The sequence below is a fragment of the Mustela putorius genome, unplaced genomic scaffold (genome assembly GCF_011764305.1).
Source record: "Mustela putorius furo isolate JIRA1106 unplaced genomic scaffold, ASM1176430v1.1 tig00003853_pilon_pilon_pilon, whole genome shotgun sequence".
Taxonomy (NCBI): Eukaryota; Metazoa; Chordata; class Mammalia; order Carnivora; family Mustelidae; genus Mustela; species Mustela putorius.
The window spans coordinates 19,649,256-19,787,820 of record NW_025422005.1 but is presented as its reverse complement, the minus strand read 5'-3'; the positions used below and the strand labels follow the sequence as shown (position 1 = coordinate 19,787,820).

At 50.3% G+C, this 138,565-nt stretch overlaps 4 protein-coding genes and 1 long non-coding RNA gene across 10 annotated transcripts; 3 read left to right on the top strand and 2 right to left on the bottom strand.

Annotated features, from left to right (window-relative positions):
- Positions 1-54,743: 54,743 nt before the first annotated feature.
- Positions 54,744-62,255, top strand: TENT5B (terminal nucleotidyltransferase 5B). Its single transcript, XM_004741079.3, has 2 exons — positions 54,744-55,225; positions 60,321-62,255. The coding sequence occupies exons 1-2, from the start codon at positions 54,962-54,964 to the stop codon at positions 61,338-61,340; spliced, it is 1,284 nt and encodes a 427-aa protein (XP_004741136.1). The 5' UTR covers positions 54,744-54,961; the 3' UTR covers positions 61,341-62,255.
- Positions 62,256-65,180: 2,925 nt separating this feature from the next.
- Positions 65,181-71,444, bottom strand: TRNP1. The gene is made up of 2 exons (XR_001176777.2): positions 70,474-71,444; positions 65,181-65,977 (listed from the first exon to the last, which is right to left on the bottom strand). It is a non-coding gene; the product is annotated as a TMF1 regulated nuclear protein 1 (long non-coding RNA).
- A 24,669-nt stretch (positions 71,445-96,113) lies between these two features.
- Positions 96,114-104,536, top strand: KDF1 (keratinocyte differentiation factor 1). Of its 6 annotated transcripts, none has more exons than XM_004741083.3 (5): positions 96,114-96,410; positions 97,549-97,704; positions 101,816-102,883; positions 103,324-103,398; positions 103,950-104,536. In XM_004741083.3, exons 3-5 carry the CDS (start codon positions 101,848-101,850, stop codon positions 104,030-104,032), a joined length of 1,194 nt encoding a protein of 397 aa, XP_004741140.1. In that variant the 5' UTR covers positions 96,114-96,410; positions 97,549-97,704; positions 101,816-101,847; the 3' UTR covers positions 104,033-104,536. The 6 variants fall into 6 exon arrangements, with proteins under 6 accessions (XP_004741140.1, XP_044919960.1, XP_004741142.1 ...); XM_045064025.1 differs by having other exon boundaries at positions 97,549-97,717; XM_004741080.2 differs by having other exon boundaries at positions 96,395-96,471.
- Positions 104,537-105,803: 1,267 nt separating this feature from the next.
- NUDC (nuclear distribution C, dynein complex regulator) lies at positions 105,804-120,088 on the bottom strand. Its single transcript, XM_004741086.3, has 9 exons — positions 119,871-120,088; positions 117,713-117,790; positions 108,966-109,169; positions 108,811-108,876; positions 107,883-108,002; positions 107,612-107,806; positions 106,669-106,752; positions 106,468-106,586; positions 105,804-106,078 (listed from the first exon to the last, which is right to left on the bottom strand). The coding sequence occupies exons 1-9, from the start codon at positions 119,949-119,951 to the stop codon at positions 106,027-106,029; spliced, it is 999 nt and encodes a 332-aa protein (XP_004741143.1). The 5' UTR covers positions 119,952-120,088; the 3' UTR covers positions 105,804-106,026.
- A 10,436-nt stretch (positions 120,089-130,524) lies between these two features.
- Positions 130,525-132,543, top strand: NR0B2 (nuclear receptor subfamily 0 group B member 2). The gene is made up of 2 exons (XM_004741087.3): positions 130,525-131,119; positions 131,901-132,543. The coding sequence occupies exons 1-2, from the start codon at positions 130,579-130,581 to the stop codon at positions 132,197-132,199; spliced, it is 840 nt and encodes a 279-aa protein (XP_004741144.2). The 5' UTR covers positions 130,525-130,578; the 3' UTR covers positions 132,200-132,543.
- Positions 132,544-138,565: the final 6,022 nt, after the last annotated feature.

The following is a 138,565-nucleotide window of genomic DNA, read 5'->3' as shown; positions in this document are numbered from 1 at the left end:
GGAGCAAGGGGAGAGTGGGTTTGGGGGACAGGATATCCGAGCAGAGCCGTTCCCTTTGCCCCTCCACCACTCACCCACCCTTCAGATGAAAAACTCATGTCCCTATTACTTAGTGATTACTCTGTTTGGGAAGTAGCTTGTGGTGATGGCTGCACAGCATTGTGAAGATATGAAATGCTCAGGATCGTTCACTTTAAAATGGCTCTTTTTTTTTTTAATTTTTATTTATTTATTTATTTGACAGAGGGAGATCACAAGCAGGCAGAGAGGCAGGCAGAGAGAGAGGAGGAAGCAGGCTCCCCGCTGAGCAGAGAGCCCCATGTGGGGCTTGATCCCAGGACCCTGAGATCATGACCTGAGCCGAAGGCAGCGGCTCAACCCACTGAGCCACCCAGGCGCCCCTAAAATGGCTCTTTTTAAGTTATGTGCATTTCAGTTCCATTTTTGTAAAACTGGAAGGAAAGCTCATCATCCCCCAACAGGAGAACCAGTCTCGTCAGCCCCTTCCTCCCTGTCAAACACCATATTCTTGTCCTCCTTCAGTCATACCCTTTTTTTTTTTTTTAAGATTATTTATTTATTTATTTATTTGACAGACAGAGACCACAAGTAGGCAGAGGCAGGCAGAGAGAGAGGGGGAAGCAGGCACCCTGCTGAGCAGAGAGCCCGATGCGGGACTCGATCCCAGGACCCTGAGATCATGACCTGAGCCGAAGGCAGCGGCCTAACCCACTGAGCCACCCAGGCGCCCCTCAGTCATACCCTTTAACTTAAAATGTTAGTCATCACTGGGCTCTTTCAGTAAGGTGGGGGGTGGTTTTGCAGAAAACAACAGAAACCCACCATGGCACCCCATTCTGCAGCTGCTCCCAAGGCTTAGTTTAGCTCTTGAGGGCATCCGCCTACTCCCTTCTATGCCCCTTTTACCAGCTGCCAGCTCTCGGGCCGCTTGGGCTCTTTACCTGGTGGGGTGGCCTAAATAAGCCTTTATTCCTATGCAGCTCAGGTTCTTCTTGGTCTTAGGTTCGTTGGGTTGCCCAGTTTCCCATTGACGGCTGTTATGGGACATGGGAGATCTAAGAGGGACCCAGCAGATCCTCTGGATTCCAGATGTAGCTTTTCCTTCCGGTAATCTAGATTAATCACACTATCTGGTACAGTTGCCCCCCATGCCTTTAGGTTAAGTAACATACAGAGCTCAAAATGACCCAAGGGAAGACTACTTCCAGTTTAAAGGAAGGACATATGTGTTCCCTGGAGGAAGCATTCCTCCTTTGGGCACTAAGGTCTCCAGGCCCACTGAGCACAAAGTTGAGGGGATGGAAAGCAAAAACTCCCCAGGAGTTTATCTGGAATAATATTGAGAGGAGCCACTCCTATTCCCTACCCCCTCGGTCCCTGGGCATCTGTGTTCTGGCTACGAGCACTGCGGCCAGATATTGGGCACCGATTGAAAGCATGGATGTCCTACTGCCCGCCCATCTGACCTTGCACAGTGGTATCTCCCAGCTGGGGCTGTAACGCTGTTCTATCCACTCGCCGGCTTCTGAGTGTCAGGCCACATTGTAAGTCTGATGCATTAAGGCCATTGCTGTATGCCCCTCACCACAGAACGAAGCTGGGCAATGTGTGGGATAACGTAGCGATGAATAAGGTGTTCTGGAAAGTCCAGAGACGACCGTGCTAGCTGAAGTCTTGCAGGCAGGCAAGGGAAGTTCATATCAGAAATACATATTTACTGCCATGAGCTGATAAGCAACTGTTCCCTCTGTAAAAGTAGGGGTTAGTGCCAATAGGTAGCTGGATGGTCCCCCTAGAACAGTGGTTCTTAAATGTTTTGGTGTCAGAAATACTTTATATTCTTAAAAATTATTGAAATCGCATACTCTTAAAAATTATAAAGCACTTTTGTAGGGGCTGTATTTATTTTACTGAATGTAAAATAAATGATTTACTGAATGTAAATAAAGATTTACTGAAATCTTTAAAGTTAAGCTTTAAAGATTTTATTTATTTGTCAGAGAGAGAGTGCAAGCTGAGGGAGAAGCAGGCTCCCCGCTGAGCAAGGAGCCTGATGCAGGAGTTGGTCCCAGGACCCTGGCATCATGACCTGAGCTGAAGGCAGATGTTTAACTGACTGAGCCACCCAGGTGTCCTCAGGAAATTAAGCTTGAAAATAGTTATTTATTTATTTATTTTAAAGATTTTATTTATTTATTTGACAGAGACAGCGGGAGAGGGAACACAAGCAGGGGGACAGGGAGAGGGAGAAGCAGGCTTTCTGCTGAGCAGGGAGCCCAGCGTGAGGCACAAACCCAGGACCCTGGGATCATGACCTGAGCTGAAGGCAGATGCTTAACGACTGAGCCACCCAGGTGCCCCTAAAATAGTTATTTAAAATGAATAAATCTATTATTTATTAATATAAATACAAAGTTTTGAATGAAAAACAAGTTTCAAAACAAAAAACAAGGAGAGCGGCATTACTCAACATTTTCGCAAATCTCTAAAGAGATTTGGCTTAATGCAAGAAAGCTAGATTCTCAGATCTGCTTCAGCATTTAGGTTGTTGTACATATGTCAGCTCTCTGAAAAATTCCACTATACACTCATGAAAGAATGACAATGGAATAGGCAAAGAATGCCTTAGTATGAATACGAAAGTAAATGTGACCTCATAGAACTGAAAGAATCTTGGGGAGTCCCCAGGGGTTCCTCATTCACACTTTGAGAACCATTGCACCAGGGACTGGGGCCACGTAGGAAGTTCAGCTTGGTCTTTGCTGCTGGCAATCGTCGGGTCACTCAGCAGGGCCGGTTGCCCGTCAGAATCAGTGAGGGAAATACGTGGAGCCTCTGTGTATTAGTTTCCTATGGCTGCTGTAATAAATTCCCACACATTTAGTAGCTTCAAACAATACAAATTTATTACCTTGCAGTTCTGGAGGTCAGAAGCTTGACATAAGCCTTACTGGGCTGAAACTAAGGTGTCAGCAAGGCTACACCCCTTCCTAAGTCTCAAGAGAATCTTTTTCTTGCTTCTAAAGGCTATCTGCATTCCTCCCACATCACACCGCTCTGACACCGACTACCTCCTGCTTCCACCCTTGTGATCACATTGGGCCCATCCAGATAATGCAGGAGACTCTGCCAAGTTTCACAGTCTGCTGTTTAGAACCTTATTTCTATCTGCTACTTTAATTCACATTTGCCATATAAAATGTATTCACAGATCCATAGAATTGGAACATCTCTGGGACGTCATTATTCTGCTTCCCTTAACTATGAACAGCCACCATGGCTGCTTTGTATGTGGGCCCGTTGATCAAGAACCAAGGTAGCCAGGGAGATAGCTGGGAAAAGAAGCTCACATCCACAGAATGGGCCTCATCCACCTGCTTACTGACAGCCTTCTTCATAACAGGTGCTCTCTCGAGGCATTTGTGTAGGTCAAAAATAGCTTCACCACCCGTGCCCATTTCGAGAAGTTCTTCCATATATTTTCGCCCTAGACCTCACCACCAATCTCCCGATCTTGTCATTTTCGGGTTTCTGACCAACCAGCGAACTTGTTCGCCACTGCTCGTGTATCAGTGTCGATCTGTACCTCTCCTTCCATGCAGAATGGACAGCCAACATAACCGGAAGATCTACCCTGATGCTCTGAGAGGTTACACCTTCATTGCTTTTAGAGACACCCCGAGTGTGGCTTTAATGCAGTGCTTGTCCATTTGTGGCTGGTGCTTCCCTACCGTGCAGACTCACTTGGAAGTCATGTCTGTGTTTTCTCCCCCATGCTAACTGCTCATAGCAGCTTCCCCAACTTGAGGGAGAAGCAGTGAAGCAGTAAGAGAGAAGGTACCATGGGAGTTTGAACCACCTGCTCGTGCAATTTCCTGTGCCTTCTGGGCTTGCTCAGACCCAATCTCATATATACCATTTAATAATAGAATGCTACCATGCACGTCCAATTTCATGATTAGTGGGATCAGATAATATCCAGTTCTGGAGGCATGGGTCATTCAGTGTCCACGGTCCAGTCGTAAGCCAGGAGCTGTTTTCAAATGGAGAATAGTTACTGGCAGAAGAGAGCGTGAATTAACCTAAAACCCTAAGGGTCTGTAACTGTCCTGTGCCTTTTCTGTTGGAGCTTGTCTGCACAGCAGCTTTTTCGCCGTCGTCACTTGCAAATCATAAGCTCACAGGACAGGGAAGCTTGCTCTGCAGTCTGGACCGGCCACAGTCTTCTGTTGCTATAGGCCTCCCTTGAAATGTGCAGTTCTCCAGGTGTCTCGATAAACACATAGAACAGCACAGCCCAGTGGAATATATGTTGCTCTGAAAATCCATAACCCCATCAAACACTTTGCCTCTTTCTTTGCAGGGGGCTTTAAAGTGTTCAGCAACTTGTCTTTCGTTTTACAGGAGATTATCTTGACATGCCCCAGACCACCAGATACCCTAGAAAATTCACAGACATGACGTGCCTCTGAAATTTTTGTGCAGTTTATCACCCTTTGGCGTACACATGTTCTACCAAGAATCTCAGGTGCTCCCGATTTCCTGCTCAGTAGGCGCAGATACCACAATCTCATCAATATGATGAACCAGCATAGTGTTCTGAACTATATCAAGGTGATGATTGCCACTTTGGACTGTATTATGACAGAAATCCGCAGAACAGACAAAACCCTGAGGAAGTAGAGGGAAGGTGTTTGCTGTCTTTACTAGACAAAGGCAGGTGATTTCGGATTATCTTTAGTGAGTAGAATAGAAAAGAAAGCATCAGGGTGCCTGGGTGGCTCAGTCAGTTAAGTGTCTCAGGTCCTGATCCCGGGGTTCTGGGATCAAGCCCCACATCAGGCTCCCTGCTTAGAGGGACCCCTCTTTTCCTCTCCCACTCCCTCTGCTTATATTCCTGTTCTCACTGTCTCTCTCTGTCAAATAAATTTTTTTAAATCTCTAAAAAAAGGGAAAAGAAAAAACATCTTGGGTCAAAGATGTACATCTTTGCATTGATTTGTTCCGGTAAAATTTTCATGTGTAGAACCACAGCGATAATTGGTATGATAGCTTATCTAGAGTCTTTCCCCGAGACCCAGTGGGTTTTGGCACCAGCTGAACAAGTGCCATAAACTGAGTCTTGAGAGGAATGACAATCTGAGTACTTCAGATCTTTGATGGTGGCACTAATTTCTGAAATTCCCTGAGGGTCCTTTGATGGTGGTGACATTGCCGAGGGCTTCCATTTGGCCCTTCTATCCCTGAGAGCCTCCTTGAGTCAGGAAGTTGGGCGGGGGGGGGGGGGGGATTCTTTCAGTCAATTTACAAACACAGGATCTGCAGTCCCTTGGATCCACCAGGGCTAAGAACAGATTGAAAGCCTTGAACTCATGTCTCCATGCAAGAGAGGAAATTCAGAAAGGCCACAGAGTGACTCTGAAGGAATCTTCACTCTCCGGTGGTGGCAGCACAGATATGGCAGAGAACCAAGCCCAAGCCCTCTCTGTCAAAATCCCAGGGTTGCAGAGTCAATGAAATGTGCCACCCCCAGGTACCTTATGCTAAGGGAAGAGTACTGGTTCAGAAGGCCTGGGACCCTTGGGCGTGGGATGGGGATATCTGGGTAGAACTTTGAGCCCTCAACACACCCTCAATCTTCCCTGTTGGTGAGGGCAGAAGGCCCCACCCTCAGTCTGAGGAAACCAGCCTTTCCTTAGCATAAAAGCCATTCAGTGACTTCATGAGGGGAAGTTGTTGCCTCACAAGCAATGCTGATTTTCCTCAGAAGGCACCTATCACCTCTCATCGGCCTCAAGGCAAATACTGTGAACTTTCCCCCAATGTAGCCCAGTTTAAGGCTTTCAGTCTGTTTTTTTTTTTCCTTTGTGGACGTCTCCTAGGGCAATCAGATGGAAAGTCAGAAGGCCACTCCAGTCTGTAAGCACGACTGTCACCATGGTGACTAAGTGCCAGAGATACTTGATCTCTCAAAGTCTTCCCTGTCCACCTCTTGCCACCACCGGCCCTGACGTCAGTGGCTGTGATGCTGCCGAGTGCCGCAGATGGCTGACGTCCGTCACCCCCTGTGGAGGAGGCTGCTCAAGGCTAATCAAGATGTGTGAGCAGCCCAATTGCGGATGTCAGCTTCACATCCAAGGATCTGTTTCCCGGGGCTATTCTGGTGTCAGTTCTTAGAGCCATCGGGCCCCCGGATGGAAACAGATGGCACATTTAAAGAGGGTCATGGAAAAGGGTTTGAGGAAGGGACTTTTACAAAGCGATGGGCAGAGTTGAAGAAGCCAGGAAAGGCTGGTTCACTGAGGGCTAGCAGCAGCAAGAAGCCTTTACCACCTGGGGAACAAGGGAAGGTTCCAGAACCTGATGAGAGCTGTGTCCTTGGGAAAGATCGGCCTCCACTGACCAGTGCAGAATGGAGAAAGATGAAGAGTAAGCCTGTAGAGTAAGCAGCTGACACGATGCCCCGTTTTACAAACAAAGATACCAAGACTTAGCTGTCCCCATGCAATTCAGCAGGTAGGCCCGAAATGTGCAGGCATGTGTGTGTGTGCATATGCGCGTGTATGTAAAGGGAGGGAAGCACCCCTGCCCTGGGGCAGACACCCACACTCAGCTTCATTTCCTCGTCTGTGACAGTCTTCTTAATTTCTACCCACATCGTAAGCTCAATAAAAGGATCAGGTGAGAACCAGGAAAGTAATTTTCCATTAAGGAATATTTTTTGAGGACCCACTACAGTCTGTACTATGTGCTCAGGGGAAGGATGGAGGGTAGAGGGGACACTTGTGGAGAGTTGAGATACCCCCTGTTCTTAGTTCCCAGGATGTCCCAGAGGGGGGACTTCAAGAAGGGAAACCACAAGCATTGGATACCTGGAAGGTGGAAAGTCTGGGGGCCATAGAGAGAGAGAAACGGGCAGCCTTGGTCATGCATCAGTGGGGCTGTTTCTCCTTCCATGTCCCAGAGAAGCCCCTGCTTTGACCCTGCATCAGGAAACAGGAAAGGTCAGGTCAGAGGTGGCTCTAAAGTGAGGTAGATGGCAGGTGGTCAGAGAAGATTTTGCTCGAATGTGGTCTATGTCTGCTGGCCTGGCCGTGTGGCCCACAGGACGGCAGCCAGACTCTCTGCTTCTGCAGACCACTTGTCCGGGGGCCCACTGGCTGGCCTTCCAGGCCCACAAGCCACTGCGCCAAGATCCCCCCCTGGTGCCTCACCTGTTCCACTGGTCCTACTCTGCCGGAGCGTCTGAATTTGAGCACAAACCATATGATGTTAGATGTGTGTTAGTTTAAGCTCAACTGCAGGAGAGACAGTTGCTCTGATGGAATCCACATGGAGGGGTGAGGGTGGAGGTTTTTGGCCCCATTGCTCAGCAGGGCAGTTCTCTCACCCCGGCCACAAGAACCGAGCTTCTTTCATTTCCCATCAACCCCAGCGGCTGTGCCAGTTAGCACACTGGTGTTAGAAATGGGCCTCACTGCTGAAAATAATGGTGTCAAGACATGGGGACTGGCTGGGATGTTATAAAAACACTCCACCTACTTTGCCTGGACAGCATATGAAAAATACAGCCACCAGGGGGCGCCTGGCTGGCTCAGTGGCTGGAGTGTGAGACGCTCTATCTCAAGGTTGTGAGTTCAAGTCCCACAAAAGATGTAGAGATTACTAAAAAACACATATTTTTTTAATTAAAAAAAAATCCATCTACCAACAGTAGTTTATGTGAGTTCAGGGATTGACTGAAAGGGGACCAGAGGAAATTTCTGGGGTGAGGGAAAAATTCTCTATCTTCACCAGAGTGTTGTCACTTAGGATTTGTGTGTATTACTACATATACATACTATGTCCATGTTTTAAAAGTAATACCAGGGGTGCCTGGGTGGCTCAGTGGGTTGAGCCTCTGCCTACGGCTCAGGTCATGATCTCAGGGTACTGGGATCTAGCCCCACATTGGGCTCTCTGCTCAGCAGGGAGCCTGCTTCCTCCTCTCTCTCTCTACCTGCCTCTCTGCCTACTTGTGATGTCTGTCTGTCAAACAAATAAATAAAATCTTTTTAAAAAGATTAAAAAATAAAAGTGATATCTAGCCACCGGCCCTGGAGTTGACATTCCGCACAATCTCCGCAGCACCCAGCATTCTGCTGCTGCTGGGGAATGTTCTAGGAGCCTGGCTGGGTAGCTGTCAGCCTAGTCATAAATGTACAGCTGGAGCGGGGATCCATTCTCTACAGGCTCACCACTCTTGCAGAGGTGAGACAGACCGTGGTCTGGTAGAGCAGATGGACACTGGACACGGGCACACATCAGTGTCTGTGTGCTCAGTGTGCTGAAGGAGACAGAGAATAATAGGAGGGAGCCTTTCGGATCCAGGGGGACCTGCGTAAGCTGCAGCTAAAGGTAAAGAAGGCACCAGCTATGCTGAGTCGTACAGAGAATGTTCGTCTGGAGAGATGGGCTGGACTCTGACATTTCTCAGGACCCAAGAGAAGGCCTTTTGCAGCAGGAGAGCAGGGGGGAAAGCACAGAAGCATAGGAGAGTGGGGAGTGATTCTATTTCAGTCCCATGATTTAGGCAGGGCAGTTACATTATCTGGTGTGTGCTTTGAAAGGATGACTTTGAGTCATGTGGGAAATTGATTGAAGCCGATCTGGAATGGAAGCAGAAAGTAAGGAGACTGGGCCAGTGTCCCAGGTCAAGGTGACAGTAGCCAGGACTAAGGTGCAGACAGTGTTGATGTGAATGTGTATCATTTAGAGACTAATGACAGACCCTGATGGGCTGCAGAGAAGACGTGAGAGAAAGGCAGGAATCAAGGAAAACTCTAGCATCCAGGCTCCAGTGGCTGGGTGGGGGCTGCTGCTGTTCACTCAGAGGGAGAGCCAGTCTGGAAAGCCAGAAATTCAGAGTTGCCTTTAGCACAGTTTGAGTCTGAGACGCTGGTGGGAGAGCTGAGCAGACCAATCAAGTAAGTCTTCATAGAAATGGTCTGGAACGCAGAAGAGGGCTGGGTGTGAGTCTTACTGTATGTACATGGCGTTAAAAGCCGCAGAAGCAGATGAACTGACCCAGGGACAGCGGGTGGGTAGAGAGGGATGGAGGGCCCAGCCAGGGCCCCAAGGAACCACTAGTGTTTCCAGTTTGGGTGGAAGAGGAGCAAACTGCAAGACAGAAGAGGACTGGCCAGAGACCCGGAAGGAAGGTCAAGAGCATGTGGTATTCTCAAAAGGAGACTATCTCAAGGAGGTGAAAATGGGCAGCAGCACTGAAGGTGGCTGGGACGGGGAGTCTGATGATAACAGAAAAGGGCCCGTTGGGCAGAGGAACCCGTGATAACAACATAGGGGTTCAAGCAGCCAAAGCCAGAAGGTGGGGAATTCTGAAACAATGACCACATGTCTTCAAAAAATAAGTGGCAAGACCAAAAACTCAAAAGTAAAAAAGAGGATTATTGTAGATTAAATGAACTATAAGGACTCTATCAAGCAAATACAATGAATGGCTCTTGTTTTGATCTTGATTCAAACCACCATGCTGCAAAAAACATTTATGGAGCAGTCAGGGAAATGTGATGATGTATTAGTTAACACTGAGAAACTACTGTTATTTTCGTATTGACAATGCTACTGTGCTCATATTTTAAATCTTTTTTTTTTTTAAAGATTTTATTTATTCACTTGACAGACAGAGATCACAAGTAGGCAGAGAGGCAGGCAGAGAGAGAGAGGAGGAAGCAGGCTCTCTGCAGAGCAGAGAGCCTGATGCAGGGCTCGATCCCAGGACCCTGAGACCATGACCTGAGCCGAAGGCAGAGGCTTAACCCACTGAGCCACCCAGGCACACCAATGTGCTCATATTTTAAAAGTCATTGTTAGGCCACCTGGGTGGCTCAGTGGGTTAAGCCTCTGACTCTTGATTTTGGCTCAAGTCATGATCTCAGGGTCATGCGATTGAGCCCTGCATTGGGCTCTGTGCTGGGCTTGGAGCCTGTTTGGAATTCTCTCTCTCCCTCTGCCCCTCCACTGGGTCTCTCTCTCTTTTTCTAAATAAATAAATAAATAAATAAAATAAAAGTCATTCTCTTAGGAGCGCTTGGCTGGCTCAGTCGGTGGAGCATGCAAGCCTTGATCTCAGAATTGTGAGTTCAAGCCCCACGCTGGGTTTAGAAATTACTTAAAAATCAAATCTTAAAAAAAAAAAAGTCATTGTCTTAGAAATCCATACTGAAGTCCTGATTTATTTACTAATAGTATAAATAACTTGGATTTGCCTTAAAATGGCTAGAAGACTAGAGGAGAGAGAAGTGCTTGGGCAGAGATAGGATATTAACCACACATTGATGTTGGAGCCAAGTGTTTGAGTTCATGGACATTCATTGTATTATTCTATTTTACTTACGTTTGAAATTTTCCATAATAAAAAAAGTAAAAGAAGAAATTCAAAAAGTAAAATGCCTGTTGGATTTGGCAAGATGGATACCAGGAACTTGATGAGGGAAATCTCAACAAATGGAAACCAGATTGGTGAGGGTTGAGGAGTGGATGGGACTCGTTGAGTCTAGACTGCACTTATAAGTTTGCTGTGTTAGGGAGAGGGGATCGAGGCAGTAACTGCAGGAGGTAAGAGCCAAGGGCTGCTGTGATAGGTAGAATTCTAAGATGGCCCCTGAGATTCCTGCTTCCTGGTGTTCATGCCTTGTATAATACCCCCCCACGAGTGTGGGCAGAAATTATCATGGGACATCACACCTGTAATTAGGTTACATTATATGGCAAAGGTGAAGGATCTTCTAAATATAATTAAAGTGCCTAATTGGTTGACTTGAAGTTAATCGTAAGGTAGAGTATCCTGGTGGGCCTGACCTAATCAGGTGAGTCAGTAAAAGAAAGAGATTCTACTCCTGGCCTTGAAAAAGCAAACTACCATGCTGTGAAGAGGGCCACATGGCCACATGGCAGAGAACAACTGGTGGCCTCCAGGAGCTAAGAATGGCTCCCAGGTGACAGAAGAAAGTGGGCACCCCACAACTGCAAGGAGCTAAATTCTGCCACCAGCTAGTGAGCCTGGGAGAGGAGCCTGACCGTCAGAAGAGACCCACAGCCTTGCCCAATAGCTTGTTTTCAGCCTGGTGAGACCCTGGGCAGAGAGCCCAGCGAAACTGTGCTGGACTTATGACCCAAAGAACCTGTGGTGAGATCTGGGTTGTTCTAAGCCACTGAGTCTGGGGATGTGGTTGAGATAGAACAGGAAACCAGTACAGACGTTTGTTTTGTTTTATTGGGGAAGATGGGAGATGTTAGAGGTGGTCATACACTGTTGGGAAATGACCCAGTAGGGAAGGAAACACTTTGAGAAAGTCAAAGGGGTAAAGATTCAGAGTCACATGCCCTGGGAAAAAGCAGGGACAGCTTGTCCAGAGCGGGTGCAAGCAGATGGGTTTGCAGACTTGGTTGGCAGAAGCTGAAACTGTGTCGGTGTGAGAGGGCTAAAGTTGTCTGAGTAAAGAGAGAGGCAAAGTCACCCAATGAGAATCTATCTAGGAAAGGAGGTAGAGAATCTGAGGAACAAGGAAAAGGAATACAAGAATCGTCTCAAGAGAGTGGAGAAGAAGGAATTCGTTCTTATTAAAAAGAAAAGGCTTCCTGGGTGGCTCAGTGGGTTAAGCCTTTGCCTACGGCTCAGGTCATGATCTCAGGGTCCTGGGATGGAGCCCCACATCTGGCTTTCTGCTCCGCGGGGAGCCTGCTTCCTCCTCTCTGCCTGCCTCTCTGCCTACTTGTGATCTCTCTCTCTCTCTGTCAAATAAATAAATAAATTCTTAAAAAAAAAAAAAGACAGTAAAATTTCCCATTTTGGGTCCATTGGATATTTGAGAATAAGAAACGGGTCAGCTTCAGTGCACCTGCGTGGCTCAGTGGGTTAAAGCCTCTGCCTTCGGCTCGGGTCATGGTCCCAGGGTCCTGGGATTGAGCCCCACATCGGGCTCTCTGCTCTATGGGTAGCCTGTTTCCTCCTCTCTCTCTGCCGGCTTCTCTGCCTACTTATGATCTCTGTCTGACAAATAAATAAATGAAATCTTAAAAAAAAAAAAAAAGAAAGAAAGAAAGAAAAAAAGGAAACTGGTCAGCCTCATTGTATGATGTTCTCAGTGATCTTCAGAGACTTGAGCACAGGTACCAAAATGGCTTTTACCAAGTAAGCAAGACGAAACGAAGGCAAGGCTAAGGAGTTCATATTTACAGGGACACAATTATAATAATAAACCATAGAATCTAGAAGAGATCCAAAGAGAACCAAATTTTGAAGGAAGCGGATGGGAACTAGGGTGCAGGGCCTGGACATCTCCGTGTGATGCAAACATTATTAAGTGGGCGTGTATGGTTAGGGAAAAGGCTAACCTGCTGTAACAAAGATTCCCCCAGGTACATGGACTTAATGGAGTTTTTTTTTTTTTTTTTCCACGTAACAGTCCTGAGATAAGTGATCCAGATTGTGGGGTCACTGTTCTCCCTGCAGACATTCAGCGACCAGGTCCCTTCTATCTTTTTTTTTTTTTAAGATTTTTTTTTTTTTTTTAATTTGACAGACGGAGATCTCAAGTAGGCAGAGAGGCAGGCAGAGAGAGAGGAAGGGAAGCACACTCTCCGCTGAGCAGAGAGCCCTATGCAGGGCTCTATCCCAGGACACTGGGATCATGACCTGAACCAAAGGCAGAGGCTCAACCCACTGAGCCACCCAGGCACCCCTGGTCCCTTCCGTCTTATTGCTCTGACATCCCCCAAGGTGTTGTCTTCATGTTCATTGTCAAAACAGGGTCCATGCTCAGCCTCCCGGAAGAGAAATGGACATGAAAGAGAATGTGGATGAAATTTCAAGGTGTGTGTTAGGAGGTGCCCACATCACTTCTGTTCACATATATTGACAGTAGCCCATGATAAATCCTTACCCAGCCACAAGGGAGTCTGGGAAATACAGCTGCTACCTGGGCAGCTACATAGCTGTTCTCTATGCCAAAAAAGAGAAGAGGTTTTGGTAGCCATCCAGCAGTCCTTGCCAGATATTATGACAAGCGGGTATTTGAGAAAACAAGCATGGTAATTGCCATAAGGGAGATCATAATTTAATAATTCCCCTCACTTGAACATAACCTGTTCTACCCAATTTTTACGTACTATAATTAGTTTACCAATTTAACATCTCAGTACGAAAGTCTTTGGGAGTGAAGTTTCCGGTAAGCACCTTCTTCAAAACACCTTCCTGAGAAGAGCTGACAAGCTGATCATGAATAACCAGGAAAAATTCAAGTGGAGTAAGAGATGGAAGCCAAGCTTTGGAGGTCACGTGCCCACTAGATACACAGGGACTTTGGATTTGTTTGGTCTCACAAAAACCTGGACCTAACCAAGAACGAGAATCTTATAAGAGACCCCAAAGGACTGTGCTCTCAGTGCAAGGGTGAACGAGAAGAAAGCGCTTCTGTACCCCCAGGGGGCAGCAGGGGAACCGCCACAGTGTCACAAAGAGCAGGAGAGGAAAATACTATCCCGGAAGAGCTGCATCCTAGAGCTGCCTTATGCAGAACTGCGAGCCGAATTCACATCTACCGCGGTCCGCAAATTTTTAGACTGTAAATTTACTTTAAAATGATCCTGGGCTTCTAAAGCCCCTAGCACCTGCTAGAAGCAAATGCAAATGCCACCTGAAGGAATGTGCCATCACCTTAAGCCTCAAGAATTTCAACAAATTATGTTTTAAAAACATGAACTGTTGGGGTGCTTGGATGGCTTAGTTAAGCGTCTGACTTCTGCTCATTCAGTGATGATCTCAGGGTCCTGGGATTGAGCCCTGCGTGTTGCTCAGAGTCATGGTCAGGTTCTGTATTCAGTGAGGAGTCTGCTGTCCCTCTCTCTCTGCCCCCCCCACTCATTCTCTACCCCCATAAATAAATAAATAAATAAACAAATAAATAAATAAGCTTTTAAAAAATTGTACACTGTTAACCATGAAAGCCAGGGAACAAGCTACTGTGAGTGACCGTAAAGAGAAAGATAGATACATTTGATTATGTAAAAATTCAGAAATTCCATAAAGAGAATAAAAAAGACAAGCCATGCAATGGAGTAATACTGGAAACTATAAAACAGCTAATGGAGTCCTATCTGGAATATGTAAAGAACTCCAGAAATCAACAAGAAGACGAACCCACCCTATAGAAACACGGGCAGAGAAATTTGATACACACTTCATCAAAAAAAGGAAATCCACACGTCCAATAAACATACAGAAAAGTCCTTAACTGTACAAAAAAACCAGGAAAGTGCAAAAACTGTAATGAGATGTCATTCCATGCAAGTCTGTGGGGTAAAATTCAAAAATCTGACAAGACCGAGAGTGACGAGGATATGGCGCAACAGGACCTCTCACAGACAACTCAGTGAATATCAGCCTCACGGTTTTGGGGAAAGTGTGGCATTTTCCAGTGAGAGTGGTATAAACATACCCTGTGACTTCCCAAAAAATGCCCTAAAGAGTGCACGCGCTATACTCCAGGACACGTGCACAAAAATGTTCGGGGAAGAATGATGTATATAGCCCCAACTGAAAACAATCAAAACACCTGTCACTAGTAAAGTGGATAAACAAATGTTGTTACAATCCCAGTATGGAATACTAAACAACAATGAAAATAAACCAGAATCTCACAACAGCACACACTAATGTTATCAACTAATGCTGAGCAAGGGAACAAAACAGAAAAGATACATGGGGAATTATGCCATCTTTTGATCTTTTGGAAAATCAAAAAAAGAAAAAAGTCCAGGGGCATCTGGGTGGCTCAGTGGGTTAAGCCTCTGCCTTTGGCCCGGGTCATGATCTCAGGGTCCTGGGATCAAGCCCCGCATCAGGCTTGCTGCTCAGCGGGGAGCCTGCTTCCCCCTCTCTCTCTGCCTGCCTCTCTGCCTGCTTGTGATCTCTCTCTATCTCTGTCAAATAAATAAATAAAATATTTTTTTAAAAAAAGAAAGAAAAGGTCCAAACTGTATCCCATATGGATGGACAAAATAAAGAACGGTAAAACTATAACACTGGCCAGGGATTACCATAAAGATGCAAAAACAATTACCCCGAAGAGGAAGGGAGAGGATGTGCTTGAAAATGGGTACAAGTGGATTCTAGTGGGGCTGGCAATACTTGATTTCTTGGCTTTGGTGGTGATTACATGGGTGTTTGCTTTATAGCTATATGTTATATCATGCATTTATATTTTATGCACCTTTCTGTATGTGAGTTATATTTCACAATCAAGTTTTTTTAAACAGAAAGCAGATATTATGACAAACTTTAAGACAACTTATTTGAAAATTTAGTCAATATGGACAAATTTCTAGAAATTTCTAGAAAACGTTCCAAAACTGAATTCCCCCCAAAAAGATATCTGAATAGTTCCATAACTAGTACTCTATTGCTATGTGACAATTATGATCAACTTAGCAACTTAAGTTTACACAAGTCATGCCAGACCCAAACTCCGACATACTGCTATGGACTCTACGGATCACTTCTGAAAGGTGTTGTAGGGGAGGGAGAAACCCAGACCAAACTGTTCTCAAGGGCCAGTGTCCTCTGTCCTTCCCCACAGAAGAGAGCTGGCACCAGGGGCTGAGGAGAGGCTGGCAGGACTCGGGGTCAGGGATTGCTCTAACTGTCCCAGTCTAGCCGCCACCACCCTCCAGAGGACCCACCAGCAGGCTTCTGATCCTATTGGTCCTCTAAGGGCCGTGTTTCTCTCTGGCTCTACCTCCTTCACGTTCCTTTCACCCACAGCCTGTAACACAGCGGGGGAGGATCCATTCATAACTCACTCTAGTAGGGTGAGAATCCTCCACTCACTTGACCACCAGGTCTGGAGGAAGGCGGTGCCCCAGATGGCTCCACCCCACCTCCCCGCTCTCTCCAGATTCTTCCCTGTTTAATAGCCACCTCTGTCTCTTTTTCATAGCCAAGGTCAACCCCCTAGCCAACACCAAAACCCACTTTATGATCTTTTTCTCAGAGCCCGGTGACAGTCTCAGCTTCCACTTCAAAGGAATCAGTTTTGCATCTCTTTCTCTCTCTTTTTAAAAAATATTTTATTTATTTATATGACAGAAATTACAAGTTGGCAGAGAGGCAGGCAGAGAGAGCAGGGGAAGCAGGCTCCCTGCTGAGCAGAGAGCCTGATGCGGGGCTCAGTCCCAGGACCCTGAGATCATGACCTGAGTCAAAGGCAGAGGCTTAACCCACTGAGCCACCCAGGCACCTGTTTTTGTTTGTTTGTTTGTTTTTAAGATTTATTTATTTAGGAACACCTGGATAGCTCAGTCGGTTAAGCACCTGCCTTCAGTTCAGGTCATGATCCCAGAGTCTTGGGATTGAGCTCTGTATGGGGCTCCCTGCTCAGTGGGGAGCCTCTTCTCCCTCTCCCTCTGCCTCGTCCCCCGGCTTATGCTCTCTCTCTCAAATAAATAAATAAATAAAACCTTAAGATTTTATCTTTATAAGATTCATTTATTTATTTGAGAGAGCGTGCACGTGTACGATCCCGAGCAGAGGGAGGGGCAGAGGGAGAAAGAGAGAGAGAAATCCCCAAGCAGATTTGCCGCTGAGCACAGAGTCCCAGTCCCTACAGAGGGCTGATCCCAGGACCCTGAGATCATGACCCAAGCCAAAACCAAGAGCCTGCCACTTAAAAGACTGAGCCCCAAGGAGTCCCCACTTGAGCATCTCTTGATAGACCAGGTTCAACCCCTGGGTGCTAGGTACGGAGCACTCCCACAGGAGAGCCAGCATCACCCCGAGTTGTTACCAGCTCAGCACACAGTCCACAACCTGCAGACCAGCGGGCCCCAGGAGGTGCTGGCTCTCAGCACACGCCACAGCTGAGCCCACGGTAGGCCCTTCCGCCATGCTTTAAGTCCATCTCATCCCGGGTGAGGGGCACAAGGACAGACCCCACGGCCTCCCCTGAGCACTGGCCTTCTGGTGCACGTCTTTGGTCTTCACGGAAACGTGAACTTCTTGGTGAGACAAAAGTTGTGTTAGTGCCACGAACTGCCACGAACTGGGAAACTGCGGGGCCTCCATCTACTAGTGTCTTGACCAGCTGTGGCTTATGGCAGACACGGAACTCACACCATCGCCATGGAACAGTTTGTCCTCCTCTTGGGAAGCAGATGGAATTAACAAACTGTGACTTTAAGCAAGTTATAGCAGAAGATAAATTATACATATTGCATCAAGGGGAAAGAGAACATGTGATGTTTGCAAAATTCTTACGGGAATTTGTCCTTGTCCTGGGGGGGGGGGGGAAATGCTGGCTTGCTGTTTAACATTTCTATTAGAAAGCTGAAGCTCTTTGTGCCTCAAATAAGGCAAGAAAGTCATGCTGGGATGTCACCTCTGAAGCTGCCTCAAGTGAAGAGTCACGATCCAGCTCTGCCCAGCTCTGTCCCCAGGGGTAATGGGCAAACGTGGCTCAGTGTTATCTTAGATCAGAGTAATGGGACAGGAAAAAGCCCATGAATGGTCTGTATCTCTTGTCGTAAAATGTAAGTCTCATCGCAATTAGCGGTATCAGAGGGAAGGCCTAGCTGAGGTTGAAAGATCTTGAATTTCGTCCAAGTCCCAAAAACAGAGAAGAGACGGTAGGATTAAGAACTTCCTTTCAAGGGGGGTTCTTCGGAGGACAGTCACTCGGGACAAGCGCTCTCTTGCCATCTGGGCCCGATCCGACCTAATCCCAGGGGACCTCCTCATCACCCATCCTCCGATGTCTCTCCTTCCAAGGCCCTGTCCTCTGGGCACGACCACAGGCCACTACCCAGAGCTGATATAGAGCCTGACCTCAGGCCACTTCTCCATCCATGCCAAATGGACAATAAACTAGTACTGGGAGTTCTGGAAGGGCTTCCTGTCACTGGCGCTGCCGGAAATGGGCCACAGCAATTGATTTCTGGCTGGGGCTGGTTGCTTGCGGAACCATCTGTTAACAGGCTGTGGAGAGAGCTCAGAATTGTCTGAGAAATGACCTCGAAGGCTCATCCTGGGTTGCCTGGCAACTAGCAAGCCAGGACCGCTGGCTCCCTGTCCCTGAAGGAGGGGCTGGGCCCGAGCTCATTCTCATGGGGGATGAGGGTGAGGTAGGGCCCAGGGACCCCCCTGAGCCCCCCCAACCCCATTCCCTGGCTTTCAGGCCATCGTTTTCCCAAATAGCTGACCCTTAAGTACCCACTGCTTAGCGTTTATTCCCCTCACTCCAACGCCCCCAAGGTCATTCTCACACTTGCCTTTGGAAATGGAGAACATGGCAGGGGAGAAGGGTCCCTCTGTCCCACGGTGCCTTCAGCCTCAGACAGGGACCCGCGCCTGCTGGCACTCTGCCTGTGAGCCCGGCCTTCACTGACTATTGCTGCCCGTGTCCCCCGAGCTCTCTGCTTGGCCAGGGCTCGAGCGAGCCTTCAGTCTTTGGGCAACTGGTCATGGGACCTGCAGCTGAGGTGTGAGGGAAGGGAGGGGTGGCTGGGAGCCCGGGAAGGGACTCCGGGGAGTGAGATGGCTGCTCGGCGGCTTGCCCAGACTTTAGGACGTGCCTGGGCCCAGCCCTTCTCCCATGTGTGCCTTCTCCCCTTGACGACAGATGCCACTGGGCACAACTGACTTTGTGGCAAGGTCAGACAGCATTCAGCTGTCATCACCTGGTCCCCAGGTGCCTCGTGTCAGGCTTTCAGTCTCCCCGGGGCCCAACAGCTTATGAAAGGCCTGAGCTGTGTCTCAAAAGGAGAACAGCGGCTTGCAGAAGAGGGCACGGCTTTGCACTAAAATCCTGGCTCCTGAGCTGAGATTGGGCTCCTGGGGCTGGTCCTGGACTCCATGAGAGCATCTCGAGATGCCATATATGTTCGGGCTTCAGAGCACTCGGGCTTGGGAGCAACTGCCACGTGAAAACACAGGGCTGAGGAAGCAGCTGGTCCCTCTACCATCCAAGACCCTAGGGGACACAGCTGCCTCCAGAGAGATGCCTGCCCAGCATCTGCCACGGGGAGGGGGTGGGTTCGGATTCCTTGAAGGCTGGACTCTTGACCCCTCCCCTTAGACTCCCTCCTCCCCAGAAGCCCCTTGTGTCAGGCCCCTGAGTTCTACCTGCCTTTACTTCCACCCAAAGGATCTGAATGGTCTCCTGCTTTTTCTTAAGACTTGCACGAAGAAGGAGAATGACAGGCTGTGTTCCCACTTGAGTGTACATCAGAACCCTCTGGGGGAGCAGTTTGCTTAAAATAGAATTTGCCCAAGCTTCAACTGTTGAGAGTCTAAATCAGCAGAGCGGAAGTGGGACACGGAACCATGCATTTGACCCAAGCTCCCCACCCTGTGATTCTGGTTCACGTAGTCTGCCACGTCTGTACTGGTGGAGTGCCTCAGGGCCAGGCAAGCCTGGATCCAAACCCCAGTTCTGGTCCTGTATGAGTCTGGAATCATTTCACCTAGGAGTGATGGATATCCAAATAACAGGGGTCTTGAGGAACTTGGCTGGCGTGACCCTTGATTTCGGGGTCATAAGTTCAAGCCCTACAATAGGTATAGACTTTACTTAAAAAAAAAAAATTAAATCTTTAAAAAAAAAAATGTTAAAAGCACGTCCAAACAAGACAGAAGTTTACTTCTGTCATGTAATGTCTGGAAATATAAGTCCGGGCTGGGATGGTAGTACCACATCATTAAGGACCTAGATTTTTTCTCCCAAATCCTCCACATGTGGCTTTTGCCTGATGGTCCAAAATGGCTGCTCCAGCTCCGGCTATCATGGCTATTTTCATCTAGCAGAAAAGAAGAAAAAGGAGGAGAAAGGTACAATCCTTCCACCCGAGGGCGGTTCCTGAAAGTTGTGCGTACCACTTCTACTTATATTCCATTGGTCGCAGAGCTAGATGTGTTAGAAGGGAGGGCAGAAAATGTAGATATTTATTTGGTATATGGTAAATGGTGATTTAAGACACAGACTGTCCAAAGGAGCTGAAACAGAGGGAGAGGGTGGTGGAAAGGAAAAATAAAATTAGCTAACATTAATTGTATACTTACTGAATGCCTGTCAGTGTTCTAAGCACTTTACATGTAACCTTGAATTGAATTCTTCCAACAATCCTGTGAGGTAGGTTCTACTATTATTCCTTGTTTGTCACACATGCACCCCCAAACCACATGGATTGAGAGATTAGCCTTGCCTGCTTAGTCCTTGAGTGACTCTGAGCAAGTTCAAGGTTGGCCAAAGGGAACAGAACCATACGTACTTAGCTGAGACCAGACACAATTTACACACCCTCCTCGCTCCCCAGACTGGGGTACATTGCCCCCAAAACCTTGAAAAGTCAGACCTCTGCCAGCCAGGAAGAAATTTTACGTGCCATTCTGACGTCTCTAAACCCCATGTTGGCCGGGGTGCCATAAAAAACTAAGGTTTTACTCAAGCCCCACCTTATACTCTGTGGACATGCTAGGGGGTTTCTAGCTCTGGCTTCTTCTTTCTGCTGAAGTGTTTTGTCTATGGGTATTTGGAACCTGGAGTATTTGCTGGGCTCCAGCACCTCTAGGGAAAATTGTTGTGGACACAATCCCAGGCACAAAGTAGATGCTCATTAAATTCTTGTTGAAAAATAATAACCATCATTTGAGTAAGCGTTCACCATGTGCCAGGTGCTGGGCTAAGAACTTAACTAACATCAGGCCTTTTGTGGCAAACAACGGCCAGGGTGTTCCTTTTACCAAAGAAAGAACTGAGCTTCACAAAGGTAAGGTACTGGCCAACAGTCTCATACCTGGTGTGGATGTGGCAGAGCTAGGATATGAAGTCACAAATTTTTCATGATAATGCTCACATGTCAACAACCTCAAAGAGCCACCCCTGCACTAACCACACTTATCGTGGATGTCCCAGGAGCCTGGGGTCAAGGCTGTTGGTTCCTTGAACAGACTTTTGCAAGAAGAATGAGTTCTGTGTGTGTTTCTGAGGATTCGAACCACTGCCAGAGACTCCTGACCATCTTTTCTATCTCCTCCCCCAGCTCCCCTGGCCTCCCACCCGAGGGAACTTGCACAGCACAGAATGGAAGGCATTTGCACTGTGGAGTGAGGGAGGGAGGCCTTTCATCCACTGGGCGCTTGGCAACAATTTCTAGAAAAGCAACATAGTACAGAGTTGAGAGGCTGGACTCCAGCCTGACACTCCTCTGCTTTGTGACCTTGGCCAGGCTAGTGAGGATTAAATGACTTGATACATGTCACATAAAGCTCCGAGAAAGGTTGCCAGCACACAACCAACAGTGTCCCAGTGTCCAGCCATTGCTATGACTATTTCGGCTAATATCGGTACCGGCCGAGGTCAGACAGCCAGAGAGGACTGAGTTCTGGCCCCTCTTCCTTCTTTTTATACATAATAAAATTGTCTTTTATTATTTTTTTTAATTTATTTATTTGACAGAGAGAGATCACAAGTAGGCAGAGAGGCAGGCAGAGAGAGAGAGAGAGAGGAGGAAGCAGGCCCCCTGCTGAGCAGAGAGCCCGATGCGGGACTCGATCCCAGGACCCTGAGATCATGACCTGAGCCGAAGGCAGTGGCTTAACCCACTGAGCCACCCAGGCGCCCCTAAAATTGTCTTTTAAATAAGAAGTGATATATTATCAACTGGTAGAAAGTGTAAAACTTCAGATTAAAAAAAAAAAAATCCCCCACAATCCCACTCTCCAAAGATCATCTTTCCATTCTTCTATTTAACGAGTATCACGGTGCTGACCTGGTTCTGTTTGTTTCCTTTCCCAGAGGGTGACCAGGATCTGTGGTCCTCCCGGCCCCATCAGCCTCCCAGTCACCCTGGTCCCAAACAATCACTCCAGCCTCTGGCTTTCCTCATGGCAGGGGGCGATGTCTCAGAGACAAGAGAAAGAGGCCGAGGGGACAGGCAGACAAGGGCCTCCAGCTCGTTCCTCAGCCACCTGGAACATTTTATGAACAAAGTGTTTCTGTGTTTTCTTTTTTTTTCTTTCTATGATTTTTAAATGGCCCGTCAGAGCTACCACTCCTGCTTACAATCTTTCAAAACTTTCTGTTGCACTTACCCAAAGGCCAAGATCTCCAGTGCCAGGACCCAATGGCCTGAGTCTGAATCCTGAATCCAAGTTACTTAAACCTCTCTGTGCCTCTGTTTCCTCATCTATAAAATGGGCACCAGGGAACCTATGCCCTAGAACTGTTACGAGGTGAAACATGCTTCGTGCTTAGGGCAGCACCTGGCCTGTGGAAAGCTCTTGGTAACTGGCGGCAACTATTATTCGTATAATTCCCTCCTTTCTTCCCTTTGCCATCTACCCAAGGACACACAGCCTGACTGCACAGCCCCCACTTTTAAGCCCTCTGCTGCATGGCCTCGGGCAGCATCCAAAAGCAAAAGGACAGGGATGCCTGGGTGGCTCAGTCAGTTAAGCGTCGTCGGCCTTCAGCTCAGGTCTTGATTCCAGCATCCCAGGATGGAGCCCTGCGGTCTGTGGGGAGCCTGCTTCTCCCTCTACTTGAAGATTCCCCCTGCTTGTACTCTTTCTCTCACTCTGTGAGAAGTAAGTAAAATATTAAAAAAAAAAAAAAGTCCTGAGCAAGCTTTCTCCTCGGGTGTCTTTCTTGTTTTATAAATGATGGGGATTTTTCCGGAACCCTCTTCTGTCTCTTTGAGCAAAACAGGGTCCTACACCTGTCCCTCAAAGACTAACAACGTCCTAGTTACAGAACACCTGTGTGAAATCGGGCTGCCATTAGCTTTGACCGTGCTTCTCAAACTCCAGGTGCATCAGAATCCTCCAGAGGGTTAGGAAAAACTCAGATTTCTAGGCCCCGCCCCCCTGGGTTAGATGAAGTGGGCTTGAGGTGGGGTCAGGAATTTGCACCTTCAGGAATTTCCAGATGCTGCTGGTCCTGGGACCACATTTTGAGAATCTTGACATAGAGAAGGATCAGGGTCTGCCCCCAGGATGTAACCCAGGGTCCAGCTGTGGTCTTGGCCCCTGGAGACTGAGACAGGTGTGTGCAAACTCTGTGACCATGGCTGTGGCCATGGCTGTAGCCATGCAAAGACCTCCCGGAGATTTCTGCCGGTCATCAGGGCTGATGGTCTCATGGCCACTGTCCTGCTTCTGCTGATTTCTTGTAGCCGTTGCTTTTATTTGTACCCTGGAATTGACCCAAATGAGGGACAAGGGATGAGAATACTTTCCCTGGCTCCAGGAGCAGTCCTGGGGACAGGCTGTTGTGTGACTTACTGAAGACAAGCACACCATACAAAGAGGCTCAAGAGACATTGTGTTTCTAAAAGCCCTGCAGCCACCTGACCCTGGGGTTCCTACATTCTCACAGGTCCTTCACTCCAGGCGGGGCCAGCCAGCTCTGGTCCCTTGCTCCTCTCAAACTCTCCTCTCCCTCCTAGTTGCCCTTGGGGAAATCAGGACCGGGCTGCTCCCTCCAACCCCCTTCTGCTCAGTCAGGCCTGTGGCCAGCCCCCAACCCCCACCCCTGCACCGAGGGCCCAGGGCAGAAAAGAGGAGTAAACGCCTGTGGGATACTGTGAGTTGTGAGTGACGACAATGAGGCTGAGCCCCACCCCCTGGGAAGGGGGTGTTTCTTACCTGAGGGTGGACAGCGGATAGACAAGGCTTGAGTCTGGGTCCATCCCTGGGAGTTCGAGTGAGGGTGCCTGGGGACGAGTGTGGGACTCTGCCCACCTCCTCGTGAGCTGGAGTGGGGACTGGGCTTCCCTTCTGACCTACCCTGGTCCCGAGATAATTTTAGGAACCTTGGTTCCTAAATGCTGGGACTTCAAAAGTGTGGCAGGGGATCTCCCGCCTTCTCCCTCAGCAATCAAAACCACTCATGACAGGCTCCCAAAAGGCATCTCTGAAAAGCTTCAGAGGCAGAAAACTTGCGAGCCAGGCAGAGGAACCCCATGGAAGCATCCAGAAGCATCAGTTTGAAGGACAGTTTGAGAAAACTCAAGAAGGACAGTGTCTTTCTAATGCAGCTTGATTTTACCTCCCCAGGTACTGGGAAAGTGGCTGTGTCCTTCACAGTGAACTTTGAGGGTGTTTAGGCAGGTCCTGACACTGGGAGGACTCTCTCCACGGTCAGCTTATTCTGAAATTTGAATTTCCGATGCACCTGGAGGAGTCCAGAAGGGGGCCATTGTTATTTATAACCACAGCTTCCTTCTCAAGAGAGTAACTCCTGCTTTATTAAATAAAAGGCCCCTTTGTTCTGAGGCCTCTTATTGGGTCTGGTCCAGCAGAGTGGGGAGGAGAAGGCGGGTCTGGGAGGCCCAACCACCCCACCGCTTGGTGTCACGTGTCATGGGAGGATTGGGAGCCCCTGGGGCCTTGCGTTGGTGGGAGCCGAGCAGGAGGCCAGGTGGAAGATGAGGGGCTGGCAGCACGGAGGGGCGGAGATTGTGGGGAGGAAAGGAGGGTGCGGGGCCTGGCGGCCACAGCTTTTTAAGAACAGGAATGTCGGGGCACCTGGATGGCTCAGTTGTTAAGCGTCTGCCTTTGGCTCAGGTCATGATCCCAGAGTCCTGGGATCGAGCCCCATGTTGGGTTCCTGCTCCGTGGAGAACTGGCTTCTCTTCTCCGTCTCCCTGCCGCTCTGCTGCTTGTGCTCTCTCTCTCACTGTCTGTCAAATAAATAAATAAAATCTTGGGGGAAAAAAAAAAAAAAAGAACAGGAATGTCCTAGTGCCACTTTCAGTCGTGTGCTGAGCAGCGCTAAACTTCCTCAAAGTGACACATCCTCCGTGAAATTCAGCTCACAGAGCAGCCTGGTATTCACGGCTTCTTGGGAGAAGAAATGGGCTGCATCCTGTGTTTGAGTCAATTCCAGGGCAGAAATAAAGGGAACAGCTGCTAGAATTCAGCAGAAGCCGGAAGCCAGAGCCACACAATTGAAGCCTGAGACTTCCCAGAAGTCCTGGGGAGGGTGAGGGATGGAGGGCGAGGGAGGGGTCCGAGCCAGCTTCACTTCAAGCAGGGAGCCTCCAGTTAAGTCTGGCTTCTGCCCTGGGGCAGACGTTTATTCCCTGCTTCCTCCCTAAAAGAAACCCCTTTTGTTCAGGTGTGAGGGCAGTGTGCCCACCTCCAGGGGAGGAGGACTGGTCCCTCTGTGTCCCCACTCCCCTCTGAGGTGACTGGGTCCATCCGTGACCCTGTTCTGGTCAATGAGACAGAGGGGATGTGGGTTGGCGGCTTCTGGGAAGTATTTCCCTCTCTAATAAAAGCAGAGCTCATCCTTTGAAGGCAAGCCATGCCCCAGCTTTCCTTTCCTGGGCCGCTGTCTGCGACAGAGTGGCCCCGGCGATCAAAGAGGGGGGCTCCAAGGTCAGGGTAGAAGCATGACTCTGCCTCTAATGAGCCGTGCGGTCCTGAACAAGTTCCTCCATCTTCTGCCTCGTGTTCCTCATCTGCAGAGTGACAGTCATAATGGCACTTCCTCATAGGATGGTCTTGAAGATCCAGTGAGCGCGCACACCTCAAATGTCTGCAGAGTTCAGACACGTGATGAGCACTTCACACATGAGGGCCACGATTACTATTTTTGTCATCTGTGGATATGATGCTTAGAGCTGCGGTACCGTCTTTCGGCCATGAAGGAGGGAGCCTGACGTGGAAGACGGGGAGGGCAGAAAGAAGGAAGGGCATTCATTCAAAACAGCTTACCTCAAGACCTCTTAAGATAACAAAATCCCCAGCTCTTCAGGCAACTTTTAGTTGAATGTTATTACTTGCAGCCTAAAGCATCCTAGCCAAGTCATATGTAAAAGTTGAATGCCCATTATTGATTTAGAATGAGAAATAAGAGCCCTTGATCTGAGAGACACTCACATTTTTGATGAGAATATTCACCTTGGAGGCAGACCATGGCATTGACTGCCAGTTATTCTCAAATATTTTGTTTCTCCTTCTTTCTTCAGTAAGAACTGCCATGTTTTAACTGGGTACATGCTACTTGGCTAGAAACTACATTTCCCAGGCTCCTTTGCAACTAAGGAGGCCATACACCCAAGTTTTAGCCAAAGGAAAATGAATAGAAGTGATGAGCACGGCTTCTAGGTTTTGCCTTTAAAAGGACTGGGCATGCGTGCCCTCATTCTTATCTCTTCTTGCTGGTGGGAAGATAACAAGAGCTGGAGCAATCACCTTGGGCCTAGAAATGGAAAAATCATTCTGAAGGTGGACAGAGTTGCCCCACCAGCCTGAAACCACCTACCTCTGACCTCTTATATGCAAGAAAAATAAACAATCTGTTTAAGCCACTGTATTTTTGGATTGCTTCCCTATAGTAGATCTGCATGGGGTTCCAGAATACCAAGGGGAAACAGTAGCACAGAAACATTGTTCTGTGACTCTATGACTCTAGGTGTCAGTTTGCTGTTGCTGCGTAACAAACCACCCAATATTTAAGACTTAAAACGATTTATTTCTTATGATTAAGATTATGAATATTCTTATATGGTTATGATTAAGATTATTCTTATGTGATTATGATTATTCTTATGATTAAGATTTCTTTTTTTTAAAGATTTTATTTATTTGTTTGACAGATAGAGTTCACAAGTAGGCAGAGAGGCAGGCAGAGAGAAGAGAGAGAGGAGGAGGAAGCAGGCTCCCTGCTGAGCAGAGAGCCTGATGTGGGGCTCGATCCCAGGACCCTGGGATCATGACCTGAGCTGAAGGCAGAGGCTTTAACCCACTGAGCCACCCAGGCGCCCTTTATGATTAAGATTTTTTATGATTATTTCTTATGATTCTGTAGGCTGGCTGCGTTCTTCTGCTGATCTTCCCAGGGCTGCCTTGTGCAGCTGCATTCAGCTGGAGAAATGGACCGGGCTGGATTCAGCTGGGACATTGGGGATGGTTAGACTCTCTCTCCATGTGGTCTTTTGTCCCCGAGGAAGATAGTCCAGGCTAGGTTTCCTCGCATGGTGTTTCCATGAGCATTTGTGAGAGGAAGCCGCAAAGCACAAACACTCATCTGGCCCCTGTTTGTGTCTTGGTTCCTGATACTTCACTGGCTAAAGCAAGTCACATGGCCAAGCTCCTCCCTGTGGGAGGGGCCTACACAAGGGTGCAGCTACTAGGAGGCTTGATTCATTGGGCCATTTGGGTAACAATCAACCTCACCCTATTGTGCCCCATGAATTTTGGAAGCTCATTATGGGTAATTAGAAATCCTAGTACAGTGCTCATTAGGCCCATCTGCACAGGGACTAATAACCCCCTAGGAACTGGGACAATTAAAATTCATTCCTTTATTTGGTTATTCATCACCAACCTCCAAAAAGGGGCTTCAGGTTGTTTATGTAAACACAAAAGATTTTTAAATGACAAAATAAAATTTAAAAAGAGTATTGGAAAGAATCCGAAGAGAAAGAAAATGAGGGTAGGAAAAAAAAAATGCAAAAGATGGTGTCAGGAGTGTGTGTGTGTGTGTGTGTCCGGCGGGCCGTGCTGCTGCGAGGGACAGAAGGGTCACTGGTGAGGGCCTGACAAGATCAAGGAGATGGTCAGGGAATGGGGCTTGGGGGGGCTGGGATGAGGTTGACTGCCAAGCACTCAAATGCATCACTTCTCACCCTTTGCTGTGTGTTGGGCTCATCTGCAGAGTGGGTTTAAATACAGATTCTGAGGCCCAATCCCTAGAACCTGGTTTTGTTTTGTTTTAAGATTTTATTTATTTGACCGAGAGAAACAGCGAGAGAGGGAACACAAGCAGGGGGAGGGGGAGAGGGAGAAGCAGGCTCTGCAGTGAGCAGGGAGCCCCATGCGGAATGAATCGTTCCCTGGACCCTGGGATCATGACCTGAGCCGGAGGCAGATGCCCAATGTCTGAGTCATGCAGGGGCCCCTAGAATCTGGATTTTTAACAAGCTTCCCAGGTGATTCTGAAGTAGGTGGTCTTTGAACCACATTTTGAAGTGACTTTAAAGCCCATAAGCTGGTGCCAGCTTGTAGGCAGGATACTGAGAGGGGAAGAACAAGCAAGAGGAAAGCTTGAATAAGTGAATGGCTGTCAGAGTCCCAGGAAGGGGAAAGGGATACTATGTGATTTTTGAGCTTTCTAATATTTCAGATACTTTATTTCTTCATAGAACAAACCTGAATGGGTATCTCCTAGTGGGTCTCAGCCCTCAGCAGTATTACCCCCCCAGGACCTGTCCTCATCAAAACCCGTCATGGCAGGGAGTCCACCCATTCCCCGGCCACTGCTGATTGGACTGGAGTGGGCACCTGACTCAAGCTGGATTAATCAATTTTCTCTGCCAGGAAATTGGAGAGAGTTGAGGGTCTTTGATATTGTGTCCGTTGATGGCTGTGTTCCGCAGCGACAGCCCACAAAACTCTGTTGTTAAGAGACGGAATTGCCGGGTCCCTGCCTTTCCTGGATCCTGGCTCTGCAGCTTCCCTCCATCTTGTGACACACTCTGACATCCTTCTACGAAATTCTACTTTTGCCTGAGTCAGCTTCTATTCCTGGCCTCCGAAAGCACCTTAACTACTAGAGGCTGGCAGAGTTCAGGGCTACTGTGTCTGATGTGGTCCCCATGATTCCAAACTGGGCTGTCCCTCAGCAACGGGCCCGTCTGGTCAATTCCCTGGAGAAACCAGAAAATGCCAAAGACATGGTGTTGAAAGAGCTGTGGAAGCCTGGGAAAGATGCTTGGTGCTGCAGTGAGAGATCACTGCTGAGATGCAGACAGAAGATCAGTGAGGGGAACAGGAAGAAACCAATGGGAGGTTGGCGGGCCCGCTCTGGGTATCACCCTCCTCCCTCTTCGGACAGAGCCCACCCGGGGACAAAAGAGACGCTTAAGATCACTTAACTAGTTGTGGGAGACAGGGAAACTTCAGTGAATATGGTTTCTATTTCTGAAAATGTATCTGAAATCTGGAGTGGTACCCAGGATAGCGCCCAGTGCTCCCGGCCCTGGCGGTCAGATCCTTGGGTAATCTCCTCTCACGTTACATAGGCCTGACCTGGGAGACCAGTAGGCTACGGCAGAGGAGACACCATGTGATTCTTGCGGCCTGTCATAAATGACCTCACAGCTCCAGCCTTCTCTCCTCTGGGGAGGCCAGCCACCATGCTGTGAGGACATATAAGCAGCCCTACAGAGATGCCCGTGAAGTGAGAAACTGAGGTCACCTGCCAACCATCAGCATGAGAGAGCCACCTCCTAGCCAGTCCGTCAGGTGACTGCAATCCCCACGGACTTCTCGACCACAGCCTCATGGGAGAGCCTGAGGCAGAAGCCCAGCGCAGCTGCTCTGGGATTTCTGACCTACAAGTGCTGTGGGAGAAGAAATGTCTATTGTTTTCAGCTGCTAAGTTTGGGGTCCTCTGTGAATCTAGCAATGGATACCTAAAAACTGAGGAGGAGAATGTTCTGGCACGGGACTTCTCCAGAAAGCAGTCACAGAGGGGACTACAGGGTAAGACTGTGTGGTCCAAACTTGCTTCAGTGGGACCTCAGGTACCAGAGGTAGCCATGTGCATTCCCCTAACCTCCATATTGGGGAGAAGAAGGAGGGACACTCTTTCAGCAATTGAGGCCAAACCACTGGAAACAGATGCTAATGCCCATGTCCTTTTTGGGTATGTCCTGCTTCGTCATCACGATAGACACATTAAGTTTACAATTCCTCTAACATAGAAAATACCAGGACTGCTGAGTGTCCCTCCTAAGGCTAGTGAGAGGTCCACTATGTCTTCTCCAGAGGTGAGTCCAAGCATCCCAGAATGTCTACCAGCCCAAGGAAGGCCATCCTGGTTAGTTTTTCTTGGTATCAGAAGAAACCAGAAAATCAGGTACTAGACCACTGAGGGGGCCCATTTTCACCCGCACAGCTTTCCCCAAACCAGAAGTCCGGATAGTTTTGCCTTCACAAAACACCCAGGGATCTATCTAAAGGAACAACTCAGGGATGTCCTGATTCATCAGAGCAAAGAAGCCCAGACCATTGACCCAAGCTGCCCTCCTGGAATGCTGAGTCAGGCTGCATGCTTCTCCAGAAAGAAGGGGAGACTCAAGGTTGGGTTCATGAGCCTTCCTCCCTTTCCTGCCTTCTCATTCTCCTCCTGCCCCCCACCCCGCCCTCATCTCTACTTCACACCCGCCACATCTCACTGCCTGCAGGCCCAGGGTGCTCACATACCAGGGCCTCCCCCCACCCCACACCCGGAGGATCCACTTCCAAATAGTCCCACTCTTTTGTCTCAAAGATTTTCTGTCAGGAAATTCCTGAGGGTCCTGACAATGGCATTTGGTGACTTCAGTCCTGCTGGTGTCAAGGTCATGGTGTGTGGGGGGCCCTACCTAACTCACTCCCCACGCATGGTGGGAGGAAGGTTTTCTTCCACAGTCCAGGACCCAGCATACACGGAAGGGCCAAGGAGCTAGAGCAGAACCCTCCTGGGAACTGCTGCCGAGTCCCCGGGGGACAGGTGCGCCCTCTGGTGGCCGCACGCGGCACCCCCACCCCCCACCTCCGACCCGAACCCCACCCTGCTCTTGTGCCCCAGCGCAGACCTCATTCACCACCCACCGCCTTCAGGACCCTGCCTGCCTATCTCCAGCCTGATAGAGAGCTGGCAGCCTTTCTAGCAAAGCAGGGGCCTCAGCTGAGAAGGGAAGTGGCGTCACTCCAGAGTTCCTTGTCTGTGGAGCTGGGTGACACTGAGTTGACAGTTATTCACACTATATTCTGCAGAAATTTTGAGACCCAGGGGAAGGGCAGGGAGGTGCCTTTTATGCTGCAGGCATCTGTGAGGGTCAGCATAGGAAGGTCAGGGAAGTGAGGTCTGGGGCGGCATCTCAGCCGTCCTCAGGCCTTGAGGGATGGAGGTACGGCCTTCCCACACAGCCAGAACAGTGCCGGGTGAGGAGGAGTCTGCTCTCTCATTGGAAAATGGGAATAATAAGATCTTAAAAGGAGATTATAGAAGTAAAGTCTTTTATTCAACCTCCGATGAGGTGACTTTCCCGGAGTGGGGGTTGGGGACAAGCGCACTGGTAGGCAGGGCAGGAGCGGGGTGGAGCGAGATTTCAGAATTTCAGGCGGCTCCAAATCCCGGCGGCAAAGTGAGGCAAGCAAAGACAAGGACTGATCCTTTGATACATGTGAGTTTCTGTCTGGAGAACCTCAAGAACATGACTTGTGTGCCCAGGCACAAGGGTTGAATGAAAAAAATTACTGAATCAGTGAATGACTAAACCAACACCTCTAGGTGGAAACGGCCCTCCGACATTCTGCAATCGTGAAATCTGACTGCTGGAGACCAGCAAGGGTCAAAAATTGGGAGCTGCCACTGAGTTCCCAGCCCCACAGCTCCCTACGGAGCAGCTGAGAATGTGGCTCAGCACCACCTGCTGTCTGTCCCCTCGGTGCCAGGCATAGCGGAAGGCTGAGACCAAGTCTCTCTCCAGGTGACGCGCTCCCTAGGAACGGCTGCTCCCTAATTTATCCTGATCTTCCCAAGGGTCTGTCAAGAAAGCATATCAAAGCTTGGAAAAGGCATGAGGGAGTCATGGTGTCCTTTCAGAGGAAGTCTGGGCGTCCGCTGCAAGTCCTCGGATGATCCTGATTGCCTAGAGTTGTATGCTAATGACTATTTAACTCTGTAGGATGGAGGTAAGTTGTAAAAAACAGATAATCATGGAAATGATTCCTGCCCTTCACAAGCAAACGAGTCCTGTTCATAACCCAAACAAGATTTGCTCTCAGTGGAGTCTTCCTTTGAGGTTGTGTTAACATTTTGCAAGTTCCCTGTCAGAGAATGAGCTAGAGAAAATCTCTGACATGGGTGCCCTTATTTTGACTGCAGGAGGGTCGTGATTTTACCTTTTAGAAATGATATTTGCACAGGCTCAGTGGGTTAAAGCCTCTGCTTTCAGCTCAGGTCATGATCCCAGGATTCTGGGATCGAGCCCCACATGAGGCGCTCTGCTCTGTGGGGAGCCTGCTTCCTCCTCTCTCTGCCAGTCTCTCTGCCTACTTGTGATCTCTGTCTATCAAATAAATAAATTAAAATCTTTTTTAAAAAAGAAAGAAATGATATTTACACAGCTCATTGATCCTTAAGAAGTCTACAACGTATCTCCCACCTTCCATCCCCCTTGTCCCCCAGCCTGTTCAGGTGGCACCAGCAACCGCAGCCTCTGGGTCGCCACTCTGCCCAGCATGGACCTCGAGGGCAAGCTGTCCTTGTATGCTTCTGTGCCAGCGTCTCCCTCCAGACTGCCAGCTCCCAAGGGCCGGGGCCAGGTCTGATTCTTGCTGGATCTGCAGAGCTCAGTCAATGTTGTTGAGTGAATTTACAAATACACTCAGTTTGGACCACACCTCGCTGCTGGTGAAGGAGGCTGGTGCATGGGAAAGGGCAATGCATTCATGTGGCCTAGCACTGCTGAGCCTCAGTTCCTGCGTGTGTGAAATGAGGCTATTTCCTACGTGCTGATGGGAAGGAACTGCTGCATGTTTTCCATTTCCCTCTTTTGCTTTCTCCTGCCACCTCCCCTGCCCTTCCAGGATATTATGAACAGAAACAGGGTCATTTCTTCTGGCTCTCTACCCAGCAAGGCCCCCAAGAAGTGTTCAATTAAGCACCTCTGCCTAGTTCATGAATGAGAAGGGGAAGGGGTTGATGACTGGAGGGGCCAAGGTGTTCGTATGGGGCAGACAAGGAGCAGGACCTACCCGGCGGAAGCCCTGGACTTCAGTGCTGGGGGTTGAGGGGAAAGGGAGGGCTGGATCTCTGAACACGGACAGGAACCCCAGGAGGAAAACTGAAGGAAGAGAATGACTGGAACAGGCTGGACTTCAAGTAGCCGAAAGTCCCAGCTCTGGCCCTGGCCCCAGCCCCAGCGGATCTCACACCACAGAACTCACTTGCTTCTCCTGCCCCTGCTTCCCTAAGGGGCTTCATCTGCTGAGAAAGCAGACTCCGGAATAACTGGGGTTCTGGCGCCATCTCGTGGCCATTCCTGGAACTGTCCATCCAAGCTAAGCAGAGCCCAGAGGAGCAGCAGGGAAGGGAGCAGGGCCAACAACCCCCCCCAACCCCCCCCCCCCGACTTTCCCGGCCTCCATCCTCTTCGTCCTCATCTTCTCCCGGATAATACTCCTGGCTTAGTGTTCAGTCCCTTTCAGGCCGGTAGTACATTTAATTCTTAGAACAATCTTAAAAGGCAGGTAATACTTAGCACCGTTTTACAAATGAAGAAACCGAGGCACAGAGAATTTTCTGTGTTTTCCCAAGGCCGTAGCTAAGAAGGTGGAGAGAAGAGCTCCTCTCTACACAGGAGAGGGGCTGTGAGGCGCTCGATCCTGCTGCTGAACAGACAGTTGGCTTTGGGGCCATTTAATTCTAATTCAAATATGTTTTTGGTGCCGACTCTGCCACTCCCTACACGGACGGGGCGCTGGGACCTCCAGTCTTCCTCTCAGCCCCGTTAGTCCCCTCCATGGCACTCATCACCGTTTGTTTGTCCGGCCCGAGTTCCTCCTTTTTTTTTTTTTTTTTTTAAGATTTTTAATTTATTTGCTTGACAGACAGATCACAAGTAGGCAGAGAGGCAGGCAGAGAGAAAGGAGGAAGCAGGCCCCCTGCTGAGCAGAGAGCCCGATGTGGGGCTCGATCCCAGGACACTGGAATCATGACCTGAGCCGAAGGCAGAGGCTTTAACCCACTGAGCCACCCAGGCGCCCCCCGAGTTCCTCCTTCAAGGTCGGTCTCCCACCAAGACTGTTGGCTTCCTGAGAGCAGGCAACTGTATAGACTGTTTTCTTAGCTGCTGTGACTCTTGAGCTCAGAATTGATCTCAGAACACAGGATAGGTGCTCCATAAATGCTTGTGAATGAATATAGGATTTCTTAAAAAACAAAAACAAAAACAAAAACACCTAAAAAAAAAAAACAAAAAACTAAAGCAAAATAAAACCCACAAACTAGTCCCTATCCTCAAGGCACTGACAGTCTAGTAAGGAAGGTTGATTGGTAAAGGGCAGATGTGTTCCTAACCCTCTCCCCCCGCGCACCTCCCTCCGCCCCCCCCACCCCATGTTCCCTCAGGGCTTTCTCTGAAGGAAGCACAGAACGACCAGAGCCCAGAGGAGGCTCCTAACTTCCCCCTGCCCTGAGGCCCCAAGGCCTATGCAGCAGAGCTGAGGCCTATAGAGGAAGGAAGGGGAAAGGCATAGCAAGTGGAGGCCACCGCCTGAGGGCCTGGACTGGAGAACCTGCTTGGTGACAGGAGGTGAGACCAAGAGCTCTCAGCCTCAAGGAAGAACGTGGAGGAAGGAGGGGAGATCTGCAGGGAAGTCATCCAGAAGCAAACTAGAAGCCACTAGAAGCCACTAGAAGCAAATCCCTCCTTTGACTCTGCCTCAAGAGTCCTCCACAAAATGGGAATGAGATGAGGATAAAATGAGACACAGGGCCTGGCACACTGAAGGGAAGCTCAGGTCTCCCTAGCTGGTTGCGCCACCACTCCAGATGCCCTCAGGGGCCAGTAGCTGGCAGTCTTCCCTGCCTCACCCTCCCGCCCCCCACCAGCTCCACCCTAGGCCACCAGGAAACAGCCTGAGACTCGAACTGGAGGGGGGACCACAGCGCCATCTGGTTTAAATCAGCGCTCAGAAATGGTACACCAGGAGATCCCTGAGTCCAAGTACCCAACACCACAAGACAGCAGATCCTCTCTGTAATGAAGGCAAAGGCATGGGGTTGGGGGAACTGGGGTGAGCCTCGCAGGAAGGGTACTGGAGAGAGACCACCCAATAATTCATTCTTATGTCTTAAGTACCTTCTGTGTTCCCCCAGGTAGAAGCCCTGGTGAAGCAGCAGACAGTAAGCCAGTGTAGTGTGTATAGCGTGGAAAATGTCTTTTAGGGAGAAAAACAAAAATAGGAAGGGGACTAGGGACTGTTGGTTTGGAATTTTAGTTAAGATGGTACAGGGGAGTCTCTGGAGAAGAGACCTTCAAACAGAGACCAGAAGGTGTGGTGTAGGAGAAAGCAGGGAGGATCTCTGAGGGAGGAGGGTCCCTGGCAGAGAAGAAAGGAGGTGCAAATGCCCTGGGGCAGGCATTGTGCCTGCTGCCATCAAGGAGCAGTAAAGAAGCCAGAGGGGTGGCTGAGTGGGGAGCGGTGGTGGCCAAATGGATTAGGGCCTTGTAAGCTGCTGGGAAGCCCAAATGAGGGAATAACGTGCAGCAACAGAGGTACAGGGTGGGAGAGAAGCCCAGAGCCTCTCATTAGGCAACTCTAAACTTGTGTCTCATTCCCCAGCCACACCTCCCGCAGTGCACTATGAATTAATATTTTCTATAAATCCTGTAATTATCTTGTGAATAGCACAATTATATTGTATTTGGTGTGTTAAAAGCATTCATTTGTTAAATGTAAACATTTAAAGTATACCATGTATTATGTGGCTCTTTTTACTTTTTTATTTAATCAACTGGAAGCCTTCAGTTGGAAGCGGGGGGTGGGGGGGCTTCTCTTACCCTCCAAGAGTCCCCTGGAGGCAAGTCTAGTGTCACACTCACCCACACCCTCACCTACACACAATACTCACTCACCCGCTGTGCCCAGCCAGAACGCAAGGCTAGAAGACAGACACCTGCTCATCTGCCTGCTTGGGGGGTCACGGACAGATGGATAGGTCCCTGCCGCGTCTTCCACTACCTCTGCCCCAACTCGCCCGGCCCTTGACATTTGACAGAAAGCATCCCCATTCTCACAGACCTTCACTACAAAATGGGCAGGGATTATTGTGTCCATTTTACAGGAGGATAAACAGAGGCTCTGAGAGGTGCCTGCTCAAAGTGGCTGAGGACAGAGCAGAGTCTGGAGGAAGCAAGATGGGGATGGGGAAGGCTTCAAAGTTTAAAGGTGGGGAGAGGAGCAGGAGGGCGCCATGGCTAACCCTGGACAGACCTGGGTTTGAATCCCAGCCCCACCATTTATTTACCGTGGGTAAATTCCTAAAACTCCCTGAGCCTCAGTTTTCAAATCTTTGCAATGGAACTAATGATAGTATCCACCTCGTGGTTTTGTTGTGTGGATTCAGTGAGAGAGCATGGCTGTTATTATTGTTATTTCCAGTCCCACCAAGTGCTGGGGTTTAGAGGCGGGGTGGGGGGGAGGGAGGCCGCGCTGGTGACTCCCCACCCGGCCACAGCCTCGCGCTCGTATCCTCCTCCTGAATTGCTTCCTCTGCCCATGGAGATGGCAGTTACTGTCACTGTGGACTGTCACAGCCCAACCTTTCCCACCACCCCTGCTCTGTAGTTTTTAAAGCGCTTTTGTCCATTCATTCAGCATTTCCCGAGTGCCTCCTGTATAGACTGGCCCAGGGCTGGGTCCTGCATATCTCCTGGTGAGTGAGGCAGGCACCGTCCGGGCACCCAGGGAGCTGACATCAGTACCTCATCCCACAAATGAACGGATGGGTAGAAACTGGGTTAAGAGCTGGGGGAGAACCGTACACAGTCAGGAGAGAGAATCTCAGACGGCCTGATTCAATCTTGACCAAACCGCACAGCAGTGGATGAGGATAACTTACTCCTGTTGCCTCGGTGGAGACCCCGAATCTCAGACCAGGGCAGGGACTCGCCCACGGACACCAACCAGGGAGGTGGGGGAAGGGGCCAACACACCCAGCTGACTCCTTCTCTTTGGAGCGAGGCATGGAGGGGCTGCCGGGAAAGTAAGCGAGCCTTTGTGGACGCTTGCATTTTCTTCACCTCTGCTTTGCCTCCCCTGAGGGGTGGGGAACCAGCTCAGGCCCCCAGAGATGGGCAGAGGACACTGGTCCCTCCCATGGACATCAGCCTGGATACCTGTGCCCACCCTTTGGGCAGAGCTGTCCTGAGCATAGGCTCGGGGGTTGGGGGCTCTGAGGAGGGGCAGGACTGCTCCCCAGGAGACGCTGTGCCAGGCCAGCTCAGCAGCACATCTGCCTGTGGATAGAACAGGCTGGAGGTTGTGCTGGGCTCTGAATTGAGTCTGTTGAGCTACTGTTTGGTAATGACCCCAGACCCCCTAGCTTGTGGGCTATTTTGCCTCCCAAAAAGCCCTGGCACAACTCTTATCTCTTTGGTCCTCACCAAAAACCTGGTGGGAGAGAAAAGGCACTGGATCTGGAGCCGAAAGACCGGGGTTCAAGTCCTAGCAAACACTGGATGTCTGTCATTCAGTCATTCAACAAACATTCACAAAGCATCTACCGGTGTACTGGGTTCTAGGCTGAGGGCAGTGAGCAAAACAGACAGACAAGGTCCCTGTTCTCCTGGACAAAAAAGACAGAAAGTAATCAAATAGTCACATCAGGGCATCTGTCAGCTCTCTACCTTCTCCAGACCCTGTGCACCCTCTTCTCGCCCAGCCCACAGCAGCACCGTCTCTCCTCAGGATGGCGGCCCTCTCCTGAGAACAAGGCTGCCCACTTCCCCACTGCTCCGTTCTCCACTCACCAGACGGCGCTGAGAGCCTCCTAAACACTTTCTCTCTGCCTCCCATCAGCTTCCCACTTGGGACAAAATCCAAACTCTTTCCTGTGCCTTCCAAGGCCCTGAGTGCCCGGTGTCCTTTTACCTCTGCCGGTTCATTTCCTGTCGCTCTGGCCCCCGTTCTTCCCCTTCCGGACATACTGGCCTCCCTGTTTCTCACATTCATGGTCCTGGGGCCCCTGACCCTTGCTGTTCCCTCTGCCTGGAATGTTCCAACCCAGACTCTTCTGTGGTTTCCTCTCATGTCAGCCAGCTCTCAGAACAGAGAGCGTGTCCTCTCCTTCTATGCTTTGTCCTATCCGTTCTTCCACAGCACGGATCACCACTTCACAGGGTGTGTGTTCTATCGCCGGTGTCCTCTTCTAGAGCAGACCCGGGACGTAGGAGGTACTGAACCAAAGAGGAAGACAATTATGGAGTGGAGTAAGGGCTTCCAATGAAAAGCGCAGGAGGCCTAACAGATGAGGGAACAGGAGGCCTCCCCTGATCCGTGGCAGGGTGTCAGAAATGGTTCCCCGGGGAGCTGGGACAGGCCTTCAAACTGAGGCAAGGGGGCCAAGCCTTTGAGCCTCCCTGTTGACCAGTCACGGGCCACCCCTAGAGAAGGGGGCCTTGTCCTGAGAAAGGGACATCTGAGTGGAAATCCGAAGTGTGGGCAGACGGAAGAGTCCGTGTGAAAGCTGGAAGACCGCAGCGGCCCAGCCATGGGGGCAGCTGACAGGAGAGTGAGGGGAGCCCGTGGGAGGGGAGTGGGGCTGCTGGTGTCAGGAGCTCCCTTGTCCTAGAAATGAAGATGGGCAGCCTGGGGGAGCTAGACATCAGAGGGGCAGGGTTAGCTTTGAAGCTCCTTGAGACCCTCAGGCTGCCCTGCAGAGGAAAAGCTGGAGAGGAGGGGAAACCAACCTGGAATCTTCGGTGATTCCCACATGGGATGACTCTAGGCCTCAGGTGGTGGCTCTGGAGATGGAAAGAGAAGGCAGGGAGTCCGAGCTGTGGGGAATCTTGGGTGGGTGCCACGCGGAGCCTCACCCACGGCTGGATGGCTGTCAGGCACCGTTGAATCTGGCCTCAGGTTCCTTGAGGCAGACACGGAGGTGAGATTTTTGTGCAGGAGGCTAACTGGGGGCTGCTTGCAGGCACGAAAGTAGCAGCCACAACAGAGGCCCCGGCCTATCCCCCGAGGAGCTGACCCAAACTGAGGCAAAGAAGCCAGACCTTGAGCGTCCCCAGGGACCCGTCACTGAACGCAGGCTGCCCCCAGGGAAGGGACATAATCTTGTCCCAGATAGCTTCTGGGGAATGAGTGTCCCAGTCCTGAAGGGGGTCTGGGTGGTGCCCCCAGCATCCATAAGCAGTTCCTTCCTATGACCCCCCAGAGGGGCTCTTCTGACCCCAGCTTAACTGTGGAAAATTGAAACCTTTCACAAAGCTCTTCCCCGTTCCCCACATTTGTGGGAACTTGGTGGTTAATAAGTCCAGGAACCCAGCCGTGGGTACTACTCAGCCTTGCTCAGCCCCAGCCGTGGGTACTACTCAGCCTCGTATGCAGTAAGCACTCACTAAGTGCGGCACGACCAGACCAGAATGTGGAGGGAGGAGAAAAGGACAAGTCGAGGGGGCCTCCCAGCTTTCTTCCCAGTTTGGGCCCCTTGCTCAGATGGAGGCTACACTGGGGAGAGGGGTTGTGGTGGGGGGTTGGGACATGCCAAGTTCACGGTGTGACTGAGACACCTGAGGCCCGAGTCCGATGCCAGCTCCCGAGGAGCCTTACCAGATGGGGTGAGAGGGAGAAGAGGCAAGGAGATGGCAGCAGGGAGGGGAACCAGGACAGAACCAGGAGGCTCAGCGTCCAGGGATTGGGTGATGCTCTCAACACTAAGAGGGCGGAGAAGGGGGGGCCCCCTCGGGAACACAGCAGGCCTGAGGGAGGAGGGTGGAAGCTTGGGAGGGGGGCTTGGTGAGGGGCTTGGGGCTCAGTGAAGGCATGAGAGATCCCTGGTGCAGTCTTAGAGGAAGAGGCAGGGAAGACACCCTCTGGAGAGCAGCTAACAAGGAGGCCTGCCCCAGAGCTCTGTCCTTTCTCAGGAACCCAGAAGCCCCCAATTCCACTCCCTCAGAGCGCAGAGTCAATACCCCTCCCTCCTCTACCATCTCTCCTGAGGTCCCCCTGGCAAGTCTCCCAGCTAAGGAGGTTCCTCCCTGAGAACTGTTGCCTCAACCCAAATTCAGGCCAGACAACAGGAAGGACTTCCTGGTGGGGAGGGATGGGGGGTCCTGCATAAGGTGAATGGGGGCATTTCTATCCCAAGACAAGGCACCAGATGCAGTGACTTCTGGAGGCCCCCTTTCTAATCAGTGGGCAGAAAGAGCAGAGTATTCCCCAACCTGGACCGGAGAGGGGAGGAAATGGAACTTCTGAGAATGGGGGAAGCACTTGCTGATGAAAAGCATCAGCGTCCAGAGCTCAGACTTGAGCAGGACTCCCTGGGTCAAAATCCCAGCTCTGTCACTAACCGGCTGTGTAACCTTGGATAAGCTTCTTAACCTCTCTGTGCCTTGGTTTCATCTGTGAAATGAGAGCAAAAGTAGTACCTATATCTTAGGCCTCTTAGGAAGTTTGAATTAATAAGCTGAAGGGGCACGTGGCTGGCTCAGTCAGTAGATCATGTGACTCTTGACCTCAGAGTTGTGAGTTCAAGCCCCACGTTGAGCATGAAGCCTACTTTCATATAAATAAATAAAACAAATAAATAAATAAACGGAAACTTGTAGGATGCTCAGAACAGTGCCTGGCACAAAGTGAACACTATATAAATATTTGAAAAATGAAAGATACTGGCAACTTCCATCTGGGAGGCTCCTGGGCTCTGGGCACTGGACCGGGTTCTTTATATCATCTCTATTCTCCACGTTACCCTATAAGATAGGTCTCATTATTTCCATTTCACAGACGAAGAAACTGAGCCTTTAAAAAATGAAATCACTGCCTAGGTTGGCCTAGGCTGACTCTATCAGCATTCTTCTTCTTCTTTTTTTTTTTTAGATTTTTTTTAGTAACCTCTACACCCAACATGGGGTTCAAACCCCTAACCCCAAGATCAAGAGCCACATGCTCCATCAACTGAGCCAGCGGGACCCCCTCGATCAGCACCCTTAATGACAACTATAACCCTCTGTCGATTTTCTCCATCACAAAGGCCGGGGACGCCCCAGCCACACCCACAGCAGCAGACCCCTCCAGTCTATGAACTCACTTCAGCCTCGTCAGAGCCCAGGAAGATTTCCTAGTAACTAATGACTCCGAGCTGCAACCATCTCATTAGGCAATTACCTCCGTGAGCGCCAAGGCCAGGAAGTGACCTCACTGGCCACTCAACACCGCCCTGCCGCTGGGGACAGAGGTAATGAGGGTAATCATGGCGGTGGTGACAGTGACATGGTGACGTTGTCAAGTGACGGAGAACCGGATGGCTCTGTCAGATCTTGGCTCGGTGGAGGGGGCGACGGTGCTGGTAATTAACTTGATGGTGGTTAAGGGGGTGGCTAGTGGGGGTGGCAGAGCCTAGCGTTGATGGAGAGGTGACGGTGGCCGTGACGATCTGTCAGGTGAACCTGGTGGCGGGGGTTCTCCCAGCCTCCATTCCACCCTCCAGACGGCGAGCCTGGAAAGCAAACGACTATGTTTTCCTCCCATGCCGCGTTTCCATGTGGACCGAGCTCCAGCCGTTTGATTCCATGGAGCTGGATCTGGAACACTGAGGAGAGGCACGATCCTGTGTTTTCTCATTTACAAAAGAGGAACAATTAAAGAACAGTGCCTGGCATGTGACAAGCACTCAGGGTGTACGTGTTAGCTGTTCATGCTGTTGTTCAGGGCGGGGGGATGTTTGTATGTGGTTTTTGATTTCTTGCCACCTCTGGGCTGCTCCTGCCGGACAGCAACGTCACGGTAACACGAGGTTTTTCTGCAGCAGCATTCTGGGGCTGGGTCTCCAGCATTCCAGAAAGGACACAAAGCCTGAGGTCCAGGTCAGATGAAGGGCAGGGAGCAAGGAAGTGACAGCATTGAACAGACCAGGCCCCACTGCAAGATACCTGGATAGGACTGTCACCATCAGACACTACACTGACCACTGCCACCACGTTCTGAGCAAATTCTAAGCCCTCCTGTCCTTGGATGATTCACTTGAGATTTACAGTCCTGGGCTACACCATCCACTTGGCTGGGCCCAGGTTTGGGGCCCCTGTCTGACCTGGAAGGGCCCCGGGAGGGGTCTGCGGTCCCCTTCAGCTTCAGTAGTGGGTGATGGGGCCTCCCATGGTGGGGCCTTCTTCCTAATGGAAAGGGGATTTGGAGGAAGGGCAGCCAAAAAATGATGGATGTCCACATGGTATGGAAGCCTGGTGGTTATGATGGAATAAAGAAGCTGCTGCCTTCTTTATTAAAACCAAACCAAAGAGGAAGGTGACTGGACTTTTCAACCCTGACCAGACCCAAAGCCCCTTGAGATCAGACCCGCCAGCTTTAACTGCCACCACCTCAGGGGCCCCTGTGGGACACTGGTCCATCTTTTACACTTTGGTCAAGTGCACATGGGACAATTTGCCCCTTCCCTTTACAGCCTAGAAACCAGGTGTAGACATTCAAAACCAGATGTCATCACTGGCCCAGGGAGAACAAAAAAGAAAGAAACATGGACATCTAGGGGCCCCTGGGTGGCTCAGTCAGTTAAGCGTTCTGTCTTCAGCTCAGGTCATGATCCCAGGGTCCTGGGATGGAGCCCTGCTTTGGGCTCCCAAGTGGGAGCGTGCTTCTCTCTCTCCCTCTGCTGCTCCCCTGCTTGTACTCTCTCGCTCTCTGTCAAATAAATAAATAAAATCTTTGTAAAATAAAATTTAAGAAAGAAAGAAACACCGAGGGCGCCTGGGTGGCTCAGTGGATTAAGCCACTGCCTTTGGCTCAGGTCATGATCTCAGGGTCCTGGGATCGAGTCCCACATCGGGCTCTCTGCTCGGCGGGGAGCCTGCTTCCCTTCCTCTCTCTCTCTGTCTGCCTCTCTGCCTGCTTGTGATCTCTCTCTGTCAAATAAATAAATAAAAATCTTAAAAAAAAAAAAAAGAAGAAAGAAAGAAAGAAACACCGACATCTATTGACTGATTCCACACCCACTTATTTGGCACCAGCTGGGTACCAATATTGCAGAGCATGCGGTCCCTACCCCATGGGGCTCACTGTCTCGTGAGAAGACAGTCAAACCGGTGACCGGTGACACATAAGTAGATGAGGCCACTGTGGGGCCTGAAGCACAAGCAGGACGGAACTGAGGGGAAGCGGGGAGCCCTTCAGAGGGAGAGGCCAGGGGAGGCCTCTTGCTGCTGCGGCTGGGAGGACGGGCAGCCAAATGTGCAGAGACCGGCGTCAGTCCTGGGCTCCAAGTTCCTGAGGCAGGACCAAGCTTCCAGAACAGAATCCGGGCCAGTGTAGCTGGAGTATATAAGAAGTCCAGTGGGAGGAAGCGTGGAGGTAAAAACCAGCTGGATTAAGAATGGGCATCTTATTCTGGGCAATGGGATGCCACCACCAAAGGCTGGTTTTTTTGTTGTTGTTGTTTTGCTTTGTTTTTTCAAGATGTATTTATTTATTTGAGAGAGAGACTGTGGGGGGCGGGCGGAGGGAAAGGATCTCAAACGGACGCCCCACAGAGTGCGGAGCTGGATGCGGAGGAGCTCAATGTCAAGACTAAAGAGATACGACCTGAGCTGGAACCAAGAGTCAGACACTTAACTGACTGAGCCACCCAGGAGCTCCCAGGGCTATATTCTCTCTCTCTCTCTCTCTCTTTTTTTTTTTTAAATAAGAGGAGGGACTTGTCCTTAAGCAGAAATCGGGAAGAAAGGGGAGATGTACACATTCCAAGGAGGGGCACGGGTCCAGCAGTGGTAAGGTGAGGGCTTCCCCCACGCTCAGCTCCCATTTCCCCAGTGACATGAGGCTAGGTCATCACTGGGCAGGGGGAGGGGCTAGGAGCAGGACACGTGTCCATTAGACCCCTTCAGGTTTCCAGTGTCCCCATGGAGTCATGATCCAGTCCCAAAGTGGCCGCGGGCCTAATTTGCCCTGCCCTTGAGCTCCTAGGCACCTCCTAGCGGCTTCTCAGGGCGATGGAGGAATGTCCTTGACCCGCCCCTCCCCTGTCACTGAAAAGAGCCCAACGAAAGCCTCAGTCATCAAAAGCACAATGTCAGCAACAGCCACCATCATACTCGACATCAGCTTCACGAAGACAGGCTGTCCTGTCCCTGACCTGTGAGTTAACACGGCCCTGTAAGCTAGCATGCTGGGCCCTGAGGAAAGCGCAGTCCTGGAACAGAGTGGGCCGTGCCCCGGAGTTGGAGCCCTTCTGGCTTGTGAGTGCCGGTACTGGAAATGTCTTCCCAGCTCTGATTCATCACCCAGGTAGCCTGAGATCAAGCAGAGGGGAGGACTTTTAGAAACGCATTCGCCACTGTACCTCTGGACGGAGCCCTGAGGTTAGTGTGAGACACCAAGCCCGACACTGGCCCATGTAATCTCCAGAGCCTGGAGCAGGATCTGTGGGAGGAGGCAGCCAACCCCATCCATAGGGCCTGGAGGGGTGTGGATGGAGATAGGAGGTCACCTGCCCCCAGTACATACCTGAGAGGGGACCAGAGACCCTGGACATTAGCTCTGGGACCTCACCTTTACCAGAGCCTCTGCCCCAGCCCAGGACCCTAAAGGCCTGTGGGCTCCCAGCCAGGCTGCCTGACTCACCGTCCCAGAGTCAGAATCGTGGGCTGGCTCCGTCCTTGAAGGGCTGCTTCTCCCTGTTCCCTGATCTCAGGATGAGCCCTGACCCTGGTCAAAACTGGTCCTGAGCCTGGTGACAAAGATCTCCACCCAGGCCCAGACAGAGCCCCACCCTGGTTCTGGGTTGGGCTCGATCGCGTGCAGAAAACACTCTCTCCTCCATCTGCACTCGGGCTCTGGCTCAGCCCTGGAACTGGGGCCCCTGAGCCTAAAGGGGAGCAGGCCTGGAGAGGGGTTGGCTCAGCACCGGTCACCTCCGCTGTCCTCCTTCTTGGGGAAGCAAACTGTGAAAAAACAAAGCAAAATTAAAACTCACCACTAGCTCCTCCTGGCTTTGGTGACACATCTTTGTCTTAGGAAATAAAGCCTGAAGGCAAAGCACATTTTCTAAGGCCTAACCCCTTCCCACCCTTGCCAGGCTCCCTCTTTGATTTGGAGGATTCTTGCCATAACCATCCCTCCCCACTGTCCAGGGAACACAGGGCTCCCTGTTGCCAGGAGGAGAGGGAGCTGTGAGAGACCCAGGAACTTCATCTGAGAGCCTCAGGGGTGGAGGCCAGGATCCGATCTGGCTTAAAGACTTGGGCAAGATTCTTCCCCTCTCCAGATCTCAGTTTTTCCATCTGCACCGTGAGAGATTTAGCCCGCTGGCCCTGATATCCAAAGTTAGGGAAGCTGACAAAAATTTAGGGCCCCATGTTCAAACATTGGAAGGGTCGTATTTTTTGGATAATTCAGACCCAGGGGATCCATGAGACCGAGGAAACTTTTCCTAAAACATGTACAGGATACCAGGTCCAAGTCTAGGCATACCCTTTTGGCTCAAGTACCTTGGGCTAGTGACTTGACGTCTCTGGGCCTCAGTTTTCTCATCTGTCAAATGGCAATAATACCAAGTTTGTGAGGGTTAAATGAGATGGTAACCAGAAAAGTGCTTTGTAAGCTGTACGGTGCAGTCCTCCTGGGAGAGAGGGGCACTTATTATTGTCGTTTTGGGTTAATGCTCCAGCAGAGCCCAGAAAGTGGATTAGTCTGCCTAAGCTCTCAAGTGGGAGACCTCCTCGAAGTCTCCCCAGGATCCACTACCTCAGCCCTGCCCAGAACCAGCTTGAGCCCAGCATAAGCCTTCTACCCGGATTCCCCACCTCAGAATTAGATAAATCTTCCTCACTGGCCCCTGTGGATCACAGACTTTGGAGCTGGCCCAGCCCTGGGGATCCTCAGATCCCATCACTTTTGTTATTTATTTTTAAGATTGTATTTATTTATTCGTCAGAGAGAGGGGGGGGGGGAGAGCACAAACAGGGGAGCAGCAGGCAGAGAGAGAAGCAGGCTCCCCGCTCAGCGGGGAGCCCCATGTGGGAATCAATCTCAGGACCCTGGGGTCATGACCTGAGCTGAAGGCAGATGGTTAACCTACTGAGCCACCCAGGTGCCCCCCATTGCTTTATAGTAGCCCAGATAGGAAAGGGGCTTCCCAGGAGGCCCATAGCATGTTTATGGCAAAGTGAGGCTAAAAGCCAGGCCTTTCCGTCCTACAATACTCTATCATCTAATCTTGGCCCCCAAAACAATGTCCCCAAGTCAGCAGGCCCTGGCCAGGCTGGGGTCTCTGGGAGAGACGGGCTGTCCGGGACACCCCTCCACAGCCTTCATGCTCTGCTGGGCTCCTGCCTCCTCCAGAAAGCCTCCCCTGATTGGCATCCACAAAGCTGAAAGTGAGTTTCCTCCCACCTTCCTCCTTTGACAGAAAACCGGCTTAAAGATGAACGGTGTCTGCCTGCCTGTCTGCTAACCCGTACACGGAGTTTCTCAGGGTAGACAAGAGCTGGATTCATCTGGGCTCCCCACCACAGGAGCCTACCCCAAAAGGAGGGCAAAGGGAACAAGAGAAGAGGAGACAGCAAATGCTCAGCGCCCTGGGATTGAGGGATCCCAGCGGCGGGCGGAAGGGAAGAGGATGCGACTGGCGAGGCGGGGGAACATGGAGGCCCCGCCCCCTTGGACGTCAATTCCCGGGGACTCCCTCCCTCCCCCGCGGCCCATTCCCCTGGGCGGGCTCCTCCCGTGGGAACTGCTGTCTCTGCAGCCGCAGCGGGCTCCCGGCCACCTGGCTGCCAGGAATGAGGCTGGGCAGCGGGAGGGGCGGGCCTGGACGGGGCTGCCCCTTGCTCGAGCTGGAGAGGGGGCGGCTCTGGGCGGAGGCCTGCAGGGAGGGCGGCTGCGTGGGCCCAGGGAGCTGGCAGCATCTTTCTCCTGCCAAGAAGCAGCAGCCGGACAGCACCTGGGAGCTGGTTAGAGATGCAGACTCTCAGGTCCTTCTCCGGACCTGCTGATTCAGAATCTGCATTTTAACAAGATCCCTAGTTGATTCCTATGCACATTCCAATTTGAGAAGTCCTGTTCTAACAAGAGTCTGCCTGTATACTTACAGGTTAAAGAAAAGACACCTACACACTTCCGGTTATAAAATAAATAAGTCACATAAGAGATGTAATGTATGGCATAGTGAGTAGAATTAAGACTACTGTACTATAATTTAAGAATTGCTAAGAGTAGATCTTGAAAGTTCTCACCAAAAGAGAAAAAAATTGTAACGGGTGATAGATGTTAACTAAACTTGTTGTGGCGATCGTTTTGCAGTATACACAAATATCACGTTGTACCTGAAACTTATATAATGTTATATGTCAATTATATCTCAAAATTTTAAAAAGGTTTTATTTGTCAGAGAGAGGGAGAGCGCACAAGACCGAATGAGCCACCCAGTCGTCCCTATATCTCCATTTTAAAAATTAAACCATGAGGGGTGCCTGGGTGGCTCAGTCAGTTAAGCATCTGCCTTTGGCTCCGGTCTTAGGGTCCTAGGATGGAGCCCTAAGCCCTACACTGGGCTAGGGCTCCCTGCTCAGCAGGGAGCCTGTTTCTCCCTCTGCTCCTACACCCTCCCCCCACCCGCCTCACCACGCATGTGCTCTCTCTCTCAAATAAATTAAATCTTTAAAAAAATTAAATCATGAGAAAAAAGACATATATCACCTTCCTTTTATTTTTCCTTTATGTTTCAGATAGGGCATTTTTTTCCCAAGTTAGGAATATATAGATGGAATACATTACCTACGAATTGTATTCCATTACAGGAAAGAAATACTCTAGAATATTTGTTATAAAATGGAATGTGGAGTCGGTGGGGCTGGAAACCCACTGATGAGAACCCACTCCTATTTTCAGACAGCAACCTCAGCTCTGAGGAGACAGAAATGGGGGCGAGCAGCCCTTGAACTTGGGGAGCTTCTACTCTAGCGTGAGAGAAGAGACAGACTCATATCACTACCTTCCTGAGCCTCAGTTTCCTCACCCATGAAATGGGCATAATTAATCCTCAGTCATTGCTGCTTCTGACAGATTCTAACCAGCTTGGGGACAGGGAGGGGCCTTGTGGGCAGCCTTGAACCTGAGGGAAGTGAGGTCCCAGAGTGCCCTGCTCGCAGCTCTGCCTGCTGGGGCCTCTTCCTGTCCTTCAGGATCCAGCCCCCAGCCCTCCTGGTCCTCCCCACTAGAACCTCATCTTCATCTATGGTCTTACCCTTCTTCCTTCCTCTTTGACATCCCCCAAATCACCTGTCTGAACCTTGCTCCCATTTGGCAAATTAGCACTGTTTCCAGGAGGAGCAGCACTCACACACTGGGTCTTTTATGCCCAAGTTACAACTCAAGCTTTTGGCTCCCACTACAGCAGGCTTCCCCAGCTGGAAAACAGGAACCAACTTTCAGTGAACCTGGGGAACACTCAGATTCAAGACCTGCCTCAGCAATCCGGCTGTGGCCACATAGTACCACTCCCTGCAAGACCTGCTTCTAGAAGGTGCTTCTTCCTCCTTTCCTCAAGCACCCCTTCCCTTAGTCCATGACTATTTATTGAATGCCGAAAAGCCAGCAACGACAGTTCTGGGAACTGGGGTACACAGAAAACAAAAACAGGCAAATCTTCTGCCCTCCTGGGGCTTCTGTTCTGACAGGGAAAAGGGCAGTAAGTCAACACAGTCTGATGTGTGGATGGCATTGGGGGCTGTGGAAACAACAAAGCAGAGGAGAGGACAGCTGGGGGGGGGGGTGGGGTCGCCATGCTCATTGCTTAGTGCGCGAGGCCTCAGTGAGAAAAAGAAGCTGGAGGAACGGAGGAGAAGCCGGGTGGCTCTCAGGAGTGAGTCCGGCAGATGACAGAGTGATCACAACGGCCCTGAGGTGAGATGGGAGCATCCGGGAGGCCAGTGCACCTGCAACAGAGGAGTGAGGGGAGAGGAGACAAGGCTGGGGGTATCCTGCAGAACCTTGTGATTGGAAGGACTTTGGCTTGCTTCCAAGTGAGATGGAGGCATTAAAATGGCATGATCTGGGGGGCTCAGTTGGCTAAGTGTCCTACTCTTGGTTTCGGCTCAGGGTTGTGGGGTTGGGCCCCACGTTGGACTCCCTTCTGGAGTCTACTTGTCCCTCTCCCTCTGCTCCTTCCTTCCCCTTCTCTAAAATAAACAAATGTTGTATAAAGTCTTGGAGGAAAAAATTTAAAGAAAAGTTATAGGATCACTCAGGCTGCTGGGTTGAAAGCAGACTGCAGGAGACAAGCCCAATCGGGCAGAAGGGCGAAAGCCGTGAGGTGGCAGTGGGTTGCGGCCCCGGGGTGAGATGTGGGCAGATTCTGACTGTGTTCTGCAGGTACAGCCAACAAGGCTTGCCGACAAATTTGACATGGGATTTGAGACAAAAAGAAGTAAAAAAGGGGCACCTGGGTGGCTCAGTGGGTTAAAGCATCTGCCTTTGGTTCAGGTCATGATCTCAGGGTCCTGGGATTGAGCCCGCATCGGGCTCTCTGCTCAGCAGGGAGCCTGCTTCCTCCTCTCTCTCTGCTTGCCTCTCTGCCTACTTGTGATCTCTGTCTGTCAAATAAATATGTCAAATCTTTAAAAAAATAAAAATAAAATAAAATGGTTTTTTCAGGACGGAACCTCATTGTAAGTCGAGGAAGAGCCGTGGAGATGTTGAGTACAATTAATAATTGAGCCTAGAATTGGAGAGAGAGCTCTGGGCTGGAACAGGCAAAGCTGGGATTTGCCCACACACACATGGCATTTACAGCTTGAAACTGAATGAAATCACCAAAGGAATGAGTGCAGGCAGAAAAGACAAGAGGACCAGGGAGTGAGTTCTGGGCGTTTCACTGTCTAGTGGGTGAGGGAATGAGGAGACACCAAAACAGCAAAATCAGGGCAAGAGACTGCCTTACTTGTCAAGTGCTAAAAACTATTTCAAGGAAGAAGGAGTGATCAGCTGTGCCACAGGCAATCTATAGGTTTAGTGAAATACGTGGATTAAGAATTGACCATTAGAATGGAAGGAATTTTGCAAATCATATATCCAATAAAGAAAGACTTTATATCTAGAATATATAAAGAACTCTTGAAACTCAACCGTAACGTTAAAATAATGTAATTACAAAATGAGCAAAGAATTTAACAGACATTACTCCAAAGACAGAGATGACCAATAAACACATGAAAAGACATTTTTTTTTTTACTGGAGAGAGAGAGAGCATGCACACAGAAGGAGAGGGAAAAGCAGACTCTGCTGAGCAGGGAGCCCAACACCAGGCTCAATCCCAGGACCCCAGGATCACGACCTGAGCCGAAGGCAGACACTTAATGACTGAGCCACGCAGGCACCCCAGAAGTAATAAAAAATATTCTAAAATTGATTATGGTACTGGCTGACCAACTCTGTGAGTGTGCAAAAAAACACACTGAATTGTATGCGTTATATGGGTAAGTGTACCCTTTGCGAATTATATCTCAATAAAGCTATTACTAAAAGGTTGATGATTGGATTTAGCAATATGAAGGTAACCAAAGGCAGAGGCAGTTTTGGTGCAGTGGTGGGGACAAAGCCTAACTGAACTGTGTTCAAGAAAGAGCAAAATAACCGAAGACCGCAAGCACAGACATTGAAGATTTGCTATATAGAGAAATGGGAAGAACACCTTTGTTTTGTTGGGCTTTGTTGTTGTTGTTGTTTTAAGATGCAAGAAATACTGTTTTCACGTTAACTGGAATGTTTAGAGAAGGAAAAATCACCAGGGTGAAGGTGGTCTCACCTGCTCAAGGACTTCACCCTGGCGACTTACCTGGCACCCAGGTAAGTGCCTGGGAAGCCGTGGGGAGGAAGAAGCGGGTTCAGTCAAGGCACCAGGAGGGAAGCTACAAATGAGGCACAGACCCAGGGATTGGGTAGGCATTGAGAGTCTATGGAAATTTTCCTTTGTGGGACGCCTGGGTGGCTCAGTGGCTTAAAGCCTCTGCCTTCAGATCAGGTCATGATCCCAGGGTCCTGGGATTGAGCCCCACATCAGGCTCTCTGCTAAGAGGGGAGCCTGCTTCCCCCTCTCTCTCTCTGCCTGCCTCTCTGCCTGCGTGTGATCTCTGTCAAATAAATAAATATAATCTAAAAAAAAAAAAAAAAAGAAATTCTCCTTTGAGTTCTTCTATTTCCTCAATGTAGGAACCAAGGTCCTCCACTGAGAGGGGACAGGGGAGGAGCTGTCCAGGGTTGAGGTTTTGGGGGGATAGGAATTGTCTCGGGACCTCAGGGGAGTGAAAGCAGCTGGTCCCATGGTAGGCTTGCCAGAGGGTGCTACGGGCCCCTGGAGAGGATAAAGACCCAGATTCGATGTTCAGGTGAGACCTGTCAGCAGGGCTGTCTTTGTCCAGCTTCAGTCAACTGTGGGATACAAACCCAGCTGGATTAACCAGGGTGTGGTTTTGCCAGGTGAGAGCAGCAAGGGGGTGAGGGTGTGTGCAAGGCAGTAATTATAATGATGGTCCATGGAAGCAAAGCTGGTTAAGGAGGCCAGAAACAGTGGGGAAAGGTGGGAGGATCCATGGATTGAAGAGCCTAGGGAATCAGGAGCCATTGCAGTCGAGGTTCTAGAAGCAGTGAGCACGAAAGACAGGAGGTGGTGTTAGGAGGATGGGATACCTGCTATTGAAATTGCACAGGATACTGACAAGGTCCAGGAAAGTGCCTTGGCCATGAGGGGCTGAGGCAGGGTGGAGGACTAGAACCATAGAGGGACCATCTCTGAACAAACCAAGTCATGCTCAGAGACATGACCCTGGCTAGGGCATGAGCCTGGGGTTCAGCTGGACCTGGGTGTGAAGCCTGTCCTTCCAACTGTGGGGCCCTGCGCAAATTAATTTGTTTCTCAGAGCCTTAGTTTCCTCTCATGCAAAGTGAGAGATCACTCCTTTGTCAAAAGATTGTGTTCTGCAGGCACCTGGGTGGCTCAGCTGGTTAAGCGTCTGTCTCTTGATTTCAGCCCAAATCATGATCTCAGAGTCATGAGACAGAGCCCATATTGGCTCTGTACTCTGCATGGAGTTTGCTTGAGATTCTCTTGCTCCCTCTCCCTCTGAACCTCCCCCTGTCATGCTATAAATAAATAAATACATCCATACATAAAATCTTTAAAAAAAAGAAAAGATTGTGTTCCAAAAATTAGGTAAGAAACTGTATGGAAACGGCCTTCATGTGGTTCCAAACAGGGTGCTCAGTAATGTGGGCTGATTCCAGAATGCTCTTGGCTGGAGTCCAGAGCAGAGGCAGGGCCCGATGTAGAGGCCAACACTCTCTTCAGGACCCCTTCTCCTTCCCATCACTTCGAATCACAGGTGAATGGAAAAACCTGACTCCTATTTCACCGCCATTTTACAGACTAGGAAACTGAGGCCCAGAAAGGGAGAGTGACTTAGCTATGTCACTACAACTCAGTTATCATAGAGAGTAACTAAATCAGAGTAACGAAAATCGGAGTCAGGATTAAGAAGGGAAATATGTATGGGAGGGAAAAGGCTCGCATATAATGTTTGAAAGCCAGATGGACTCTTCAGAAGCTACCCCAGCCTTCATTTCCACCATTCACTGGGACAATTAGAAGTTGCTCTTGGTGCAGGTAAAAACCCTCCTGAGTATACCCCCTGCCGTCTCGCCTTCCTTCTTTCCTTCCTACATTCCCTTAGTTAACTCCCATAGTTAAGTAAACAAAGAAATAAGACATTTCAGATAATGCAAAGAAAATAAAACGGAATGGGAAAGAGAGCAAACATGATATACGTGGAGTGAGAGAGGGAGAGTTTTAAGTAAAATAAGTTTACTTAACTACATTCTTTTTATACTAGAATGTCAGCTCTAGGGTAGGGACCTTACCCATCATATCTTGGGTCTAACCCAGCACCTGGTACACAGTGCTTAGTATATATATGTTGATTGATGAATGCATGAACGAATGAATGAATGAATGGATACATCTTGAGGGTGGTACAGGGCTGTGCCAAGCAGGGTACTGTGATCTGTGCCAACTCTTCCACGAGTAGCAGTTGGAAAATAGGGCTCTGGAGTCAGGAGACCTGGATTCAAGTCCCACCCTGACAATTAGTGGTTGTATGACCATGTCACTTGACTTCTCTAAGCCCCGGTTTCTTCATCGGCAAATTGAGGATAATGATCCCACATCTTGAGCTGTATTTTAGAAATTAGAGGTCATGTATGTAAAGTGACCTGGTACATAGTAGGTCTTCAGTATATGTTAGTTTCCTTTCTCTTCCTTCCTCTGCTGGGGCCATGAAAGTCAAGGGTTTGGGGACTCTGGGTTCAGCAAAGGACGTTTCTCATATATTTCTTCTCTTTCAAAAGAAGGTAAAACAAAACAGTAAGCAACTTCACTGAGGACATTGCAATGACTTGCCCATAGTCACACAATCAAGCAGTAGAGCGAGCAACAGGTCCCCTACCAGGGGGCTGGAGGAAGCCCCTGATCCCAGACAAAAGGGAGGGAGGGGACAAAGGCAGGATCTTGCTTGTGCTGGCCTTCAGAAAGAGGAAGTGATTGCTCTAGTCTGAGAGTCAGGCTCCTGAGTTCTAGGTCCAGGTCTGTCGGAGACAAACTGGTGACCCTGGAATGTAGTTTCTCATCCATAGGTCTTGATTTCCTCTTCTGTAACATTGGGAATATTACTCCCTGCTGAGCCTGCCTTGTAGGACCGGGCAGTATTAGAAGAATGACATTTAATCTAAGAAAAAATATTTTAGTGTTAAATCAAGCAGATTCAATTTGCGAAATCCCACCTCAGGTACGTAGATTTAAAATCAGAAGAAAAAGTGAATTCAAAAGTAACAATAAACCTCATCCCTCTAGGCTCTGTAAAGTGGGAAAGAAAAACATGTAAACATATTATTTCAAGAGAATATATGAAAATGGGGGCGCCTGGGTGGCTCAGTCGTTGAGCGTCTGCCTCCGGCTCAGGTCATGATTCCAGGGTCCTGGAAAGGAGCCCCGCATTGGCTCCCTGCTCAGCGGGGAGCTTGCTTCTCCCTCTCCCATGCCCCCTGCTTGCGTTCCCTCTCTCGCTGTTACTGTCTCTGTCAAATGAATAAATAAAATATTTAGGGGGAAAAAATAATACATGAAAATGTGGGGTTTTTTTTTTTAAGATTTTATTTACCTATTTGACAGAGAGAGAGATCACAAGTAGGCAGAGAGGAAAGCGAGAGGGGGGAAGCAGGCTCCCCGCTAAGCAGAGAGCCCCATGCGGGGCTCGATCCCAGGACCCCGGGATCATGACCTGAGCCAAAGGCAGAAGCTTCAACCCACCGAGCCAACCAGGCACCCTGAAAATGTTTTCGCAAAAAAAAAGAAAACGTTTTTGTCAACTATAAGTAATCAAATCAAAATTTTAAAAAAATGTTTATTGAACATCTTCTCTGGGACAGAAAAGGAAACTGGCTCAGGAGGGGTTAGTGACTTGCCTGAGGGCACACAGGACCTGATGAGGCTGAGAAGCTGGAAGAAAAGACTTCCACCAGCTGCTCAGGAAGCCCCTACCAGAACCGGCTACAGAGATGGAGCTTCTTAGTGGTCCAACTCTGTTACAGACTCCACGGGTCATTTCCCTCCCGCCCGCCGCTGGAGGGCGCAGTCCCTTTAAGTCTCGGCCTGCCTCCTCGCGGGCCAATCATTGCGAACAGAAGTTCTTTAAGGCCCAAAGGAGGGAATTCTGCCTGGGCCGGAGGGCGGGGCAGGGGCATGCCAGCCAGCCAATCGGAATCTCTCTGGCTACAAGTGACTCACGTGCCAAATTCTGCTGACCAATGGCAGGGGAGTCGAGAGGCGAGGCGCACCCACTGTGTGACAGCTGTCTGGACCAATGGGCATGTCGCCCGCGGCCTATAAGAGTCAGCTGGGCCCTGGGTTACAGGCTCTAGGGTCGGTTGGTCGTCGCCGTCGGAGGTGTGCCCTGAGTTTGCCTCGCCGTCGCTGCTATCCAGTCCCGGCAGCCGCGCCCCTCGCCTTGGCCCCGGCCCAGCTGCTCTCCCTGCCCTTCTCCCCTTAGTCCACCCCCGCCGGTTTCTGCCGTCGGGGCCCCAGGGCCGGGCTAATGATGCCGTCGGAGAGTGGAGCTGAGAGTCTGGACCAGGCAGCTGCGCAGGTGGGGACGGCTGCGGCCTCGGCGGTGGCCACGGCCGCCCCGGCAGGCGGCGGCCCCGACCCGGAGGCCTCATCGGCCTCCCTAGGACGGCACCTGAGTGGGCTAGGCTGGCCACAGGTGAAGCGACTGGACGCGCTCCTGAAAGAACCGATTCCCATTCACGGGCGCGGCAACTTCCCCACTCTGAGCGTGCAGCCCCGGCAGATTGTGCAGGTGAGCGGGCCCTGGGAAGGGGGTGGGGAGTTATGGGGTCTCCAGCCTGACAGATTCTTGTGCTAGGAGGCACCCAGAGTTTGTTCGATTCTCTGCACTGCTAGGGAAAATGAGACTTAGAGATGGACAGGGACTGTAACAAAATCCAACACAGAGCATGAGTAGTAGTAGACCATGCTCCCTCCATTTGGCTTTCCCTTCCTCTGCCTCAGGAGAGCCTCGATTCCTCCCGCACCATTCACCCTGGCCCTGGTGAGGTACTGGGAGGAGAATGGGGCGGGACTTGGCTGCGGTGGTGCTTGGGGTGGGGTGGGGGGCAGCAGGAGAGCGGCCCTGTCTGCTGAGACTAAGGATACCAGGAAGCCCTGGATGGGTAGGTGTGCGTGCTTGGGTTCAAAATGGGTTTTTTTCATCCCCAAATCTTCATCGTTGGGCTTCACCACCCCCCAAGACACACACACACACTCCTTCCTTCTCTGGAGGTTCTTGCGGCAGACTTTGTCCTGTGCTTCCTCAGCCCTGGCTCAAGAACTTTGTGGCTAAGTGGAAAATCCCAGAAATCTCAAAAAGGACTCTGTCCCTCTCAGCTGGGGTTGTGGCAGGAGATTAACTAAGCACCAAACCAGACCTGATGCCTGCGTGGTGGAGGCGACATTGGGTGTCCAGTGTCCTTCCCCAGAACTGGAAGTGAAGGTTGGCCGTGGTGTCTACTGAGGAGCAGAAAAAGAGAATTCTGGTAGCCTTCTCTCCTTCCTTAGATTCCCTCTTCCTTTTACCTAACTTTTGACACCCCTCAAATTGCTCTTTCTTTTTTCTTTTTTCTATTTATTTGACACAGAGAGAGAGAGAGAGATCACAGGCAGAGAGGCAGGCAGAGAGAGAGGGGGAAGCAGGCTTCCTGGCAAGCAGAGAGCCCGATGCGGGGCTTGATCCCAGGACCTTGAGATCAGGACCTGCGCCAAAGGCAGAGGCCTAACCCACTGAGCCATCCCGGTGCCCTTCAAATTGCTCTTTTATCTGTATAACCTAGGTGCTGGTATACTCTGAAATGCCAGAATGGCAATCACTACACCCATTTTGTGGCTGGGGAAGCTGAGGCTCCAAGGGGGGGCTGTCTAAGCTGTCTAAGAGTACCTAAAGAGGTAAAAATCAAACCTGGAGGATCATGGGTCTTCCTGGGAGATACCTGCTCAGGTTCAAGTCTTCCTACCTCTTCCCCACCTCCCAAGACTCAACTTCTAAGTATTAGGGAAGTCTTCTTATAGAAACCAGAAAATCCAGCCACAATTCTTGTATATTTCTGCCAGTAGACGGACTTTCTTTCTGGGGAGCTATCCACAGAAGCTAGTGAAGCCAGCCACTCCCCTGTCTCCTATGGTCTCAGCCTCCACTGAGGAGGAGGGGTGTCTGCTAAGGGATTACCTCGCCCTCCCTCCCAGGGAATGGGAGGGGGTGGGGGCAGATTCCCCAGAACTGACTCACCCACAGCCCCAGTGGTGCTCACTGAGGCATTCCTCCGCTGCCCGCTGTCATGGGGTAATTAGGAAACCAGTTGAGGCTTTTCTTCCCAGGACACTCAGGTCAACCTTGGGGCTCCAACTACTGTCTTTCCAGGACTGTTTCAGACATGAGGGAAGGAGGAGCCCCGTGTGGAAACTCCCCTCTGCAGGGACGAAGGGTGCCCTGGAGGGGAAGTCCCTGCCCAGTGCCTTTACTAGTGTCTGCTCTGTGCCAATCCCTAGTCGGGACACCAGGGCTCTAGATATGCCTGGGACCCAGCCTCTCGCCCTTCAGGTGCTCCCTGCCAGGTGGTGAGGACTGTAGGCCAATAGGAAGTGACTTCCTGAGCCCCTAATAGGAGAGTGTTCTAGACTAAGGGCAAAGATATCACAGAGCAGGGAGCTGCTGACTGTGGTGGAGAGAGGCAGCCGATATTTCAGAGCTGGCCTGGGAGGCTGGACATCTGGCCAGCTCTGGACCTAGAGTACTGTCCGTTCCCTTTGCTGGGCCCAGTGTCCCTATCTGTTCAATGCTGAAGAGTTGGACTACTCTACCACACCCTTTCAGGTTCCAGAATCCAAAGGGAACAGTGCCTTCCCCTGGCCTGTACAGTTGCATCCCCAGGGAAGAAGGTCCATCTCCTGGCAGGAATCTGCAGCTGGTAGTTTCACAAACTGGTGGGGGTGCTGGGTGTATATGGGGCGTGGAGAGAGGTGCTTGGTGTGCATGGGGATGAGGGCCATCCGGGCTGCCTATATGAGGAGGTGGGGGGTTGCTGGGGTGGGGTGGAGGGAAGGATGCTAGGTGTGTGTCATGCGGGATGCTGGTTGTCCATGATTTAAGAATTAGAACCTTTCTCCCTCTGTTTTCCCATAAGACTTTGTCTACAGCAGCAATATGAGCAGCTAGAGATGCTCATCTTGCTTGGACCTGAGCTAGAGGGACCCATTCCCCTGTAGGAGTCTCCCCTGCCCATAACTCTGGGAGGCCCTGTTCTAATTAAACTCAGCCACTTAACTAGCTGTGTGACCTTGGATAAGTCCTTTGCTCTCTCTGGGCCCAGGGAACTGAATGAGACAATCTGATCTCTCTAGTTGCAGCAAGAGGGCCTGCATTAGTCAGCTCCAGATTGGAGTTTTGTGACCTGCTCGCTGACAGCACCCATAGTCCCCCCACCCCCACCCCCCCACCACCCGCTGTAGGTCTTGGCAGTGGCCCAGGAACAGAGCGATTCTGGGGAGGCCCTTGGCACAGGAGAAAGGAGGGTGCAGCCACTGCCCCCTTCATGGCTGGAAAGTCTGATTCAGGAGACTCTAAGCTGCCCTGCAGTCTTTGGGTGTGGCGGTATCTGGGGTCCGCCTGCCCGGCTGGCTATAGTCACACCTGGGAGAGGGACAGCAGCTGCCGGCTGGCTGACACAGCCAGCCCCACGGCCTGACGCAGGCGGTTTAACAAGGGTACTGCTACCTACTCACCAGGCCAGATGCCATGCCCTGGGGTGAGCAGCAGCCTGGGAGCTGGTGCTGGCACTGAGTAAGGCTCCGTCAGCTCTACTGGGATCTGGGGAGGGGGCTGGTCGACTTTGTAAGTCTGGCAGGGTCCTGGGGACAAGGTCTTGTCTGTTTCTCTCCTTGGCCTACATGGGCATAGCTGCCAGCTTCCAGGGTGTGGGTGAGAAGTCCCACAGGCCGGGCTGTAGCAACTGGCCCCTTACCTCCAGCCTTCCCAGTCTATCTGGCCAAGGCATCTCCCAACCCCACCCTCCCATTCCTAACTACCTTGACTCAGCTTTAGTGACTGGAGGGTCGCCCTCACTTTGAAGTTTTGAAAGAGAGGGAGTGTTAGAACCCTAGGGTCTAGTCTCTGCTCCTTCCAAACCCTGGGGGCAATATGAGGGGAGGAGAGTCAGCCACACCTGGATTTGAAGGCGCCTGTACGTGATCTCGGGCAGATGATGACACTTCTGTGAGCCTTGGTTTCCCCGGCTATAACTTGGAGATCATAGAGAATCATCACCCATCTGGGGATCTGGCTGGTTCAGTCAATGAAGCATGTAGCTCTTGATCCCGGGTTGTGAGTTGGAGCCCTATGAGGGGTATAGAAATTACTTAAAAATAAAATCTTTAAAAAGAAAAAGAGAGAGAGAGAACATCGATTCCTCCATAGATTCTGGTGAGAAGGTCCAGGTATTCAATAGGTGCCTAATGGGTGTTCCTCCCTGCCCTCCCTGCCCCCAGCTCCTCCCACAGCATGTTCCTGATGGCCAGTTGCTTACCCTTGTAGCCATTACAATACCTTCCCCTAGTCTGGGGTCCTCCTCCCGGAAGCCTTCCTGGAGGGAGCCGCCCGCCTCAGATTGCCCCACTGTGGCTTGCCTCCTCAGCACTTAAGTGCATTCTTTGCAGTAATTCCCTGAGAAGAGAGGAGGGCAGCCCAGCCCAGTGCTGGGTGCTGACTTGGCAGCAAGGCGGGGTTGCAGAATCACTCAAGGCAGGAATGCTGCCTGGTCACTTTCAGGACGGTGCCTGGAGTACACTGGGTTGCTGAGAAAACTGAACGTCTGGGCCCAGCTCGGTTCTTCTCCCCCACATGGTCCTAGCCCCAGAAAGATGCCTCTGGCCAAAGGAACAGATTCAAAATTGAAGATGATTGGTTTGCCGGGGTCTGCGGCATCTCTTCCCACTTGGGCTGGGCGCTGAGCGCTTTCTGAGATGATCACCCTCTCCTGTCCCAAGAGCAGAAAGGGTCTGGGTTTTCAGTGCCAGCCCTGCCACTTCTTAATGCCTCCCCACCTCGAATCTCAGGGGTTGCACCACTGCAAACCAGTTTCCTCCGCTCTAAAACAAGGGCAACATTTGTCTCACAGGGTCCTTGTGCATTAAGATGCATTAAGGTGAATATGTGCTAGTCAAAAGAACTTAAATGGACTGGAGAATCCAGTTGGCCTGGGTTCCAGTCTCCGCCTGGCTACTCTCTGACCTTGGACATGTTACTTAACCTCTCTGTGCCTGTGGTCCCCCATCTATAAACTGGGCAATAATGCCTAAATGCAGGATTATTGTGAGGGTTAATGTAGTAATGCACATGAATTGCAATTACATGCCTAACACATCTGAACAGTTAGTATCATGGCTGGCGCAAAGCGAAGTGTTTTACTTGAAGTTTTAGAGAGGTAGAATACCGCAGTGAATAAGACCTGAACTCCCCAAGTTTAATTCCCTGGCTGTATGACCTTGGATGAGTTACTTTCCTCCTCTGTGCTTCTGTTTTCCCCTCTGTAAAATGGGAATAATAGTACCTACCTTATAGCATAGGTAACTGTGAGAATTATACGAGTTTATATCTGAATGTATAAAGTGCTTGGATCAGGACCTGGCATTTAGTAAATTCTGTGTATGTGTTTGCTGTCATTAGCGCTGTTCTTCTGGAGTCTTTGCTCCCAGGAGCCATTCTCCAGATTAGGAAATCAAAGCTTTAGAGGGTTAAAAGACTTTCCAAAGGCATGGTAGCTGGCGTGATTATTACATGGACGCATGGAGGGGAACCCAGGGGCCCAGGCTCCTGACCCCTCTCCGCCCTGCCATCTCTTCTGCAGGTGGTCCGCAGCCGCCTGGAGGAGCGGGGACTACACGTTCACGGGGTGCGGTTACACGGCTCGGCCGCCAGCCACGTGCTGCACCCTGAGAGTGGCCTGGGCTACAAAGACCTGGACCTGGTGTTCCGCGTGGACCTGCGCAGCGAGGCATCCTTCCAGCTGACCAAGGAGGTGGTGCTGGCCTGCCTGCTGGACTTCCTGCCGGCCGGTGTGAACCGGGCCAAGATCACCCCGCTGACGCTCAAGGAGGCATACGTGCAGAAGCTGGTGAAGGTGTGCACAGACACGGACCGCTGGAGCCTCATCTCGTTGTCCAACAAGAGTGGCAAGAACATGGAGCTCAAGTTTGTGGACTCGGTCCGACGCCAGTTTGAATTCAGCGTGGACTCCTTCCAGATCATCCTGGACTCTCTGCTGCTCTTTGGCCAGTGCTCATCCACGCCCATGTCTGAGGCCTTCCACCCGACCGTGACTGGTGAGAGCCTGTATGGGGACTTTGCCGAGGCCCTGGACCACCTGCGGCGCCGCATCATTGCCACACGCAGCCCCGAAGAGATCCGTGGCGGTGGCCTCCTCAAGTACTGTCACCTGCTGGTGCGGGGCTTCCGGCCTCAGCCGGGCACCGATGCGCGCGCCCTGCAACGGTACATGTGCTCCCGCTTTTTCATCGATTTCCCAGACCTGGTGGAGCAGCAGCGCACACTGGAGCGCTACCTGGAGGCCCATTTCAGCGGAGCCGACTCGGCCCGCCGCTACGCCTGCCTGGTGACACTGCACCGGGTGGTCAATGAGAGCACTGTGTGCCTCATGAGCCACGAGCGTCGCCAGACACTGGACCTCATCGCCATGCTGGCACTCCAGGCGCTGGCCGAGCAGGGCCCGGCTGCAGCTGCTGCCCTGGCCTGGCGCCCCCTGGGCCCCGACGGGGTCATGCCTGCCACCGTCAGTTACTACGTGACTCCTGTGCAACCTCTGCTGGCTCGGGCCCACTCGTATCCCACCTGGCTGCCTTGTAACTGACTCAGACCCTGGCCAGAAGGTGCTTGGCCTTTCCTCAGGATGTGGGGCCTCCAGGAGTGTGTAGGAGATGTGACCAGAGACCAGCAGCCTGTGCCAAGTGGCCCAGCACTGCTGTAGGGTTGGGCCTTTGACTGAACAGACCAGACACGGCTCATCCCCGAATGAGGCCCCTGGTGGGGGTTCAGGCCAGGCCGGGGTTCTTGATAGACCTGTGGGTTATTGTACCCCACTTTTGGACCAGCATGATGGTGGGGTGCAGGGGCTGTTTGTCTTGGAGGTCCATTCCCTTCAGGAGACAAAGCATGTTTGGGCTGGCAGCCTCAATGCTCATCACCTTAGGTTGATTTCTGTGGCCTAGAAGGTCTCAGGTTGATTTCTGTGGCCCAGAAAGGGTCTTTTTGGGGCAAGCCAGCCCACAGTGATCCCAGCAGCCTCAGAAGGCCTGCAACCCACACAATGGCTAAAATATGGTATGTTATAGGAACTACTCACTCTGGGTACTCTGGCTTGGGCTAAACACCTGCTGGGACAATCCAACCGGACTAGGCACTGGGAAGAGGGAAGCTGAGGCAGGACGCAGCTACCTGGGTTTGCAGAGGGATAGGGTTAGCCCACCCTTACTCAAAGCTATCCAGGTGCATAAGCGAGCAGGAGCTGAGCTGCCAGCGTACGACACGGCCCATGCCCCTTCTAGAGTATTGCTCCCTTCCCCTATGGTGTGGGGATCCCTCCGCCTAGGATTTCGTTCTTTGAAGGGTACTGGGCCCAAAGTGACCAGTCAAGTGCTCCCACCCCAGTGGCCTGGTTACTTCACTCGGAGGAAGGGAACCATGCCCCCACCTCCTTTCCCATCCCTCTGGATTTGTCACCATTTTGCACTCTTAACACCTGCCAATAAAGATCGTCTACACTAAACCTAGCACCATGATTTCTCCTGGGAGAAGGAACTTCCATGGCTGTGGGGTCTCTGGCTGCCTCTCCCAGCCCTCCTCTGGCTTGTATTTGGGGGTTAGGGACATTTGGGGTGGCTTGGAGTCTGAGTCCTGGGCTGTAGCTGGGGAGTTTCTCCTCCTTCCCTCAACACCAGCCCCAGCTGGAGAACTGTGCTAGGAGCTCATGTCTACACATGTGACTTGTACCTGCAAATTGCCTCGGCAAGTCTCTTGTTAAAGAGTAAATATTTCAGCATTTTCCCACCTGGAGTCCTGATGACCCTGGGCTTGGCCTCACACCCAGTGCTCAGGGCTTCTTGACCCTTGGCCCACCCAACCCCAGTCCTTCTCAGGAAGCCGGTGGAGGACAAGCTGAGTGAATATGGATTGGAGAGCCCTTCAGTGGTGGGCGCCGAGACTTGGGGACTCCTAGCGTCCTCCAGAGCGAGAGCCCAGGTTTGGCCTCCCGACCTAGGAGGAAGGTTCCATCCATCCTCTATTATTCCCAGGTGCGATGGGCACACTCTGGCCTGTTCTAAACGGGTCCCCTAGAAGGGCAGGGTCTCCTTTCCAAACCCAGCTGGGGGCCATGCCAGGCTCCCCGGGAGCGCTTCCCTCGGGCCATCAGCCAGTCACTGGCCTGGACGCTGCCCACTGTTTACCCAGCCCCTTTGATCCAGGGATGGCAAAGCCCTTAACATATTCAGCCTCATTAGTGGTTTCTGAAGTGGTGGCTTTGATGGTTCCATCCAGGCTGAAAAAAACAAGGCCTCCGAGGAGGCCCCAGGTGACCTGGGTGAGTCCAGTCACCTCATCTGCTCAGTGAGTCCCCTCAGGGCTCAAAAGGGCTAGAAGGGTGAGTAGTTAAGACTTTCTTGGCTTGGTGATGAAAACAGCCCCTCCAACCCCAACCCTGGTTGCACCCACCCAGCTCGGGGCTTGGGAGAGATTGTTTCTCCCAGATCCTGGTGTAGGCATGAAGGGACCTCCACCGTGTATAAAGCAAGCAGTAGGAGCTGGAATCAATCCGCAAACAAAAGACCAAGATTCCCGACTCTCCTGAAGATTGCACTCCAATACGGTAGACAGAAAATAAACTAAATAATACAGTCTTAGAAGGTCAATGATGCTTAAAAGTACGTGGCAGGGTAAAGGATTGGAAGTGCCAGGGTACGTGACTTTAAAAGGGGCGGACCTCATCAAGAGGGTGACATTTGATCAAAGACACAAAGGCTAGTGGCTGGCAAGCCCTGCGATGTCTGGGGAGAGAGCTTCCGGGCAGAGGGAATCTGTTCATGGGCACATGCAACCAGCAGGCGTGTCTGGGGGAGGGTGCATGTGCCTGAGGGTGTCTGGCTGGCCTTGCACAGGCATGCACGCTCTCGCCGCTGCGACACACATGGGTGTGAGGTGTGGGAGAGCATGAGCCTGGAGCTCCCAGGAGCAGCTGCCCTTTCTGGAGTCTTCTCTCAGGGCCAAGCACTAAGCTGAAGTCTTCACGGTCACTACCTTCCACTTCATCCTTGAGAGAAGAGCAATTATTTCCACTTTTACAGACAAGGAAGCTGGTGCCAGAGAGGTCAGGGAAGTGTGGGCATGTTCCTGTCAACCCCTGCGCCCTCCGGCCCCTCCGCTCCAATTCCATGTGGCTGAGTGGGACCCTCTGCCCCCGCCCATGTACATGATGAGGCGTGCTTTGCAGGTGACGGTTTGTACTTCTGTGCATTGACCATTTTGGGGAGGGCAGCAGAGCAGTGTGGGGAGAGGTACATTTTCTTGATGTACATGACACCAGCCGTGGCTTGGGGTGATGATGCCAAAGGCCCATGGTGGCAGCAGGTGCGCCTGTAGGTGTGTTTGGGGCTGGTGCAGTGTTTCTGGGTGTGAGGAAAACAATGACTCAGTGGCTGGCATTGTTCTCTCATGGACAGTTCCCGCAGCCACCTCAGACGCCAGGACAGGCGGAAATCCAGAACTAGGAAGCAGAGCCAGAGAGGGGAAAGCTGGGGGAGGAAAGCCCACCCCCATCACCCCACAGGGCTCCCCAGCCACAGTTCACCTGCCCCTATGGGCCACGGAGGGTGGGGGCGCTCCAAAGGGAGAAGAGGCACCACTGTGAACTTTGGGGAGCAGAAGACATGCCCTCAGGCAGCGATATGATGAGTTGGCCCCTCCAGCCCCAAGCTCTCCACCCTTCACCAAGCTCGGAGCCCAGGAGGCTGACCTCTGTGGACTGTGCGTCAATGACTCCCTTGTTCTCAGCCTTCCTGTTGCCTTCGGCCAGTGAGAGGCCCCGGCAGGAGACTGAAAGGAGAATGGGGTGTTTATTCCGCCTGTTTCCTCCCCACCAGGCTGCCATGCTTGGCTGCATCTCTCAACCAAAGGCCATTGCTCCCCATCAGGGGCGCTCCCCACACAGCTACACGCTCAGTCCCGTGCCCTCCCTCCTCACCGTAAAGGCTCCCCACTGTTGCCAGCCCTGGAGAGCTGCACCATCATCCCTTGCGCCTTTCTTAAGACCACATTTTTGGAAATAATCCCTTTTGAAATCTCTTCCCAGTTTGAGGGTGCCCTGCCTCCTGCTGGGGCCCTGACAGGACAAATAGGCCCTTGTGGTCACCAGCACAGTCACACACAATCTTTCACGGACCACACTGCCCTGTCATCACAGATGGGTGCCACCTTCCTGCGTGGGTCCCAGTCCCCTCCCCCAGCTTCCTCATCCCACCCTTCACTGGGGGAGACTTCCTGGAGAGGGTCAGCCCAGAGCCTGATCCAGGGGGAAAGCAGTCTGCAGTCAGTCAACAGGGCCAGATTGCCTCAAGGAACCGCTAACCTAAAGAGTCATGAGAGACACATAGAAAGGAAAGGCAGTAGGGACACTTGCAAAGCAAACCTCAAAATCACATGCCTTTGTCTCACATTATTGAAATTTATTCTTCCTGAATGTATAAATCAGGAGACTGATTCAAGAGACATTCATTTCGCGAATAATACAAGTTATGGGTTGTGTGTGAGTAAATGTGCCCCCCCTTCCCTTTTTTATCAGGATATTTGAATAAATATGCTCCCTTTTTTCATTTTAAACGTTACTTCCAATTTTTACGCTGCCGTTGCCGCTGTGTCTATCTGAGGAAGAGGTGCCCCTCCCCCTGAGCCAGCAGCAGGCCATTTTTCTGAGAGTCCACAGCCACTCCCTAGTCAGAGAGGACAAGGACAGTGGGGGAAGGAAGCAGGGATTTCTCAGACCAACGTTTCCTCTCAAATAGGCCTCCCGGCATTGTTAGAGTGAGAAGCCATGACATTGACCAAAATGCAGACCCCAGCTGCACTGTGACTGAAGAACAACGACTATATTTAAAAAAGAAATCCTTTTCATGTTCACATTAGAAATGTTTGCTGCTTTCTTAAATAATCTGATTGCATCTCAGAGGACCTGTCGTGACATTTCCAAGCATATAGTGTCAGCCAAAATCAAATGTGGCTTATTAAGGAAACTCAGAGTACAGGAACCTTCCCCAGAACCCAGCACCTTGCCACTGTTAAGTGCAAGGCATCTGTGAAGGGAGGACAGTGCCAAGATTGTATGGGATCAATTCCGTTGGGTAGGGTTGTGGAACGTCTTCCTGAAGGAGATGCCCATGGCAGGAGCTCAATCCAGGAGTCCAGATCCGTAGAGTGGTGGTTCTGAGGAACTGGGAGGAGCTGGAAAGAATAATTTCAAGAGCTTTAATTACCTCCTTCCCACAGTGACCAGCCCCACCCAAACCCTTCAACATCTGCATCAAGAGGGCCCACTGTGGAGACAAGGTACAGGATAATATTATGGAGCAGGGCTCCATGGCTCCCGTCCTGGAAGAGGTGGGGGCTCCTGGGGTTAGAAGAGGTTCCCTTGGGCCTTTTTCCTTGGCTGAGATCCCCACGGGTCTGAGCAGCTGGAATGGAATGTTCCTGGGAAGAAAAGCCTGCCCCTCCTCCTTATGGAGTTCCCTAAGGCCCACGGGGGGGGGGGGGGATCATTCCAGGGATTCCTGATATGGCGATGCTCGGGAAAGCAAAGCCCCAAAGCGACGCCTGGGGTCTCTGCCCTAGCAGCCTCTCCTGGGCTAGGCAGATTGCCTCTATCAAACATTTATGAATCTCCACTATGTGCTTAGTGTGACCTCTCATTCAGCAGTCAGGAGTTATCCTCTCTCCAGCTCCCCAATAAAGCACACATACACACACAACTGGCCCAGAGAAGGGAAGTCATTTGTCCAACTTCTTCCAGCTGAGAAGTTATAGGCAAACACTGAATCCCAGATCTATCTTATTCCAAGCTCGGGGTGCTTTCTGCCTCACCATGGAGCCTGTCACCCTTCTCCCCTGCCATCCCAGGCTCTCTACTCTCCTTGGCATCAAACCTTCCAGCCAGGTGTGGAGGGAGAGGAGGTAGCCCTCCAGGCAAGCCCAGGCCCTGAGCATCATTGGCCTGCCCTTGCCTGAAGCTAGGTGTGCTGACTCAACCTGACTCACCCCCCAGAGCCCAGACAACCAGGGACAGGAGCCAGCTTCTGGGTATGTGCCCAGACCTTGGCGTTGGTGATTGGGAAGGGGGATACACCTTCTGCCACCCTTCCAGCATTTCATGACATCCCTCCCAGATCTGAGGACCAGGGGCCATGGTATTTAGACATAAAGGGTAAGAGCCCAGAAAGCCCCGCAAATGGAGCCCTTACTATCCTGGTAAATGAAAAGCCACATAATGTTTAAAGGACCCTTCATTTACAGGTTCTAGGTCCTTAGGCAAGTCATCTGCCCTACCTGATCCTCAGTTTCCTCATCCATGGAAATGGGGATAGTAACCCCTACTTTTCAGAGTAGCTAGGAGGAATAAAACAGGAATAAAACAGATAAAGTGCTCAGCACAGTGCCTAGCGTGGAGATGGGTAATATATTCCAGAACCAAGGAATCTGGCCAGGCTTCAGTCAAGCGCTAATGCAGGAAGAAATAGGATGGAGATTTCCGACTTTCCCCTTTCCCCTGGCTGTAAAGCAAGAGCCTCTCTTTTATCTCTGAGAAGGCTGGGCTATTGGGTTTTCTCTAGGGACCTGGCGAGGGCGGCTGGGGGTGGGGGGTGCAGAGGCGGAAGCCTCCGTGAGACTGCCCGCTACAGGTTTGGAGCACCACAGTTGTGACCTGTTTAAGCCTGATCTCTAGGAAGTCACCGTGGTCCCCAGATAGCTGCAGAATGCATTCTGATCAATTATTAGTGTAACAAATCAAACGGAGACCACCAACAGGGGCAACCTTTTTTCCAGGAAAGTCTTTCTTGATGAACCTTCCTCCTGAAGTCCGGGGCGGGTCCCAACCACAGGCCCAACATTACGTCTCTTCTCCGAACGACTGCCACGCCCCGCTCATTCTGCCAGACCCTTAACTCCAGGCCTAGGAAGGCTAGGCAGGACCGGAGAGGGCCGGTTGGGGGTGGGGACCCCGGGGACCAAGCCTGATCCAGGCCACACCCCCAAGCCCCCAAGCCCCGGGAAACAGCCCCACACTGCCCTCTGGTGGCACCGCCCAGAGACGCCTTCACTGGGCTAAGGCCCTCCAAAAAAGGGAAGGGCTCATCCAGGGGAGGGGCCAAGTTCTAGAACACTGAACACTCTCTCAGCCCCAAAAGCTGGCCTGAAGAAGGGCTCCCGTTCTCATTTCCCCTTGCTGAAACCCCAGATTCCCTGCTGATCATGGAAATTCTTAAGACCCCCAACGCTGGGGCCATCAAGAAAGTATTCCGGAGGTGGGGTGGGCAAGAGGGGTGTCAGTCTCCAGACCCAGGGGCTATAGTTATTTGTGAAGGCCTAAAAATAGCCCTCTAACAACACAAATTGCCCAGCCCCAGAGGGTCCCCTGGGATAGTGATTCCCAGGGAAGGCTGCCTAGATGAAGGCTGGAACCCTTAAAAAAGCAAAGACCCTCTGAAATCGGTGCCCCTTCCTGAGCCCCTGGACTGAGTAGATACCAGTGCTTGTTGACTGAGGAGAAAACGGAGCCTCCTAGAGGGGGTTGGGAGGCTCAGACAGGGGTGGGAAAATGACTTTTGTTAGTTGGCTGAGGAGTAGTGGGCAGAGCACTGAACCATGAGCTGAGGTTCAAGTCACTGAGCACTGTATTCCCCAGGTCAAGGCCCTTGGTGAAAGGCAGTGGAACATCTAGAAGGGGGGAGGGGGACAGGGCTGCCTGTGACACTAGGATGAATCTCCATCTCCCACACACATGCATCACTTTCTCCATCAAGAGCTGTCTCTAATCCCTCATTCCCCACCCCCTCTCCAAATCAGGACAAAGCTGATGATGCTAAATCCCAGAGAAAGGCAACACTGATGGTACAGAGCACTTTACACCACTAGCTAAAAGCTTCTCTGGACTAAGCGTCCCTCTCCCGTACAACACAGAAAACCACCAGTCCTGGCTGCAGCCCAGCACTGCAGCTGGAGCTCCTCGCTGTCACCTCCAAGAAGTCCTTGTTCTCTCTGGGCCCTTAGACCCTGAATGAACTGAGTAGTTTCAGAAGGTTCTCCCTCTTCACGGAGGCCAGAGGATGCCAGGGCCCCTCATTGCTCTCCTGGTCCCCATGCTCTCTCAGACTCCTTGAGACCTCCTCCTGGACTTCCCTACTCCAGCTAAGAATGAGGTTTGGAAAGGCCTGGATGTTAGAAACCAGCCCCAAAGTTTGTACCCAAAGAGAGGAAAAGGAAGGGCTAAAGAGAGTCAGGTGAGGGCCCCCCGGGGTCTGCCTTTCATAGCAGTGCACTGACCCTCAAGACTCTAAGATTAAACCAGATTCCTAGGACTCTGACATTCTCATCCTACCCCCTCTCCCCTATTCCCAAGCCCTGACATGAGGAAGGACAGCTATGTCCAGAGAGGGACTGAGGAATCTGACCCAGAGAGGAGGCAGAGTTGTTCTAGGTCTCACAGCAGACAGGCTGGACACCAGCTCCCTGTAGCCCCTGCCCCTGGGCAGGAAGGAGACACCATGGGGAAGACACACACAGGCCTGGGACCTAGTTCTGTCCAGTGCTGGCATGTGACCTTGCCACTCTGTAAAATGAGGACTTTAAATTAGTTCCTAGCTCCAGCAGCAAAAGCAGTGCCTGTTTCTAGGTGTGATTTGAAAGAATAAACCATTCCTCCTGTGACTTAAGGGGGAAGAAGGCAGACCTCTCCCTGTGTTAACCTCACTACAGCCCTTCCCAGAGCTGAGGACAACCACTTCACAGGCTGACAAGGGAGGCTGCAGTCCAATCAGGTGATGAGCGGCAAAGCAGCAGCCAAGCAATTCATAGCTGGGAAGGAAGGTGGTGGTGGTGGGGGGGGGTTCCTGAAGGGCATGTGGACAGGAAGAGAAGTCAATCTCATTTCAGGTCTGGCCCTTTAAGGCCCCCCCCTTTCTAGAAGCAAATGACATACCTGCCCTCTTGGGGCCAGTTAAAGGTTGTAACCTGGCTCCATCCCTGGCAAAGCCATCTTAGAGACAGGTTGGGAGGGGGTCCCCTAGGAGAGCAGGTGAGGCCTTTGGTAGTTACCAAATACCCCACCCTGGTCATCTAAGTTACTTTTGGCAAAACTGCTTGAGACAATGAGATAAGATCTGTCTCCTAGAAGTGGAAGGGCCTAAGTATGATGGAAACAAATCCATAACCTCTCTGAGATGCCACCCCCTCCAAATGGGAAATAGGGGCTTAGGAGAGAATTCAGTGGTACATCGCTGGCCCAGCACCCCACCCCATTTTGGGACCTGTTTATTCTGTCCTCGCCGAAGGTGTGGAGCTGGGCAGTGCCAGAAAGCAGCAGTCTCAAGGGCAAGACTCTTCTTAGAGCCACAAGGGACCCAGGAAAGGCAAAGCGGGTTGGTGGGGGAGGGCGGCGGGGAGGGGAGCGGAGGGGAGGAGGCCTGGGTCAGTGCAGCAGGCTCCGACTGGTAATAAAAGTTTGCGGGCAAACCCCTCTTGGAATCTGAGCATCTTCAATTTCCCCAACTCTATAATGGGGACTTGGTGCTACCACCTCACCCCCCGGGAGGACTGGGAGAGGCCGTTACAAAGTGGCCAGCTTTACTGGGGACCCAGAAGACTCCAGAAGCCCCAGGGAAGGGAGATCCGGGGCCCGGTACCACCCCGCCCCGCCCCCTCAGATGCACTAGCCGCTCAGACCGCACCTCAGCCTCCTTTACTGGGCCCCTGGCCCCCCGACTGTGTCTTCCTGGGGTCCGTCAGTCCGTCCATCCGCGTCGGTGACGCCGTCCATCCAGCGGACGTCCCAATCTGTCGGCCGGCCCCTCGGCGATGGCCTGTCGGGAGTGGCCAGGGCCCCCGACGCTGAGGTCAGCGCTGGGGGGAAGCGGGGCCGCGGGGCGGGCTTCGGCGGAAGGGCGAGTCGGGCTCCGGGCCGTGGCCCCGCCGCAGGCGCCCAGCACCCCAGGGCACGCAGCCTCCCAGGCCTAACGCCGAGGCGAGCAGCGCAGGCGGGCGGCCCCGGCGGCCGCGGCGCGGGCCCTTCTTGAGGCGCGAGCCGTGCGCTGCCAGGTAGAGCTCGGCTTGCGCCACGCCGCCGCTGAGGCGGCCCAGGCTCTCGGCGCGGTGCGCCAGGCGCAGCTCGGCCGCCAAGAAGACGCGGTGCAGCTGCAGCACACGGCTCTCCAGCTCCGACACCAGGCGCCTGCGGCCCTCCACCTCCAGCAGTCGCCGGCGCGCTTCCGCCAGCTCTAGCGCTCGGCCCCCGGCTGCCCCCGCCGCCGCCGCGCCCCCTGCCGGCGCGGTAGCCCCCGCGCCCCCGTTAGCGCCCTGGCGCCAGCGCTGCAGCTCCTGCCCCTCTGCCGAGCCCGCCCACGCCGGGGCTGAGTCGGCGGGCGCCGAGACCGAAGCCGGGGTCGGAGTCAAGGTCGGAGATGGGGGCGGGGGCTGAGGGGACGACACGAGCTCCCGGGGCGGCGGCGGCGGGGACCCCGGTTCCGCGGTCCCTTCCTGGGCCCCCGGGCCGCAGGCGCTGATGCGGCAGCCCGGCATCCCCCGCCCCCCGGCGGTCTGTTGCTGTCTGTCCTCGGGTCAGGCCAGCTGCCCCCGCGAAGGGGAGGACTGAAGCCGTGCACGCGAGAGAGATGCCGCGGCAGCCCCCGCGCGAGCCTCGGGTGCATCTTATAGAGCACGGGGCGGAGCGAAGGGCAACACAGCCAATCAGAGACTGGCGTGCCTGAGCCCGCCTCCCCGGCCCCGCCTTCTCAGGACACCGCCCTAACCCTTCGGGTCCCTGGTCCTCTGTCCCGCTCTGCCTAGCTGGGGCACCCAGTCCCCATCCACCTCCCCCCTAATTTAGGGTAGAAAGAGGAACGCATATTCTCTGGTCTAGTCCCTGAGTCATAAGCTCTGGCAGTTGATGCTTAGAAATAATGGACTCCAGTAGCAAGTCAGTGGCTGACTTTCGCAGCGAAAGGTCGGGCGCCGGGGTGCCTAAGGCCACATTGTGTGCCAGTGAGAGTCTGGACTAGAACTCTAGGGACCTGACTCCTTGCGCAGTCCTCCTTCCCGAACCGCACCCTGCCGCTTGGCCGAATCGGTTTTGGGGCCACAAGTCTCTCCGGGACCTCATCTCCAATCTCACTGGGTCAGTGAAGAGGTTAATGTAGAGCGGTGTGACCGGGCGTTCAGATGGAGATCTGGCCGGGTTGGGTCCCCACCGAGGAAGCCCTTGCAGAACAAACCACAGCGCAGCCGCTGAGCCTGGCGCGGCTTTCTCAAAGGAGCCCCAGACCCAACGGTGTGCAAAATTCTTTCTGTGCCCTTGTTCCTTTTTGCTCCTCCCAGTAGGTAGGCATCCCCACATCTAGAAATAGAGGAGGGAAACAGACACAGAAGGTACAGAGGTGCCTTGCCGGGGACCACATTGCAAGTCAGTGGCTGAATCTGGACCACTGAATGGGACCAAATGGACCATTCATGCCCTCTGGGAACTCAGATAAGACCCTCCTTAAATGGGACTTTAGTCATCCTGGTAAAACAGTAGAACTGAGCCTAGCCCATTTTTCTCTGAACTAGAGGAGACCCTGCCCTACCACCTCCAAACACTGGCCCAGACACCATGGCCCTGCCTCAGTTTCTATCCACTCCAAGATGCCATGAGAGATGGGAGGTGTCTGTTGTTGGTGGGGCAGGGGCTGGAGGGCCAGGAACCAGTTCTGAGACTGACTGGGAAGAATCCCAGCAAACCTTAGACTCAGGAGGACTTGCCAAAAAGGTGTAACCAGTGTGACTACTGCCCCAGCCTGAAGAGGAAGCTCATAGGGGAGCAGCACTCACTTGATGTGGAGGAGGAGGATTTCCTGTGGAGGAGGAGGAGGATGGAGGACCCTCCTCTGCTCCTGTGTTCTCTTACTATTTTCAGGTGCCTTAGACTGAGTGAGGGGAACTTGTGCGTGAGAAAGCTTAGCTCATCATCAGACAGATCACTGCTCCCAACTTCTGGGGGACAAATCAAGGGGAATAAGACTATAATTTGCCCCCCATCATCACCCAGATCCAAAGACCCAGCCAGACCTGAGTTCAAACCCCATACAGATTGCCCATTGGGCAAGTTGTTTCTCTCAATAGGAGATAATCAACCCATATTTATTGAATGGATGAATGTTCTCTATATCCTCATGGCATCCCCTAGAGACAGGCATCAGCAACATCTTCTTCCTGATAAGAAACCAAAGCCCAGGGGTGCCTGGGTGACTCAGTGGGTTAAAGCCTCTGCCTTCGGCTCAGGTGATGATCCCAGGGTCCTGGGATTGAGCTCCGCATCGGGCTCTCTGCTCAGCTGGAGCCTGCTTCCCTTCCTCTCTCTCTGCCTGCCTCTCTGCCAACTTGTGATCTCTGTCAAATAAATAAATAAAATCTTAAAAAAGAAAGAAAGAAAGAAAGAAAGAAAGAAAGAAAGAAAGAAAGAAAGAAAGAAAAAGAAACCAAAGCCCAGGGAAGTGAAGAGGTTTGCCCAAGACCAAACAGCAGATGAGTGGCCAAGAACGAATTCAAACGTGGATCTAACCCACTCCAAAGTCATCCTTCACCTCCCTATAATTCTGATCTGTCCCATGTTCCTATTCTCTATGGCACTTCCCGCAGGTTATGTTTATATATTTGTTTACTTGTTCAATAGTCTCTCTCCCTAGGTCAATTTTGCTTATCACTAGAATCACCTCAAGTTAAGTAGAGAGCCAGTCAATAAGTGTTTATTTGAGTTGAAAAATAATGCAAGGGTAGAGCTTGTTAAGAATGTAGAAACCTTTTTCCCTTCTTTCTTTCCTTCCTCCCTCCCCCCTTCCTTCCTCCCTCCCTCTCATTCAACAAATTTGAGGGGCACCTGGGAGGCTCAGTTGGTTAAATGTCTACCTTTTGCCCAGAGTCCTGGGATTACCAGCTTTAGGCTCTGATTCTCCTTCTGTCCTGCCCCCTTGTGCTCCCTCTCCCTCTCTCAAGTAAATAAATAAAATTTTAAAAAATTTAATTATTATCGGGGCGCCTGGGTGGCTCAGTGGGTTAAAGCCTCTGCCTTCGGCTCAGGTCATGATCCCAGGGTCCCAGGATTGAGCCCCACATCAGGCTCTCTGCTCAGCAGGGAGCCTGCTTCCTCCTCCTCTTTCTCTCTCTCTGCCTGCCTCTCTGCCTGCTTATGATCTCTGTTAAATAAATAAATAAAATCTTTTAAAAAAATTAATCATTATCTCTTTGTCAGGCTGACTGCTGGAGGTACAGCCATGATCAGATGGGGATCTGCTCTTAGGGGACACACAGTCTAGTCGAGGGGACACAACCGGGTGATGGCATTTCAGTGAGATATCTACTGGGATGGGGGCGGACACAGAGACTATGGGGACATAGAACAAACACTGAGCCCAGCTGGATGGGGAGGGGTTCAGGAGAGTTCCCTGTAGGAGATGATATTTAAACTGAGACCCAGAGGATGAGTCAAATCTAGAGGTGACCAGATGGGTGTGGGGGCGGGGACAGGAAGAGAGGAAGGGAAACTGTGTATAAAGGACCAGAGGTGAGAGACCTTTGGCACCTGCCAGCTTCCTTCCCGGAGTCCTTAACTGGCCTGCACTTCTGCGCCTGGGAGTGGACGGGGCCATAAGCAACCACCTGTAAGGACACAGCCAGCCTGGCAAACATGACATCTGGAATTAGGGAACAGGTTTTTAAACTATAATGATTACTGGCTTTTCTGATCTTATAAAAGTTATACATTCCTTTTATAGAAAAAATGAGAAAGAACATATTAAATTAAAAGAATTAGGGAGGGAGGGGAAAGGCATCTGGAATTAGAGAGACTTCAGTCTGAATTGAAGCTCAGTCTGTTCCCAGCTATGCAGCCCTGAGAAAGGTACTTCTTCTCTGTGACCTTCAGGCTCTAGGGAATGTACTGGACCCATACCCCCAGCACTGACAAGGACACAGATGCAAGGATTTGTCCAAGGTCCCACGAGCTGGTCATATCTGTCTGTGGTCTGATTCAGAGACAGTAAAGAGAAGAGGCAGCTCTAGAGTCCAGTCCATTATTTTTTTTTTAATTTTATTTATTTATTTGGCAGACAGAGATCACAAGTAGGCAGAGAGACAGGCAGAGAGGGAGGAGGAAGCAGGCTCCCCGCTGAGCAGAGAGCCCAGTGTGGGGCTGAAATCATGACCTGAGCTGAAGGCAGAGGCTTTAACCCACTGAGCCACCCGGGCACCCAGTCCTGTCCATTATTATATCCACGCTCCTACCAAGGCAGAAGCCAGTGGAGAGAGACAGATCCTGACAGAAGCTAGGGCCCAAGACAGGATTCCCCTGCATCAGCTGAGAGTAGAGTGGGGCAGGAGGTCGAGGTCTGAGGAGTCTGCTGGCATCCCAGTCTCAGCCTAGAAGATTCGAGGCCTCACCAAGAGATGCAGCCCCTCCTTTTCAGTCTCTTCCTGGCAACCTGGCCTGGCACCCCCTAGGATGTGATATCCGTTTAATAATTTAACAGATGCAGACAAAGATAGCAGCTCTGAAAATAAACCAGCTAGGCCCCGGCCTCCATCTCCTCTTTCCTCAACAGACTCCCCTACCCTCCCTGAAAGGTTTCCGGTTGCCCCACACCTGTCAGTTCCCCAGCCTGCCAAGGAGCACGTGACACCTCCTTCTCCATCTCCTTCCTCCTACTCACCTCCTTCTTCTCTCCATTCTCATGTTAAGAGCTTTCATATTAATTAGGGCTTAAAGGAGTCTTGGCTTTAAGTCACAAGGCCTTGAGCAAGTCCCATCATTCTAAGCCTCTCTTCGCACAATCAGAAAATGAGGCCTCCAGATTCCTAGATGTAGCATGAAGAAAATGTCTGGAAGGTGGCAATTATTTGGACTGGGGACTGGACCTCTTTTCCAGGAAGGCACAAGTCCAGTGTCAGTTCTGTTTCAGTCCACAACGGTGCAACCCACCCTGCCGCTCTCTCCTGAAAGCTCACAGATTCTTTGTTTTTCATTTCTCTTGTGATGAAAATTTTGCCCTGGTTTGTATTCCTAGAATAAAAGGCTATGACTTGGGGCACCTGGGTGGCTCAGTGGGTTAAAACCTCTGCCTTCGGCTCAAGTCATGATCTCAGGTTCCTGGGATCGAGCCCCGCATTGGGCTCTCTGCTTGGCAGGAAGCCTGCTCCCCCCCCCCCCCGCCCCGGCTCTCTCTGCCTGCCTCTCTGCCTACTTGTGATTTCTCTCTCTCTGTGTCAAATCAATAAATAAAATCTTAAAAAAAAAAAAAAGTCTATGACTTGTGTTCACAGTGGATGCAACAGGTCTGATGTGGGAAACAAAGGGAGAAGAAAAATGATTAAATTTCCTTACTACCTACAGCCCATTGACAAGTCCTTCAAACAGTGCACTATCTTCCTCTAGGGACTCAACTTCCTCCACGTTAATACTTTGCTAAGGACAAAAGGCAATTTTAGCCCAACCCTCCAGGATCCTGTAAATCTACTCCAACATATACAAATTCCTTTGGGGGAGGTGCCTGGGTGGCTCAGTTGGCTAAGCATCTGCCTTTAGTTCAGGCAATGATCCCAGGGTTCTGGGATGGAGTCCTGCATCAGGCTCCCTGCTCAGCGGGAGCCTACTCTCCCTCTCCCTCTACCCTTCCCTAGTTTGTGCGCTCTCACTCACTCTCTCTCTCAAATAAATAAACAAAGTATTTTAAAAAAATTCTTTTGGCGGGCGCCTGGATGGCTCAGTGGGTTAAGCCGCTGCCTTCGGCCCAGGTCATGATCCTAGGGTCCTGGGATCGAGCCCCGAATCGGGCTCTCTGCTCAGCAGGGAGCCTGCTTCCTCCTCTCTCTCTCTGCCTGCCTCTCTGCCTACTTGTGATCTCTGTCTGTCAAATAAATAAATAAATAAATCTTAAAAAAAAAAATTCTTTTGGAAATTCCTTTATCTCTACTCTCCTCCACCCCAGGATATATGCCAGGATATAAACATCTTCCAAGCATATGACCCACTGATATACATCTGAAGAGTCTCATGACTCAGCTTTTACTAAACAGTAATAAATGACCTTTCCCAAAAATAGCTAGCCCCCGAGCTCCCCCAACGGCCAGGATCCTGGAAACCTTGTTTCCAAAATACCTGGGAGGCTTACACTATCCGTAACCCCCTCCTAACTTGAAAGCATGTAAAAGGCCACTCCTCATGACCCCAGTGCAGCTCTTTCTGCCCACGGGTCCTGTCCCTCTGCTTTAATAAAACCACCTTTTGGCACCAAATATGTCTCAAGAATTCTTTCTTGGCCATTGGCTTCGAACCCAAATGTCTTCCCTGTATCAGGGCACATGCATTTGGGGCTCCATCACATTTCTGACAAATAGAAATGTTACTTCCTTCTGGGAAGTTGGGAAGAGCACTACCCCTCCCTCCTCAAAGTTCTGCTCAAACCACTCAATCTTTTTTTTTTTTTTAAGATTTTATTATTTATTTGACAGAGATCACAAGTAGGCAGAGGCAGAGAGAAAGGAGGAAGCAGGCTCCCCGCTGAGCAGAGAGCCCAATGCGGGGCTTGATCCCAGGACCCTGAGATCATGACCTGAGCCGAAGGCAGCGGCTTAACCCACTGAGCCACCCAGGTACCCCAAACCACTCGATCTTTATGGATCTCTATTTCTACATCTCTAAAGTGGCCAGGTGTCAAAAGGTAAGTGGAACAAAGTCAGACTCTGGGATCTCCAGACTGTGAGCTCCAAAAGGCATGAGTGAGATTGCATCTGTGTTCATGCATTCATTCAACAACGGAATCAAGCACTTGCTGCTAGGAACCGGCCGCTGGGCAAGGTGCATGGCAGTAAATAAAAGAAGCACAATCCCTAATCCCCCAAAGCTTAAATTTCAGAAATCAAAATAACTAAGACCCAATAAGGGTGCCAGGAAGAAAATACCTGCTAATTTTTACCTAGTGGTTACTCTGCGTCAGGAAATAATCTTGCCGGTGGCCGCTGTTCTTAGCACACCCCATTCTATAGATGAAGAAACTTTAGAACAAGCTGACTGAGTGTGGCCAAGGTCACAAGGAGTGGCCAAGCTAGGATTCAGCCCAGACAATCTGCCTGCAGAATCTATTTTCAACCATGATGCTATCTACAGTGAGTGCTTCCCTAGAAATCATGAACAAGGAATCACCCTGTGAGGAGTCAGGGAGGGCTTCTCCTTAGAAGGTGACGTTTAAACAGAGACTTGAGAGAGGAGCAGGAGTCAGTCATGTGGAATTAAGGAAAGAGATTTCCCAGCAGGAAAAAATATATATGTGCAAAGGTCCTGAGACAGAAAGATCGGTGTGCTCAGTGCCTGGTAACCAATAGGAGAATGGGGTCAGAGCTGAGGTCAGGATGAGGATTAGTGCAGGGGAAGCCTTTGAAAGGCTTAAGCGGGGATCAACATGATCTGGTTTGTTTTTTAAAAGATTGTGCTGTTTGCTGTGTGGAGAGTGACCTGCAAGGGAACAGGAGGAGGATGAGGGAGACCAGTTAGAAGATTACTGCAGTAATCCAGCTAAGAGGATGTGGCTAGGCCAGGAGTAATGGCAAGAGGTGGGAGGGAGGATGGATTTGAGCTTTATTTGGAGGTGAACCGATGGATTAGTGGGAGTGGGGGTGGGGTTAGGGCAGAGAATGCCCTCCGGGTTTGTGGACAGAGCAGCAGAATGGATTGTGGTGCCCTTGACTGAGATGGAAAAGAGCAAGGGTTTCATGGAGAAATCAAGGTCAAGAGGTATTTTTCTTTTTATTTTCTCTAAATGTTAATTGCTTTATCACAAAAAGAAGAACAAAGGGGGTCTATGGGAATAACCCATTATATCTTCCCATTTTTTAGCCCAGCTAAATATATCTTACAGGGGTTATACACTCATTTTCAAAGGCAAAAGATTATTTGAAATAAGTGGCATTGGGGGGCCTGGGTGGCTCAGTGGGTTAAGCCTCTGCCTTCAGCTCAGGTCATGATCTCAGGGTCCTGGGATCGAGCCCCTCATCGGGCTCTCTGCTCAGCGGGGAGCCTGCTTCCCCGTCTCTCTCTGCCTGCCTCTCTATCTACTTGTGATCTCTTTCTGTCAAATAAATAAATAAAATCTTTAAAAAAAAATAAGTGGCATTAACACAGCATTCAGAGAATAAGTTTTGAATTACTGCACGCTGGAAAATGGAAATATAACTTGTAAAATCATGTCCATTAAGTATCAGTCTAATGTAGAAAGGCAAAACTTAAAAAAAAAATAGGGAAAAATATATTTCTGGTAAATTCTAATAGTTCCCACACTTACCAATTCTACCAGTTCCCAGTAGTTTCCACACCCACCAATTCTCCAACACCAGCTGGGTGTCCTGTAATTCGATTCAATTCGATTCAATTCTGGTACCACACTGCCCAGGACAAGGCTCCTTTCCACAAGACTGTTCTCCACTTCAGACCCCAGTCACAAGTACTAGGACCTCAGGTTCCCCACAGCTCTTGACGGACTTGACAAATCAGAGTTTCCCAGGAGCCACTCCTTGGATTCAGTCATTTGCTAGACTGGCTCACAGAAGTGAGACTCATATTTATCTTGACCAGTTTATTATATAATAAAGGATGTGATGAAAGATACCACTGAACAGTCAGAGAAAGAGATACGGGATGCCTGGGTGGCTCAGTTGGTTAAGGGGCTGCCTTCGGCTCAGGTCATGATTCCAGCGTCCTGGGATCGAGTCCCACAAGGAGCAAGGAGCCTGCTTCTCCCTCTGCCTCTGCCTGCCACTCTATCTGCCTGTGCTTGCTCTCTCTCTCTCTCTCTCTGACAAATAATAAATAAAATTAAAAAGAAGAAAAAGAAGAAGAGATACAATAGGGCAAGATCCAGAAGGGCCCTAAGCGCTGGAGTTTCTGTCTCCTGGAAATTAGCGTGTACTGTCCTCCAAGCATGTGGATATTTTCACCAACCCAAAGCTCTCTAAAACCCATACTTTGGAAATATTTATGGAGCCTTCATTATGGAGGTATGATCAATTTATTTATTTATTATTTTTTTAAAAGATTTTATTTGACACAGAAAGAGCAATCACAAGTAGGCAGAGAGGCAGACGGGGGGGTCGGGGGGAATGCAGACTCTCTGCTGAGGAGAGAGCCTGACCCCAAGACCCTGAGATCATGACCTGAGCCGAAGGCAGAGGCTTAACCCACTGAGCCACCCAGGTACCCCATGATCTATTTTTTAAAAGATGTTATTTATTTATTTGGGAGGGGAGCATGTGCTGGGGGGGTGCAGCAGGGAGGAAGTGGGAGAGAGAGAGAGGGAGAAGCAGACTTTCCTCTGAGCAAAAGGCCTGATGTGAGGTTTGATTCCAGGACCCTGAGATCATAACCTGAGCAGAAGTCAGACTTAACCGACTGAGCCACCCAGTTTCTCTCTCCTTGGATGGGGCTGAAAGTTTCAAGCTTCTAATCATGGCTTGGTGTTTCTGGTGACCTACTCCCCTCTCTGAAGCTATCTAGGAGCCCACCAAGGGTCACCTCATTAGAGTAAAATATGCTCCTGTGACCCAGGAAACTCCAAGGGCTCTAGGAGCTCTGTGCCAGGAACTAGGGTCAAAGATTGAATATTGGAGCAAAAGGATGTTTCTTATGCTCTCATCACTTGGGAAATTGCAAGGATTTTAAGAGTCCTGTGCCAGGAACTAGGAGTACAGACCTATATATATATTATTTCTTCTTTTATTTCATAACACCCAAATTGGATATCCATGATAAGTAAGCAGGTGTATAGATACATCTGGAAGTCAGGACTGGAGGCTTAAATTTGTCATCAACATATAGAGGGCACTGAAAGCATGGGGCAGGATAAATGGCCTTGGGAGAAAGTGCTGATAGAGGAGAGAAGCAGAGGTGCCATATTTAGATGTCAAGGTGATGGTGAGGAACCAGCAAAGGACCCTGAGCAGGAGTGGTTGGTAATAAAAAGGTAAAATAAGAGAGTGACTGAATAAATTGAGAGTGAGGAAGCATCCTGGCAAAAGTAGACTACTCTTCTGTGAAGTTTTGTTTTGGAAAGAAACAGAGAAGTGGGCTGGTAGCAGGCAAGAAACTAGGGTTGAACAGGAATTCTGTAAGATGGAAGCTACACCTTGATACACTGATGGGATTGATCCAGTGGCGAAGGGCATCGGGCTGCCTGGCATGAACCCCCCCTTGGAAGATGCTTAAGAAAGCAAGAGAGGATGGCTTTCTGGCAAGCTCATTCTTGCCCAAAGCCTTTATTAAGTGCTTACTCTGTGCTCTAAGAGCTAGAATATAGCAGTGATCAAGAGGGCCGTGGTGCCTGTGCTCTGAGCACTCTTGATGCAGAGGGAAAGAAGAAGGCCACAAAGGAATCAATGCAAATACCATTTCAGATCGGCTTACCTGCATGCTTTGAAGGAAGTAAACAGGGGGATGTGACAGGGAGTAATCAAGAGGATGTCCTTTAGTTCAAGGAGTCAAGGATGATGGATTGAGCAGCTGTGGTTTTTGCCTTCCCATCATTCACTTATCCTACTTCTGACAACATTGCCTTTATTTTGAAGGGACACAACCTCTCTGACAAACTCAACGCATGTTCTTTGTGGGACTGACCCTAGCCCATCTCCAGATCGGACTTGTGATCCTGGCCCAGCCAACGAAACTCAACCCTAGGATGTTTGCTAGAACTTCTGGGGAAGAGAGACTTTCTTTGCCCAGGAATTGTTGACCAGATTTTGGACCTGGAGCTGCAGGAGGTCAGCTTGTCACCACAAAGGAAGTGCCTACCTGCCTGGTGCCTGGCAGGCGAGCCCAGAAACAGAGAGACCTCATAAGTGGAAAAATTACATGAGCACCTGATTCTAGCTCTACCTGAAGGTGGCACACCCCTTGGCCTTTTCTATTAAATGTTTTGTTTTGTTTTCCCTTAAGCTATTTTGAGCTAGGGTTTCTATCAGTTATAATTGAACAAATCCTGGTTGATAAAGAAGTCCTGAAGGATACGAAGGAGCCAGGCTTAGAAGTGCCACGGAGAAACAATCCAGGTGCAAGGAGCAGGGCGCGTAAGATTCTTTGCAGAACAGAGTTTGGCCATTGAGGAACACAAAGGAAGCAAGTGAACCTGGAGTATAATGAACTCGGTGATGGAATGAAATGGGATAGAACCACAGGAAGAAATTCCATTTCTAACAAAGTGGGAGAAAGGGAAGCAGAGAAACACTTCCCCATATATCCTCTTTAAAAAACAATGGATGCAGGGCACCTGGGTGGCTCAGTGGGTTAAGCCGCTGCCTTCGGCTCAGGTCATGATCTCAGGGTCCTGGGATCGAGTCCCGCATCCGGCTCTCTGCTCAGCAGGGAGCCTGCTTCCTCCTCTCTCTCTCTCTGCCTGCCTCTCTGCCTACTTGTAATCTCTCTCTGTCAAATAAATAAATAAAATCTTTTTTAAAAAATTAAAAATTAAAAAAAAAGATGGATGCATTTTTTAAATTATCTTTTGTAAAGCATCAATGAGCTACCCACAAAGTAAGGGAAATAAGAGAGGCCAGAAATGACAAGCAAGGACAATTCCTCAGGAATAAAAGAGCCTTTTTAGCTGGTGTTTGCCGTAAAGGCACCCACTGAAACCCAAAGCCTCACCAAAATTTTTTACTTCAACACATGATAGGACATTTTACAATAGGATTCAGTAAGCAGATGGGAGATTCATGAACAATACTTTACCCTATTCACATGTGAGAGACACTTCTATTTCCCGGTCTAATCTATTCTGTGTTATTCTATTTATTTTCTTTTTCCTTTTTTTTTTTTTAAGATTTTATTTATTTATTTGACAGAGATCACAAGTAGGCAAAGAGGCAGGCAGAGAGAGAGAGAGATGGAATAAAGCTCCCTGCTGAGCAGAGAGCCCTATGCGGGGCTCAATCCCAGGACTCCGGGATCATGACCTAAACTGAAAGCAGAGGCTTTAACCCACTGAGCCACCCAGGCACCCTTAAAAACAACATCTTAAAAAAAAAAAAAAAGTTCTGGTTGAGCTCCATCAAATGATGTCATTCCAGGAGCTGCAGAACCTTCTCTCTGGGAAGGGGGAGCCAAGTTGCAATCAAGTTTCAAGCTGCAATCAGGAAGCATTCAGAAGAAAGGGACCCTTTGAGTTCCAGCATTTTGTTGGATTTTTCTTCCCTAGAGAGTTAAATTTTGGCCCTGTGGAGTTCTAAATACCTATTAGACAGATATTCAAGTGGAAATTTTGAATGGACATTGAATTTGCATGTCTGGAGCTCAAGAGAGAAGAGTAGGCTGCAGATGTGAATTCCAAATTCTCAAGACATAGGCAGTCTTTAGTGGGACCATGGGATGAAGAAGGGAGAGAGGGAGAGAGCCCCAAAGACTGAGCCTGGGCACACAACTGGCAAGCAGCTCTTTCTCCTTTTCCCCATCCTGCAGCCAGAAACGGGGAGGTGATGGGTGTCAGTGAGGACCTTAAGACAAAGGTCTCATTCTGGGGATAGTAGAACAGTGGGGGGGTCTATTGCTTCCAGCTGAAACTAATTCTGAACTGATACAGGAACAAAACTGAGACATTCCTGGGAAGACTGGTCAAAAATCAAGAAAGAGGGGTGCCTGGGTGGGTTCAGTGGGTTAAAGCCTCTGCCTTCAGCTCAGGTCATAATTCCAGGGTCCTGGAATTGAGCCCTGCATCAGGCTCTCTGCTCGGCGAGGAGCCTGCTCCCCCCACCCCACACCTGCCTCTCTGCCTACTTGTGATCTCTGTCTGTGAAATAAATAAATAAAATCTTTAAAAAAAAATCAAGAAAGAAAAGGAAGGCAGCACAATTCAACAGTGTTGGACTTGAAAAACAGACTAGGGAACTGTAGCAGTAGCCAAAATTTAAAAGATAACAGAGGAATATTGCAGATAATTTTATGACAATGAACTTGAAGCAAAGGTAAACTCAGCAAATGCCTGGAAAAATAAAAATTTACATCAAAAACAGTCAAGGACGGGGCGCCTGGGTGACTCAGTCGGTTGGAGCGATGGAGCGTCTGGCTCTTGATTTCAGCTCAGGTCATGATCTCAGGGTCCCCAGATTGAGCCCCACATTGGGCTCCAAGCTCAGTGGGGGACAGGGTGTATGCCTGAGATTCTCTCTCTCCCTCTTCCTATACCCCTACCCCTGCTCAACTTACGTGTGGACTCTGTCTCTCTCTCTAAAAATAAACAAACAGGGGCATCTTGGTGGCTCATTGGGTTAAAACCTCTTCCTTCAGGTTATGATCCCAGGGTCCTGGGATTGAGTCCCACATGGGGCTCACTGCTCAGCGGGAGTCTGCTTCCCCCCTCTCTCTCTGCCTACGTGTGATCTCTATCTGTCAAATAAATAAATAAAATCTTTTAAAAAAATATATAAACAAATCTTTTAAAAAAGAAAACAGCCAAGGACAGTATAAGAAAGAAAAATTACAGAGCAATGTTACTTAAGAACATAGATGTTAATGCCCTCAATGATATCAGCAACTTCAATCTAGCAATGTATTCAAAAGATAATAAACATGTCATGACTAAGTTGAGCTTATTCTAGGAAGGTTGATTCAACATCAGAAAATCTACTAGTGGAATTAATCATATTAGCATGCTAGTGGAGAAAAACCAAGTAACCATTTCAACTTATACAGAAAATGCACTTGATAATTCATTATTTGTGTTAAAAATTCTTAGCAACCTAAGCATAAAGCGCTGTTAACCCATTTGTTCAATCATCTCTGATTTTAGAAGGAAACATTTTTTTTAAAGATTGTATTTATTTATTTGACAGGCAGAGATCACAAGTAGGCAGAGAGAGGCAGGCAGAGAGAGAGAGAGAGAGCGGTGGATGCAGGCTGCCTGCTGAGCAGAGAGGCCCATGCGGGGCTCGATCCCAGGACCCTGGTATCACGACCTGAGCCGAAGGCAGAGGCTTTAACTCACTGAGCCACCCAGGTGTCCCAGAAGGAAACATTTTTATAGGCTTCTAGAAATGTTATGGGTCTTAGGTGATGAGTCCAATGGATGAATCTGCCCAAACATTAAGGGAATGATGGACTCCATTTTCAAGATGATATTTTTCTCTGGGAGGATGAGAAAGGGGAAGCAACAGAAGAGGGCCATACATGGGCTTCAAAGGTAGGGACATGTCCAATTAAACTAGTTGGGGGTGCCCGGATGCTCCTTTTTGTTTTTCCCTAAGCTTAACCGACTGAGCCACCCAGGCGCCCCCAGGATGTTCCTTTTATCTTTACTCTTTAAATGGTACATATACTTTTATATAGAGACATCTATAAATATATATACAATTGACCCTTGAACAGTGTGGGGGCCGGGGTGCTGTAAAAAATCCATGTATAATTTCTGACTCTCCAAAAACTTAACTACTAAGAGCCTACTCTTCTTCCTAATAACACAAACAGTCAATTAACACACATTTTGTGTGTTATTTGTCTCATATACCGTTTTCTCCCCTTGAGCCCAGGGCCTAGACCCACCTGTTCCCGGGGACTGGGGAACCTGAACTGCCACTCCCACCCCACCAGAGAAAAGGATGGGGAAGGCTGTCGCATTCTGGTCCCTAGAAGCCCTAGGCAATTGTCTGTCCCTCTGGCCCCTGAGTCAGGGGATCTGTCCCTTCGCAGAGTCCCTGTTCCTTTGCAGCCTATCGCTGAGCAGCCAGCGCCAGCCCAGCACACCCTCCAGGGCCTGGAGACTCTAGATCCAGCTGGCTGAGCAGGGAGCCCATCCCCAGGACCCCAGGATCATGACCTGAGCCCAAGGCAGATGCTTAACCGCCTGAGCCACCCAGATGCCCCTCTGAGTAAATTTTTAAACATACCTTATTTTCAGGCACGTGATGGCTCAGTGGACTGAGTATTTGACTCTTGGTTTTGGCTGGGGTCAAGATCTCATGTAGGGCTCAGAGGGGAGTCTGTTCCTCTCCCTCCCCCTTTGCTTCACCCCTGCTCGCTTCCAGGGCTAGCTCTTGCTCTATATCTGAAATAAATAAATCTTTAAAAAATAATGTAAATAAAAACAGCATATTTTCTTGCCTGCCTGAATGCATGTACCCATATTCATACCCACCACACCTGCTTCTGCCCCCCCTTCTCTCTCTTTCAGACTCTCCATCTCTACCTCCTTCTCCAGGCTTTTCTCTGATTCTGCCTTCTCCTCCCCCCAACCCCCCTCTTCCCCCCTCAACTCCCCACCCCTGCCCCTGCACCCAGCTCCCAGTCTCTCCCTGGGGCTGGCTTCCAGCCCCACTGCAGAGCACTCTGGGTCCAAGGAAAAGAGGCTTTGGCTGTGAGTGCATCAGATGCCAGGACCTGCCCTCCCCCTCCGTCTTCTTCCACCCCTCCCCCCCGGGCCCGGACTTAGCGGCCACCACCCTGCTGCCTCCAGACAGGCTGGGGGGAAGGAGCAACAGGGCTCCAGTGCTCAAGGGGGGGCGGCTGGGGGGCCTAGCTGGCTCTTGTGTTATTGAGCTCCTGGGCTGGTGGCTCCGCTTGGCAGAGCTCTGGGGACTCTGGGCACCAGCCTAGAAGAGTGGGACAAACTCCAGGTCACTCAGGCTGAGGCTGAGCTAGACCAGCCCCCAAGCTTCTAGCCTCCCTCCATCCCTACCCTGAGCACCCAGAGCTAAGCCTGATAAGCCCTGACCCTTCCCAGCTAGCCAGAGGTACCCCAGGCCCTCCCCTGACCCTGACCTCTGTTCCCTAACTTCCACACAGTTCCCCTCCATCCTTCATCCTTCAGACCATGTTCTCCCACCTCCACAGAGAGGGAGGGGGCGAGGGCTGGACTCCACAGGAGGGTCCTTAGGGCAAGAGTGGGGTTTTCTGCTCAGACTAGGGGCTCCATGTCTGGGTTTGCCCATCTCCAGTCTATGTCACCACCTCCCGTTATGTCTCCTCACAAGGCTCTGCCTGCTCCAGGAGGCACAAATCTAGGACACACAGCAGGGAGGGGCACCCCGCCGCAGCTCCCACACCAGCCCCTCCAGGCATTCCTGTGAGTTCGGGAGAAAGCTGTCCTTTCCACACCTTCCCTATGATTTTGGCAAGAATTGAACATAGTTGAAAAAAGCACAAGATGTGAGGAGTCAGATCTGGGTAGAACGGCTTCCCCACTCTGACCCTCAGTTTGCTCATCCATCAAATGGAAAGAAAAGTATCTGCAGATGGTCTTCCCAGAGCCCACCTGTGGGTCTACTTTCACCCCTTCGCTGTCAGACCCAGAGGGCAGTTGACCCAGGCTGGCGTCCAGGCTGGATTCCGCCTGCTCCAGCTCCCAAATCTTGTCTGACCAACTATGTATTCTTCTAGTACTCCGCCGCTGGGAACCACTCAGGAATCCCTCCCCTGAGACCCTGGACACACTTCCACCGCCGCACTAAGCCGTCTCCTCTCACGTCCTGTTGGCGTTTCTGGGAATGATCTGTCTTCCCCACACACTGTGCATTCCCCGAGGTCACATGCCAAGTCTCATTCCTCTCTGTGTCCACAGTGCTCAGGCCAGGGCAAGGCACAGAGTAGGCACTCGTGATGCCTGTTCAGTGAGAACGGCCTGGACATTTTTCACGTTCTCTGCCTTGATTCCCACACCTACGCAACCTGTGCCTCGCCATACCTGCCTCAGGGCTTTGTGTCTCCACTGCTGCCAGTCTCCTGGGCCCCCTGTCCTCCTCAGTGTCTCACTTGGAAGGTCCTGGGGAAGAGCAATGCACCATCCCAGGACTTCTGTTGAACTCTGGTTTGTTTGTTTAAAGATTTTATTTATTTATTTGACAAAGAGAGATCACAAGTAGGCAGAGAGGCAGGCAGAGAGAGAGGGGGAAGCAGGTTCCCCATTGAGCAGAAAGCCCGATGTGGGGCTCATTCCCACGACCCTGGGATCATGACCTAAGCCGAAGGCAGAGGCTTTAACCCACTAAGCCACCCAGGCGCCCCTGAACCCTGGTTTTTCTCCCTTACCCTTGAATTTCCTGAGGAAATTCCAGTTCCTCAGGCCACAAACCCGGGGTGAGTGGGGGAGGTGCCCAACTGTCACACTGGTGGCTCTCATGAACTGGGTCTGCTGGTATGTATGCCCCCTTGTGGGCACCCTCCCATGTTGACTCCAGGCTTGGCTTTATGACTTGCTTTAGTCAATGGGACATCAAGAAGCGTGAATGGGAGACTCGACAGGCACTTGCACAATGGGGCCTGTCCTCCCGGAAGCCAGCCGCTGCCCTGTAAGACGGTTAGCTAGACTGTCAGGTGAGGAGAGGTCCTGGGTGATTTGGTAAGCCAACCCCAGCCGCCCCCAGCTGAATGCAACCCCAGCAGCCACCCCAGGCGAAACCAGCTGAACCGGCCAGCTAACCCCAGCCAAACCACAGACTTTCCAGAACTAATATATCCTTGTTTTAAGCCACTGCGTTTTAGGATGGTTTATTTCCCAGCAATAGATAACTGAAGCAAGGCCCAATCCTGCCTCTTCTCTGTCCTTCTCCTCCACATACAGTCCTGTGGAATCCATTCCCAGAATACATCGTATGTCTGACCACTTCTCACCACATCTCCAGATGCCCGTCTGGTCCAGACAGCCATCATCTCTCGCCTGGACCACGGCCACAGCCTCCTCACTGGGCTCCCTGCTTCCAGTCTTACCCTCGCCTCCAGTCACCCTCCAGTGACCAAAATGAAGGTTTGGAGGTTTGGGTCCGATCAAGCCACACACCTGCTTAAGACCCTCCAGTCAGTTCCCCACACAGAGTCCTCCGTAGCCTCCAAAGCCCTGTGTAGTAGAGCCGTGCCTGCCACGTCACCATCCCCAACCCCAGGGTCTCTCCCGAGCCCTTGCTCACTGCACCCCAGCGACACCGGCTTCCTTTCTGTTTCCTGAACATGTCCAGCATATCCCCACCTTGGGGGCTTTATGCTATGGGTCTTTCTGCCTAGATCTTTCTGTTCGCAGCTTATGTGTCCCCTCAGGAAGCCCACCTATAGAAGAGGAAACTGAGGCTTGGAGAAGTGAGCTCATTTCCCATGTTCACACAATCAGGAAGAGGCCGGGGTGACAGTCCATCCAGGGTCTGCATGACCGTCTCCCCTGCCCACACACTGTAGGGCTCTTTCTGCCACATCAGCAGTTTTGGAGGATGATGGTGGTGGTCGTGGGTGCCTGAGAAAGGAGAGGGGTCAGAGGGGCCTCCTCCTTCAATTACTCCTTCTAAAAACACTCCTGGCTGTAGCCTTTGGATCCTGCCCTGGGCTGGGTGCTGGGGACTCAGAGATGAATTCGACCAGACTTTGCCCTCTTGGAGCTCCCATCTGGGAACAGGGAAAGCAGCAGAGGAGGTCAAGGGCAACAGAGGGGTTCAGGCAGCCTTTGGGGATACCTCAGGAAGGCAGCCTTCAAGCTGGGAGCTCTCCAGGAAGGCTTAATGGGGATGCCAGGTTGGTTGCGGGGGACAGCCAGAAAGTAGGGCTGGTGTTCAGTGGCCAGAGCTGACTGCTCTATAAGTCCTGCCCTGACTGTTCCCTGTAAGTGACCAGAAGACTCAGCGCTGGCCATGGGTATCCATGCCCACTGTGTGTGTGTGTGTGTGTGTGTGTGTGTGAAGAGAGTGAGGGAGCAGTACCGGGGCGAGGTGGAGGATAGACAAGAAAAGGGTGGAATGAATAAACAGATTTTACTGATATGGAAACTCAAAGCCAGAGAGGCTGAGCCTCTCGCCCCAGCTCACAAAGCCACTAGGTGATAAAGGCAGGACTGGAACCCAGACCTCTCTTGCCACCGCACAGAGCAGCATGGGAGCAGAATCCACCCCCTCTGGGCCCTGCTGCTTATTCACTATCCAATCTCAGCTAAGGTCATTCCCCTCACGGGCCTCATTTCCAGGGAACTGGATGAAGATACTTTCAACACAAGGACTCTGCAGAAAATACTTCCACTGGAATCAAATTCAGGACCAAAGAAACAGCCTTTGCCTCAGCCTGGTACAGGAGGGCTCCTTGGCCTGCAGGTCCCTTGAGGACCAGCAACTGGCAGCTGTGCTAACAGAAGCCGGGGAGCCCCAGGAATCCCCCAGTGTCACGTGGACTTGGGATTTCCTACCCAGCTGTCTACCTAGAGTTCCAGAAGCCACCACAGCCCAGCTCCTTAGAATCCCTATGCACATCTCTTTGTATCTCTATGTATGTCATCCTCTCGGCCCAGACCCCAACTCACTGGCCCTCACTCCCCAGCATAACATCCAGACTTCCTGGGTTTTTCTCAGCCTCCAGGACACACCACCCTTTGGCCAATGAAGGAAAGGGGAGAGGCAACTCACTGGCCAACTGTCTGACCTGTACAGACACATCTGACTAACCAGAGGAGCCAAGATGGCTTCAGCTCCCATTTTCCAATTCCACTCATGCTCCACCATTCTGTCTCCTTCCACACGGAGGGGTTCCCTTTCGCTGGTTCCGTTCCATTTATTCTACTCGGAATCTCAGGAAATTCTACCTGGACAAGAGAGACATGGTGAGCGGAACCAGAGCTGATCACAGAAGGGAATTCTTGAGGGCAGATTCCCCAACTCTGCTGGGGCCTGGAACAACGTCCAGGGCCCAATTTCTGGGGTATCCAGAGGAACCCCAGCAGGAGCTCAGGCTCTCTGTTCAAAATGAACTCTGGGCTCTACCATTTACTGGCTGTGTGACCTTGGGCAAGCAGCTTAAATCTCTGAGCCTCTGATCTCTTAGCTATAAAATGGGGATTTGGGAGCTATTCACTGAGTGATGGTGAGAATTACATGGAATAAGGCACAGAAGATACCTAACACGTAACAGGTGGTCATGGGCAGCAGCAGTAACAGGTTTTCCTGTTTATTCTCAGGGGCGGTGGCCTTGTCCCAGACAGTCCTGGCCCCAGCATGGCTGGGGAGGCAGAGAGGGAAGAAGGGGTTAAAATAATATAACTATCATTTACTTAACATTTACTACCTGCCAGCCTCTGTTGTAATCAATTCAATAACTTGGCCAAAGTCACACAGCTAGCAAGTGGCAGAACAGGGACACAAATTCAGACCCCCTGGCTGCAGAATTCACACTCTGAGCCACCGTACTATCCTACCTCACAGGAAACCCATTTTCAGATGAGACATGCTGAGGTTGCAAGAGCTTCAATTCCGACTCAGAGCCTAGCTCAGTATTCTGGCAATTTCCACTGTTGCATGCTGCCCCCTAGTGCCCCTATGGGAGACGCACACCAGAAGCCGGCAGCAGACAACCCTGCAGCCTGATCGACACTCCTCTGACCCACTGCTCTTGCTCGTGACCCAATCTGCACATCTTAGAGGTTCCAAATAGCACTCTGAATGCAAGCTACATATACAATCATGATATTTTTTGGCTATCTCACAAACCCTCACATTCTTTTTTAAAAAAGATTTTATTTATTTATTTGACAGAGACGTGGTGAGAGAAGGAACACAAGCAGAGGGAGTGGGAGAGGGAGAAGCAGGCCTCCTGCCCAGCAGAGAGCCTGAGGCAGAACGCTGGAATCTTGACTTGAGCTGAAGGTAGACGCTTAATGACTGAGCCACCCAGGTGCCTCACAAATCATCAAATTCAACAAATCTAACTCCAAGTTTATACTTTTACACCCAGACTTGTCCTCCTTAGTCATCTCCAGCCAGCCAGTGGCCTAAGCCAGAACCCACCCCCCACCCCAGGCTGTCACCAACCAAGTAGCCTGAATGGCAGCTGAGGAAGGAGACCAGAGAAGCAGACATCAAGCCGAGTTAAGCAACAGATGAGGGCCCCTGGTCACAGCCAAGAGGCAAAACTGAGCTCAGGAAGCTCTGGTTAGAAAAGTAGGCCTTTCTGCTTAGAAAGAAGCCCAAACACAGCTCTGAGGGCTGGGAGGAGGTCACATGGAGGAGTACGACACTGGGAGCTAGAGGCCTGGGTACTGCTCTGTCACAGTATGCCCTTGGGACTTTATTTTTTTTTTTTTTTTTTTTTTTTTTAAGATTTTATTTATTTATTTGTCAGAGAGAGAGTGAGTGAGAGCGAACACAGGTAGAGTGGAAGGAAGAGTCAGAGGGAGAAGCAGGCTCCCTGTGGAGCAAGGAGCCCGATGTGGGACTCGATCCCAGGATGCTGGGATCATGACCTGAGCCGAAGGCAGCTGCTTAACCAACTGAGCCACCCAGGCGTCCCTGCCCTTGGGACTTTAATGAGCCTCAGTTTCCCCATCTGTGAAATGAATATGACAATGCCTATCTCAGCCTCTTGTAAGGATAAAATTTAAGTGTTTTCTTTGTAAACTGAGAAGGGAAGTACACAGGAGAGGTTTGTTGTTATCTGGGAAATCCTCCAGTAGATGTTTCCTTTGTTGCACTGAATACTGGGCCCATAAGTTATGTTGTTTTGTTTTCAAAGGGACTCATCAGGACACCGGGGTGGCTCAGTCCGTTAAATGTCCAGTTCTTCAGCCCAGGTCATAATCTCAGGGTCCTGGGATAGAGCCCTACATTGGGCTCCTCGTTCAGCGGGGAGTTACCTTGAGATTCTCTCTCCTTCCTCCTCTGCCCCTTCTTTAGCTTGTGCACTCATTGTCTCTCTCAAATAAATAATCTTTTTAAAAAGAGGTCATAATTTTGTGGGGTGTGTTTAATTATGGTAAAAGAAAATATATAGGGGTGCCTGGGTGGCTCAGATGGTTAAGTGTCTTAATCTCAGGTCTTAATCTCAGAGTTGTGGGATCAAGTCCCACATCGGGCTCCCTGCTCAATGGCATGTTTGTGAGTTTGTTTCTCCCCTCTGCTCATACTCTCTCTCTCAAATGAATAAATAAAATCTTTTTTAAAAAAAGGAAATGGATAAAACATAAAAATTGCCATTTTAACCACTTTTAAGTGTACGATGTGGCATTAATTACATTCACACTGTTGCACAACCACCGCCATGATCTATTTCCAAAATTTTTCATCATTCCAAATAGAAACTCTGTACCCATTAAGCAATAACTTCCCATTTCCCCCCTCCCTCCAGTACCTGGTAACCTCTAATCTCTGTCTTAATAAATTAGTCTGTTCTAAATATTTAATGTAAGTGGAATCAGAATTTTTGTCTTTCTGTGTCTGGCTTATTTCACTTAGCATAATGTCTTTAAAATTCATCTATGCTGGGGCTCCTGGCTGGTTCAGTCAGTGGAGTGTGCAACTCCTGATCTCAGGGCTGTATGTTCAAGCCCCATGTTGGGTGTAGAGATTACTTAAAAATAAAATCTTAAAAAATATTCCTCTAGCCTGTAGTATGTATCGGAACATCATTTTGTTTTTTTAAGATTTTTTTTTAAGTAAATCATGATTGTGGTGTTGAGTCATAAAATTGCATGAACATTTAAAGACTCACAGGGATGAGCCTGTGTGACTCAGTTGGTTAAGCATCTGTCTGCATTCAGTTCAGGTCATGATCCCAGAGTCCTGGGATCGAGTCCCACCTTGGGTTCCTGGTTCCTCTGGGAGCCTGCTTCTCCCTCTGTCTGCTGCTCCCTCTGCCTGTGCTCTCTCTCTCTCTCTCTGATAAATAAACAAAATCTTAAAAAAAAAAATCAAAGACCTACAGAGCTGTACACTAAAAAGGTGAGTTATAAGGTAAAACATACCTTAACCTTAAAAAAAAGAATAAATAAATGAGTGGGAGAAAAACTAAGACTCTAGACTCTCACATTTTTGCTACCTTGAGAACTTTGCAAGTGACAACAGCCTTCATTATTTACAGCATAAATGTATACTTTTTCATTCATTCATTCATGATAAAAATGAAAGTACTTGAACCTATCATCCAATCCAAGAACTACAAAATCACTAAAAACTATCTATTTACTGTTCCTCCCCCCACCCCCAGGTAATCACTATTCTGAATTTTGTGTTCTTCCTTCTCTTGCTTTTTTTTTTTAGTAGTTTTTTTCCCCACACATAAATTAGGCTGGGCCTTATGAATTTGCCCTTTTTATAGGTCAAAACAGGTCACAACCCAGCAGCTTTATGAAGTTCAACCCCAATATTATGCCTAAATTTAGTAGTTCTGGTTATATTTGAATTTTACAAAACGGGTATCATTCCATCTATGCTCTTCTGGGACTTGCATTTTTTTCTTAATCAATTTTTTTTGTTGTTTTTTTTTTAGTAATCTCTTTAGTAAGCAGGGCTGGAACTCACAACACTGAGATCAAGAATCACATGCTCTTCTGACTGAGTTTTCACTCAAAATTATATCACCACGATTCAGCTGTATTGCTGTTTTTTCATTCATTTTCTATTGTTGTATAATTATTCCACATCTCTTCATTTCCTGTCAATGGTATTTCAGTGTTTTTGGTTTGGGGATACCATGAACAATGTTTCTGCTACCATTCTTATCCATGGCTCCTGGCACATATGTGCCCTTTTTTTTTTTTCTTAAGATTTACTTTATTTTATTTTTTTTAAGTATTTTTATTTATTTTTGTGAGAAAGAGAGAGAATGAGCGGTGGTGGGAGGGGCAGAGAGAGAAGCAGGCTCCCCAACGAGCAGGAAGTCTGATTCAGGACTTGATCCCAGGACCCTGAGATCATGACCCGAGCTGAAAGCAATCACTTAACCGACTGAGCCACCCAAGTGCCCCTTATTTATTTATTTTAGAGAGAGAGCATGCATGAGCGAGGAGAGGGACAGAGGGAGAGGGAGAGAGAAAGAATCCCAAGTAGACTCCCTGCTGACACTAAGCCCACATGGGGCTTCATCCTAGGACCCTGAGATCATGACCTGAGCTAAAATCAAGAGCTGGATGCTTAACCTAACTGTGCCACCCAGGCACCCCGTATGTGTGCCATTCTTGTGGTTGTACCCAGGAATGGACTTGCTGGTCTTAGGATACACAGATTTCAGCTATACACAACGGCGACTCACTTTCTGAGCTCCAAATGAGGATACACTGTACCATTTGCCCCCAGGTAAGAATGTGGACAAGATGTGGTGGGAGTTGCAGAGGGTTTCTCGTGGAATTGAACACCTGCTGTATGGATATGGTAAGGGACCCACAGAATGAGATGATGGTGCCCTGAGGGGTGAGACAGGAAAAGAAACGCTCCAGTTGCCATGGGAATGATCTTCCAAGGAGTGGTCCACCCTGGCTGGACAAAGGGAGGGCTTGAGACCCAAACAGAGCAGACAAAGATCTCTATCCTAGTCAGCAGGATCTCCGTCTATGGTTGGGAGGATGTGTACCAGTACATGAAGGGCGAGAGACCTAGGCAGTGCTGAATTCTTCCTACCTACCAATCCTTACCCCAAAGATCTCTCCACATATCCTTGATCTCACTTTGCATCCATTATCTTTTTTAATTTTCCCAGCCAGAGAGAGGTATTATTATCTCCACAGATAGGCTTAGAGAAGGAGAGTGTGTTGCCCAAACTCACACTTTTTTTTCCCAACTGCCTGAACAAATAATTTCCCCTTCCTTCCTTATTCTGTTTCCACATCTGTAAAATGGGAATGATAACACCTAACCCACCTCACAGACTCGTGGGAGGATTAAATAATACTATGCAAGCATGAGTCCTGGAGCTGCTCCTTGAACGTCACGTGTTCAAAAAAAAGAAAAGGAAGAAAGTCATTTGTTTATTGGTACTGTTGTTATTATTCTTTTGGAGAGCAGGAACCCAAGAGAGTCTGAGCCCTGACTTCTTGCCACCCAGTGATGGTTCCTCTTCCAGAGACTCCATGGGATGTGGTAGTCATGGCCCATTTTGGTCACCTCTGTGGCTCTGTGATATGTCTTTCAGGACTGGACAGGACTCCACTCTGCTTCTAGGCCCCAGAATAGAGGTAGTTGATCTTCCCTGCAGACTTTCCCAAACGGAGGTGAACTGCGCAGCTAAGCAGAGGACACCCCCTATTTTGTCTCAGGGCAAAGGAAAAACTCGGGGAGCCCAGCGGTTCATTCAATCGAGAAAATCTGCTGAGCACCTAGTATGCGCCCGTCCTGCACTGGGCAGCGGGAGCATTGGGAACAAGACCAGACTGTGTCCTAAAGTCAGAAAAGGAGGAGTCACAAGACAAGAAAACTGTGTGCTGAATATTATGATAATGAAGTAGGGAGAACTGTTCTATATAACAGGAAACCAGACAGGCCTAGGGGCCAGGGAAGGCATCCCAGGAGATACACACCCTTGGAGCTGCGCCTTTAAGAGCTGGCAAGAGCTCCCCAGGTGCTCGGAGACTGCTCGGACTACCTGCCCATTCAACGGAAGAGGAGACTGAACCGCCAGCGTCGGTCTACCCTGCCAGCGTCGGTCTACCCTGCCCGCCTCACTTAGCCAGACCAGGCTGAGCACCGCTTGGAGGGCGTAGACACAGCGCGCGAGCCAGGCCTCGGGCCCCCCACCCCTACCCCGCCGCCACCCTCGGCGCCCAGGGCGGGGCCTCTGCCCAGGTGCGCGGCGGCGGCGGCGGCGGCGGCAGAGCTTCGCGGAGGCAGGAAGTGTGTCCCCAGCGGCGGCCCGTGCCGCGCTCCCGCGAGACGCTCACCTGCGCTCCAGGTGAGCGGCGAAGGGGGCGGGGGGAGGGGCCGAGCCGAAGGCGGCTCACCTGGCGGGACAGGTAAGCCCCGCGCGGGCCCGTGGGGGCGCGAAGCACGGCGGCACTGGTGTGGAGAGACCCCTGAGGCTGCGCCTGGGCGGGGGAGGGTCCCGGGACCAGTTCCTCGGGCGCCACCCTCCCACTTCCGGGGTGTGCGGGCCCGGCCTGGGAGCGGCCCGAGCGGGCGCCGGGGCTGGGCGGGCAGAGTGGGGTGGGAGGGCCGCGGTCGCCCTCAGGGCTCCGCTGGCTGGGGGAAAGATGTCAGGTGGGGAGAGGGGCTGCGTCTGCCCGCGGGCGGAGGGCCGCTGCAGCTGGAGAGGATGGTGCTCGCCCCGAGGGCCCTGCTGGTGTAGGGGCTGTGCTGATCCGAGGGGCAGTGCCGGGGTCTGGTTCTCCCGTGCCTCGCGAGTAGGTGTCCCCGGATGCCGGAGTCACAGGCTGAGCCTTCGGGGCAGGAAATAGAGGGTGCGGGGACGCCGGGTGCGAGAGTAGAAGGCTGTTTCTCCGAGCAGGGCTGGGGTGCCCCTCTCGGTGGGCTGTGCTAGACTGGGCTAGGGTACAGGGGTGGGGCCTGTCCTGGGGACCTTGGGAGGAGGGGAATAGTACAGAGACAGACCCGTGTGTGTGTTCTCAGGGACTAGGGAAGGGGGAAGACCATCAAGAGAAGTTTGCTGAGGGTGGGTTAGGACCTTTTGACTCTGAGGAAGATCCGTGCAGCGACTTTGGGCGCCCAGCTTCCAAGCCCCTCCCACCCCATGCACCGCACCAAGTAGCCTGCACAGAATAACTCGTTTAAACCTCAGCAGTGGCCCAGGAAGATACTCCTCTTTTCCCTTGTTAAAGAGGAGAAGACTGAGGCCCAGAGTCTTGCTCCAGGCCACAGTAGGAGCGGGGGCCCTGCCTTCACTCAACCAAGTGACCAGTGTTCCTAGGGCTGGGGGGGTGGGGACAGCAGCAGTTAGGGGAAGATAGAACCTGAAAAAAATGGGCTGAGATTGACTTCAGGAGGTTTCTGGACCTAGAGGGGGAAACTGAGAGGAGCTATTGTCCTTACCCTAGGTCTTGCTCCCCACTTCCCTCTGTCTCACCCCATTCCAGGTATGTGGCACAAAACAAAGTACATGGGCTCCAGAGTCTGGCAGACCACAGCACAAATCCTGTTCCATCCCTTTCCAGCTCGGTGTCTCTGGGCAAGTCACTTCTGAGCTTCTGCTTCCTGATCTGTAAAGTGGAGATACACTACTTCCTGAGCAGGTGTGACTGTTAGGTAAAGTGAAAGTCCTCTTGGGTCGGAGCCTGTTTCTGGCCCATTCCCTGCCATTTCCCCAGCATTTAGCACAGTGCTGGACACATGGTAGTGTTCAATAAATATTTGGTGGGTGAATTTAATGAATAGTAGCAAATCCTTAAGCCTTGGAGGTAGAGAAGGAGTGACCCAGACCATCATCAGTAACCCCTTGATGTTTTTAGAAACCCCAGGTCGCCCAGAGCTCAGTGTGGTTCAAACAATGTAGAGACACCCAACCTCCTCATCCAAGGCCTGAGCCTAGAAGACTCAGGGCTTCCTCTGTGGTCTCCATGGGTTCAGACTTGTCCATGGAGCTGGCAGCTGGCCAGCTTGCCCCCTTCCTCCCAAGTAATAGATGGGATGAGGTAGTGGGTAAGAATCTGGGCCAGGCTGCTTGGGTACAAATAGTTGTGTGACTTGAACAATTTATTTAACTTATCTGGGCCTCGGTGTATAGTAACAACAACAACAATAATACCTACAAATAAGGTTGTAAGAATTGGTGTTTTTTTTTTTTTAAGATTTTATTTATTTATTTGACAGAGAAATCACAAGTAGGCAGAGAGAGGAGGGAAGCAAGCTCCCTGCTGAGCAGAGAGCCTGATATGGGGCTCGATCACAGCACCCTGAGATCATGACCTGTGCCGAAGGCAGAGGCTTAACCCACTGAGCGATCCAGGTGCCCCAAGAATTGGTTTAATACATTCACAGCACATAGAACAATGTAAGCCATCAATAATTAACTCATTCACTAGAATGCAGATTTAGGTCTGCAGATTAGGTAATTTTGTCTCTTTTACCACTGTATCCACCAAATCTAGAACAATGCCTGGCATTCAGTAGGCCTCGCTAAGTATTTGTTAATTAAGTGAATGAATGATTCCATACTCATCCCCCAAGGCAAAGGTTTTAAACCACTGGCCTGTCTGGATCATGAGGGACTTCCAAGTCACCTGTTAGAGTCTCTGTGTACACACTTTTGGAGAGGGGATCTCATCCTTCTTCCCTGAGCCTGCTGCTACTCCTAGTCTGGTCAGCCTAGAGCCTAAGTCCTTTTTCTTCCTACCCAATGGTCCTGATTCTACTCCGAGGTGACACAGAATGTGTGAGTCCCCTGAAGCACTTACTGTACCCAACCCTGTTCCAACACCGAGCCAGAAAGCAGTCAGACACAGTCACAGTCCCTGCCCCTTGGGGTCATATAGGCTTATCTTCAAACAGTGGGTTCAAGGCCAACCCAGCTGACAGAGCCCAGCAGAAAGCTGTGGGGAGAAGGGCTCCCATCTGCTTGGGGAGTTGGAGGGGTCTTGGAGAAGGAGTGAAGAATGGGGTCAGGGGAGTGAATTCTATAATGGCAGGAATAAAGAACTCCTGTATCCTCTTACCAGCTGCCCTGGCTAGCATTCCTTCCTCCCTCCCTTACTTTCTTGAGACATATGCATCTTCTGATTTTCTTGGGAAACTTTTGAGATTAGCTTGTTGACATGTGTATACTTACTGAGACTAAGAACGTTGTCTTATAAAACCGTAGTAATCAAATTCAGGAAATTTAACATTGGCATATTACTGTAATATACAGTCTACTTCCAAATTTTACCACTTATCCACATTATCCAGTATCCAATTTCTCCTCTTGATCCAGGATCCAATCCATGATCATACATTGCATTTGGTTGTCATTCCCTTAAGTTGGACTTGTCTGACATCTCTTCATGATTACGTTCAGGTTATGCATTTGGGGTAGAAGTACTTCTTAAGTGATGTGGTTTCCTTCTTAGTGCCGAGTACCAGGAGGCACAGGATGTCAGTTCATCCCTTTACTGAGGATTGTTAACTTTCGTCGTTTGATTACAGTGGAATATGCCAGGTTTCACCAGATTTTTAAAGTTCTCCCTGGCTGCAGCAAGTAGAAGGGAATGTAGGTGGCCAGAACGGGAGCCTTGATAGTACCTGGGTGAGAGATGATTTAAAGAAGTGACATTTATTTGTCCAAAGCACATTGTCTGTTTGAGCCACAATTGGGACTAGAACACAGATCTCCTGATGTCTACTCCTAGGCTCCTCACACATCACCAGTTCTGGGACCCCAGTGCCATTAAATCAGGGATAAACAGATAAAGAATCAGTGTTGCAAAAAATCCAAGTTGTTGTATGGCAAATCCCTACATGGGATCAAGAACCTTCCACACATGACTACATAAGGTTCCCTGACTCCCTTAGGCATAGTTATTCATTCCCAAAATGCCTCATATAACCTACATGTCCCATCTTAGGAGATTTTAAGCATCTGTTTTTCCTACAAAACTATGAGTGAATCACAAGAACAGGGTCTGTAGTTTATTCATCTGTGTATGGTTTTTTTTTTTTTTTTTAAAGATTTTATTTATTTGAGAGAGATAGAGAGAGCACAGCAGGGGGAGCAGCAGGCAGAGGGAGAGGGAGAAGCAGGCTCACTAAGCAGGGAGCAGATGTGGCGCTTGACCCCAGGACTATGGGACCATGACCTGAGCCAAAGGCAGATCATCCGTGGTTTTACAGTGCCTAACGTGGGGCCGGGCTCCGTGATTATGGAATGAATGAAGTCTTCACTCTGAGCTTGCTAGCAACCAAGTCAAGAAGGAAAAGAAAGTGTATTTTGTGGCTTGGCTTTCTTGTCTAATCAAAGGAAGCAAAAGAATGCTTGGTGTTAAATATTGCTAGCAGAGCAAATCTCACCCGGACTGAAACATTGACAGGGGATCTGTCACATTCCCATGACTGATTTGAAGGCAGAGGGGAAGGGAAGGTAGTGATGGTCAGGTTCACAGGGGAAGCATGTGTTGAGAGCCTCAGAGACTCTGTTGGGTGGGATTACCAACAGAGGGGATAAACTGAGGGAGACCATTCCCCGGAAAGGGAGATCTCTGGAGATTTTTCTTTTCATGTGGTAAAATGTACATTATATAAAATTTGCCACTTAAAATGTTTTTTTACCACGTTAACCATTCAGTTCTGCAGCATTAAACACATTCACATTGTTGGGTATTGTTTGACCACTGCTATCATCCATCTCCAGAACATTTTCGTCTTCCTAAAGTGGAAATCTACCCATTACACAGTAACTTCCCATTTGCCCCTGCCTTCAGCCCCTGGCAACCACTGTTTTACTTTCTTGTCCTAAGAATTTGTTCTAGATATTTCGTATAAGTGGGACCATACAATATGTGTCCTTTGTGTCAGGTTTCTTTCCTTTAGCATAATGTCTCAGAGCTCATCGGTGTTGTGGCACATATCAGTCTCACTCCTTTTTAGGGCTGAATAATACTCCATTGTAAGTATATGTGGCATTTTGTTTATTCATACATCTGTCAGTGAACATATGGGTGGTTCCTACCTTTTGCCTATTGCAAATAATGCTGCTGTGTGGACACTGGCATGCAAATGTCTGTTTCGGTTCCTGCTTTCCGTCCTTTTGGGGGACTGCAGGCAGGGATGGCGGGCCCACGTGGCAGTCCTGTGTCTGATTTTTGGAGGCACTGCTGTGCTGTCTGCTACAGCCACACCATTCTCCAAGGGCTTCTCCATCCCCACGTCTCCAGTGCCTTTCATTTTCTGCTTTTTCAATGGTAGCCACCCCACTACATCCCTGGGTGTGAAATCTCAGGACACTTTTAAAATTTTTTAAAATTTTTATTTAAATTCAATTAATTAACATGTAATGTATTTTTCATTTCAGAGGTAAAGGTCAGTGATTCATCAGTCTTATATAATACACAGGACATCTTTTTAAAAGATTGATTTATTTATTTGAGAGGATGGCAGAGGGAGAGGGAGAGAGAATCCCAAGCCGACTGTGCACTGAGCATGGAGCCTGACATGGGGCTTGATCCCAGGACCCTGAGATCATGACCTGAGCAGAAATCAAGAGTCAGACGCTTAACTGACTGAGCCACCCAGGTGCCCTGTCCCAGGAAATTTTGAAATGTAGGTTAGACCAGAGACAGAATTTCTTCTTTGGAGAGGGAGGGACGCTAGGTGAGGGTTCCTGGGCCTAACTGCACCCTTGAATGTGACTCCTTCCTGGCCTCTCCTCCCTAGGTGCCTGGCTGCAACAAATCATGCAATGAGCCATGCCCCGCCCTGGACACCCCCGCCCATCATCTGGGCCCCCACGCTTGGGACCCTGGGAGCGGCCAACAGAACTATGCGTGGAGACTTTTGATGAGCCATCCCAACCCCCACCAACCCGCCGCACCCGCAGGCCAGACCCCAAGGACCCTGGCCACCATGGGCCCGAGAGCCTTACCTTCATCTCCAGCTCTCCTGAGTCTGCTGCTGAGCCCCCGGCCTGCTGCCTGCCCTGGAGACCGTGGGTGTGGGACTGGTGCCGGGCTGCCTTCTGCTTCCGCCGCTGCCGGAGTTGCCTCCAGCGATGCGGGGCCTGCATGCGGGGCTGCAGCCTCTGCTTGTCTGCTGGCGACTCCCCTGAGGGGACTGCTGAAGCCAGCTGGGCCAAAGAACACAATGGAGTACCCCCCAGCCCCGATCGTGCACCTCCCAGCCGGCGGGACGGCCAGCGGCTCAAGTCAACCATGGGTAGCAGTTTCAGCTACCCTGATGTCAAGCTCAAAGGCATCCCTGTGTATCCCTACCGCAGTACCACCTCCCCAGCCCCTGATGCGGACTCCTGCTGCAAGGAGCCACTGGCTGAACCCCCACCCATGCGGCACAGCCTGCCTAGCACCCTCGCCAGCAGCCCTCGTGGCTCCGAAGAGTACTACTCTTTCCATGAGTCGGACCTGGACCTGCCTGAGATAGGAAGCGGCTCCATGTCCAGCCGAGAGATCGATGTGCTCATCTTCAAGAAGCTGACCGAGTTATTCAGTGTACACCAGATTGACGAGCTGGCCAAGTGCACATCAGACACTGTGTTCCTGGAGAAGACCAGTAAGATCTCGGACCTTATCAGCAGCATCACCCAGGACTACCACCTGGATGAGCAGGATGCCGAGGGCCGCCTGGTTCGCGGCATCATTCGCATCAGTACCCGCAAGAGCCGAGCCCGCCCGCAGACCACAGAGGGCCGCTCCGTGCGGGGTGCAGCCCCTGCTGCTGCCCCTGACAGTGGCCACGAGACCATGGTGGGCTCAGGGCTCAGCCAGGATGGTAGGTGGGGTTCCCTGTGGCTGAGGGACAGAGTGGAGGAGACTCTGGCCAAGGGAGGGCTACACTGGGTGGTTGGCCACTGTGGGTCCACCCTCGGCCAGTCCCTGCTCTCCTTTGTCCTCTCATGTCCCCTAAGAGACTCCTCTGTCCCCTGGTACAAGCTGCCGGAGTTTGCAGGCCTAGCCTGGTTAACAGATCCAGGATCCCATATGAATTTAGACCTGGGCCCTGGCCTAACCAAATCCCCCACCCAGACACCACTACACACACGCACATGCACACGCATACACATATGCTAGTTGTGTCTTTGTTTTAAACATTGTTTCTCAAGCCCGGCCCAGGTGTAGATGATCCCTCCCTCATCAGGCTGGGAGCTAAAGTTGGGGTTAGGGTTGAAAGGATGTGATAATGACCACTGCCCCCTCCTGTTCCCTCCCTAGAACTCACAGTGCAGATCTCCCAGGAGACCACTGCAGATGTCATCGCCAGGAGGCTGAGGCCTTATGGAGCCCCAGGTTTGGTCCTGACCTGATGAGTACAGAGAGGAAACTGCCCTCGGGCCTCCCCTCCACGCCCCCCCCACCCCTGCCATGGCCCTCTCCCAGCTTCCTCTGGGGATGCGTGGGGATGGGATCAGAAAGGAACCAGAAGCCTGAGCAGCCTAGACCCCATCCTGATCCTACAAGCTGGCTTCAAGGGTTCACCTGGGAGATATTCAGGGGGCAGGTGCCCAGAAGTTGCATCTGAGCCCCTCCGCCAGTCACTGGGGAGGACAGTGTAGGGCAGAGGCCATGCACTGGAGCTGAAAAGGCACCCTGTGTGCCATCTACTGCTGCTGCTGTGGTTTTCAGAGACCCCAGGAGTGGGGTCATTCCCCTTTGACAGACAGCAGGCTGGGACTCAGAGAGGTCAAGAACCTGAGTGGGATCCAGTCAGGATTGGACTGAGATCAGACTGACCCACGCTTGAGTCCTACTCCGCTCCTTGACAGGCTTCTCCCTGTCCGTGGGACCTGGATGAGCTCCTTCCCTCTCTAAGCCTCTGTTTCCTCTTCCCTTCCCCTCAGGATACCCAGCCAGCCACGATTCATCCTTCCAGGGCACAGACACAGACTCGTCAGGAGCACCGCTGCTCCAGGTGTACTGCTAACCCTTCTGGGAGAAGTAGAGCCCACAGCCAGAAGAGGGGAAGCAGGCCCCCCCTTTGGAGGAGGCTGGGTCCCCTGGCCCCTCCCATTTCAGCTGACTGGTTCCTGGACCATGTGCATTTCACTGAGCGACGGGTGCCCACATCACCCTGGATCCCTCGCTGGCCTGACCCCTGCCTGGGCCTGTTCCTTCCTGCCCACGGTCTTCAGGCAGCCTGGATCATGAAAGGCAAAGACTTAGAGGAGTTACCTTCTGGGACTGAATCCCAGCTCTACCATAACCAGTCAAGCAAACTCCCCTCTCCCCAGGATGAGGGTAGCACGTGAGAGGGTGACAGTTCAAAGCAGCTTATCTTAAATGGATTGGGTTGGGGGGCAGGCAGGGCCTCTTGTCTCAAATTCTGTGGGCAGTGCCCACTCCACGTTTTCTATTGGTTCTTGGCTTATGTTCTATATGCTAACATGACAGTAGTTTCAAGTACAAAGATAGTAGATGACTGCCTGGACATCTCGGCTGTGATAATGCTCTTTCTGTCCAATCTGCTTGACCGATACACAGAGCAAGAGACAGGATAGAGTGCCCAGCCTGCCTTAGTGTTGTGGGGTCAAAGTCAGAAGGCTAAAATGAGACCAAGAATGTCCACTTCTCAGGTTCACTGAATTCCAGTGAGCCAGTTTCTATAGTTTACGTACCTGAGAAAGGTCTGACAAGTGGTTTCTGTCATTGTTCAGAGGTTCTTCTAGGTAGGCCTACCCGGACCCCTCGGTTCACCCAGTTCACCGCCTACAGCCTGGCCTTGCTTCTCGCCATCCCTGCAGTTGCCCCAAATCCTTGAGGATGGGTCAGCCCCCTCCCAGCCTCAAATGAGGCTGCTTCCACCTCTCCCTGGTTCTGATAGAGCACTGCAATCTACTGGGACCTTCTTGACCTTCCCAGTAACCCTGGAGTGGGGTCAGGACTAGGAGGCTGGGGCTCAGAGGGGTCAAGGAACTTGTCACACAGCTAGTAACTGGCCCTGGACCTGAAAGCTGGCCTCTTAGCAGTTCTGCCCCAAAGCTGGCAAGCTGACCTGCTTGAGGCAGAAGATGGTCCCCGTTTGGACACAAGCCCAACTGGGTTCAGAAAAATCCTACTTAGCTATTCCTCGCATGCAGGAGTGTCTGTCCTCAGCAGTGAGCACAGAGCAGGCCCACAAGCCCATTCTTGGCTGAACGAATTAGGTGCCCATGATCCCTACCTACTCACCTATAGCTCCCATACCTTACCTTTTTATTGTCCCCACAGGCCCTTTTGGGAAGTGACAATTAGACAAACTACTTATCCAGCTCCCTATCAGACACACAGGATGGTCCCCTTGGGGTCTGTGAAAAGGCCCCAGTGCTAGTGACAAAACTGGCCCCTTGCTTTCAGCTCTATCATGCATGTCAAGGCCTCCCCAAGACTCAGAATGTCCACAGTGAGAAATGGTCTTAGAGATGAAAATGGAATCAAGTCCAGTTGGTCTTAAATTTTGCTGAGTGATGTACCCCTTTAAGAATATGACAATATATTCTGGTCTGTGTAACCAGAAAAACTCACTTTTGCTCTGTCACACACAGACTAAAAAGCCTTGTTTTAATTCTCCCTTTAAGTAATGAAAAACAGCCCCAGAGAGGTCTAAGGCCTTGCTCTAGGTCACATGGCAGAATCTGGGCTAGAAGCCAAGCCCCCAACAGCAGCAAGAAGAGAGGCCTGTTCCCTGGGGAAAGGCCAGAGGGAAGAAGAGACACAGGCGGAGTAAATAGTTTTAATGTGTAACAGCAGGCCAACCGGGGAAGGTAAGACACCCCCCAACAAGGCCCCAGCCCTTCTCCCATGATGCCCTAGGACCAGTGTGCCTGAGCCAGTCCCATGCCTGCCCCAACCCCGAGGCCCCCAAGTCCCAGAGGAGGGTAGGAAAAGAGGGTAGATGGCTGGGGGCTCAGCCCCAAGAGTTCAGGGAAGCAAACACAGGGCCTAGTTGAATTTGGCCTTGGAAAAATCCATCTCCGGATGCTGATCCATGAACCTGGGAAGGGAAAGGAGGAAGAAGGTAAAACAGGCCATCCAGTCCTGTGAAGTTAGCCCCTTTCTCCCAGCCCCTCAACATCAGGTCTAATTTCTTTAGAACGCTGAGCAACTTGGAGCCAGGCCCGACAGTGGTAGGGCCTCAGGATCTTCTGTAGGTGGCAATGACTGTGTTACCCCTTCCTTCCCAGAGGTACCTTTGCCCTCGAGATGACCTCAGAAAGTGATTAGGGTAGGCAAGCTGCGGCTATAAATCCATAAACTTGGCTGGCTCAACCCAGAAGCGAAAAGGCAACTCCTGTCTCCTACTCAACGACCCACTGACTGTCACCCAGGTCCAGGCCCAACACGGACCTCTCCCAAGCCCACCCCCATCTCTGCCTTGCTCACTTCTTCAGAATCTCCTGCTTTTTCTGCTCATCCGAGGTGGGCAGCCCCATGGACTTCTGCCTCTGGTCGTACATCATCTTTTCCACCATGCTGCGGGTCTCACTGTCCAAGTCTGACAACTAAAGGCAGGCAGAAACAGGGACAGGTGAAGCTCTGGGACCACCTATGCCCTCCCGCCCCCCACAACCAGCCACAGCTCACCTTGGAGTTCTCAGGGTTGATCTTCTTGGTATTGATCTCAGGGTCACTGGACACTAAGCGGCTCCACCACTCCATCTTGTTGATCTGTGAGGAGGGGAACCACCGGGGGACTGGAGGTCGCTCCCTCTGTGCCCTAGGATCCACCCCTCAACCTTTCCAGGACCCAACTCGCTCCCATCCACATCCTGCACCAGGGACCCACAAAGACCTGTGTAGTGACCTAGGGTGAAGATGGGCAAGGCCTCTCCCCTCCCCAGTGGCTGGGGGAAATGGACGAGACGGTCACAGATCAGCGTCATTGGGGCAAAAATCAAGCACGGGGAGCTACTCATCCAGGGCAGAGAGCGAGAAGTTAGAGCGGCACCTGGGCTGGGCCAGAGGGACACACAGTACACCTAATGAAAAAGCAGGGCAGGGATTCCAGCTGGGAGGATAAACAAGTACAAGGGAACAGAGAGGTGACAGAGAGGCAGGTAGGCTAGGCCAGGCCTTAGGGAAGCCTTCCTGGGACCCATGACACTTTAGAGAGACATTTATTTACATTACGTGTACTGCCCCATCTCTGAGGGGAATGACCATGACCGGAGTCCTTCCGAGGACAACTCGCTACATTTTGTCCCCTGCTCTCTCCCCAGCATTTAGAACACTCTGGCATGTAGTAGGTATTCATGTATTCGCTGAACTGAATGCATGTACAAACCAAAGGAAGATGGTTTGGTCCCAAAGAATTTCCATCTTGATTCCACCCCTACCTAGAGAGACGGGGCTGGCAGATCTCTTGAGCTGCCCTTTTCCTGACTCTAAAATGGGACAGACCTATATTAAAAATCTTGGGCAGACTAAACATGTCCGCCAGACTCCCTCATATGGTCCCCAGGTGAAATGAGCAGACACCCGCCCTCCTTTTTCCATCAAGACGCAGAGGAGACCAGGCCGTTCGCACCTTCTCCAGATGCACTGTCACCACCTTGCCGTCCTCGATGAGCCACGAGCTCTCCTCCACCTTCACCTCGTTGTACAGCTCCCCGTCAATGACTGCCGGCTGTCCCTTGAGGCCCACCCGCAGGTGCCGCCGATGGATGTCCACTACCACATCCTTTCCCTTCAGCCGGAAGTTCACACGGAAGGGCAAGGCCAGCTGCACGAGGCAGGAGAAGTCAGAAGGAGCCCCAGGCTGGCTCCCTAACCTCCCAATCCTCACCCCAGTCACTCACGTCCAGCTCGGACAAGGTCTGCGTCCAGCGGTAATTGGGCAAGTCGGCCCCGTTGCCAAGGTTAGGCTTCAGTTTCCCTTTGTCTTTCTCGTCCTCCTCCTCCTCGTCCTCCTCAGCCTCCTGCTCACAGTTGGGGTGCTCAGTTACTTACCTGACACAGACTGCACCCCACTGAGCCAGGCCCAGGGCTGGCACTAGGCATACAGCCGCAAGATAAAACAGACCCAGTCCCTGCCCACTCCATGGCCCACTGAGAGCCACTGGTTACAAAATGGTTCTGATCTCTGCCTGAGAGGAGCAGCAGGCCATGTGACAAAGGACACAGCTGGGGAACAGGGACAGTCAGAGATGGACCCATAGAACCTAGCTCGAGATTCAAGCCAAGGGACTTGGAAAGAAAGCCCAGCCCAGAACAGGTCACAGGGTAGCCATGAGCATGGCGGTTCTAAAACAAAACCAGGCTGCCCGACGATCAATTCTCTTCTGTCTGTAGGGCTGAGACACCAAGTGTCAGACCAGAAACTCTGGAGAGCCAAATCAATGTCCCAAGGATTGTTTGGGAAGCTGGACTTGTGTCAGAGGGAGGAACCCTGAGGGGTATATCCCCCAGATGTATCAGAGTAGTCCCCCCCCCAACAGGGCCAGGCTGGGCACACAGACCCCAGCCCAACCCAAATGATACCTGTCCAGGCACTGCCCTCTGGCTCTTGGGCTTTCCTACCAAGGCTTTAAGGCCAGCGGATTGTTTCTTTTAAACCTGGTCCTGTGGTCCAATGTCTATGAGCGGGATCTGAAACTTTGGGGAGGACCCCCAAAAGCTAAGGGAGAGGGTATAGGGGGAGTCAGGCATTCCAGAGACAGAGAAAGGCCAGAAAGTGCCAGGAAGTTCCCAAGCTGACGAGCCTCAGGCACCCCCTATGCCTCTCACCTGCTTCCCCGGGGAGCCGAGACTGCCGTTCTTGAGTTGGGCCTCGTGATTCTCTGCATCCTTTTTCTGTGGCGAAAGGCACAGCAGTTGGCAAGAGAATCCTTGCTGCCAGTGCCCACGGAGAGGGCGTCAGGGATGGGGAGGCCCGCGCATACCTGGTCAATCTCCAGCTGCAGCCTCTCTGCCTCCTCATCAGTCAGCTCCTTGATCTGGGGCCCAGAGCTCTCAGACTTGGCCTCCTTGGCCAGCCTGGCTGCCCGCTCGGCCTTCTCCCGCCGGTCAGTCTCTTGCCGAGCTCTCTTCTCCCGCCGGGCCTTCTGTGCCAGCTGATTATGGTGGTTGAAGGTCTGTGTGATGAGCTGGGGAAGGGAGAGAAGGCGATGAGGCACTGGAGCTCTGGCTGGTGGCCCAACGCCTGGAATTCAGTCCCACCTCTATGCACTGGATGCCTGGGCACGGCACTGTACTCGACCTCGGTTCCTCATTTATAAAATGGGGATCACACTGTACACACCGGTCTCAGAGCTGTTATGAGAATACCTGCAAGTCCCTGGCGGGATAAATAGTGGCTATTTAAAAAAACAGTCTAGGGGCGCCTGGATGGCTCAGTTGGCTAAGTGTCTGCCTTCGGCTTAGGTCATGATCCTGGGGGTCCTGGGATGAGCTCAGCAGGAAGCCTCCTTCTCCCTCTCCTTGTGCCTGCCGCTCTCCCTGCTTGTGCACTCACTCTCTCTCTGTCAAATAAATAAAATCTTTAAAAAAACAAAACAGGGGCGCCTGAGTGGCTCAGTGGGTTAGGCCTCTGCCTTCAGCTCAGGTCATGATCTCAGGGTCCTGGGATCCAGCCCCACACTGGGCTCTCTGCTCAGTGGGGAGCCTGCTCCCCACACCCCGCCTCTCTGCCTACTTGTGACCTCTCTTTCTGTTAAATAAATAATCTTTTAAAATTAATTAATTAATTAATTAAAAAAAAAAAAACACAACAAGAAAATCAGTCTAGTGACTAAAAACACAGACAGGGAAGGCGGACAGGCTGCGTTCTCAACCAGGCTACTGTATTTTTGGCAAAGGACCTAGCCTGGAAGCGCTTCAGACTTCTCATCTGCTTGGAGTCCCTCCTGACAGAGCTGGGCTGTTAGAAGCTGAACTCCTGAGCTCGCAGCCCCGCGTAGTCCCGCTCACTGCTCTCTTCCCCGCACACCATCTCCAGGACAGCAGACCCAGCACCGCCTCCCCAGCATTGCCCCGACCTGCCATATCAGCAGGGAACCAGGGAGAGCTTTCTTTTCTTCTTTTTTTTTTTAAATATTTTATTTATTTATTTGACAGAGAGATCACAAGTAGGCAGAGAGGCAGGCAGAGAGAGAGGAAGAGAAGCAGGCCCCCTGCCGAGCAGAGAGCCCGATGTGGGGCTCGATCCCAGGACTCTGGGATCATGACCTGAGCTGAAGGCAGAGGTTTTAACCCACTGAGCCACCCAGGTGCCCCCAGGGAGAGCTTTCTTGAGCAAAGAGGCTAGAACCTGCCCTCGGCCTGCAAGCTATCAGTATCGAATCCCTCCTCTTCCACTGTGCCTCCCCAGAACGCTTCCAACTCACATCCGGCTGCCATTGTCACTATCTGGCTGTGCAGCCTTGGACCAGCAAAGGACTCGGACAGCTTTTAAGCCCCGATCTTCTCACCCGTCATGAGGATCGAACACGACAGACGCTTACAGAGGCTGGCCCCGGTCCCGGCCAAATCACAGCCACATTCAAAGTGTTAGCTTCCCAACATCCCTTGCCTGACTCAGGCTAACCCAGTGTCAGCGGGTTAGGGGTGGAACAAGTACATTCCATGCTATAAAAAAAAATGGGAGATGGCTCACCTGTTAATACCGACCGGTCTCCAAATGTGGTTCCACTCCAGACCTACTGAATCTGGGGTAGGGCTCAGCATCCTATTTTGTTTGTTTGAAGATTTATTTATTTGAGCGAGAGCGTGCACACAAGCACGCGAGCATAGGTAGGAGGCCGGGGGGAGATAGGCAGAGGGAGAGAGAATCCTGAAGCAGACTCCCCACTGAGCACGGAAACTGACGGAGGAGCCAGAGTTCCCATCCCAGGAGCCAGAGTTCCAGACCTGAGCAGAAATCAAGCGTTGGCCGGGCTACTTAACTGAGAGCCACCCAGGCACCCTGACAGTCTGTATTTTTAACAAGCCCTCCTGCCCACGTCTCAAGCAGACCAGAAGAGTCATACCTAGACAGCAGGTCCCAGACCACTCCTACCTCTGTGACCCTGAGGTCATCACTCTGTGCTTCTATTTCATTATTTTCAAAAAGCAATCTTGCATAAGCTGTTCTTTGCCTAGAACGTCCTTGTCCCTACTCCCAGGTCATCCGGCCATCTCCTGCTCACCCTCTAGGACCAGCTCCAGTGTCTCCAGAGCCGCACCTCCTTACCTTCAGCAGGCCCAGGACACACCCAACTCAGGAGATCCAACCGTGTCTACCCACACACCTGGAACAGGCCTTGCAGGGCACTCACCACAGGATCAGTGGTCAATTTACCATCTTCCAAACATCTCTGAGCCAGAGTGGGAGGGAGGGAAGGGTCTCCAAGAGCTGAGAGGCCTGCATGGGGTTCAGGGTCACCAAAGTCACCCATGGGCTCCTAGACCTAGGTTCTGGCAAATGTCCCATGGCTTCTCATTCATTTGGTGCCAATTCCTCTTGTTACCTCGGAACTCCCAACTTCATGCCATACTGGGGTAGTTCCATCCTCTGCAAGGCTAACAGGCACCAAAAGCATCCCCTAAATCAAATGGGTTGACAAAATGGAGCACATGTGAAACAGAAATGAGTCACCCGAAGGCCATTCTGCTGTCAATAGAATCAGTCATGAGACAATTACGCCAGCAGAGGCTGTTCCACCACAGGGCCTTGGTCCCAAATCCCTAATCGGGAAGACCTTGAACTCAAGCCATTTGCCAACCAGTGGTCATAGGGAGGCGGGCGCAGGGCCCTCCCCTCTCCCAGCTCCAGTGAATCATGTTACATCCCATTTGTCCTGTTCCTTCCTAACTCCTGGAGGTTAGGTGAGGGCAGAGCTGAACCACCAGGCACAGTCAAGGCCAATCACAGCAAACTCTGACCCCTCCTCCCAATCTCCTCCTACCAGCTTTACCCAGGCCCAGGCCCAGGCAGAGACCCCTGAGGGCATGCAGCCTACTCTGCGATGCCAACTGGAAGGCTGTCGCAGAGCCAAGCATCGGTCACTGGACACATCTTCGGGAACCACAGCCCAGCAGAGTGGGGAAGGGATGAGGACAGTTGTACTAGCTCTAGAAGACAGGCCCCATACCCAAACACAGGCTTTCCCTGACCTAGGCTAGGTGATCGGGGAGTAAAGAGTGGTTCCCCCCAGCCTGGCCAGGAGAGACAGGGAGATATTAAACCTGAACGTGGCAAGGGGGGGGGGGCAGGGTGTGTGTGTGTGTGTGTATAACACACACGAGAGACAACACACTTCTGTTCTAGAACTTCATATGAATGACCTCATTCAATAAGTACTCTTAAGTGTGTGTCTTCCTTTAATAGGCTGACCAATATTCCACTAGATCAATTACACATATACATGACACTCTTTACTCATCCATCAGCAGAAGCTTGAACTGCTTCCACCTCTCAGCTCTTGTGCACAGTGCTGCTGTGAACATGGGTGTACAAATCTCTCAAGAACCTGCTCTCAGTTCTTTTAGGTATGTACCTAGAAGCCAGATCACTGGACCATACAGTAGTTTTATTTTTAATTTTTGAGGAAGCATCATGCTGTTTCCCATAGCAGTTGTACCATTTTGTATTCCCATCAATAATGCACAAATGTGCCAATTTCTCTGCACCCTTGCCAATACGTGGGATTTTTCTGGTTGTTTTTTTTTTAATAGAAGCCATCCTAATGGGTGTGAAGTGATATTTCAGCATGGCTGATTTGTTATTTCCCTGATTAGTGATGTTGAGCATCTTTTATAATAAAAAATTGGGGAGCACCTGGGTAACTCAGTGGATTAAGATGTTGCCTTCAGCTCAGCTTATGATCTCAGGGTCCTGGGATCGAGTCCTGCATCAGGCTCCTTGCTCAGCAGGGAGCCTGCTTCCCTGCCCTCCCCCTAACCTGCCTCTCTGCCTCCTTGTGATCTCTGTCAAATAAATAAAATCCAAAATAAAAATAAAAATAAAAAAATTTTAAAGGGGCGCCTGGGTGGCTCGGTGGGTTAAGCCACTGCCTTCGGCTCGGGTCATGATCTCAGGGTCCTGGGATCAAGTCCCGCATCGGGTTCTCTGCTCCGCAGGGAGCCTGCTTCCTCCTCTCTCTCTGCCTGCCTCTCTGCCTACTTGTGATCTCTCTGTGTCAAATGAATAAATAAAATCTTTAAAAAAAAAAAATTTAAAGAGCCACAATAATTCACTTTTACCAGAAATATCTGAAGATTACCCTATTTTCCACATCCCTGTAAGCAATGCTTTTAGTGGGTCTTTTTATGCTTTCATCAGCTTGGCCGGAAAAAAAGGGAATCTCACTATTTCTTCTAGATTTCCTAGATTACTAGGAAATATGCTCTGGGTCTTCTCCTCTTGGAATTGCCTAACTTTCTGCTTATCCTTTTCTTGTCAATTTATAAGCTCCTGCATATTAAATTAGTCATTAAATTTTCTGTCCTCTGTAGTGAACATTTTTTCTAAATCTGTTTTCCAATTAACTTTATATGTCCCTTTTGCCAGACACACACAGTTTTCAACGTTTGAAGAGGCAACAAGCTACCTTTTCTTTTATAGCTTCCAGGTTTCTAATTTTGCAAGGCCTCTCCCACACAAGATCATATGGTTTCCTAACTTTCCTTACCGGACTCTTCTTGGTCTGCAATTTATTTTTACATATGAGTAAAACAGATGGTATACTTGTAGTTCTTTACAGATAAATAGCCAGTTGTAGCAGCAACGACATATTCAATCATTCTTTGCCTACAGAACTGAATTACTACATCAGACGTGTACTGAATTCTCATATGCTAGACTTTTTCTAGGTTCTCTATTCTAATTCACTGTCCCACTTTTCTCTTCCTATGTCAATAACATACTGATTTCATCATTATGGCTTTCCTCAAATCCACAATCCCTTATCCTGAATTCCTAGCCCCCAAAGCTATAAAAACCATGAAAAGTGTTTTTGGACTTACCAGTCTGTGGCCTGAAGGTATTTATAGTCCTCCTATCTCCCACTTGGTATGAATATTGATACATATTTCTCTACAGAAATACTAATGCTTCATTACAGGATGCCTCTAACTCACGTAGCATATGCTACATACATTACTGCACTGTAACAAATTACTCTGTGTATAGTATATGTCTTGTATCACTTCCTAAAATCCAAAGAATTCCAAATCCCAAAATACATCTGGCCCCAAGAGGTTCAAAAAAAGGAGCACGGGGGTGCCTGGGTGGCTCAGTCAGTTAAGCATCTCTCTTCGGCTCAGGTCATGATCCCAGGATTGAGCTTCACACTGGGGAACAGGGAGCCTGCCTTCTCCTTCTCCCTGCCACTGCCCCACCTTGTGCTTTCTCTTTCCCTCTCGCTGTCAAATAAATACAATCTTTGAAAAAAAAAAAAAAAAGACCATGAACTTGGTGCGCCTGGGCAGCTCAGCTGGTTGGGAGTCGAATTCTTGATTACAGCTCAGGTCATGATCTTGGGGTCACAAGATCAAGCCCCGCATCAGGTTCCCCACTGAGTAGGGAGTCTGCTTCTCTACCTCTTCCTCTCTGCCCTCTGTCCCTTCCTTCGTGCACTCTCTTTCTCTCAAATAAATAAATCTTAAAAAAACACACCATGGGGACGCCTGGGTGGGTGGCTCAGTTGGTTGGGCAGCTGCCTTCCGCTCAGGTCATGATCCCATCCTCCTGGGATCAAGTCCCAAATCGGGTTCCTTGCTCCACAGGGAGCCTGCTTCTCCCTCTGCCTCTGCCTGCCACTCTGCCTGTGCTCACTCTCTCTGTCAAATAAATAAAATCTTTCAAAAAAAAAACCACCAAACACACCATAAACTTGTATACTCAAACACCAGGCACTTTATCCACATGACCTCTTTTTACCCTCACAACAGCCCTATGAGATAAGGATTAAGACCACTTTACAGGGGCGCTTGGGTGGCTCAGTGGGTTGAGGGCTCTGCTTTCGGCTCAGGTCATGATCCCGGGGTTCTGGGATAGTGCCCCATGTCGGGCTCTCTGCTCAGCGGGGGGCCTGCTTCCTCCTCTCTCTCTCTCTCTCTGCCTGCCTCTCTGTGATCTCAGTCTGTCAAATAAATATATTTAAAAAAAAAAAAAGACCACTTTACAGATAAGAAAATATGATTCACCAATGTCACAAAGTTGCTGGGCAGGGAGGTGGGTGATGGACCAGGGACTGGGATTCTAACTCACATCTGGCTGACTCCAGAGCCCATGCTCCTAACCACTGCACTTGAAAATGATGTAGCTGGTGGCCTGCACACAGTAAGCACGCAATTTAAAAGTTATTGTGTTACAAATGGAGACCAGGTGGGAAGGCTGGACAGGTTTTTGCCTGCCCCTGAGTCTGACCAATTTTCTGGGGAACAGCTTTGGTTCTAAGGAACAAAGAACCAAGGAGCCCCCATCCTAGGTTAGTCCCCACTTAATGCTCACATCCAGCACACATCCAATGTACGGCAGCTACCACCATCCCCAGACTATTTTTTAAAGATTTTCTTTATTTATTTGACAGAGAGAGAGAGAGAGATCACAAGACAGCAAGAGGCAGGCAGAGAGAAAGGGGGAAGCAGGCTCCCCGCCGAGCAGAGAGCCCGATGTGGGGCCCGATCCCAGAACCCTGAGGTCATGACCCAAGCCAAAGGCAGAGGCCTAACCCACTGTGCCACCGAGGCGCCCCAAGATGCCACTTTTTAAAAAGATTTCATTTATTTGCAGGGGTCAGAAGGATAGGGAGAGAGAGTCTGTCGAGCAGACTCCTAGCTGAGCACAGAGCTCAATGTGGGCTCCATCTCATGACCCCGAGATCACGATCCAAGCCAAATCCAAGAGTCGTGGACACTTAACCAAAGGAGCCACTCAGGCGCCCCAATACCTCTTCTTTGTATCACTCACCTCTCTCCCTTCATGCAGCTACCTCTTACTCATCCTTCAAACTTCAAGCACCACTGCCTCAGAAAGTCTCCCTTGAACCCCCATCCTAGGTTAGTCCGCACTTAACGCTCCCAGGGCTTTTCCCTAACTCCCATGACTTACATGTTTTGGGGGCAGGGGCAAGGTGCTGCACCGTGAGATCCATGAAAACAAAAACTGCATCTGTATTCACCTCTGTAATCCCAAAGGAGCTGGTATAATACCTACCACAAACAAAGCATTAAGTGTCTGATAAATATTCATTGAATGAATGACTATTAGAAGGCAGTCTTGGCCACTGAAAAACAGGAGGTGCTGAGCTAACACAGAAAGAACATTGGAGCCAGAAGGAGCCTACAGGTAGGTCCTTCTTCCATTTTGCAGACATACAGACTGAAAGAACCACAGTACCAATGGGAAATCAACCAACCCACATAGCTGGGCCAAGATCCCAGGACTCTCCACTCCCAGGCTACTGTGTCCATAACAGAGTAGCCTCAGATCATCAAGACACAGTATAGAACATTCCAGCTTGTCAGATCCCTGAAGCCACAGAAAGCAGTTTGCAAAATGTCTCCTCCTTGTCACCATGTCTCTGTGAGTGAAAACAAGTAACAAGGTCCTAAAAGTCCTTCAGTGAGGTAACATCTTCATGACTTACCAATCTTCAAAAATATAGCTATAACCTAAGGAATCAAAAGGAAGTTCAAGGTCTCAAAGCCTGTAGCACAAAATGCAATACCCAAATCCATGAACTTCGGGTCACAGTGCCTGGAAAGATTGGAACTGGATGGCTTTAAGTTTTCCTGCATTTATTTTCTTTTTTTTTTTCCTCTTTTTTTTTTTTTTTTAAATTCATTTGACAGAGATCACGAGTAGGCAGAGAGGCAGGAAGAGAGAGAATGGGAAGCAGGCTCCCCGCTGAGCAGGGAGCCTGATGTGGGGCTCGATCCTAGGACCCTGGGATCACGACCTGAGCTGAAGGCAGAGTCTTTAACCCACTGAGCCACCCAGGCACCCCCTGCATTTATTTTCTAAGCTCAATTTCTAACATGCCCACTCTCATCTCAGCTAATCAGATAAAACCTCCTTGATGCAAAAGGAACCAAGAAGTGTGGTGTCAAGTGCAGAAGGCAGTTTTACAACAGAGTCTGGTTCCAACCCTGGCTCTTCTACAGCTTAGCTCAAGATTTTGGACAAAGTCCCACAGCCTGGGTGGCACAGTTGGTAAAGCATCCACTCTTGGTTTCGGCTCAAGTCGTGATCTTAGGGCTGTGAGATCAAGCCTAGAGGCGGGTTCAGCCAGCGAGTCTGCTTAAGACTCTCCCTCACCCTTGGCCCCTCCCCCCAGCTCATACATGTGCATATGTGCACACTTACTCTTGCTCTCAAATAAATAAACCTTAAAACAAACAAACAAAACAGACAGACAGACTTTGGACAAAGTGCCAAACACTTTGAGCCAATTTCTTCATTTGCAAAATGGGAATAGTAACACCTGCCCTACTGAAGCCACCGAAGGATCATAGGAAATAGGGGTAGGTAAAGCGCCTGGCAAGGAGAAGGGCTTCAGTACATGACAGTTTGCTTCCCTTCTCCAACTCTTCACCCTTGGCATTTTACTCCACTGAAGGTTATTACCATGCCAAGGTAAGATCAGGTGAGCTTTTCTTCTGAAGAAACAGAGGTTCCAAAGGGACCACAGGCTCCAACACTCACCTTCTCTGCCATTCCTTCTTCTCCTCCAACAAAAAAGTCTGTTTTGCGTCGAAGGAAGCTGAAGAAAGTGTTGACAAGCTGAAAGACAGAAGGAAACCGAAGCTGTAGAGATGCCATTATCAGGAACCCCTCAAGTGCACAGAAACCAGATTCTAGTCCAGGAGGGAGCGGACTGGACTGTTTCACCCTGAGCCTCTCATCAGAGGAGACAGCCTCCCCAACAGGCCCGACCTTAGTGACTTCCACTAGGAAGCCCAACCTTATTCAGATCGCCCAAGAGACAGATTTTTCATTTCTCCTGCGTATGTGTACATGCATTTCACATTCTTTGAGGTGCTAGAAACAGCCTAAGGATATAGAATACTCCTCTGCATCCAGGGCTTGAAACACCTAGGCCCGGCTTTCCTTCCAGGTACTAAAAAGTCCATCCAGACTGGCACTGCCTGAGTTACTAGGGCAGAGCCAAAGAGGGGAGCAAATGAAGCCACTTCAAAGGGTAAAACCAACGAACTCTGGCCAGTTAACCAGAGTATTCAAGTGGGTAAGCACATGGGTTTGAGTATCAGACCGATACATATTAGCTGTCATCCTGGGGAAGTTTCTTAACTCTAGAACAGAAATAGCAGCAGGACCCATTTCTAGGAACCTAGTGAGGATCCAGTGAGACACTGGAGGTGAGGGCCTTGAGCAGTGTCCCACCCAGAGCAAGAGACCTCCTGCCAGAATGTACTCCTCACACCTAGGTATGATGAACGGTGGCTTCTTCATCCCCAAAGCTTGGCACCAGATCTGGCTCAGTGCATATGCTCACTAAAACTTCTGCTGAATGAAAAGATCTAGTGGTGACCTAGAATTAGCATATACAAGCCCTTTTATTTACTCAAACAAGTGGTTCTAAGGATGATGCTAGAACTTAATCTTCATGGTTGAATTTCTACTTTTAGATACTTTTTTGATTCACTCAAAAACGCACTCCCAAATCCAATTTAGGGTCAACAATTTAGGAGGACGGGGGAGGGAATCTTTACACACATGCAGATTAGTAACTCTGCCCAATTCAAAGGGTTTGGGAGTCCTCGGTTTCCACCCAGACCTGGGTAAAAGAATGGGAATGGAAAGCTCAAAGAAAACATGTTCCCAATGAGATAAAGAATCAGCAATAAACTGTGGAAAGCAAGTGGGCCTAAGGAATGTGGTCCTAAGTCAGGAACACGGTGGGTGATTTTGAGCAAGTTCCTTTGGTTTCTTTTCAGAATGAGAGTTCTTGACAGGCTTTCCTACTTCTAACTTTCCATGTTTTTGGTCCAAAACACCAACTCCATAGAATCTATACCAGTTGGTCTGTGTGTTACTGTGTGGTCAGTATGCATGATTATGCTTTTGAAAAGCTCTTTTCAAGCTCCATCAGGGCAAGGACAGACTTCTGCTCGCATCTATATACCTAGGACCCAGTCCGGGGAGTGTCTGGAACATTACTGACAATTCATTACTGTCCTTCACTTCAAGACACTACTCTCCTCACTACTCAGAAAATACGAGATTCATAGCTCTGTCTCAAAGACAAAGGAACTGAGCCTTGCAGATGTGCAAAGGTCCCTTGTGGGTAGGTGGTGGAAACAAAGTGTGAACCCAGGCTTCCTATTCCCCATTCAAGGCCTGAAAGGACCACGTGCTAACATCATCCCCCCACCTCCACCCCACCCCCCCACACGCATATTCGTCGGCTCGGTCTCAGTCTTGATAGATGCAAATCCCGAAGTCTAGGATGGTTCATCCTAAGAACTGCTCTTCGAGGGCGGCCATCAGAGAGGAAATGAGGCCGGAAGCATGTGTAAGACTGGGGGACCAGCTACGGGGAGCGCTGCGGGATTTCCAGGGCCGCGTTCGGAGACGCAGGAGTTGCGAAGACTCCTTAGCCGAGTCTTAGTCAGTTGCTAAGACTCCAGTGCGGCGCCGGGGACCCGGGACAGAAGTGCGGTGGGGAGGCCAGACCGGAAGCTGGGACATAGTGGGAATGGAGGAGGATCACAAGAACCCGCGAAGCCCTAGGGTGGATCTCGGCCCCCGAAGGCAGGGAAGTGGAGTGAGGGTGTCTAGGGCCGCGCGGGTGGGCGAGCGCGGCGACACCAGGCCAGGCCGACGCCGCGCGGGCCGTTACCTCCTGCACACCGCCCTCGTGCTGCTGCGCCATGGCCAGCAACATGCCGTCGAACCGCTCCTCCTCCTCCTCTCCGCCCATCGCGCCTGCCACTAGCCGCGCTCCGAGATCCTAGCACCTCACTCGCGTCCCGCGCTCTCCCGGTTCCTTCGTGTCGTGTCCGGCCCAACCGCTCCAGTCGTCCGCCTTCCGCAGCGGAGCCGGAAACACGCACGCGCCGCACCGCCCAGGCCCGCCTTCTCGCCCTCTCTTCCCGCCTCCCTCCCGGCCTGCGACCAGTGACTGCGCGGCAAACAGCCCGCTTCACCCACCATTGGTCGACTCACTGAGCCAATCGACGAGCGCGTCCAGGGAGGCGGTGGGCGGAGCCCAGGGTCCCGGAGTTTGGCGTGAGTTGCTATGGTCACCAGATGATTGGAGCTTTCCAGAAAATCCTGAGCTACGTTCTGGTGGAGTTGAAAAAAAGGACAAACGGCGCTTCTGCCTCTAGAGTAATTTACCATTTTATTGAACGGTGGAACTGAAAATGTCTTTAGTTATCAACTCCAATGTTTCCATGAGGCAATGGAGGCCCAGAAAGAAGGCTCAAGTCTGAAGGATAGCCTACCTCTGTCATCATCGCCAGGACCAGCTTCTTGGAATTACAAACTGTAGAGTCGCGCGGGCCTCGGTCTTGAAAGCGCTCCGTGCTTGGTTTTTTTTTTTTTTTTTTTTTTTTTTTTAAAGATTTTATTTATTTGACAGAGAGAAATCACAAGTAGGCAGAGAGGCAGGCAGAGAGAGAGAGAGAGGAGGAAGCAGGCTCCCTGCTGAGCAGTGAGCCCGATGCGGGACTCGATCCCAGGACCCTGAGATCATGACCTGAGCCGAAGGCAGCGGCTTAACCACTGAGCCACCCAGGCGCCCCCGTGCTTGGTTTTAATGTTCTTCTGATGCAGTGCTGAAAATCTTAATTTTTGAACAAGAGACAACACGTTTTGCACTGGGCTCTGCAAATTATGTAATGGTTGCTGTATATGACCTTCACTTTTATTAATGTGGGGGACATGTCCCAGCTATCTAAGGCCAACCCCTCCATGTATGCAGTGAATTTAATCATCTTAGTCTTGTTACTATCCCCCCACTTTGTTTTAATTTAAAATTTCCTGCATCACAAATTTCTTCTGGATCATTCCCTTCAACTTACAAACATGCTCTAATGTCATTCTTTTTTTTTTTTTTTTACTGTTCTGTGACCCCCTTTTCTCTTTCTACCACCACAATTTTCAGTTCTCGTTTTCAGCAAAAGCTGAAAACATTGCTATACTTCTCTTTTCCCTTTGTTACCTTCCATCTTTCCTCAGTTTATTCTAATTAGTTATTTCTGAAAAGACTAGCCAAGGGTACAATGACCTTGTGTTGCCAAAGCCCATGGACCACTATTATTTTCTTCAACTTCTCAGCTGCATTTGACTTAGTTTACCCCTTCTAGAAACATTTTGGGGGGGGGCGCCTGGGCGGTTCATTTAGTTAAGCATCTGCGTTTGGCTCAGGTCATGGTCCCAGGGTCCTGGAATTGAGCCCCTGGGTCAGGCTCTCTGCTCAGCAGGGAGTCTGCCTCTCCCTCTACCCGTTTCTCCCTCTCCCTCTGCCTGCTGCTCCTCTTGCTTGTGTGTTCTCTCTCTCGCTACCAAATAAATAAAACCTTAAGAAATAAACACTCCCCCCCCCAGGCTTCTGATAATGGAATTGTGTTCCCCAAAATTCATATGTTGAAACCCCCAATGTGACATTTTGGAGAAAGGGCCATTTAAAGAGGTAATTATGGTTGAATGAATTCACAAGGATGGGGCCCTAATCACAACTGAAAGAGTGGCCTTACAAGAGGAGGAAGAGATCCCCAGGACATCATAGGTACACAAAGGAAAGGCCATGGGTGACAGCCTTCTGCAAACCCAAGAGAGAGGCTGTGTGAGAAAGCAAACACTTGATCCTGGACTTCCAGCCTCCTGAACTGAGAAAACACATTTCTGTTGCATAAGTCACACTGTCTGGGCTATTTTGTTATGGCAGCCCTCGCAAACTAATGGAGCTTCTGTCACCACACTGACCTGGTTTTCTTTCCACTGCACTAACACTTTCTCAGTGTCCTCTTCTACCTAGACTAGTAAATGTTGGTGGCTCTGACCTTTGCTCTCTCATCTTCCCTCTCTATACTTTCTTCTTAGGTGATCTCATGGTATCTCTGGCCCAGACCTTGCCTGAGCTCCTGGTTCTTCTAACTACCTCCTGGACAACTCCCCTTGATGACTGATAGGTATCTCAAAACTCGCCTTGGCTTTGGGAAGGTGATGAAGTTCTGGAGACACATGGTGGTGGTGGTTACACAACAATGTGAATGTACTTAATGCCACTGAACTGTATACTTAAAAATGGTTAAAATGGTAAATTTAACATATATTTTACTACAATAAAGAAATTTATAATTTTATGAGACAATATAAAATTTGAACTCTGACTAGGAATTTGATTATATTGAATATTGTTTTAAAAAAACTAACATGGCCAACATCGATATTCTCCCCACACACACAAATTAATTCCTCCCCAAATCCCCACTGAGTAAGATGACCCCTTCTAGCACCAATTTGCCCAAGCCCAAAGCTCCACTCATCCACCTGTTTGCACAGGCCAGAATCTAGTCTCATCTAATCCATTAGTAAGCCTTGTCAGCTTTTCCTCCAAACTATATCCTCTTTCCCCTTCTCACCTTGCTGTGTGAAGCAAGGTGTTGTTACTCTAGGCCAAACCAGCATCAACTCTCACATCCTAGCTTGTCCCCTTACCTCCTTTCTTGTCCCTTTCTGGTCCATCCTCTACTCAGCAGCCTAAGCAATTCTTCTCTATAAGACAAGCCAGAGCTTATTACTCTTTTGCTTAAAATTAGCTCTTATGGATTGCCACTGCATTCAGGGTAAGTTCCAAACTCCCAACCATGATCTCTGAGGAGTCACACCATCAAGGCCCTAGCCACCTCTCCAGATACTCTTTGTCCCAGGATCCCCTTCACTCACCAGGCTCCCTCGTTGGCTTCTTTCCCTTCCTCCAATGCTCTGTCCTAGTTCTGAGGCCTTTGCCAGTCAACTTCTTTCTGTCCATCAGGTCTCAACCGAAATGCCACTTCCTCTGTGAGGCCTTTTACTAACCCTGATGTACAGATTAAGTCCCTACCTCCATGATTCTTGCTTTCAAAATGCCCTGTGCTCATCCTCTGTAATTACTTGTATATTACTTATAGCTGGCCCCTCAGTTAGTCTGAGGGCTCTGTACACAAGGGGAGCAAACATGGGCACCCCGGCCATAGGATTGCAGAGCATTTTCATATCCATTATCTTATGGGGTGCCCTTTAATTTTACAGATGGCACCCACCCAGTGCCTGACACACAGTAGATGCTCAATAAGCCTCAGTCATTATAATTCTTGGGATGATGATGGCTGTTGCTCCTGCTTGGGTAGGAACCCCTTCATCCCTTTGTCGTTTGAGGATTAACTGAGATCACTGCAATGAAAATACTTTGTAAACCAGAGAGTGCTGTACAGGGAGAGTGTTGTCAGGAACTTTTCCTCCAGAAAGCCTTCCAGATTCAAGTTACTCTGCCCAGCTGCCCCATTTTAGCATCCTTGTCCATTGTTGGTGTGGGTGCCCCACATCCCCTTTTGGAACTACTGAAATCAGGACTGTCTCTCCCTCCTCAGAATGGGGACTCTTCAGGGCTGGCCTGTGTCTCTCCAACAGACTGAAGACTCCCCCTTGAATGGGGACTCCCGAAGGTTGACCTGTGTTTCTGCCTTCAGAATGAAGGCAGGACCCGGGCAGAGGGCTGCTGATGGGCCATCTCCCCCACAGAGGCCTCCCACCCCCTTGAGAGGATAGCCTCAGTCACGCCCCAGGCTGAGAGAGCCCTGCTGAGGCTGTTCCTTGTCCTCCAGGACCGCCACAACTGACACCTTGGTCTTCAGGCCACACACAATGCTCAGAAAACACAGTTCTCCACTGATTTTGTGCAAACAAAAACAAACAAAAACGCAAGATGAAACCTGGGGGGTCCAGCTTTACCGTACACACCCCACCCCCAGCCAAGAGATCTCTCTTCTCTGGGTCTCCTCCTCAACTGCCTCCTCTAGAAAATGCGGTGAAACCAACAACAATAGTGACGACCACTTCCCTTCCTTCACAGAGCACTGGCTATGTGCCAAGTTCTTGGTCTCTTGGTGTCCTGACAAACACCCAGAAAAGATGCTACTACGGGTAGATTTTCCATGAAGCTTCACGAGTACATCCAAGGTCTTGGGAGAGACCCAGCAATGTCTTCTAGATAGACAGATGTAGATATAGCCTTGTATGTTAAATTATATATAATACATATGTATTCTTTTTAATTCGCAAAAATTTTATTTATTTATTTATTTGACAGAGAGAGAGAGGCAGTGAGAGAGGGAACACAAGCAGGGGACGTGGGAGAGGGAGAAGCAGGCTTCCCACTGATCACGGAGCCCGATGTGGGGCTTGATCCCAGAACCCTGGGATTATGACCTGAGCCCAAGGTAGGGGCTTAAGGACTGAGCCACCCAGGTGCCCCACAAAAATAAAATTTTAAAACTACAATTGCTTAAGACCACCCTTTCTTTCCACCCTATCCCACTTCCCAATATGAATGATTCCCAAGACACCTGGAAGGACGTGGGTGGTGAGGGAGAAAGAAGGATCTGAGAGCAAGAAGCCAATCTCTGCAAAATTCTTTCAATCATCACTAAATTGTCTGTCATTTAATAGTGACGCCAACTCAGGAAGGAAGTTCTCTCCTATAAGGAATATGCAGCCTACGCAATTACAAATACTCCATGCATATCTTTCTTTTTTGATAGTAATTACACAAAGTAGAATTTATCAAAATTCCGACTACACACCTCTAAGCACTACTACAAGTATCAGAAACATCTATGTGTGAAATGGCATGTTTGCATATCCTGGCTATCAAGAAGAAAAGATGTTTATCCATTACTAAAGAAAAAGAGAGAGAAAGAGAGAGAAGAAAACATGGTTTTTTTAAAAAGATGTATTTATTTACTTAAGACAGAGTGAGAGAGAGACAGCACATGCAAGCGGGGAGAAGGGTAGAGGGGTGTCTACGGCCATACCACCCTGAACGCGCCCGATCTCGTCTGATCTCGGAAGAAGGGTAGAGGGAGCGGGAGAGAGAATCCACAAGCAGACTCCCTGCTAAGCATGGAACCTGATGCAGAGCTCAATCCTAGGACCCTGAGATCATGACCTGAGCAGAAACCAAGAGTCGGTCGATTAACTGACTGAGCCACCCAGGTGCTCCTAAAACTTGTTTTTGATCAACCATGCAAGAGGAAAGACGGAATCACCTCTCCATTTTCACTGGAGAATTTTACTTTAAGATTCATGGACAATTTTACTTCTTCACCTTCCTTCTTGTCCTGAAAATTTCAGTCCTAAAACGATTAAGCAGAGCAGAACAGGAGGGAAGCATGTGACTGAGGGGGAGAGAGCCACTGTGGCCCAGAGCAAAAGTCAGAGCCCCAGCAGGGTAAAGAGGGTGTCCACATGGCATGGGGTCCAGCAAAGTGAAGAAGGTGTCCCTGAGTGGGAGGGGGCATCCTGACACAAGGTATTAGAGCCCAAGTGGGGTGAGGAGGGCATTTCATAGGGGATGGGGTCATGGCAAAGATGGGAGATTGGTTAGAAATAGGGGTTGATCCAAAAAGTGAAGGAATTCAGAATAATGGAAGCCAGATTTCTTGGTGTTGAGGAAGGGAGGTATAAATATAGAAGGGGGGTACCTAGAATGAACCCCCGCATATGGATTAGAATTTCAGGTGACAGTCTGAACTAAAAAAATTTTTAGTATGTATAAATAGATATAGAAATAAATATAACTGAGGGCATGCCTGGGTGCCTCAATCGGTTAAGCATCTGCCTTCAGCTCAGGTCATGATCCAGAGGTCCTGGGATCGAGTCCCGCGTGAGCAAGGAGCCTGCTTCTCTCTTTGTCTCCCACTCCCCCCTGCTTGTGTGCATTCTCCCTCTCTCTCTCACCAAATAAATAAATAAAATATTTCAAAAAAATATAACTGTAAATTGTGTGTGTGTGTGTGTTTAGACTCCTTAGCTCTGGAAGGGCCTGGGAAGCGTGACACCTTCATAACAGTGAGTAGGTTTTTAAATAATATTCCACTCCATTAAAAATTGAATCAGAGATTCTTGGAGTACTGGTCGATTCTAGGGGCTTGAAAAGAGGTATCTTCTTCTTTTTTTTTAAGATTTTATTTATTTATTTGACAGACATAGATCACAAGTAGGCAGAGCAGCAGGCAGAGAGAGAGGGGGAAGCAGGCTCCCCGCTGAGCAGAAAGCCTGATGCGGGGCGATCCCAGGACCCCGGGATCATGACCCGAGCCGAAGGCAGAGGCCCAACCCACTGAGCCACCCAGGCGCCCCAAGAGGTATCTTCTTCTATCAGAAAACAAAAAATAGTCACAGAATAATGGGGCATGTCAAAGGGACAGACTCCAGCTTAAAGAAGCTCCCATTGGACTAATCTGTGACAATCTGAGCATTAAAAAATAATGATAATAATAGATTACAAGCTATTAAACAAAAGAGGAGAACATGAGTTCATAACTAAATGCACACATATAGGGGTGCCTGGGTGGCTCAGTTGGTTAAGCATCTGCCTTTGGCTCAGGTTGTGATCCCAGGGTCCCAGGATCCCTCCCCACATGGGGCTCCCTGCCCAGTGGGGAGTCTGCTTCTCCCTCTCTCTCTGCTCCTCTCCCTGTTCATGTTCTCTCGATAGCTCACTCAAACAAATAAAATCTTTGAAAAATAATAAATAAATAATACATTCAAACTAGGAAACGGTATACCCAGGGATGCCTGGGTGGCTCAGTCCTTAAGTGTCTGCCTTTGACTTGGGCTGTGATCCCAGGGTCCTGGGATCAAGGCCTGCATCAAGCTCACGTCTCAACAGGAAGCCTGCTTCTCCCTCTCCCACTCCTCCTCCGTGAGTTCCCTCTCTCACTGTTTCTCCCTATCAAAATAAATAAAATATTTTTTTAAAAAAGGTATATCTGCATAGTTTCAAAATACCTCCTCACAAACTACCAGTTCCTTATAAAGGGAAAAGAGTAAGTAAGTGGAGAAGCCTGGCAGACATCAAGTGACCAAAGTGAAACACGGGACAGATGGAAATACGTGCTACCTAATAAACTGTATCAAAAAGAACACAACAGTGGGGCGCCTGGGTGGCTCATCGGTTGAGCATCTGACTCTTGATTTCAGCTCAGGTCAGGAGCTCACGGTCATGAGATCAAGCCCCGTGTTGGGCTCCACACAGTGCAGAGTCGGCTTGTCCCTCACCTCTGCTCTTCCCCCACCCACTTTCTCTCTCTCTCAAATAAATAAGATGTTTAAAAAGAAAAAAAACAAAAAAAGGAGCACCTGGGGGGCTGAGTCGGTAAGCCTCTGGCTCTTGGTATCAACTCAGGTCATGATCCCATGGGTAGTGAGATCAAGCCCCACAGAGGGGGGAGGCCCTCTACTCGCCGCAGAGAGTCTGCCTGAAGATTCTCTCCGCCACCCTCCGAATAAATAAATAAATAAATAAATATTTTTTTAAAGTTTTAAAATTTTATTTATTTATTTGACAGAGAGAGAGAGAGACAGAGACAGAGACAGAGATCACAAGTAGACAGAGAGGCAGGCAGAGAGAGAGGGGGAAGCAGGCTCCCCGCTGAGCAGAGAGCCTGATTGGGGGCTGGATCCCAGGACCCAGAGATTATGACCTGAGCCGAAGGCAGAGGCTTAACCCACGGAGCCACCCAGGCACCCTGTAGAGGAATGTTCTTAAAAGCAGGAATTATAGGGGCGCCTGGGTGGCTCCGTGGGTTGAGCCGCTGCCTTCGGCTCGGGTCGTGATCTCAGGGTCCTGGGATCGAGTTCCGCATCGGGCTCTCTGCTCAGCGGGGAGCCTGCTTCCCTCTCTCTCTCTCTCTCTGCCTGCCTCTCCATCTACTTGTGATTTCTTTCTGTCAGATAAATAAATAAAATCTTTAAAAAAAAAAAAAAGCAGGAATTATACACTCAAGTATTTGAAAGCAATGGGCAGCGGGTTGACAATTTACTCTTAAATGGTTCAAGTTGAAAAAAATTCCCTGTACTGTACTTGCAACCTTTCTGTGTTTGTGATGGTTTCAAAATAAATCTCATGTGAAGAGGCAAGCAAAAACGCGCAGCTAAAACAAATAGGCAAATATCATCAATAATTAATCAAAGTATTTTGATTTTCAGTCAGCTTATTTTAGTTTGTGATTGGTCATGATTTGTTTGGTCATTTTATTTTCTTTATTTTTAAAGGTTTTATTTATTTACTTGACAGAGAGGAGAGCACAAGTAAGCAGAGCAGCAGACAGAGAGGAAGAACAGGCTCCCCACTGAGCAGGGAGCCAGTCTCAGGATTTGATCCCAGGACCCTGGGATCATGACCTGAGCCGAAGGCAGACGTTTAACCAACTGACCCATCCAGGTGCCCCTATGTTATTTTAAAGATATATTTTTTTAGGGGCACCTGGGTGGCTCAGTGGGTTAAGCCTCTGCCTTTGGCTCAGGTCATGATCTCAGGGTCTTGGGATCAAGTCCCGCATCGGGCTCTCTGCTTGGCGGGGGGCCTGCATCCTCCTCTCTCTCTGCCTGCCTCTCTGCCTACTTGTGCTCTCTCTCTCTCTCTGCCAAATAAATAAATAAATAATCTTTTTTTAAAAAAAGATTTTTTTTTATTTTTAAGTAATCTCAACACCCAACGTGCAGCTTGAACTCTCTGCCCCAAGATCAAGAATGAACCTGCTCTACCAACTGAACTAGCCAGGTGGCCCCTGCCTCAATTATCTCATTTTAAATATTCACTTTCATTCCTGATTTTCTATTCCTGAAGAGAGAACCGCCAAATTGTATAAGTGTCAGGCCCCATAAAACTGCTATCCACTATTGGCCTTTTTTGTGCCTTTTGAAGATGAGGGAACTGAGGCACAGAAATATAAAGTGACTTGTCCAATGGTCATTAAGTGATAAAGCAGAATTAGAACCCAGGCAGTATGACTCCAGAGTCTCCGTGGAGGGAACTCCAAAGACTCAGGGAGATAAAAGGATACGAGAGGAACTTCGAAAGTGAAAGGATTAAGATCACTCACAATCGAATGAAAGATGCACACGTGTTTGTCTGCTGGGTCTTGGTTCCCTCGGGCAGAGGAGAGGGAGGAGGAAAGTCCTCTCACCCTATGCCAGAGACTGCTTGGCATTTCAAGTCCAAGACCTCATTTTGTTATTGTCCCAGATGAAGCACCTGAGGCCCACAGGGATCAGCCCAAGGTCACACACCTGGAAAATGATAGAGCCAGGAGCCAGTGCCAAGGGTGGTGATGGCTGCCCGACAGTGTGCTAGCAGAAGGCTTGCCAAGCTGGGCTTGCCAAGGTCCACGGACACGACACAGACGAGGACCTTCCCACCCTCTCTCACACCCCATGCCCCACCATCCAGAGACAGACGCCCAGGACAGATTTGCCATGTGGCTGGCGGCAGCGCAACATGTCTGCCCAGATGATAAGTAGGCAACGTCTGTAGACCAGGCAGCTTCAAGGTGGGGACCCAGGTGGCCACTAGCTCTGGGAAACTAAGGTCACACAGCTTGGGCTGCACCACTGGGCCAGTGGGTCTAGGGGAACAAGCAAGGACTTTAGAGTCAGACAGATCTGGGCTCTGGTCTTTCTTAGTGGTGTGACCTTGGGCAAGTCACTTCACCTCTTTGAGTTTCAAAAAGTAAGAATCTTGCCTCCTGGGGAAGCTCTAAGGATTAGAACGGGAAGGGCATACAGCAGGCGCTCAGTAAATAGCAGCCGTTCTTCATTAGCATTCTGCTAGGACTTCTCAGCAGATACAGCCTTTCAGGAACTTTCGGAATCCAAGCTGAGGAGAGAGAGTTCTTAAGGACCTTATTTCTGCAGGGCCCCCAGAACTGGAGTCAGGGGAGGGAGGCCTCCTAGCCTGCACAGTGGGCAAAGTCCTCCCAGCCCCCTGGGGTCCTGGCTCCCTTCCCCATAGCCTGTTCCTTACCAACAACAGGAGCAAAGCCCCAAGGTTAGGCAAACAAGTCAGTGATAAGGCACTTCCAGGTTGGGCCTTGCATTCAAGGTTCGTCCAGCTCCGGGGCTGGCTTCCAAGCTTAGTGAGAGTCCTGCAGGCACCAGTAGGGACACCTGCGATGGCCACCTGCTGATTGTGCTCCTGAGGCCTTGGTGCCCCGGTACAGCCCGGGTTAATGACCCTGTTTATTCACTTGAGTCATCCGATAAGGGGCAGCGCGGCGGGCGGGCAGGTGGCCCTGTGTCCTGCACAGGGTGCTTCATTGACTGAGGCAGTATCAGCGCCACGTGGAACTCCCAAAACCTCCTCCCCTGCCACTTCCCCACCAATCCTGCAGGCCGGTGCAGGATTTTTTTTTTATTTCAATGAACATGACTTCTGGAGTCAAGGTTGTCAGGCCATCCCCTCCACTCCACCGTCCCTCCCACTGGGGATATATATAGCACCCAGTGGGGCAGAGCGGAGGGCGGGAGGGCCAGGAGGAAGGAAGAGCAGCTCCTCAACCATGAGCTCCAGCCAGCCAGGGACCTGCCCATGCCAGGGTGCTGCAGGCCGCCCAGCCATTCTGTACGCGCTTCTGAGCCCTAGCCTCAGGGCTAGGCCCTCTGTGCCCCCGGCTCGGAGTCACTGCCTGTGCAGACAGCATCGGCCGGTCCGGCTGTGCGCTCCGCATCGCACCTGCCGGGAGGCCTTGGATGTTCTGGCCAGGACAGTAGGCTTCCTCAGGAATCTGCCGGCCTTCTGCCAGCTGCCCCCTCAGGATCAGCAGCGGCTGCTGCGGGGCTGCTGGGGCCCCCTCTTCCTGCTGGGGTTGGCCCAAGACACCGTGACTTTTGAGGTGGCCGAGGCCCCGGTCCCCAGCATACTCAAGAAGATCTTGCTGGAGGAGCCCAGTAGCAGCACAAGCGGCGGCCAGCTGCCGGATCGGCCCCAACCCTCACTGGCAGCGGTGCAGTGGCTTCGGGGCTGCCTGGAGTCCTTCTGGAGCCTGGAGCTGGGCCCCAAGGAATATGCCTTCCTGAAAGAGACCATCCTCTTCAATCCTGGTGAGCTTCCAGACACTCCTGGATGGGGGCCCAGCCAGGGAAGGCACCTTCTGAGGGCTTGACACCTATTATCTCTTTGGGTCCTCATTATCGCTGAAAGTCACCGACAAAAGAGGCTCAGAGAGGTTAAGTGAATTGCTGAAGGTCACACAGCCTCGTAGAACCAACGCAGGGGTGGGAATTCAGGTTTATTCACTCCAGAGGCTGGTCCTTGCCACTCTGCTTAAGAAACTTGCCCTTGACCCTCCGGGAAGGTGGGCAGACACAGCTGTGCCTCAGTCACAGGTAAAACTCTGTGGGTTCAGAAAGACCCCATAGAGAAGAATGAAAATGTAAGATGAAAATTCCTCACCAAAAAGACCTCATGGAATATATAAACTATAGTAACAAATACTAGTGATAGGGATGAATATTCATATTACATTCACCATATGCTAGGCCCAGTTAAAAGGGTTTTGCAGATACTAGCTGATTTAAACTTCCTAACATGCCTAGGAGATAGGTGTTATTATCCCCATTTTACAGATGAGGAAACCGAGGAACAGATATTAATTTATCTGAGGTCATGCAGCTAATAAGTAACAGCATAGGATTCAAAAAGGCAGCCTGGCTCTTAACCATTACTCTGGGCTGCCCCATAAAAGGACCAATAAATAAATAAATAAATGGAAGAGGTAGTAATGGGGCCTCAAAGACAAAACCAGTGACCTCAGATCTTGGGTCAGTACTGCTGCCTGGGAGTGGGGTACTCAGCCGCCCTCTTCCCCCTCTCTGCCCACAGACGTGCCAGGCCTCCATGCCTCCTCCCACATCGGACACCTGCAGCAAGAGGCTCACCATGCACTGTGGGAGGTTCTGGAGCCCTGCTGCCCCGCTGGCCAAGGCCGCTTGGCCCGTGTCCTCCTCACAGCCTCCACCCTCAAGTCCATCTCACCCAGCCTGCTTGGGGACCTCTTCTTCCGCCCGATCATTGGAGACATTGACATCGCTGGCCTCCTTGAGGACATGCTTTTGCTGAGTCAACCTATTCCAGCCCAGGCTGAGATCAAGTGTAGGTGGGGCAGAGGCTGGCAGCCCTGACTTGGGCCAGATGTTCCCAGGGGTCACCCAGTGCTCCCGGGATGGGGGGCAGTCTGTATAGGCAGGCTTCAGCTCCCCTGGAATAAGCTGGCTGTGGCCCAACAAGATGGGCTCTGGGGCCCCTCCCTCACCACAACCCCTCTTGGCCTTTCTTGGTTTGACATGGTGCTCCAGCTGTCTGGCCATCCCTTAGTGGTCCTCAGAGCTTCTGGGCCAAGACTCCTGACCTCTCCTGAGATGGGGATGAAAGCTTAGATTACTCATTGGGACAAGAGTCCTACTGACTTTGTACAGAAGTGATTTAAGTTATTGGTTTTTGTAATAAAAGGCATGACACCCTTGGAGCCTGACCCTGTAATTTGTACATGTGGAAGGGACTGTCCCACCTCCACGGTCCACCCCGCCCCTATCAGAAGGAGTTTGAGAGGAAAGAGCCATAAGGAGCACTGGAGCCAGGCTTCAGGGAACTGGGATATTCGTTTTTCAGAGTGGGAGGATTATTCCATTTGGGGGAATGAGATTTATTTTGCACAGGTCTGAATCCAGGGCAGAGGATCAGTTCAGGCCTCCTAACTTCCTTGCCTTTATCTTTGGGGGGTGTCATTTCCCTATCTCCAAGTCCCCCAGTGAACCCTCCCTTGGCTTTTGACCCCTGCAGGCTCCCTCTCTCCTCAACAGAGTCAGATCACAGCCAGTAAGAAATACGAAGCAGCCCATTCCCATATTGAAACAGGCAAGGTCACTGGAATTTCTGCAGTTTGGGATCCTTCACATCCCCATTCCTGCAGGTGACCGAAGAAGACAGTCCACTCTGTCTCAATGGCAGGAGCAAGGACACTCGGGGCTGGCCTGGTGCAGCTGCGTGGAGGTCAAGGCCTCCCAAAGTTTAGCTGCCACCTTAGCTGTTAAAGTCTGAGACTCTTCCATGGCACTTGATTCACAGCTATGGCCCTGAGCCCTCCTGAGTTCCCCCTTCCATGGCCCCTCTGTCCCAGTCCTTCTCCTGGAATCCAACCTCGTTGGCCAGCAACCAGAGATGTGGTGTCTGGCATCTCGGTGGCCTCCAGAACTGCTCCATTCACTGTGTGGCTTGTGTCTGTTCTGACAGGTCAATGTCTGCGCCTCCCTGTTGGTTAAAGATTTTTTATTTTATTTTATTTTATTTATTTATTTGACAGAGAGAGATGACAAGCAGGCAGAGAGGCAGAGAGAGAGAGAGGAGGAAGCAGGCTCCCTGCTGAGCAGAGAGCCCGATGCGGGACTCGATCCCAGGACCCTGAGATCATGACCTGAGCCGAAGGCAGCGGCTTAACCCACTGAGCCACCCAGGCGCCCTGTTGGTTAAAGATTTTGAGTATCACCCAGGTTGGGGTGACTGACCTGCTGGTAGGAGGGAATGATAACAACGCGCATGCCTACAGGACCCCCTTGCACGACCCCTCCTTTCTTTAGCAGCAAGGCCCCTGCCCATACCAGTCCCACCCCCGTCACCACCAGTTTGGATCCTCTTCATGGGGCCAAGTTAATTATTGCTCAATGCGAGGTCATTCACTCAGGGACAACAGTCGAAGAGTTGTCATTCAGGACTCTTCTGAAGGCCCCCAGGATAGGACAATGCCCTCGTGCCAGCAGCAAGGGCACCCCTGTCCCTTACCCAATCAGCCACTCACCACTCAGACACCAGAGTGACAGAAACATACAGCTCACACCACACACACACAACTCAGACCTACAACTCTCTCTCTCTCCATCCTACACACACACACACACACACACCAAGACATACAAGTCAGACACACTTACAAAGACCCATAAAAAAGACCCACCATCCACCCACACGCAGCATGGAAATGCACAGCCAAGATACACGCACTCAGTGACAGACAGCAGACCCACACACATGACAGTAGACACCCGCACGGAAGCCAGATGTTCACACACTCATCCCTATGCCCAAGGGCGGGGCACACAATATGGGGACACCCTCATACTGGGGCATGTTCTCCATTTTCTGTATGTCACAAGAGAAAGAAAAGGGGCCCCCAATGTAAGCCGACCAATGTCTCCACATCTTCAGGGTCTACCCAGAGCCTGCTAATCCAGACCACACTGCTCTGCTTGGTATTTGGGGCCTCAACTAACCAATCACCCCCTTGCCCCATGGTGACCCCAACGTCTACCTTCCTCTCAGACAGGTCATCCCCTGTTCAACAGCTCCCCCAAGCCAGGACCTAATCAAAGTCCCAAATAGAAGCATCCTTTAAAGCCCAGAGCAGGCCTTGCTGTCTTCAGCTCCCTAACCTTCCGCCAGCACTCCCAGACTCAGAGCTCAAGCCCCTATGCCCCTCTCCCTGCCTGCCCTTGCCAGCACTTGGACACACACTGCCCATCTCACCACGCAGATGCAGGTGGGAACTCTTCCAAGAGCAGCTGCCTTGTCTCTCCAAAGGAGCCAAATCCAGAGGATTCGGGGGGTTCAGGCCATTCTTTTATGTTCCTTTACTAACCGCCCCCATCAGTGTACTGTTGCACCTCTCTGAACCTGAGGCTGAATCTTCCTGCCCCTCACTCCCTCCCTCCGCCTACCTTGAACAGCCACTAGAAAGTGCTCCTCTCCACTACCCACCCCAGCATTTCCCCTCAACTTATCTAATGTTTCTATCATCTCAAGAGCTTCCCTGATTAGCACTGCCTTGCTTCTTTGCAAACGTCTCCCCTGTCCCCTTCACGTGGTTGGGGAGCTACACTTCTGCTTCTCATCTGTATCTCCTGTGCCCTGTGCCCTAGCCAAACCTTCTGCAAGGAAGATCAAGACAAATCTAGCAAAACTAAAGAGAGAGTTATAATACAATAAGAAAATGGATGCTTTCTCCATGAGACAAAAGTGGGGGACTGTGTCTCCATTAAAAGCAGCTTAGAAGTGGGAACCGTGCCTCATCAGCCAGAGAGGGTAGAGAAGGAAACAGGCTCTGACAGTGTATGCAACTTACTCAGTGTTTGGACCAATCACTACCTGTGCTGAGATTTGAACTCAGACTTGTGTGACTGTGGAGACCAGGCTCACCAGCACAGGCTGACATGAGCCACGGCCAGGATCAGGCTGTCTGGATCCACCTCAGCCACTGCTTACTGACCATCTGCCCTCTCAGCCATGATCCCTGTCCTCAGGTCCAGTCAGGGATGACTCCCTAGGAATCAGGAGAGGGCTCAGCTTTGGGTATCATTTTATTATCACCATTATCCCTACCTTCATTAGCTGAATCATCGACTGCTTAATAAGCAGTCAGGGTACGTTGGCCAAGACACCCTGCCTTTGGGTTTCCTAGAACCTCTGATGTCAGCAAAAAGCCACACCTACCATCTATCCATCCATCCATCCATTCATGCCATCATTCAACATCTCTCTTGATGACGACTCGTACCAGACCCTGTGCTAGATGCTAAGAGGCTCAAAATACCAAGATTTAGCTTCTGCCTTCACTGAACATCCTGCTGTGGCAGAGAGAGATACAGAATTAAGTGCAACCCCGAGAAATCTGAACCATGATAGAGAGATGTTTAGAGAGCAGCAGGATCTCAGAAGAGGGAACGATTAAATCTGCCTGGAGGTGGGAAGAATGCTTCAGCCCATGGTGACTGCTCTGAGCTAAAGAGAATGGATAGAGGTTCGCCAGGCAACCAAGGGAGGGGCATTCCACAAAGAGGGAATGAGAGGTGCAAAAACACCGAGGTGACAGAGAGCAAGGGTGTTCAGCTAACTGCAAATGGCCTGGGGTAACTTGGGCTCAGAGCAGCAAGAGATGGGCCTGGAAAGGCAGACAGGCACCATGTCCCAGAACAAGGCCACAGAGAAAGGCCAGCCCAGTGAAGCTGCTGGAGGCAACAAGGCTAAGGTCTCAGGGGAATCGGGGTTAACCAGGGGAATCACTCAATCCTGGTGGGTCATTCAAGGTCATACCAAACAATAACCAGCTAACAATCCCCAGCCACACCCAGTGGCACATCCCCACATTGGTGCCAGGAGTAATCATTCAAAATCAATGGCGATTTTCTGTGTCTCCTCCATATCGAGTATCAGTGCAAGGTTCTGGAAATTTAGGCCCACAAATGGCAATTGTGTGGAACCCTAAGTGCATAACTTCTTGGGTCAGCTAACAGCTTTTCCAGAGCACACAACTTGTGTGCTGTAAAACACTTATTTTTCTATTTTCAGATTTTTCAAAATATAGTTTTAATTCAACCTTTTCTGTATGATGAACAGAAAAGCACACAAATCATACATGTACAGCTTAATGAGTTATCACAAAATGAACACCTGGCCGTAACCACCACCCAGCTCAAGAAATAGAGCTTTAGAAACGCTCCCCATCACCACCCTCTCCTTCCTCCTGAAATGGTATCACTATCCCTGATTTCCAACATAAGTAAGATTATTTGTCTTAAACTTTATATAAATGGAATCATATAGAGCATGAACTCTTTTTTTTTTAAGATTTTATTTATTTATCAGAGAGAGAGAAGGGGAGAGAGCAAGCACAGGCATACAGAATGGCAGGCAGAGGCAGAGGGAGAAGCAGGCTCCCCGCCGAGCAAGGAGCCCGATGCGGGACTTGATCCCAGGACACTGGGATCATGACCTGAGCCGAAGGCAGCTGCTTAACCAACTGAGCCACCCAGGCATCCCGAGCATGAACTCTTTTGTGTTTGTCTTTCACTTAATGTTGTATCAGATTCATTCTCACCTATTCATTTTCATTGCTATAAAGTATCTCATTACATCACAATTCATTTACCCAAGATAGTGCCGATGACTGTTTGGCTAATCAAATAATATTGTTAGGATTATTCCTGCACATCTTTTGGCACACAGATGTTTCCAGATATGTTGTTATATAACAAGAACTGGAATTACCAGGTCATAGAAGGTATGCTCAACTTAAGTAGATCTTGCCAAATTTTCCAAAGTGGTTGTGCCAATTTACACTTGCCTCAGCAGATTTTAAAATCTAGATATGTATAACAATCCTATATGCAAATACCCAGACTTTCATTAAAACAGTTTTTATTTTTTTCTTTCTCAAATGGGTGTATATATGTGATCAACACCAAACGAACACTTGCTTTATTGTTTTTGGAAATGAGTGATTTTCCCTTTTAAGATGTTTAATTAAAATTGAGTAAGAGAAAATAACATTTATAAAACATATTAAGTGTAAAGAATAACAGTACAATGAACCCTCATCATGTCCCATCAACTTTGAAGTCCTTTTCTAAATCTATCACCTCCTCCCAAAGGTAATGATTACCCTGAATTTGGGGTTAATCATTTCCTTACTTTTCTTTATGATTTTATTTTATTATTTTTTAAAAATATTTTATTTATTTGACAGAAAGAGAGGAGCGAGAGCAGGAACACAGCAGGGGTAGTGGGAGAAGGAGAAGCAGGCTTCCGGCCGAGCAGGGAGGCCCATGTGCTGCTCCATCCCAGGACCCAAGGATCATGAACTGAGTGGAAGGCAGATGCTTAACAACTGAGCCATCCAGGGGCCGCTCTTTATGATTTTAATGCATACTTACTTAAGTATCCCCAAGAAACACTTTTGTTTGTATTTTTGAACTTTTCATATAAATAAATCCCATTTTCTGACTTAGTTCCCCTCAACATTATACACCTGCTGAACAGTACTAAATGCTGATTTTTTGCTCTTGCGAACAATTTAGCTACAAATATTCATATGTAAAGAGAGACTTCATTTTAAATGATTATTGCAAGAGAGGAAAGGAACTATTGCAAGGGAGAAAGAAGCTCTTGCAATGGGACTGTGAGAACTACCTGCACCTTCAAGGGTTCAGCAAAAGGAGTCCATCATTCATAAGAAGAGTAAACAAGGCTAGAAAAAAACGGGATGTGAGGAAGTGGGATGACCAGGAGTGGCACGACAGGACAGTAGATCAGAAAATGTTTTACCCTGAAGCCAGCCTATTCTCAGGAGGGGTTGTGTGCTGGCTCAAACTTGGGGGGTGGGTAGGGGAGGCAAAGTTCAGGGACCTAGGGGAAGGAGAAAAGCTTAACCAAAGTGCATTTTGCTCTGATTGATCAGTGGGGACAAGCAGTTCATCTAAGCGTTTACAAGGCAAAGAACTGGAATTTGGAGTCTGTTGCTAGCCTTGACATAGGTAAACAAGGGGGCACCCATGAGTTTTATCTAAGTCATATAAAGGAGCGTGTTTCTTTGCTGTAGGCTGTGTTCCCGAACACAAAAGGGTGGGATGGAGTTTCTAAACCTTCGCTCTTCCCCCATATCACAATTGGCAATTTAATATTGCCAATACAGAGATATATGCAAGAATTTCTTTTAAGTATAT

Coding starts and splice junctions, on each gene's coding strand:
- NR0B2 (XM_004741087.3), top strand. CDS start 130,579: ATGAGCTCCAGCCAGCCAGGGACCTGCCCATGCCAGGGTGCTGCAGGC. Junction 131,120..131,900: donor GACCATCCTCTTCAATCCTG/GTGAGCTTCCAG, acceptor CTCTGCCCACAG/ACGTGCCAGGCCTCCATGCC.
- TENT5B (XM_004741079.3), top strand. CDS start 54,962: ATGATGCCGTCGGAGAGTGGAGCTGAGAGTCTGGACCAGGCAGCTGCG. Junction 55,226..60,320: donor AGCCCCGGCAGATTGTGCAG/GTGAGCGGGCCC, acceptor TCTCTTCTGCAG/GTGGTCCGCAGCCGCCTGGA.
- NUDC (XM_004741086.3), bottom strand. CDS start 119,951: ATGGGCGGAGAGGAGGAGGAGGAGCGGTTCGACGGCATGTTGCTGGCC. Junction 117,791..119,870: donor ACGAGGGCGGTGTGCAGGAG/GTAACGGCCCGC, acceptor TCTGTCTTTCAG/CTTGTCAACACTTTCTTCAG. Junction 106,079..106,467: donor AAGCAGGAGATTCTGAAGAA/GTGAGCAAGGCA, acceptor TTCCCTTCCCAG/GTTCATGGATCAGCATCCGG.
- KDF1 (XM_004741085.3), top strand. CDS start 101,848: ATGCCCCGCCCTGGACACCCCCGCCCATCATCTGGGCCCCCACGCTTG. Junction 102,884..103,323: donor CTCAGGGCTCAGCCAGGATG/GTAGGTGGGGTT, acceptor TTCCCTCCCTAG/AACTCACAGTGCAGATCTCC. Junction 103,399..103,949: donor GAGGCCTTATGGAGCCCCAG/GTTTGGTCCTGA, acceptor CCTTCCCCTCAG/GATACCCAGCCAGCCACGAT.